Below are 141,902 nucleotides of genomic sequence, written 5' to 3' on the forward strand. Positions count from 1 at the left end.
TAACAGTCTGTTTTTTCCTAAATCTTTGTAACATTTCTGCTAAAATCACATAAATTCATTCCAACATCATTCTAACATTGATTAATTTTGCAGTGTTTCTGTAAATAGTCTTTAAATTTCTTCCAATCTTCCTCCACCGACTCTTCTCCCTGGTCTCGGATTCTGCCAGTCATTTCCGCCAGTTCCATGTAGTCCATCACCTTCATCTGCCATTCTTCCCGGGTGGGTAAATCTTGTGTCTTCCAATACTTTGCAATAAGTATTCTTGCTGCTGTTGTAGCATACATAAAGAAAGTTCTATCCTTCTTTGGCACCAATTGGCCGACCATGCCCAGGAGAAAGGCCTCTGGTTTCTTCAGAAAGGTATATTTAAATACCTTTTTCATTTCATTATAGATCATCTCCCAGAAAGCCTTAATCCTTGGGCATGTCCACCAAATGTGAAAGAATGTACCTTCAGTCCATGACCCCTTCTTACTCTAGTCCAAGAATTAAGACATGGTGTAGCGTCCCTTGGCTCACTCATGGCAGTTGAAGGGTTGAGATGGAAGAGTTGGAACTTGGCATTAATCAAGCAGAAAGTCCTGTCCTATTGACCAAAAGAGGAGATCAAGATAGATAGATAGATAGATAGATAGATAGATAGATAGATAGATAAGATAGATAGATAGATAGATAGATAGATAGATAGATAGATAGATAGATGATTAGGGGTCAGCAAATTTTTTCAGCAGGGGGCCAGTCCACTGTCCCTCAGACCTTGTGGGGGGCCGGATTATACTGTAACCCGAGGTACCGCTGTATTTTGGAAGGAAAAAAAATGAACAAATTCCTATGCCCCACAAATAACCCAGAGATGCATCTTAAATAAAAGCACACATTCTACTCATGTAAAAACACGCTGATTCCCAGTCTGTCTGTGGGCCAGATTGAGAAGGCGATTGGGCCAGATCCGGCCCCCGGGCCTTAATTTGACTACCCACGGTTTAGGACCTCAGGCTCCAGGAGCCACGCTGTAACAGCTCCCCTCCTGAGCACTCTTCTCAGGTGTAGGGAGAGAACTCCACCTAAGAGCCTGTAACTTAGAGAAGACTGCCTTAAAATAGATGGGCCAAGGATTTAACTCCATGTAAGGAATGCTCAAGGCTAAAATCAACTCTCTCCCACCACTGGAAAACGTTGGTTTCTGTTAAAACCGAGGGCAGAATTTGTGGTTTTGGCAACAGCCAATTTTTACTGAAATTATTTCCAGGAACATCCCCAAAGTTAAAGTTCGGGGGGATAATACTCACCACCCAAACAAGAACAACATTTCAGATTTTGGAAGCACATCAGTGGCAATCTTGCTGGCGCTCAATATTTCGAAACTTAAATTCCGAGTTGAGAAAAGGAGAGAACGGTGGTCAGTTTGGAGAGCAAATCCCAGTGGGGTAGCTGTGTTAGTCTGTTACAGCAAACCTATAAGCTGTCAAGTTATGAAAGCAGCTTTAAAAACACCCCCCCCAAAAAAAAAGCCCCAAGAAGAAAGTATTTGGATATTATAGCTGGTTCCACACCAAATAGCTACTCCTGACCTCACTAAAAAAACCCTCTCTGCATGGCATGCAAGGACCAGGGCATAAATGTTTCCAGGGACTCAACCTTTGATGTGTTTTCTGTCTGGTTCCATGGTTACCAAGGCACTGACGTATAAATGAAGAATGTCATGCCATGGTTCCACACTGGCCTTGCCCACCTGTCCATGGAGCTAGCCAAGGGTGGACCCTTCTGGTGGTAGCACATCATTAAAGATGATAGCGAGTTGGGTCACAGGATGGGTGGCCTCTGGAGAAAGCAAATTTGGCACTGGCTAGAAGTCTCCCCAGGGTGTTTCCCACCCAACTCAGTGCTAGGTTACCCATCAGACAGGCTAAGCATGTGCCCCAGCAAAGCAAACAAATGAGATACTGTTTCGTTTTTTATTTTTAATAAAGAATTTGATTATTATTTTTTAAAAAAGCATTGAAGTAGACATCATGGGGAAAACCAGATCCACATTTCACTGATGAATTGTCAGCAGATGTGCAGGCCGTATTGCCAAAGAAGGCTTGTGTTTGGCGTGCAGAAGGCACTGCCTTCAATCCCTTGCACCTCCACCTAGGGCTGGGAGAGACTCCTGCCAGAAACCGGGCGAGAAGCTGCCAGTCAGTGCAGGCAATACTGAGGCTATGCTCTCACCTTCTCACTTGGTATAAGGCGGTTTCATACATTCGTAAGGTGGCCTGTGTTGTACTCTATCTATCTATCTATCTATCTATCTATCTATCTATCTATCTATCTATCATCTATCTATCTATTTTTTTGTATATAATTTTTATTAGTTTCCCATTTAATAATATACAATCATATCATTGTTAACCACTTTACCTCTGGCTCTTTAGAGCCCATCGACTTCCTTCCCTCCTGCCTCATGGCTTTCAAAATCAACCTTTATATCATTGCATTTTATACGTTTTCCAATTCTAATTTCACTCGTTACAAAAAGACATTAAAATTTAGATTTAAATAAAATGGGAGAAAGTTTCTCATTACAAGTCTTCAGACAACCCTGCTAGTGATGTTAATTGCTTATCACAGTAATCTTTCAAATATCGTATAAATTTACTCCAGTCCTTTTGGAATACTGGATCACGCTGGTTTCGGATTTTTCCAGTTCCGCAAAGTCCATCATTTTCATCTGCCACTCTTCTTTCGTTGGTAGTTCTTGTTGTCTGTCTATCATCTATCTATCTATCTATCTATCTATCTATCTATCTATCTATCTATCTATCATCTATCTATCTATCACATGGGTAGGCAAACTAAGGCCCGGGGCCGGATCCAGCCCAATCGCCTTCTCAAGTGTTTTTACTTGAGCAGAATGTGTCCTTTTATTTAAAATGCATCTCTGGGTTATTTGTGGGGCCTGCCTGGTGTTTTTACATGAGTAGAATATGTGCTTTTATTTAAAATGCATCTCTGGGTTATCTGTGGGGCGTAATAATTCGTTCATTATTATTTTTTCCAAAATACAGTGGTATCTCAGGTTACAGATGCTTCAGGTTACAGACTCTGCTAACCCAGAAATAGTACCTCGGGTTAAGAACTTTGCTTAAGGATGAGAACAGAAATCGCGCAGCAGTGGCGCGAGAGGCCCCACTAGCTAAAGTGATACCTGTGGTTAAGAACAGTTTCAGGTTAAGAACGGACCTCCGGAACGAATTAAATTCTTAACCCAAGGTACCAGTGGCTAGTCTGGCCCGCCACAAGGTCTGAAGGACAGTGGACCGGCCCCCCGCTGAAAAGGTTTGCTGACCCCTCTGCCTAAACTTTGGTGTGGAGCCCCTGATCTCCCCTTCCACTCCAATTTTCTAATGAATTCTGGAAACTGTAGTCTGATTGGGGGGGGGGGGGGAGTAAGCGGAAGTCTGTAAACAGGAACTAACACCGGCACCTCATCAGAACACAATCCCTCGAGTTTCCTCAATGGTGAGAAAACCGCTTGCAAGTCTGTTTTTATGCTTCCCGCAGAAGGCAAGAATATTTGAAGGAGGCTGCAAAGAGTGATGGCTGCATGTGTTTGCACCTTTCTTGGGGTGCATTGGCTTAAAAAAAAGGCCTGTAAAAAAATATGACTTGGGGGAGGTCAGTGAGACCAAAGAGATGTGCTTTTAAATAAGGTATTTTCTCCAGCTCTTTGAAAGTCCTCATTCCATATGCACAGGGTGTGTTTTATAATGTTATGCTTTATGTATCTGCTTTCGGCTGCTCAGCTGCAGAAATGCAAGCTCCAGAGCTGAGTTTTGGCAATGTCATCAGGATCTCAGGCACGCATTGACTTGATTCCCAGCTCCTTTTGCTGCCTGAGCTGCTTTTTATAAGTCAGCAGTTGCAAAAGTCCCGCGTCTCCCTCCCCTCTCCCGCCACCACCTCCAATCTTTGTGAAATCAGCAAAACTGTCTCTTCCGTGCCAGCACACGGGATGTTTTGCTTTACATATTCATCTTATATTCAGCGACAGAGTCGATTCACATGCCTTTTTTAAAAAACAAAACAGGTTGCGTTTCTTGCGAAACCTTTGGCAAAGATCCACAGCCATGCTTGTCAGGACTGCTCATCGAAAGATCCTTGCAGGTGGATCGTAAGAAAACATTTATCGCGCCACCCTAGAACTCTTCTTTCACACAGGGCATAGTTAAACTGTGGAACTCACCGCCACAGGAGGCAGTAATGGTGATCAGCCTTGTTGTTGCTGTTTAGTTGTTTAGTCGTGTCCGACTCTTCATGACCCCCTGGACCAGAGCACGCCAGGCACTCCTGTTTTCCACTGCCTCCCGCAGGGCTGATTTCCTTAAGAATGGAGAGGTTTGATCTTCTTGCAGTCCATGGGACTCTCAAGAGTCTCCTCCAGCACCACAATTCAAAAGCCTCAATTCTTCACCGAGCAGCCTTCTTTATGGTCCAACTCTCACTTCCATACATCACTACTGGGAAAACCATAGCTTTAACTATACAGACCTTTGTTGGCAAGGTGATGTCTCTGTTTTTTAAGATGCTGTCTAGGTTTCTCATTGCTTTTCTCCCAAGAAGCAGAAGTAGACCCATGAAAAACAAATATATAGTGGAATGGTATTGAATGGTTTAAACATAAGTGGGATTGTAATGAAATTAAAAAGTTTTGGGTAATGATATATAACGAACTGAAGAAAATGTTCCAATTAACATTTGTTTAAAAACCTGAAGCATTTTTGTTAGGGATTGTAGGAAAAGACCTGCCAAGGAAATTGAAAAATATCTTTATGTATGCGACAACTCTTGAGAGTCCCATGGACTGCAAGAAGATCAAACCTCTCCATACTGAAGGAAATCAACCCTGAGTGCTCACTGGAAGGACAGATTGTGAAGCTGAGGCTCCAGTACTTTGGCCACCTCTTGAGAAGAGAAGACTCCCTGGAGAAGACCCTGATGTTGGGAAAAATGGAGGGCACAAGGAGAAGGGGACGACAGAGGACGAGATGGTTGGATAGTGTTTTCGAGGTTACCAGCATGAGTTTGACCAAACTGCGGGAGGCAGTGGAGGACAGAGGTGCCTGGCGTTCTCTGGTCCATGGGGTCACGAAGAGTCGGACATGACTAAACGACTAAACAACAACATGCGACAACGGCAGCAAGAGTCTTAATAGCACAAGGCTGGAAGAATGAGGAAATCCTAACTAAAGAACTATGACAAGAGAAATCGATGGACTACGCAGAATTGGCAAAATTGACACACAAACTACATGACAAGGATAACTGTGATTTTAAAGATGAATGGGAACCCTTTACAAAGTATTTAAAGAAACAACAAAATGAACTGGACTCCTTGGCAGGCTTTGAAGAAACATTCACAAACTTTTTATTGATAACACTCAGATAGATAAATTAAGGATCTGTACAGATTTGTGACATGCAGAAAATAACATAGGTTGATAAACCAGAGGGAGGAGCTGAGGGAATTGGGGGGGGGGGGAGAGGGGGGGTTATGTTTTTGGGGAGAGGGAGGGAAAAAACATGGGGGAATTTAAGGATGATACTTTTTTTGATAAAATGTGATGCTGAAATAATTAATAAAAAGAATTTAAAAAAGAATGGTTTAAACATATAACAAATGATGCAGGCAGCAATTTTAAAATGAAACAAAGTTCAGAATTTAGTGCCCCCCCCAGATGAACTGATTTAAACAGAAAAATAAAATGAGTTTCTTATTGAAGTAGCCGCCATTCAAAATCTTGCCTAATCCTGGATTTCTTTTGATTTACCCTTAATACTGTAAATACTGACATCAGATGTCAAAGAGATAAAGAATTACCTGACGTTCAGAAGACATCTTAAGGCAGCCCTGTTTAGGGAAGTTTTTAATATGTAATGCTGTACTGTTTTTAACACTGATTGGGAGCCGCCCAGAGTGGCTGGGGAAACTCAGCCAGATGGGCGGGGTATAAATAATAAATTATTATTATTATTATAAATAGTAAACCTGTTTCCGAATGTTTATGGGAAATAAAATGTTCGACCAAAGGTGCCTCCATAATGGCATTTTGTATGTGGGACCGATGTTCCCCAATGCAAACCCCGACTTCTCGTGTGGTGGAACCTATATATAATAAATTACATGGACATTGAATAAGGTAAACCACATCTTTAATTTGACAAGTACTGAATTGACGCGTGGAAAATCTAAAATTAGACTTATCATCATAGATCTCTTTGATCTGTAGTGAAAATGGGCAGGATGAACATCTACTACATGTGTAATGGCCAGTGGGGCCAAAATTGCTGATGGACCAAGTAAGAGCCATATCAGTGTGAACCAACATGTCCTTGATAGATATGGTCCCCCTAAGGTCAATTAAGAGTAAATCATCACAACCAGGCATGCTCCACAGAATGTGCCAGTGCTTACGTTTGATTCTGATAATTCTATTTGAATAAGCCATATATTCTAACAATCCTGTGACACTGGTATTAGAAGGAGATGTTGTATTTTGAGTGAGAAGTGTAGAACAGTCCTGGATTAAGGATCTTTGCTCCCTAGCAGCCGCCTGAAGGAGAGCCTCCCTTGGAAAACCAAGCTGGACTGGAAACACCCAGAGGTTGAAGGGAAAAGGAATCCATTGGTCCCTTTGCAACACACTTTTCACCCGAGGAATTCCTGGTTGTAGTAGAAGTCGGCAACCATCCCCAGGAGAGCGATCAGCAGCTGTGGGAAGTTCTGGCGCAGAGCTGCCTTGTAGTCCTCCATTCTGAGGATGGCGTGCAACAGGCTGGTGAGATGTTGCTGGAAGAGAGAGAGGTGAAAGTCACTTTCCCTGCTTTTCTGCAGAATACAGGAATCCCCTAGATATTACCCTGGGAAGAAGGAAGCCAGAAAGCAGGTGGTTGGTCCTTACCACTTGGGTGGCAGATTCCACCAAGAGGCATTGGTAAAGCTGCTCGGCCGTGAGATGGATCAGTTGTTCTGGGTCGGCCGATGCCAAAACCTCCTTCCATACTCTCTGGCAGTCTCTATGAATGCAAAAACAAGAGCAATGGTCAGATTCAAGTCTTCTGTTTGCTGCCATGCTACAGAGAGAAAATGACAGCAAGGGCGTTCTGAGCAAGCCCTGCAACTTGCCAACGATACTATACAATATGATAATATTATAATTTTAATTGTCACTGTCCCATACAGAACAACGAAATTGAAAAATCTACATAAGATATTCAAAAAACCAACAAGTCTGCTATCCCAGCTATCCCAAGATGGTTAGCCCCCTACAAACTCTGATACCCCATTTTTAAATACAATATACTCCCACATAGACTCCTTACACTGCGTTTAAAACCAAAATCACATTTGGATAGAAACTGTTTCTCTGGTGGCTAGTCCTAGTCTTTAGTCCCTTAGCCCAGTAGAACCTGGAAGGCTCCATACCCGAAGGGAAACTTGAGGAGGTATTCAACCACTTTCTCCAGGCGGTGGTGTGACAAGATGGACAAAGCGAAGACAGCCATGTTTCTGCCCTCCACTGTAGGCCCCTGGGTGATCTTGTAGAAGGCCTCCAGCAGCTCCTCCACCTAACAGAGAAAAGGAGAGGGTTGCTTGGAGAGTACAAGGAAGCGGGGCTGTCTGCAGGCGGATCCCTCCATCCCTCATTGAAAGAGGGACCCTTGACCTGTTCCACCACAGCCTCTTCCTTCCAAGGTACCACACAGGGTCCTTGGGAGTATTGGACCCAAGCAGCTCCAGGGCGCCAGTTCCCCTATCCATTGTGGGCCAAGAGAAGAAGCTTGCCAGTCTGCTCCCAGAAGAAGGAGGATTCCCCATCCCTGAATCCATGTTTCTCAGAACCCTTGGCTGCGGTTCTTGTCCTGATGTTGCCAGGGCCCTCTCAACTCACATGTGTCCTGGCCACCCAATGGCATGAGGTGGCCTCCCCTACTCCAAAGTAGAGAATCTTCTACTCTCCTACCTTTGCAGACACCTTACCTCCACTGCTTTCCCACTAAACTGCTTGATGAACTCTTGCAGCAGGTGGGAGATGTCCAAGGGGTTGAAGCTGCTCTCGACAACCAGGTCTCTGGCCAGGAAGCACATGGCCTCCAAGAGCTGCTCTGCAGGGAGAAAGGCGCCAAAGACCTGAAGCAAGAGAGGAAGGTCAGAGATGCCCACAGGGCAGGGCTGGGGAGCAGAAAGCCCAGGTGCTGCCTCTGCGGAACCCAGAACATGTGGCTTGAGAGACAGCGACTTACCCTGGCAAGAGAGTAACAATTATTCACGAACAATTCAGGAACCGGTCCTCCGGTTTATCTGAGGACCTTCTCAGCTCTGGTGATAAGTGTTTGGTTCCTTGACGTTCATGCCAGTGTCTCTGCAAAAATAAAAATAAAAATAAAAATAAATTTTATTTATACCCCATCTTCCCCAGCCAAGGCCGGGCTCAGGGTGGCTAACAAGCAATAATAAAAACAAGTTGAATGAATAAAACTTAAAAACAAGATTAAAATACAACATTAAAACATTAAAACATTAAAATGCAGCCTCATCACAGGAGGAGAAAGGAAAAAAGAAAGAGAGGGAGGGAATCAAACTGGCTCCAAGCCAAAGGCCAGGCGGAACAACTCTGTCTTACAGGCCCTGCGGAAAGAAATCAGATCCTGCAGGGCCCTGGTCTCATGAGGCAGAGCGTTCCACCAGGCCGGAGCCAGTGTTGAGAAGGCCCTGGCTCTGGTTGAGGCTAATCTGACTTCCTTAGTGCCCAGGACCTCTAAGGTGTTGCTATTTATGGACCTTAAGGTCCTCTGTGGGGCATACTGGGAGAGGCGGTCATGTAGGTACGAGGGTCCTAGCCCATGAAGGGCTTTAAAGGTCAAAACCAGCACCTTCAATCTGACCCTGTACTCCACCAGGAGCCAGTGCAGCTGGAAAAGCACTGGGTGAATATGCTCCCATGGCAGAGACCCCGTGAGGAGCCTGGCTGCAGCATTCTGCACCTGCTGAAGTTTCTGGGACAGCTTCAAGGGCAGCCCCGTGTAGAGCGAATTACAGTAGTCAAGCAAAGGAAAGCCCAAGGGTTAGTTCAGGTCTTGCTCACCTCACCCCATGCTGGGATGCCCAGGAGAGCAGCTCCTCACTGGCCTCTGTCCCAAAACAAGGATCTGAATCCTGCAGCTGGGCTGAAGCTGGTAAACCCTCCACTCAGTGCTCTGGGGCTGGCGGGCTTTTGATATGCATGGTTACAATGCTTCCGATCAGTAACTCACATATTCCTGAATCTTCTGCAGGAGGTCGGAAAAATTTTGGCACCCCTGTCTTTGGATCAGCTTCTTCCGACTCTTCATTGCCACAATGTCAGCTGTCAGTTTGGCCTTCGACTGGTCCTTGCTGAAGCCTTCGGGAGCAACATCAGCCGCATCCATAGACTGTGTGGTTGGGATGCTGAGGGGATGCTTATTTACAGTAGTCATGGCCCATTGAATAGTAGAACTGAAACAGGGCTGCTTGTGTCAGGATGGAAATGGCTGATCCCTCAATTCCCTGGAAGTTCCCAGCAGCTTCCATTGCCTCCTATCCTTGAAAGAACTCAAGCAGGACCACCTGCAGTCCAGGTGAAGCCAGTTGACCCTCCATTGCGTGGTCTTGGGCTGGCCGGCTTTTGGTACCACTAGCTACAGCCTCCTTGGAGCTAGAGGCATCCCAGAATGCATCCAATTCCTGCAAGGCTTGCCATCTGCACCAATCACCTGATCCATGCCAAGTGCAAAGCCTGCTAGGATCAGCTGTACTACGGCCCAACTCTGTTCTCTAGATCGCTAATGTGTTCAGATGCCAGTGTTGGGATACTGCCAGGGAGACAAAGGCCATCATGCTTCCACGTCGATTCCGGACGATCCATCAACCTCCTGTAGAACAGTATCAGTCAATTAGCGACACAAGCTGTCCACATTCCAATGACTGGTGCACGCCCTTTTGCAGAGTTCGCACAACAAAAGATGCACTCAGGAGAGCATTATTTACAACTTTATTTAGCTTGGTCAGAACAAAGAAAAACATGACTGCCTGCCTGCGTGTCGAGACACAGAGAGAAACAACAGCTATATACAAAAATGAAACTTCCTGTGAGCCGGAGGTACACAGGCTGTGACACAACAACCTGCTCCCTTTTTAAGGTGGAACGGAAATATCCTAACATCCTGATGGTCCCATGGGCACCTTGTAGGGTGGGCCTAAAAGGGGCAGCCTGAAGGCTTTTGACGTACATACCTGCATGGTTGCAGTGCTTCCCTTCAGTAACTCACATATTCCTGAATCTTTTGCAGGAGTTCAGAAACATCTCATAGTGCCTTTCCACGGACCAACTTCTTCTGACTCTTCATTGCCACGATGATAGCCGTCAATTCAGTCTCTCTTGTTTTCGAAAATGCTGTCACCTTCATCTCCTCCAACCTGTGTTCCTTATTTCAAATTCTGTATTTCTCCTTGTTCTGGGAGGGGGTGGGTAAATCCCTTGTTGAAAGAGAAAAGCATAAACTTAGTCCTCACCCTCCCACTTTCTTCACCTCGGCAGTTTCTTTCCAAGATACCGTATTTTTCGTACATAACATGCCCCCGTGTATAAGACGACCCTATTTTTTAGTAAATGGGGGGAGATGGTTCTTAAGCTTTTGGGGAGGGTTGCCGACGACCGCTCACCCACCTGAACACCGCTGCCAATCACACACCTCAAAAAAGCCACCGATCCTCCACCCGCTCCACTTCTTCTAGGATGATTTCGGAGGTTTCGTCTTTGTTGAAATCAATTCCGAGTCCATGAGAAAATAAAACCAAAAAAAAAAAAAAACCAGGAATGTCAGAATGTGGGGGATGGATCAGACCCCCAGGCAGGCATGTCACATTTTTGAAAGCAGATTTCAAAATATACTACTATGTAGATATTATTATTATTATTATTATTATTATTATTATTGATTTGAGGACGGGGACTGGGAGGGAGAACATCTTTGCAAAATGGGGACCAGTGAGCATTTCAAAGCCAATTCATGTTTTTGTTTGGATCAGGAAAGCCCAGATGAAGTAGGTTTGCATTAAAATGGAAACAAACTAAAAATTTCTGTCCTGAATGTCATCAGAGACCCTATTTATTTATTTATTCATTTGTTTATTCATTTAGAGCAATTGTACCCCTCCCCTCAGTGAAAAAGGCTACCAGAGAGGCTTACACGAAATAAAAAACGAAATAAAAAACAAGACACATTCCTTACTCGCAGACATCTGTTGCAGTAAACAATCTGACAAACAGAAATGCAACACACAAGGAAAGGGGACAAGGAGGGCAGAGGATAAGACAATTCACAAGCTCAGGACCCAGGGTCTAGAATGCTGTTCTCATCTCTCCCACTGAGGCAGCCTGATGAAATGGTTGCCGCCAGATGCCAGTTGGGGGAGAGTAGATCTGAGGGAGCTGGCCTGTCTCAGCAGAGCCCATGGCGCTGTTTCTCATCCGTCCTTCCTCCAGGAGCAGAGCTCTGTCAGGCCTCCTGTCTCTCCCTTGCCTGCACCTTGGAGCAGTCCTTTCCTGTGATGGACTCTGTGGACAGGTGGGCAGCAGGGCTCCCTGCCAAAGCTCTGCAGAAAAACCAGAACCATCCGACACCCCTTCCCCCTCCACTGGGCCGGCCACTCACGCTCTTTTCTTCTTCTCTTTGCCAAACTTGGTAATACAGTGGTACCTCGGGTTACATACGCTTCAGGTTACAGACTCCGCTAACCCAGAAATAGTGCTTCAGGTTAAGAACTTTGCTTCAGGATAAGAATAGAAATCGGGCTCCGCCAGTGCGGCAGCAGCAGGAGGCCCCATTAGCTAAAGTGGTGCTTCAGGTTAAGAACAGTTTCAGGTTAAGTACTGACCTCCGGAATGAATTAAATACTTAACCCAAGGTATCACTGTACCATTAATCTAGGTTCTAGAGTTAAGTCCCCTGGCCATGGCAACCTCCACTTACCTCCAGGAGTCTTTGGGTTGCCATCTTCTAATGTAGTGATTGAGCGAAGGTCACTACAAGCCACCTCTGCAAACCTCGAGATGCTGAGGATGCAGGAAGCTCAGTTCAAACGGTCACAAGTTCCATTGTAGGCAACAGCCCTTGAGAACATGGAATTCATGGCCACAGTGCCAAGGTTCTGGAAGACATTGTGTGGCCTAGTGATTAGAGTGCTGGACTCTCACCTGGGAGAGCAGTTTTCAAATCCCTCCTCAGCCCTGAGACTCACTGAGTGACTTTGGGCTAGTGCCCCCCTCTCAGCCTAACCAGCCTCACAGGTTGTTTTGAGGAGAATATAGGGAGCAGGAGAAATATGCATGTCGTATTGAGCTCCTTAGGGATGCGGGTGGCGCTGTGGGTTAAACCACAGAGCCCAGATCTTGCCGATCAGAAGGTCGGCGGTTCGAATCCCCGCGATGGGGTGAGCTCCCGTTGCTCGGTCCCTGCTCCTGCCAACCTAAAAGGTAAAGGTAAAGGTACCCCTGCCCATACGGGCCAGTCTTGACAGACTCTGGGGTTGTGCGCCCATCTCACTTAAGAGGCCAGGGGCCAGCGCTGTCCGGAGACACTTCCGGGTCACGTGGCCAGCGTGACATCGCTGCTCTGGCGAGCCAGAGCCACACACGGAAACGCCGTTTACCTTCCCGCTGGTAAGCGGTTCCTATTTATCTACTTGCACCCGGAGGTGCTTTCGAACTGCTAGGTTGGCAGGCGCTGGGACCGAGCAGCGGGAGCGCACCCCGCCGCAGGGATTCGAACCGCCGACCTTTCGATCGGCAAGTCCTAGGCGCTGAGGCTTTAACCCACAGCGCCACCTGCGTCCTCCTGCCAACCTAGCAGTAGATAAATAGGTACCGCTCTGGCAGGAAGGTAAACGGCGTTTCCGTGTGCTGCTCTGGTTCGCGAGAAGCGGCTTAGTCATGCTGGCCACATGACCTGGAAGTTGTACGCCGGCTCCCTCGGCCAATAAAGCAAGATGAGCGCCGTAACCCCAGAGTCGGCCACGACTGGACCTGATGGTCAGGGGTCCCTTTACCTTTTATTGAGCTCTTTGGAAGAAAGGCGAGATATAAATGTCATAAACTGATCCACAAACTACCAGCTGTTAAAAGATGACCTATACCAGTATGAGAGCTGGACCATAAAGAAGGCTGATCGCCGAAGAATTGATGCTTTTGAATTATGGTGCTGGAGGAGGCTCTTAAGAGTCCCATGGACTGCAAGAAGATCAACCCTCTCCATTCTGAAGGAAATCAGCCCTAAGTGCTCACTGGAAGGACAGATCCTGAAGCTGAGGCTCCAATACTTTGGCCACCTCATGAGAAGAGAAGACTCCCCGGAAAAGACAGTGTTCTTGAAGCTACTAGCATGAGTTTGACCAAACTGCGGGAGGCAGTGGAAGACAGAAGTGCCTGGCGTGCTCTGGTTCATGGGGTCACGAAGAGCCAGACACGACTAAACCACTAAACAACAACATGAGCTTCCCTGGAGCAGCTCTTCTGCTTCCTGAGCCTAATGGTGAGTGAGAAAAGGCATATATTTGCATTCCGTCAGCCTGGCATTTAGCAGGAGGCTGCCATTCCGTTCGATTTATGATCTGCACCATGCTTGAACTTTAAAGCCAGCCAGGAGGTGCTCATTCTTAACTTTTTAATGCAGCAAGTTCACCTTATCTATCTCGATCTGGAAGTGCATTAAAATGTGGCAGGCAAGTGAATCTCCCCTCGTGACATGGGGAAATCATTTATTCCAAAGCACCTCTTGGAGGTTGGTTTTATTCCCCCTTTTCTTTTTTGATTTACTGGCGATGGATCAGCCGTGTCTTTAATACAGCTCATGGCCCTGCAGTTTAAATCCCAGAAATTAGAAACACGATGGGCGGATATAAATTGCATTCTCTCTGGAGCCCAAGGCCCCAGGAGCTGACAGCAGCACCCAGGAAAGGCATATGCTATGTGCCACCTGGACTTGCCCACTGTGATCCTTGAAATTGCAAAATACCTTAGGCAGAGGAAGGACTTGTGAAACTCAGCTCTAAACTTGGAAGTCCACACCTTTGATTTCAGTTGTGCTTCCTTCCAGGTAAGGGCAGCTAGAGCTTCAAGCTTTACTCAAGGATCCTCCAGGGATTTCCCCTCACGCAACTTTTGCCCTTGATGTTGACGTTTTGATGTGTTCTGGCTATAGCAGTTCAGGGGTTCTGACCTGAGCTAAGAGCTCTGGGTTGGGCAAAAAGAGCAAGCCGGGGCAAAGTCTGTATGAATGTCAGGCAAGGTATTCAGGATTCAGCAGCACCCTGTACAGCTCCATGCAGAGCAATAATAACAACAACAACAACAACAACATTTTTTTTATTTATAGCTCGCCCTTCCCGGTTCAAAAACTGGGCTCAGGGTTTGGAAAACTGTTAAAATGATATACAATGAAATTTAAACAGGGGGATACGAGGAAGTCATGTAACAATGTTATTAAGTTGGGTTTAAATACAGTTGAGATTTATGTTTGTTTATTTGTTTGTTTGTTTAAAAAACTTTTCTGGAAAATTAATAATTTTTTTTTAAAACAACAACAACAAAAAACTAGGCTCAGGGCAGCTAACAACAAATTTAAAACACTTTAATTTTAAAAGCAGCATAAAATACAGTATAAAAACATGAATAACAATAAAATTCAAAGTTCAGAAATCAATTTAGGGGAAATCCATCTAATAAGCATTAGATAATCACCAGGGCTGGCTGGCTGAATTAGTCCTACTTGGACCAGTGAGGCGGCCAGGGGAGAATTAGTTGTGGGGTCTCAGAGCGGGTAATCTTCATAAAAGGGGAGGGGGAGGGAAGAGAAGGGAAATAAAAGCATAGCTGTCAACCTTCCCTTTTTTTGCGGGAAATTCCCTTATTCCAGCGCTGTTTCCCGCTGCTTCCCGCCGCTATCCCGGATTGTTAGATATCCCGTAGACTGTCCCCGGGACAGGTGAGGCTGCTGATCCCTTATTTTCAAATCTGAAAGTTGACAGCTATGAATAAAACGTCAGGCTGAATTCAAATTAGAGGCCAGGCGGAATAGCTCTGTCTTACAGGCCCGGATGAAGGAGGTTAAATCCTGGAGGGCCCTGGTCTCATAGGACAGGGCATTCCACCAGGTTGGAGCCATCACTAAAAAGGCCCTGGCCCTGGTGGAGGATACTCTGACTTCCTTAGGGCCCGGGACCTCTAAACTATGGCTATTCACGGACCTTAAGGTCCTCTGCGGGGCATACCAGGAGAGGCGGTCCCGTAAATATGAGGACAACACTAATGTTGTTTCAGCAGCAACCAACCTCAGAGCTGCAGCTCCTATCGTGAATCAGGTTTGCATCTTGTAGCCTTTGTTTAGAGAGAGAGGGGTGTGTGTACAATATGAACTGTAGGGGAAAGGAGACTGCATTGCCTGGCTGGCATTTACTGTCCCAAAGTGGAAGGGTATGAGCTCAGAGATTTTTTAATTTTATTTTTAAAAGATTATTTTTTATTGATTCCTCTCCCCCCCCCCCAATTAAACAAAGAATGCACCTTAACAAGCCAGACACAACAATTGCATCTAAATCCACCAAGTTAAATCCTCAGCTTTCTGGTACAGAAACCACAGAGCCTAGGACTTGCAGATCATAAGGTCGGCGGTTCGAATCCCCGCAACGGGGTGAGCTCCCGTTTCTTGGTCCTAGCTCCTGCCAACCTAGCAGTTTGAAAGCACATCAAAGTGCAAGTAGATAAATAGGTACCGTTCCGGCGGGAAGGTAAACGGCGTTTCCGTGCGCTGCTCTGGTTCTCCAGAAGCGGCTTAGTCATGCTGGCCACATGACCCGGAAGCTGTCTGTGGACAAACGCCGGCTCCCATGGCCTATAGAGTGAGATGAGCGCCGCAACCCCAGAGTCGGTCACAACTGGAACTAATGGTCAGGGGGTCTTTACATCTTCCAAAAGTGAGCTGAGTTCCAATTTGATGCTAACTGTGGGAATGAAAACCCTCTGCTATTTTTATCTCCCCAACAGGCTATTATTAATCTGTCGTCAGTGTTTGGGATTCCACCCCCCCTTTTATATAGGATATATAAAGTCTCTATAAACTCAGCAGCATGATTTATGACCCGCCACCAAGGGACAACAGGAAAGTAATTCAGCAATGTCGCTTTGGGTTGCCTTCTTAATTCAGGTGCTTAGGATTAATGTCTTCCCTGTCCACTCCCACATGCTGAGGGATCTTTTACTAGGCTACAGGCGAGTCCAAATCAGCCAAAGGGGCCAAACCAACCGGATTCCCCATGGGGAGATTTGCTCACCTGCTTTTAGGAGATCATTTATCCAATCGAGATTCCATGCAGGTGGATCTTCCCTGGGGTGGATATCCTCACATAAGACAGTTTGGTTCAGTGGAGATGTGTGCCTTCTGCCAGCTGCCTGGGGTCGTTCACAGGACGCCGTGTCTCTCTCTTTTCTAATTTACGGCGCTTGTATCCAACTTGGCATCTCAGAGTAGTCCCAAAGGGGTTTCCAGTCTAATCAATAAAACAAAATCATAGAATTGTAGATTTGGAAAGAACCCCAAGGTGCATCAAGTCCAATTGCATACAAAACAGGAATCCAATTCAAGAACCCCTTGCAAATGGCCACCCAACCTCTGTGTATAAAAAACCTCCAAAGAAGGAGAGTCCACCACCTTCTGAATTGATATCCCATCTTTTACTCCAAGGAGCTCAAGATGACATACATAGTTCTCGCCTTCTCATTTAATCCCCACAACCTGGCCCCAGGTCACCCAGTGAGCTACACAGCTGAATAAGGAGGTATTTGAACCCTAGTCTCTCCCAGGGTTTCCCCTTCTGAGAAACAGCTCTTCACTTCACTCACAGAAGCTGCTCAGTTCTGCTCCTGGTGAGCAGTTGCTGGCATGGTTAAAAAAAACCAACTGCAAGCATTCTATGATGTCACAGTAGGGGGCTTGCAGGCACTGGGCAACCAAAGTTGGCATGAGTGTTACACAAATCTGAAGGTGCACACATAGCAGACACACACCCTAGAGAAAAACCAATCCTATTCCCTGAAAAAAGAGACACTTTCTTTGAGTTCACAGAGAAATCCTGAAGTCATCTTGACCCTCTTAATGACCCCAGACATTTACTCTGCCGTTGAAGGAGAAACCTTTTCCAATAGTTCTTTTCACTTACAAATCCTTCCAAAGCTATAAACATGAGGGGGCACCTCTCTTCAGGGAAGGGGCGGCAGCTGCGGCTGTCCAGAGGACTCCGAAGGAGAGGCGAGAGGAGAAGAGGGGACACTCCACAAGGGAAGGAGTCAGAAAAAGAACGAGAGGCTGCCAGCTCTGCTGGCAAGGGGTGACATAGCTGGGCTCCTGAGCCTCACAGAAAGAATGTAGTTAGTCAAGGGAGCCGTGGACTCAAAAAAGTCAAAAACCTCTGGGCTAAGGGAAACCCAGCCAGATGGGTGGGGTATTAAGAATAAATTATTATTATTATTATTATTATTATTATTATTATTATTATTATTAGCAATTTCTCAAGTCTTTAAAAGTTGTTACACACACTTGTCTTGGCTCCTCACCTCTATGCAACATGTAAGGTGATAAACTCTGTCTCAACAGTAAAATTAAGATCTGCCTTGCTTTGACTGGTTCCTGCCTCCGCTCATTTTTCTCTGACCCATCATGGAATTAGCCCCTGAAGTCAAGGCACAAGACTGGGGGTTGATCATCAGGTGAGCTGCGCACAGATGAGCTGCATGCAAGCTGCTGGCTAGCCCTGTGGAGCCTCCTTTTATTGAGACAAATATGCAAACAAGGCAAATACATGTTGGGCAGTGACCTTTACACATCTTCGGTTCCGAGATCGTGGGGTGGTACAAAGTTATTTTGGCACCTGTTTCCACAGCGTCATTTCCCCCTTGCACCGTGTATGACGAAGGAGACAAAAGGTCTCAAGGACAAAGGTTACAGACAGGACACCACAGACTGCTGAGACCGCAAAAGGTCAGACAAAGGGAACGATGTTCAGACAGCAGTGGCTTGTCCAGGGGGGGGGGATGTGCCCTGCACCCCCAGGGTCACGCATGCAGGCAGACTGTGGCGGCCTGCTGGTGGGGAGTGTGCTCCCTCCGGACCCCACTGCCCACTCCGTGATTATGCTTACAAGCCCCAACCCCAAGAAACTAGTAACTGAAAGGAGGTGGGTCATGGGAATTGAAGCGTACGCTTTCTGCATACAACACACCCACTGCCAAGCAGCTCCATCTCACCTGCCCCCAACCCCATACCACCCTCTCTCCTAAAATAGACCGGGGTCACTGAGTCCTTCCCAGCAATAGAATCAGCTGTTCTGGAAGATTCCTAAGATGTTATTAATCCAGAGTCCAGAAGGTTCTGTTATAAGAATTCCAAGGTCCCAAATATAAAAGAAATGTTCATAAATGTACATGGCAAACACATACAAAAGTAGAGGGGAGCAATCCAGAAGCCATTTGGACTCTCCCAAACCATTTGGACTCTCCCAAATTGACCTCAAACATTTCTGTGCAAGGAGGAAGGAAAGGGGAAATTCGCCTCTCCATTGTCTTTTGCTTACCTGTCTTAAGGGCGTATTTGTGTATGAATAGTGCGAGCCTGTGACCTGAATTCGGGAATTAAGGTATTTACCATCACAAAAGAATGGGCAGGCTGCCCAGGTAAAGCAGTCAGTTACCATTAACAAATATCCTGTCCAACAGGATTTCTGCTGTAGACCACCTTCTGTGATGAATTTCTGCTGTGGACCCGCCCCCTTCTGTGATGTATGTATGATGTTTTGGGGGGTGGTCTTGAGCTACAGGGTGGGCAATTTCAAAAGTCCATATAAGGGTTTGCACACCATTGTTCTGGGTTCCTCCTCTTGCATGTGGTGAGTGTTGCAACAGTTGAATAAAGATCAGGCTTACTAGCTGCTTTCCTTCTCAATATTCTCTGGCTGGCCTCTGTTATTTGCTCCTACCGATGGGGAACCCACTTAAGGACTCTATACGGGCTCTTGCATACCTCATAGTTGGAAAGGAGCAGGCTTTTTCTATAACATAGGACTTCACATTTGCACACCACCAAGTTGGGCCAGTGCTCCAAGAAAGGGCCCAAATTTGCCTTCATGCCTCTTTCGCCTCCTCCTCACACACAAACACTACTCTCCCTTGTGTATTTCCATCTCAACTGATTGCATACCCTCCAACATTTCTCTGTTGGAAATACGGATGTCCTATTATTATTATTATTATTATTATTATTATTATTATTATTATTATTATTATCATTCTCCGCCCAGCCACTCTGGGCTGCTTTCAACATACATAACAACATAATAAAACATTAAGGACTTCCTATACAGGGCTGCTGCCATCAGATTGCTTCTAAAGGGTGCATAGTTACTTCGCTCCTTGGCTCAGGGGTCACAGAATTCCATACCCTCCAACATTTCTCTGATGGAAATAGGGACGTCCTAAGGAAAAGTGGGACATTCTGGGGTCAAATCAGGAACCCAGATGGCTTCTGTAAATCCTGGACAGTCTCTGCAAAAGAGGGACACTGGGAGAGTCTACGCCCCAGGAAGAAGTTGTGCAGAGATGCAGGGAGACTCTGCCACGTCCTGGGTGACTCCAGCTGAGGTGCCAAGGCCCAGGTGGCTGAGGATGGAGAACCAGCTTCTCCCAGAAGAAGGCCAGGAGGGCCAGGGAGCCTGGAGGTCCTCCTTGGGAATCAGGGGCTGTCCAAGACCTGGCTGAACCGTCAGGACAGTCCTGGGAGCCAGAAGGGCCTCATCCAGGAGCAAAGCCCCAGCTGGGGTGGCCACCTGGCCTTCCAAAGACGGTCTGGTTCCCTTCTGGGGGCACAGAGTCCCCTGCTCCCATTGGAATGCCGTTGGTCACGTTCTTGAAGGCATAAGAAATAAAATGTCAGAGTTCTTCCCTCACCCTAACCTGCTTGTCTTGCGCAGCCTACCTGGCTAGGCACCTTGCAAGAGGAGTCCGCCCTCCCTAGCTGGCTGATTGACGCTCCAGGCTAGCCAATAGAGCTCATCCACCAGCAATCTCTTCTGGGTGGGTGGAGCTGCTGCCAATGGCTCCCAGAGAAGCAGCCAGACCTTTCCTGGAGCAGCACCCTCTGCTTGCAAAGCTCCCTCTCCCTTGGCCTCTTGTTGGGGGTCTAAGGGGTATCTGGGCTCCTTTCCACCTCTAGAATGGAGGCTGAAAAGGAGGCCTTCTTCCCTTGAGGGTTCTGTTGTTGAAATGGCCCATGTTATGTACTGAAGTTCTCGCCCTGGGCCAGCAGGGGGATACTGTAGATAGTTATGCAAATAAGAGATCGGAAGTGACGTTCAGTGATTGGATAGTTTTAGAAAGTTGTTACAGTAACATTCTACTGGAGCTCTATATAAGCAGGCTGACTGAACCCTTCAGTTCAGTTCTGTCCTGGCCTGTAAATAAACAAGAGCTGTTGGAAGAATCGCTGTGTCGTCTGATATGTTCACCCACAACTTAACAGCCTGCATGAAGGGTGGCATACAAATTTAAGAAATCATCACCACCACCTGCCATTCCCTGGGCATTAAAGCACCATAACCATAGCTGTCAACTTTCAGATTTGAAAATAAGGGACCAGCAGCCTTGAAAATAAGGGATCAGCAGCCTCACCTATCCCGGGGACAGTCTATGGATATCTAACAATCCGGGATAGAAGTGGGAAGCAGCGGGAAACGGCGCTGGAATAAGGGAATTTCCCGCCAAAAAAAGGGAACGTTGACAGCTACAACCATAACCTTCCTATATTGGAGCTCTCAGGGGGATGAAGGGTTATGCCCCTTAGGATGTTGGAGGCAAAACTCCATGAGGAAGAGAAGCAGAATTTCTTGTTATCTCTTTCCCCTCCCTCCCTCCCTCCCTCCCTTCCTTCCTTCCTTCCTTCCTTCCATCTTGGACTGGTTTCTAAATTTACCATCCTTCTGGCAGACAGAAATTCAGCAGGTGGGGAGCATTTTCTTTCAATCTTTTTGGAATGTTTGCACTTACAGATCACTTCTATTTCATCATTGTAATGGATTGCTTTGAAGCCATTTCTGCACTGGGTAAAGTAATTTTTAGTCCCCCCCTCAATTCCCCCACACCCCCACCAATATAAGGGCCTTATATTACCTAACCACAGAATACCCTCCAACATTTCTCCGATAAAAAGAGAGGTGTCCCATTGCATAATGATGATTTTACTGTTTAAGCTCCAAACATCTTACTGGGTTTCCCCAGACACTCTAGGCAGCTTCCAACATATAAAAAATCATAATAAAACACTAAAAATTAAACAAACAAACAACAACAACAAATAACAACAACAACTTCCCTATAAAGGATTGCCTTCTTACGGATCGGGGAACAGATAACTCCATACCCTCCAGGCCATTTTTCCAATGAGAGGGACACTCTAAGGAAAAGTGAGACAATCCAGGATCCAATCAGAAACCGGGATGCTTTTGCTAAATCAGAGACACCCCTGGAAAATAGGGACACTTGGAGGGTCTGCCAAAGGGGGCAACCGAAGGCCCAGCCTTTCCTTGCAAGCAAAGTTGGAGGCCGTATTTCTATTTCCTATCAGGGAAGCCCTTGACTGGGCCAGTCCAGCCGCCTTCCGACCTTGGCCCTTGTCTGTGGGGCAACGCAGAGGCTTTGCGGTCGGTTGCTCCCAGGAAAGGGGGAGTGTCAGGGGTTCTGTCTGCTCCTTGGGGTCTCCTGCTCTCAGCTGAGTCCGCATCACAAGGCAGGACAGGCTTCGGAAGCCTGCATTGGGATTGGCCGCCTAGTTTCAAAGCGGCCAATCCTGCCCTAGGTGGGTGTCGCCCTTGGAGCCAGGCTACCAATTCTCCATAAACACCCACCCACCCACCCACCCACCGCATCCTGGAACCTGTAGGATAAGGTGGTTGTATTTGAGCCCCTCAAGTGAGCCTGTGCATTTGCATGATTTCTTGTTATCTCTTCTCTTCCCTTCCTTCCTTCCTTCCTTCCTTCCTTCCTTCCTTCCTTCCTTCCTTCCTTCTATTTTGGACTGGTTTCCACATTTATGATTATTCTGGCAGGCAGAAATTCAGCAGGTGGGGGCAGTGGCGTAGCGTGGGTTGTCAGCACCCAGGGCAAGGCAAGTAATTTGTGCCCCCTAACCCGTGGATTTGCGCCCCCTAACCCGTGGATTTGCGCCCCCTAACCCTAACCCCCAGATGTTGCGCCCGGTGCGGCCGCCCCCCCCTGCACCCCCCACGCTACGCCACTGGGTGGGGGCCATTTGCCAGGCACTGCCTGCTGCCTGTGGGGCCCATTTAAGCCCCCCAGGGGAATCTGTGTGACTGCAGTATAATGTTTATTGCTTTCATTTTATCGATCAATGGGCTCATTAGATAGTAAAATTCATGTGAAATTGCTTTTTTTAGGGGTTGTTTTTAAAAGTCTAGAACAGATTAATCCATTTTGTATTACTTTCTATGGGAAAGCGCACCTTGGTTTGGAAACGCTTAGGTTTGGGAACGGACTTCCAGAACAGATTAAGTCTGAGAACCAAGTTACAGTGGTACCTCGAGTTAAGTACTTAATCCGTTCCGGAGGTGCGTTCTTAACCTGAAACCGTTCTTAACCTGAGGCACCACTTTAGCTAATGGGTCCTCCCGCTGCCGCCGCACCGCCGGAGCACGATTTCTGTTCTTATCCTGAAGCAAAGTTCTTAACCTGAAGCACTATTTCTGGGTTAGTGGAGTCTGTAACCTGAAGCATATGTAACCTGAAGCGTATGTAACCTGAGATACCACTGTACCATTATGACTACCAATTCTCCATAAACACCCACCCAGCCCATCCTGGAACCTAGGGTAGCACAAGGCAGTTGCAAGTGAGCCCCTCAAGTGAGCCTGCGCATTTGCCAGGCACTGCCTGCTGCTGCCTGTGGGGCCCAGTTCAGCCCCCCCAGGGGAATCTGAGAGGGGCTTGAGCCCCACAGCCCCCTTGGAGTTGGGCATGAAGGCCTACAAGGTCAGTTGCTGCGTCTCTGTCCAAGAAGAGCTGTGGGTGGGGAAGGGCAGCTTGGCCCCAGCAGGACAGAACTTGCCTAGAGACATCTCGGGCCTCTCCTTGGGCCTTGGGAAAGGGGCTTTTCCTCTGCCTTCTTCCTCCACATCCCTTCCATTCGGTTTCTTGTCTTTGGACTTTCCAAACCTGAGGACAGGACTTGTCTCACCTTCTTTTAAATCCATGTCAGCTGCTCTAGGAGACAACAAGAGTCTGCAAAGCAGGATAAAAATAAGAGATAAAAGATTAAACTGTACATTTCAAAGGATATATACATTTCAGCCTTGAGTTGCATGGCAGTAACATTGTTCTAACCACTAGGCCACACGGACTCTCCTAGAACCTTGGCACTGAGGCCGGGAATTCCATGTTCTCAAGGGCTGTTGCCTACAGTGGAACTTGTGACGGTTTGAACTGAGCTTCCTGCATCCTCAGCATCTCGAGGTTTGCAGAGGTGGCCTGCGGTGACCTTCGCTCAGTCACTACATTAGAAGATGGCGTCCCAAAGACTCCTGGAGGTAAGTGGAGGTTGCCATGGCCAGGGGACTTAACTCTAGGTAAAAGTAAAGGGACCCCTGACCATTAGGTCCAGTCGTGACCGACTCTGGGGTTGTGGCGCTCATCTCGCTTTATTGGCTGAGGGAGCCAGCGTTTGTCCACAAACAGCTTCCGGGTCATGTGGCCAGCATGACTAAGCTGCTTTTGGCGAACCAGAGCAGCACACGGAAACGCCGTTTACCTTCCCGCTGGAGCAGTACCTATTTATCTACTTGCACTTTGATGTGCTTTCGAAGTGCTAGGTTGGCAGCAGCAGGGACCGAGCAACAGGAGCTCACCCCGTCACGGGGATTCAAACCGCCGACCTTATGATCGGCAAGTCCTAGGCCCACAGGACCACCCGCGTCCCTCGACTTAACTCTAGAACCTAGATTAATGGTATCACCAAGTTTGGCAAAGAGCTATCCAAAGTCAAAGAAAGGGTTGAGCTTTGCCCAGTTTTTTGGAAGGGGAGAAGGAATGCCGAAAAGGAAATTTTAGTGTTCTATGTTGCAGTCGATTGAATATTATTTTAAACAGAGGATTCCTTCTGATTTATGTACATGTGAATCTGGGAGAGGCTTCATTTCTATTTCTACATGCTGGGTGTTATCTTTGTACTATAGCTTGGAAGGGAAAGGGGAAAACAGAAGAAGAAAAGAGAGCGTGAGTGGCCAGACCAGTGGAGGGGAAGGGGGTACCGGGTGGAGCTGGTTTTTCTGCAGAGCTGAGGCAGGGAGCCCTGCTGCCCACCTGTCCACAGAGTCCATCACAGGAAAGGGCTGCTCCCAGGTGCAGGCGAGGGAGAGACAGGAGCCCTAGCGGAGCTCTGCTCCTGGAGGAAGGACGGATGAGAAACAGCGCCATGGGCTCTGCTGAGACAGGCCATCTCCCTCAGGTCTCCTCTCCCCCAACTGGCATCTGGCGGCAACCATTTCATCAGGCTTCCTCAGTGGGAGAGATGAGAACAGCATTCTAGACCCTGGGGCCTGAGCTTGTGAATTGTCTTTTCCTCTGCCCTCCTTGCCTCCTTTCCTTGTGTGTTGCATTTCTGTTGGTCAGATTGTTCATTACAATAGAAGTCTGCGATTAGGGAGCTTCTTGCATTTGATTTCATGGAAGGCTCTCTTGGAGCCTTTTTGGCTTAAGAGAGGGGTACAAATGCTCTAAAGGAATGAATGGATGAATAAGGTCTCTAAGGAAATGGAGGACAGAGATTTTCAGTTTGTTTCCCAACCTACCTTGCCTACGCTTTCCTGATCAATACAAAAACATGAATGGGTCTGAGCCACTCCTCACATTTGGACGTTCCTGTTTCTCTTTTCTCACGGACAGGGAATTGATTTCGGCGAGGATCAAATATCGGAAATCAGCCTGGAAGATGGGGAGGATCTTCCTCCAAGGTAATCCTGTGCTAACTCCCCCGCCCCCATAATCAATTGCTTTCAAAGCCCCCCGGTCCATTTCTATGGTGTTGGTGCTTGGGGTCTTTGAAGGATGGGAGGCAATAAAAACTTTTGACAAAAGTGCTACTCCTCTCTCCCCTCAGCATCCCAACCACATGTTCTCCAGATGCGGCTGATGTTCCTCCTGAAAGCGATAGCAGGGACCAGCTGAAGACCAGACTTACGGATGTCGGCGCAACGATGTAGAGTGGGAAGATGATGGTCTGAAGGAAGGCGCTCCGAGATCTTTCCGCTCTCCTGCAGAAGATCCAGGAATCTGTGAGTTTCTGAAGGGAAGAATTGCAATCATGCAGGGCTGTCAAGGCCTTCAGGCTGCTGCTTCTAGGCCCACCCTGCAAGGTGCCCAAGGGACAATCAGGCATCCCAGCACTTATCCAATTTTGAGAACAGAGCTGGGCCATAGCAGAACGAACCCCAGTGAGTAAAACAGCTGAGAAAAGAAGTAAAAAACGAACATCAGGAAAAGAAGGGTGGGAAGTCGAAAAGAAATGGTTTTTTTTCTGTAAAGGTAAAGGTAAAGGCACTCCTGCCCGTACGGGCCAGTCTTGCCAGACTCTAGGGTTGTGTGCTCATCTCACTCTCGGGAGCCAGCGCTGTCCGCAGACACTTCCGGGTCACGTGGCCAGCGTGACAAGCTGCATCTGGCGAGCCAGCGCAGCACACGGAACGCTGTTTACCTTCCCGCTGGTAAGCGGTCCCATTTATCTACTTGCACCCGGAGGTGTTTTCGAACTGCTAGGTTGGCAGGTGCTGGGACCGAACGACGGGAGCGCACCCCGCCGCGGGGATTCGAACCGCCGACCATGCGATCGGCAAGTCCTAGGCGCTGAGGTTTTACCCACAGCACCACCCGCGTTTTTTTCTGTATAGGATGCTAAATGTTTTGGAATGTTTGGAAGATTTAATAAAAATGTTATAGGAAAAATGGTGATGGGTTGCTTCTCTTGTCAGTCCCTTCTCTGGGTTTCTTCTCAGCCATCGGTAGGGCTTTCTGCATCCTCCCTTGGCCAACTGGTGGCGATTTCCTGTCTTTGTGCGTTGGATCCAGACCCAGAGAACAGGCAGTGGGCAGCAGAGGCCCTCTGCCATCTTCTGCCCATCCTGCGGCGCAACGAAGGTAAGACTGGAAGAATGCATCCCAGCATGGGGTGGGATGAGCAAGACCCAAACTAACCTTTTGGCTTTCCTTTGCAGAGACGCTGGCACAAACGTCATGGAACCAAACACTCATCATCAGAGCTCAGAAGGTCCTCAATTCCACCGGAGCTGGTGAGGAGGTTGCTCTGCTGTGTTCACAGGGAACCTTACCCACAGGACTTCCTTTTTTCTTTTCTTTTAAAATAATTTTTATTAACCGGCCAATCAAATCAAATTAAATCACATCACATAAATTCCAAATTACAAAGCCGAATTTTAAATTTTGTTGGGGGGACCCATATTTCAAGATCCGAAGGGGGATTCTGATCATCTTCTTGCTACTGCGTTAATGTCCAAATGAATCCAAATCAGTCCAAACAGAGTTCGTAATTCTATCCAGTCTTACCTTGCTGTTTCCACATCACATCTTGTTCATATATTTTCTCTTTTTTCTTTATGATCTCTTCTGATAGTCTCCTTAAGCCAATAAACACCAATAATAATCCTGTGTGAATTTTCCGTTCTTCCAATCCTCAAATCGAGATGGTTTCCATATATCATCACCTTCATAGATAACATCGCTCTTTTCATCATTGATCTCGTAAAACTGTCGCTCTTAAGTCCCTCTGAGGAGTTTCACCCACAATATATAAACAGCTCTATTTCTCTCTTTCTCCTCCCAGACTCAAGACCTCCAACAGAACTTCCCAATATGGCGACGGCATTTTTACCTGCTTCATTCCAAAGCTCTTATACATTCCACGCTCTTCTTAAAACATGCTTTGGTTCGAAAGTTTATCTCCACACAGCCTTAAATCCTTACCCGCAGGATTTCCTGAGCTGCATGCCAGGTGAGTGAGGCATCTGGTGGGCTATTGGGAAATCTGGTGGGCTGTTTAGAGGTGACGTTTCTCAAGGAGCTCCTTTCTCCTCCTGACAGAACATCCGCAGTAGCGCCAGGCCAAGGCAACGTAACATCAGAGTTGTGCTGCAGAGATACCATCTTCTGCTCTCCGCGGGATCCAGTCTGGACCAGCGCCAGGAGCATCAACGCCATCAGGATCAACCAAGAGGAGTGGTGCTGCCCTCACGACCCTCCGTACACAGCGGTAGGAAACCTTTTTGTTGTTGTTGTTGTGTTTCTTGTTCATGTTGTTTTTGATTCTTGATTTTATTGATTGATTTTGAATCTCAGGGTGGTTCACAACACCAAGTTACAGTATACGAAGCACAAAATACATAATGCAAATAATCCCTGCACAAAATTCATTATAAAAATATCAGAACGTAATAAAAATTAAAATAATAAAAAACATATGCACGCGAATAAACAATACAAAAGCCCTGAAACAACACTCCAGCCCACAAACACACAATCTCAATCAACATATCACATTTAACAACCATTTGAAACAACCCCACCCTGCAAATCAAACAGCACCCACACAAGTTAAAACCCCATCCCTGTTAAAACAGTCATGTTAACACCACAATCTGGTCCCACCCCCTAAGTGCCATCCCCAGAGCGACAATCTTACCTTTGTTGTTTCCCCTTTCTTGGGGGTCCTGCCCCCAGGACAGGCAGGCTTTATGGAGCTCCACCAGTCGCTGGTGTCCGCCCAGGGTCCAGTTCCTTGCAGGACTCTCTGCCGTCCTCTTGCGTGGAGGGCAGGCAACTCCTACCAGCAACTTTCTTCCATTTCTTTATTAGAAAACGCCTCCTCCTTTTTTAATTCTTTATTCACCAACAGCAGGGATTATTTTGGGGGCAACTAGAGGGGCTAACGTTCATGAGATTTAGTACCCTTTCTAACAGAATCTCTTTTCTCTCTTTCCTGCATGGAACAAAACCACAATGGGAAATGGCAGCCTACCTGCTGGAGCCTAGATGTCCGGAGAGAAGAAGACCCCCCGCAAGAATGTCATCAGCTGGGAAAGGAGCACCCCTGAAGATGTGACCTCCAACACCAACCCTCCACCTGGCAGTGAATTTGAGGACTGGACACTTTTTATTGACACTTTCGGACTTAAAACAGCAAGCAGGACTTTATTTAGTAAGATGGATATGTTAAAATGGATGCCTCGAATAGTATAGGAAAATATTTAGCATTCAAGGGTAGATAACACTATACTAGATAGCATTTTGTATTTCCCCCCCCCCATTCTTTTTTATAAGCATCTTTGTTGTTTCCCCCCTCCCTTCCCATCACTTTATTTCTTTATAGTTGTAATTATTTTATTAAAAATAATTTTTCAAGGGTAAATATGTAAACCATGGAAGGGGAGGACAGGTAGCCAATGTATAAAGTAATTTGCAATTTATGTTAAAATGTGTAAAGGGCTTTTTTGTGTAAAATCAACAAATGCGTGTTTTTTAAACAATAAAAATTGTTGCTTGGCTTCAGTCCTCTTTGGACCTAGGCTGTTGATGGGGCCTAGCAGTTATTTTGCAGTCCGTTTTGACCCATAAAACGTGGGTGGTGTCGTGTTTCAGGGTGGAGCCCCTTTGTGGAGGTAAATAGGGCTTTTGTGGCAGGATTTGCGTTTTCAATAAAAACACACACAATCTTAGAACTTGCAGTTTAACACTGTTGCAGCCAAGCCTCCTATAAACGCACACGCTATTCCCCCTTGTGCATTCCCGTCTCTTCTAGCAAGTGGCTGAGGCAATAATTTTAGGTAATTTAATTAAGTTTTCTTCTGCTTTATGTCCCGTGACATAAAGATGTAATGAAATTTTAAAATGCAGTAATTTTACACCCAAAGATTATTAATACTGCAACAGGGCTGCTAGCAACAGAATGTCAAATTACCTGGTTTGCAGACGCATTGAGGTCCCCCCCCCCCATTTTTCCTTTCTCTTTCCAGAGGTTTGTTATGTAGGATTTACACTCTCCTGCAGACGGCTGCTATTATCATCATTATTAGGGGCTTGAGCGATGATTTCTCTTTGGCAAGAAAGCTGCCAAAGCTTTGTGGCTCCTGGTCGACTTCTGCATGGATCAGGTTCCAAAAAAACCCCAGGCAAAGTCCATATTGGAGTGAGGCCACATCGACAGCATCTCAAAGCAAGGTGGAAAAGGGGATACAGAGAGACCAGGCACATTGAAAAATAAACTTAATAGGGCAATGACATCCAGGTTCAGATCCCCACTCAGTCACAAAGCTCCCTAGGTCTGTAAATGCCTTGTAGCCTGAGGTACATTGCACGATTGTTGTGGGGGTGAAAAATGGGAGAGGCAGGACCATCACACCCTGCAGCATTTCTCCAATGAAAATAGGACATCCTATTCCATAATAAAAGGGACGCGGGAGGCGCTGTAGGTTAAACCACAGAGCCTAGGACTTGCCAATCAGAAGGTTGGCGGTTCGAATCCCCGCGACGGGGTGAGCTCCCGTTGCTCGGTCCCTGCTCCTGCCAACCTAGCAGTTCGAAAGCACGTCAAAGTGCAAGTAGATAAATAGGTACCGCTCTGGCGGAAAGGTAAACGGCGTTTCCATGCGCTGCTCTGGTTCGCCAGAAGCGGCTTAGTCATGCTGGCCACATGACCCGGAAGTGAGATGAGCGCCGCAACCCCAGAGTCAGCCATGCCTGGACCTAATGGTCAGGGGTCCCTTTACCTTTATTCCATAATAATAATAAACATAATTTTATTATTTATACCCCGCCCATCTGACTGAGTTGCCCCAGCCACTCTGTTTCCAACATACAGTGGTACCTCAGGTTAAGAACTTAATTCATTCTGGAGGTCTGTTCTTAACCTGAAACTGTTCTTAACCTGAAGCACCACTTTAGCTAATGGGGCCTCCTGCTGTCACTGTGCTGCTGCTACACGATTTCTGTTCTCATCCTGAAGCAAAGTTCTTAACCTAGGGTAATATTTCTGGGTTAGCGGAGTCTGTAACCTGAAGCGTATGTAACCTGAAGTGTATGTAACCCGAGGTACCACTATATACATAAAAGCATAATAAAATATTAAGTGTTGCAGGGTTGCCTTCAGATGTTTTCTGAAGGTTGCATAGTTACTTAACTCCTTGGCTCAGGGGGGGTGTCACATAACTCCTTAGCCTCCAACACTTCTAAGGCAGTGGTTTCCAAAGTCCGCTTTGGAGGCCTAATCTGGCCCTCTGTTTAATCCGGCCCCTGTGGCAGTTTATTTCCTGGGGTAAAATCCTAAAAAATCTCAACAACTTTGGTCGGCCCTAACGGCCCTTCACTTCATCAAATCTGGCCCTCTTTGAAAAAAGTTTGGACACCACTGCCCTAAGGAAAAGTGAGACATTCCAGGATCAGATCAGAAGCCGGGGTGGCTTCTATAAATCCAGGACTGTCCCTGGAAAATAAGAACACTTGGAGAGTCTGGACCATGTGAGTTCCGTGGTTTAAAAAAAAAGTCAGGCCAGAAATGAAATTGATTGATTGGGTTGTTATTTCTTTTCCCTGTGACACAAAATTCTGCACCACCCAAAATGCTAGTCTATTAAAAATGCAAAGGGATAAATGCTTAGTATTTATCTCATACTATCATTTTTAAAATATATTTTTACTCCTTAATGAATTTTTTTAAAAAACTCACGATACTAGTTTATGAAATTATGCATGGAGTAGGGTTGAGAAACGTTTTTCTCCCTCTCTCATAACACTGGTGTAGCCTTATTAGACTTTACTGACTGGTGGGGTCTGCGTTGCTCCCGGGAGGGAGGAAGGAAGGAAGTCAAATGACACCGAGGTTGCTTCAGAGAAAGAGTTTATTCTGCTCTCCGGATAGAAGAAGAAGAGTTTGGATTTGATATCCCGCCTTTCACTCCCTTTAAGGAGTCTCAAAGCGGCTAACAATCTCCTTTCCCTTCCTCCCCCACAACAAACACTCTGTGAGGTGAGTGGGGCTGAGAGACTTCAGAGAAGTGTGACTGACCCAAGGTCACCCAGCAGCTGCATGTGGAGGAGCGGGGAAGCGAACCCGGTTCCCCAGATTACGAGACTACCGCTCTTAACCACTACACCACACTGGCTCTAGCAGAAGGCACTTGCGTGGTCAGTCCACAGAAAGTCCAAAGAAATTTCATGCAGTATATACATCCTCCAGGCACCCTCTCCCCCCTTCCCCAGGAATCCAACCACGTCAGCTCATACAAGTTCACGGAACTTGGCAAGGTCATCCATTGCCGTCACGGATTGATAAAGGAGAGGACTTTGAGCACTTGTTTCTACAGCTGGCTTTCTGTTTATACATTGACTCAAAAGCTTAATGCATTTTAGAAATGCTCCCTTTGGAGGAGGAAAAATGTAGATTTTGGGTTCCGTTTCAGACTGACTGCACAGAAACCCATTCCTTCACTGGATCTTGTGGACATGCAAGGAAGCTGAATGTGGGAAGATTCAGGACAAAGAAAAGAAGGGCTTTTTCACAGAGCACATGGTTATACAGTGGAACTCCTTCCCACAGTAGCCCTCACTGCCTTGGATGGCTTTAAAATTCATGGAGCGGGAGGTAGTTTTGCAAAAGAAAAAATAAAACTTGGATGAAAGGGAGCTGCTGGAACAAATCTGGCCTCAGAAATGTTTAGCATTCAAAGGCTGCAGCGCTGGGCTCCTGGAAGTTAAGCTGAAAGCAAGCAGTGAGCTGAATCAGCATCAGTTATTTTCTTTTTTTTCCTTCACAGTAGAAGCCACGAGAAGCAGAAAATCCTGATGAGGCAGCAGAAAGACAGGGCCTTTTCCTAAAAGAGTTAAAGGGACTATTAGCGGCCAAGGTAGAAACAGGCCATATATTCTTTCACAAGGGGCAGGGGAGCGCTGGGGTTTTGTGAAACGGCATTATTTCATTCCGAAAAACTCACTGGCCTTTTGGATATAAAGAATGTGGGAAGAGCTTGCTGGATGAGGCCAATGGCCCGTCGAGCCCAGCATCCTGTTCTCACAGTGGCCAACTGGATGCCTGTGGGAAACCAATGTGGGACGTAATCCACTGAGAGCAGTCAAGTACAACATTCCTTGTTTTGCTAGAGTGGACATGCGAGGGAATATTTGGTGCAGCCAGTTGAAACTTCCTGTTCCTCCTGGCCTGGAGCATCCTTCCTTACATGTGACTAATGGGTAGGCGTGACCTTTCCAGACCTGGTAAAAGCCCAAGGCGTGTTTGCACTCTTTCTTTTCCATCTTCTTTTCGTCCTGCGAACGTCCTGGAATGAACTGCTACCTGCCAGCCAAGCAGTCCCCCAGGTCATCTCCCTTATGGGGTAAACCTGTTTATATGTTTCAGTTACAGATAGGTAGCCGTGTTGGTCTGCCATAGTCAAAACAAAAAAAATTCCTTCCAGTAGCACCTTAAAGACCAACTAAGTTAGTTCTTGGTATGAGCTTTCGTGTGCATGCACACTTCTTCAGAAGTATCTGAAGAAGTGTGCATGCACACGAAAGCTCATACCAAGAACTAACTTAGTTGGTCTTTAAGGTGCTACTGGAAGGAACTTTTTTTTGTTCTGTTTATATGTATTTGTTACTTTAAGCCTTAAGCCTGCTGTCAGGGAACTGCCATCGGAGCCAAGAGTGGAGGTGAGGCTCCCTAGTGATGCAGGAGAAGGACCCAGTAGGGAGAGAGGGAACACTTCCTCTGAGGAAGGAAATCAGCGTGACACCAGGAAGAAAGGGGAGCAAGGAAGGACTTCGGAGAGATGGCTCCAAGACTCTTCCACAGAGACCAGCGGGGAGAGGCCAGGACCTCCGCTGGCCACGCCCACTCTGCGCAGAAAACCTCCGCGCAGGGAGGCGAGGCGGCAACTTGGTGTCAAAGAGCTTTTATGCTGGAAGAAGTTCAGGAAACGCCCACTGACGGATTCTGCCAGTGACTGACACAGCCACGGAGAAAGGGCTGTCCAGCCAGGGAAAGGTTTAACCAGACAACGTTGCCTAGAGCAGCGGCCACTTACGCACAAGCAACCCCAATTCCCTTTACACCTGCCTTCAGGGATCACACTATGCTCTGCCTGATCATGAGTAAACTTTCTTTTTATTACTTATGAATAAGACTGTGGTGCCTTTATTCTTTTAGGAGGGTTTTAAAAGGGGATCTTACCAGAAACATACAATTCAATCTGAGGGTGATGGTACTGCATAATAGTAAGAGGTTCTAACGAGCCTGCAACCAGATTTCTGCTGTGTGTGAGAAGGGGAATGTAAACTCTGCTAAGTAAAGGAACTTGCTAGCACAATTTAGGAAGGGTATTGTGGCGTTCATGTGGCGCCCCCGGTTGTCTCACGGGCTATTGACCTGTATACCACTAATCCGCTGCCACCAACCAGGCCCTCCCCAGTAAAATCACTTCAGTCTCAGTTAGGTTCTCAAATTAATAAAGAAGAGTGTAGTTTATTTCAGACACAAACAAACTTTTATGGCATTCCAAACGTTGTTACTCTTTACTTTCTTAGTCTTATTTTCCTCTCTTTATCTCTTCTACCTCCCCCCACTCAAGAACTGCCCTAACTGTCTGCCAACTGCTTCTCCAACTGCCTTTCCCAACCAGCCAACCCACTAAAACCAACCAACTACCCTCTAACAAACCTCGGGCTAACCCCTTTTATACACATGTAGGCTCCGCCTCCAGCTTTCCTATTGGTCTACATTTTTAACCCTTTCTTTTTCCCCTGCACAGACAGGCTATAAACGAAAGGGCAAATGCCACAGCCTCAAAAACAAAAACACAAAATAAATAGCAAAAATAAAAGCATCAAACTTAATCCATTCTGGAAGTCCATTTGACTTCCGAAATGTTTAAAAACCAAGCTTCTGGTTGGTGCAGGCACCCAGGAAACAATAGCCAACAGCCACATTGGACGTTCAGTTTCTGAAAAATGTTCGGAAACCAGAACACTTACTTCCAAGTCTTCGACATTTGGGAACCAAGGCATTCGAATACCAAGGCGTTTGAGTACCAAGGTGTTTGAGAACCAAGGTACCACTGTACTTCTACTTTATTTATATTGGGGGGGGGATGACTCCTGCTTTTTCCAATTGCAAAGTCTCTGATCAGATCCTCAAAACTAATCTTATGTAACACAACAGCTTCTAAGCAGAGATAAGGCACCCAGCCTGCCTTGTTGCATAGGTGTTCTTTAATATACTTCAACTGAGAAAATGAACACATGGCTGAGCAATTTGTGACCATTGATACTAAAAATCCAGCCATGGGAAATTTCTGTCCTCAGCATGTGCTTATTTCACTTAATGGTTCGCCCACCCCTGGGCCCCCTCCTCGTACCTTGACGACTCCTGACTCTCAAGTCGGCAGCGGCTGGCAACGGGATCTAGAATTGCAGCCCTGCGAGGCATCCTAAATCAAGGAAAATCTCAAGGCACGGTTTCTCTTTCCAGTCTGCGGTGGTGTTTGCTTATTTATTTATTTTCCTGCTCAGAAATCATCCAAGCCGTACTTGCAAAACAAAAGGGAGAAACAGAAGGGAGAGAAAGGCAGAGAGAAGTCAATACAAGACCCCAAATTGCCTTCCTGTGAATTTAAAATTGCTCCATAAATTATTTTCATGGCAGTAACTGTATTCCCTCTCCCTCTTCCGACTGATCTTTCTCTCTCTCACACACACACACCCTGTTCCTGCCCCTACCCCAGGGGTCTGCAACCCGCGGCTCCGGAGCCGCATGTGGCTCTTTTACACCTTTGCCGCGGCTCCGGGGCGGATACTAGCGAGGGGAGGAGGCGCATTGTGCGCCCTGACACTCCCCACTGTGACGGGCGCTGTACTGGCTGTGACGTCGCATGGGGGCGGTGCGTGCGTTAGTCACGCACTGTCCCGACGTCACCTTCCCACCCGCTGTCAGATTGCGGCTCTGGAGATATATTTGTTTTAAATGTCGCGATGGTTTTGCGGCTCCCAGTTTTTTTTCTTCTTCGGAAATGGGTCCAAGTGGCTCTTTTTGTCTTAAAGGTTGCAGACCCCTGCCCTACCCTCATCTCCTTTCTTTATATCTGGTCCTTCCCGCTAATGAGTTTAAGGTTTCCCTTTTAATAAACCTTGCATAGGCATTCCTCACTATCTGGGGCCTTCATCAATCTGAGAATGCCTTCTTCACCTGAGCCAGACCCTTCCTGAAGTCTGCAGGAGTCCATAAAGCATGAAGCTCACGTACGACGACTCCACCAACTGCCAACGCCAAGGAGAATTCAGTAATGAAAAGGCTTTATAAATCAATAGAGCTGAATTGAAGAGCCCAGGCAGAACCCGGCGTCAGTTCAGCTAGGGTGGGGCTACGGGCTGCTTTTAGCAGCAGCAGGAGCTCGGGAAGAGGACAAGGGGGGGCTTGGACCTTCCTGAATCGTTCATGAGTCCAGAAAATTGTAAGGTGGGGCTGGGAATGTTCCCTACCTGAAATCATGGACAGCTGCTTCTAGCCAATGGAGTGCTGAGCTAGAAAGGTCAACCATCTGACTCAGTATAAAACTGCTTCCTTAATTCTAAAGTTCGGAATAATAATAATAATAATAATTTATTATTTGTACCCCACCCATCTGGCTGGGTTTCCATAACCACTCTGGGCGGCTTCCAACAAAGATTAAGAATACATTAAAATGTCACACATTAAAAACTTCCCTAAACAGGGCTGTCTTCAGATGTCTTCTAAATGTCAGGTAGTTGTTTATCTCTTTGACATCTGATGGGAGGGCATTCCACAGGGTGGGTACCACCACTGAGAAGGCCCTCTGCCTGGTTCCCTGTAGCTTTGCTTCTCGCAAGGAGGGAACCGCCAGAAGGCCCTCAGAGCTGGACCTCAGTGTCCGGGCAGAACGATGGGGGTGGAGACACTCCTTCAGGTATACAGAACCGAGGCCGTTTAGGGCTTTAAAGGTCAACTCCAACACTTTGAATTGTGCTCTATTTTATTTTTGTCCTACACTTATTTAACACTGAACCACAACTTTTGTTGAATGCAACAGCAAAGGTGAGTCTGTTTTCAAGGAGACATTCATCATCATCAAAAACAATAACAACAACAATTTATATCCTACCCTTCCTCTCAAAGGAGTCCAGGGTGGCATACGTCAACATGTTAAAACAAGGCAATTTAAAACAAAACAGAACCACAGTCTCCACTGACTTTCATTCCAAGGAAACTGAACCCTGAGAAAACACAATACTCCCCAGAGTCTCTTGCCCTTGGAGATTCGGATGACAGTAGAGACAGTGAGAGCCTCCAGAGGTTCCAGCTGTTTACTTAGGTTCAGTTTCCTTGGAGTGAAAGTTGGCAGAGGGCTCTCAGCCGCAACACCCCAACAGATCTTGGTTCTCCATTAGCCACAACTTTGGATCCAGCACAGTGCAGTGGAGACTTTGTGTCTCCAGCTCCCAGCCTGCTCCCAGCTCAGTTCACACATACCCCACTGGCTCTTGTTCTCCTACTAGGCAAGGGGGTAGAGGAAAGGCCCACTCCTAAAAAGTAAGGGAAAATGTGTGTGCATCTTATGGAGCGAATGCAGGTTGCGCAGCTATCCCAGAAGCCAGAACAGCAAGAGGGATTGCTGCTTTCACTGCGCAGCGATCCCTCTTGCTGTTCTGGCTTCTGAGATTCAGAATATTTTTTTTCTTGTTTTCCTCCTCCAAAAACTAGGTGCATCTTGTGGACTGGTGCGTCTTATAGAGCGAAAAATACGGTATTCCTGACTCAGCTTATTTCGCTACACTAACTCAACCTAAGGGAAGCGGGTGGCGCTGTGGGTAAAACCTCAGCGCCTAGGACTTGCCGATCGCATGGTCGGCGGTTCGAATCCCCATGGTGGGGTGCGCTCCCGTCGTTCGGTCCCAGCGCCTGCCAACCTAGCAGTTTGAAAGCACCCCCGGGTGCAAGTAGAGAAATAGGGACTGCTTACCAGCGGGAAGGTAAACGGCGTTCCGTGTGCTGTGCTGGCGCGCCAGATGCAGCTTCGTCACGCTGGCCACGTGACCCGGAAGTGTCTGCGGACAGCGCTGGCTCCTGGCCTATAGAGTGAGATGAGCGCACAACCCTAGAGTCTGGCAAGACTGGCCCGTACGGGCAGGAGTGCCTTTACCTTTACCTTAACTCAACCTACCCACAGACTCTGTCCCAATTCACTCCCATTCCAACCAGCCTCCCAACAAATTCCTCCCTTCGCCCCTCCCAGAGCTGATTTTATAGTCCCTCTGACTCCACCCCCTGGGTTCTGATTGGGTAACCTGTTTAACTATTTCACCTCCAGCACTCTCATATGTTAACGTCACACCATCACTTAGTTTAAGCTCTTGCTCTGGCTCATTCTTTGGGGATGCTGATGAGGACACATAAGTGGCCAGCTAGGTTGCTAGGTTCCATTGTCTCACAAAGAAACCTAGCAACCTCCTCCCTTAGATTCCAAGCTTTCTTGGACACAGGACCCCAAGATCTGGAAGGGACTCCGGGCAACATCCAGACTGATGCCTCTCTAATAGCTGCTGATAGATTTGTGTGCCATGGTTTTCTTTAACCCTTTATGCTGCAGGAGACCAAAGGTCCCTCTGGAACCTGTGGGACTGGTTCCCCGCTGGAGCTGGGATGCGAGCGAAATAATTAAAGCCGCCCCTGTGCCCTTTTTGCTTCTGGCATCCCCAAGCGTCACCTGGGCGCCCGGATTAAAAGTGTCATTTTCTCTGCACAGTGCCCTTACCCAGGAAGGATGATGAGCAAAGACAGCGTAAAGCCAGATAGAGATGGACTTATCAGCCAACAGCTGTTTGCCTGGTTTCAATTACACTGAGCCACACTAATCTCCTACTTAGAGGTCTGTGCTTTCTCAATCAACTCTCAAATTATAGAATGAGACCCAGGAGGCCAGAGGAGAGACACCCTTAAACCCCCACCAAAGGTCACTGAGTCCTTCCCAGCAACAAAATCAGCCGTACTGGAAGATTCCTAAGATGTTATTAAGCCAGAGTTCAGAAGGTTCTGTTATAAGAATTTTAAGAGCCCAAATATAAAATAAACATAAATGTACAAGACAAACACATACATAAGTATATAAACCACATGTCTGAAATAGTACAGGAGAGCAACCTTAAAGCCATTTTGACTCTCCCAAACCATTTTGACTCTCTCAAATTGACCTCAAATATTTCTCTGCAAGGAGGAAGGAAATGGGAAGGCCTTTCCATTGACTTTTGTTTACCTGTCTTAAGGGCGTATTTGTGTATGAATAGCGTTATGTAGTGAAGTTCACCCTGGGGCAGCAGGGGGATACTGTAGATAGTTTTCACTCAGGTCTGTAGCTGTGGCCGAACCCCCAGGCTGTGCCAACGCGCCACGGTCATTTGTTCCAGGAAACCAGGTCTTTGCCCGGAACTATGTGGGGGACATTCCTTCGGTGCCAGCCACAGTAGTGGGAGTCACTGGACCTCACTCGTACCAGGTGGCACTCGAAGACGGACGCTTGTGGCGCCGGCACATAGACCAGCTTAGGCGCAGGGTTGGGGACTTGGACACTACCGTGGTGCCCCCAACTGCGCTTGTGGCTCCAGAAGAGACACTTACGGATGGCGAGGCTCCACCTACACCTCCCTCGCAAACTGCCAGCGTGGAGCCGAACCAAGCCACTTCAGAGGGTCTGCCAGACTTACCACAGACTCAGACCACTCCACTTGCGGAGGCTCCACCCACAGCAGTGGATCCAGGGAATTTGGTTTCAACGCCACCTAGGGTCGCACCACAGCCTCAGCAAGAACTGTGTGACCCTCCGGACTTGGCTACCAGTCCCCAGCGGTCTAGCAGAGTTTCCAAGTGCCCAACTTATTTAAAGGACTATGTTGTTGGACAGGTGTCACTGTTGGTCTAAGTATGGGAAATGTAACCGATATTCTTTTGTGCCTAATTGAACCATTACGTGTAGTGCTGTATATAAGGAAACCATTACGATTGTAACTAACGCCTTATCTCGGTGGGGAGGGGTGTTATGTAGTGAAGTTCCCCCTGGGCCAGCAGGGGGATACTGTAGATAGTTTTCACTCAGGTCCACGTCAGTTATTTTAGGCGGGAAACTCTGGGTTGTTGCTACAATGTTGACAGCCGACTGCCTATAAAAGCAGGCCGGCTGAGTTGTTTGCTGTTCAGTTTTCTGTTCCAGCTTACAAAATAAAGAGCTGCTTTGGAGAAATCGCTGTGTCGTCTGCCATGTCTACCCACTATTCTACAAATAGGGCGAGCCTGTGATCTGAATTCAGGAAGTAAAGTATTTACCATCACAAAAGAATGGCCAGGCTGCCCAGGTAAAGCAGTCAGTGACCATTAACAGATATCCTGGTGTAATGGTTCTAGGGGTTGCTCGTACGTAAGTTGCTGCCACTCCTGGCTAGCTTGCCTGGTTGAACCCTTTCTGTCTAGACAGCCTTTCACCCGTGGCTGTCTCAATCGCTGGCAGAATCCGTCAGTGGGCGTTTCTTGAACTTCTTCCAGCAAAGAAGTTATTTGACGCCAAGTCTCCTTCTACTCTCCCTGCGCGGAAGTCTTCTGCGCAGGGAGGGTGTGGGCAGCGGAGGACCCGTGCTCTCCCCGCTGGTCTCCAGCGAGGAGTCCTGGAGCCTCCTCTCCGATTCCCCCATCTGCCCCCCTTCTCCACTGGTGTTACGCTGATTTCCTTCCCCAGCAGATGGGCTGCCTCTCTCCCTACTGGGACCCTCTCCGGCATCCCTCCGGAGCCTTCCCTCCGCCTCTGGCTCTGATGGCAGTTCCCTGACACCTGGCAAATAAGATTTCTGCTGTAGACCACCTCCTGTGATGTATTTCTGCTGTTGCCCGCCTCCTTCTGTGATGTATGTATGATGTTTTGGGGGGTGGTCTTGAGCTACAGGGTGGGCAATTTCAAAAGTCTATATAAGGGCTTGCACACCATTGTTCTGGGTTCCTCCTCCCTCCTGCGTGTGGTGAGTGAGGACCCTGTTGCAACAGTTTAATAAAGATCAGGCTTACTAGCTGTTTTGCTTCTCAATATTCTTGGGTTGGCCTCTGTTATTTTCTCCTACTCATAGGGAACCCACTTAAGGACTCTGTACGGGCTCTTGGATATCCCATAAAGGAAAAGGAGCAGGTTTTTCTTATAACAGTTCCAGGTGAGGATTAACCGCTTGAAGGAGCCATTACATTTCGTCTAGAAGCAGGTCAGGGTGATTGTGGGTTTACGGCACAGCAGTCAAGACACACAAGCCCTGTGGTGTGCTTTATCTACCAAACTCACAGAGGCCTGCTTAGTGGGAGATTGCTTTGAGCTTAATTCTTCAGCAGTTGATGAATAGGAGCTATAAAGTCACCCAAGGTGAAGGGGTGTTGCTAGGGGGTGACTTCAGCCCTCCTTCCCCCGATACCAGGTTTAGGTACTGCAATATCTGAAAAACTCACTCATTCTCTCAGAGTTTCCAGGGTTGACCTATGGGGCAAAGCCTATGGACTCTGCAGCATGGTGTTCATTCACATGTGAAACGACAAATGGATGGCTGGCAGATGTCTGCAAAGCATGGATCTGATTGTATTCCAGGACTTCTTATTGACCACTCCAGTGTGCTTCCGTGGAATCATGATCTTATTATTCATAGCATTGTTTTTAATCTCTGTCTCTGGATTAATCATTACTCCACTCTGCATCCTTTTTTTTCTTAAGTTATGGACCCGATGGTGTCAAACAGGAAAACCATGGTTCGTTTCGGTATCTCTCAAACATTTGTGTTGTATTGTTATGTAACAAAATAAAATAATTTTTAAAAACTCACAGTTATTTGATTTAGATAGATTAGAGAGAGAGAGAGAGAGAGAGAGAGAGAGAGAGAGAGAGAGATGATAGTGTTATGTATTAATATTAGTTGCAGTTCTCACTCAGGGCCACCAGTATGTAAATGAAGGATTGAAAACTGTCGCTCCTGATTGGTTAGCTAGTTGTGAGTTGTTACTGTTTCAGGTTACTTAGTATTTTATAAAGCAGCCAGCTAGGCTGCAGTCAGTCTGATTCCAGGAGCAGTTCTAACTGCTTTAATAAAGAGCTGTGAATCCAACAGAGCTGTGTCCTTTGTCCATCTTTTCCACTATTCAACAGATAGATAAGATAGACAGATAGACAGAACCACTGGTCCCCTTCCAGCAACTGTTATTCAGAAGCTTTGCTGCCTCCAACTGTAGAGACAGTTTGGCCATCATGCCTAGTAGCCAGCTCACCTCTGAGAACTTGTCCAATCCTCTTCTGAAGCCACTCAAGTTGGGGTGGCCATTCCTACCACCTGTGGCCAATGAGCTCCATAGTTTAACTTGCATGAAGAAGTAAGGTAAAGGTAAAGGTAAAGGGACCCCTGACCATTAGGTCCAGTCGTGGCCGACTCTGGAGTTGCGGCGCTCATCTCGCTTTAATGGCCGAGGGAGCTGGTGTACAGCTTCCAGGTCATGTGGTCAGCATGACTAAGCCGCTTCTGGTGAACCAGAGCAGCACACGGAAATGCTGTTTACTTTCCCGCCGGAGCGGTACCTATTTATCTACTTGCACTTTGACGTGCTTTCAAACTGCTAGGTTGGCAGGAGCAGGGACCGAGCAACGGGAGCTCACCCCATCTCAGGGATTCGAACCGCCGACCTTCTGATCGTCAAGTCCTAGGCTCTGTGGTTTAACCCACAGCGCCACCCGCATCCCGCATGAAGAAGCACTTCCTTTTATTTTATTTTGTGCCTTAAGCAAAACACCTAAGTTCCTGCTTAGGCCGAGATCAGAAATAGAGGGAACTTTTGTTGATGCTCTTTTTATTGTAACCTTAACAACTCACAGGGTTTCCTCACCACCCCCAACCCAGCAGCAAATGTCTGTGTCTCGATTTAATGGCTACAGGATGTAAGCGAGCAAAACGCTTGGCTGGCTCCTTGAGCGGTTGCTGACCAGGGCTGTGAAGCAAAATCAATTTTTGCTAGTGAATGAATTAGTTCTAGCTGAGCTGCAGGGGCCAAGGGGAGGAAAAAGCCCAGTTAGCGGATTGTGTGAGGTCAAGTACCACCACAGCACAGACTGACCTCTCTGCACAAGTCCAGAAATTTATCCTGGCAATGTTGGATGCCATCCGGCAGCCTGGATAAACGCCGTTTCTGGATCAGCCAGGTGCCAGCCATCCAGAAAGCTCCAAGTCCATATAAACCAGGGATGCACAACCTTTCGATTTCGAGGGCCACATTCCCTTGAGAGAAAGAGGTTGGGGACCTTCTACTGCTGGTGGTAGGTAGATACAAAGCAAAGCTTGGTGGGACACGCAAGGGAGTACCACATTCACACCATACAAGTGATTTATTGTTGTTTAGTCGTTTTAGTTGTGTCCGACTCTTCATGACCCCATGGACCAGAGCACGCCAGACACTCCTGTCTTCCACTGCCTCCCGCAGTTTGGTCAAACTCATGTTGGTAGGTTTGAGAACACTGTCCAACCACCTCGTCCTCTGTCGTCCCCTTCTCCTTGTGCCCTCCATCTTTCCCAACATCAGGGTCTTTTCCAGGGAGTCTTCTCTTCTCATGAGGTGGCCAAAGTATTGGAGCCTCAGCTTCAGGATCTGTCCTTCCAGTGAGCACTCAGGGCTGATTTCCTTCAGAATGGATAGGTTTGATCTTCTTGCAGTCCATGGGACTTTCAAGAGTCTCCTCCAGCACCATAATTCAAAAGCATCAATTCTTCGGCGATCAGCCTTCTTTATGATCCAGCTCTCACTTCCATACACCTCAAGGACCGCCTCTTTCCATATAAACCTACTCAGACCCTAAGATCATCTTCTGAGGCCCTCCTTTGTGTGCCGCCCCCTCGAGAGGTCCGGAGGGTGGCAACACGAGAACAGGGCCTTCTCTATGGTGGCTCCCCATCTGTGGAATGCTCTCCCCAGGGAAATTCGCCTGGCACCTTCATTATACACCTTTAGGCTCCAGGCAAAAATGTTCCTTTTTAACCAGGCCTTTGGTTGATCGGATTTATACCCTAATGCCCTTTCAAACTGAGATGGCAGAAAGTGAGGAGGAATTAAAGAACCTTTTAATGAGGGTGAAAGTGCAAAATATGGTCTGAAGCTCAACATCAAAAAAAGAAACGAAGATCATGGCCACTGGTCCCATCACCTCCTGGAAAATAGAAGGGGAAGAAATGGAGGCAGTGAGAGATTTTACTTTCTTGGGCTCCATGATCACTGCAGATGGTGACAGCAGCCACGAAATTAAAAGACGCCTGCTTCTTGGGAGAAAAGCAATGACAAACCTAGACAGCATCTTAAAAAGCAGAGACATCACCTTGCCAACAAAGGTCCGTACAGTTAAAGCTATGGTTTTCCCAGTAGTGAGGTATGGAAGTGAGAGCTGGACTATAAAGAAGGCTGGTTGCCGAAGAATTGATGCTTTTGAATTATGGTGCTGGAGGAGATTCTTAAGAGTCCCATGGACTGCAAGAAGATCAAACCTATCCATTCTGAAGGAAATCAGCCCCGAGTGCTCACTGGAAGAACAGATCCTGAAGCTGAGGCTCCAAGACTTTGGCCACCCCATGAGAAGAGAAGACTCCCTGGAAAAGACCCTGATGTTGGGAAAGATGGAGGGCACAAGGAGAAGGGGAAGACAGAGGACGAGATGGTTGGACAATGTTCTTGAAGATACAGACATGAGTTTGACCAAACTGCGGGAGGCAGTGGAAGACAGGAGTGTCTGGCATGCTCTGGTCCATGGGGTCACGAAGAGTCGGACACGACTAAACGACTAAACAACAACAATATTGGGTTGTTTTTATTTTTATCATATGGCTTTATATCTTGATTTTATTATGTGAACCGCCCTGAGACCCTTGGGTATAGGGCTTGATAATAATCATCATCGACATGGCTTCCCCAGAGAATCCTGGGAGCTGCAATTTGTGAAGGGTGCTGAAGGTTGTTAGCCGGTCCCTGTTGCCCTGACCGCGCTACAGTTCCCAGAGTTCGGTGTGAAAAGAGATTGACTTTTACATGAGATCCTGGTTAGAGCAGGAAGGAAATAGCTGCGATCTATTTCCTGCCCTGCCAAGGTAAACTTCCGTTGCACAAGGATGCATCATAGTGATTCAAAATGAGGGAAAACTCAACGTAGTGTTATGATTTTGACAAGCCAGTTCCTTTGTTAAGGTAATGGCTTTGGCTGGCCAGTTAAGTACTGCCGTTTACTATATCCAAAGAGGTTGCTTTGTTGCTATAGAAACAAATGGGTGGGCCTTTTCCCACCTCACCTGGCTGGATGCCACATCACCCAAGGAGATAGAACTGAGAAAAGGGGGCTGTGTAAGAAAGAGAGTTTTGGCTGATTCTGGATCATGGGTAGGCAAACTAAGGCCCGGGGGCTGGATCCGGCCCAATCGCCTTCTAAATCCGGCCCACAGACGGTCCGGGAATCAGCATGTTTTTACATGAGTAGAATGTGTGCTTTTATTTAAAATGTATCTCTGGGTTATTTGTGGGGTATAGGAATTCATTCATTCCCCCCCCCCAAAAAAAAAATAGTCCGGCCCCCCACAAGGTCTGTGGGAGAGTGGACCGGCCCCCTGCTGAAAAAGTTTGCTGACCCCTGTTCTGGATGCTGCGGAGACAGAGGCATGTACAGTGGTACCTTGGGTTACATACGCTTCAGGTTACAGACTCCGTTAACCCAGAAATATTACCTCGGGTTAAGAACTTTGCTTCAGGATGAGAACAGAAATTGTGTGGCGGCGGCAGCAGGAGGTCCCATTAGCTAAAGTGGTGCTTCAGGTTAAGAACAGTTTCAGGTTAAGAACAGACCTCCAGGACGAATCAAGTTCTTAACCTGAGGTACCACTGTATTTCTGTGGGCTGTGGGCCTGGGGCTTCTCTGGAACCCCAATGAGGCAAGATCTGCTGGGGAACCAGGGTATTAATGCCGTTAGCCTCTCCATCCTCTGCTCAGCTTGTATATTTGCATAAATAAAACCATTTATCCGCAAGACACCAAGGTCTCTCCACGGACCTTCATTCCAAGGAAACCCAGCCCTGCGAAAGCGCAGGTACCCTTTCACTTGGAGATTGGGATACCTGCAACAATAAGGTACCCATTAATGCGTGTTGGGAATGGGTAGGGAGGGGGAATAAAATCCCCTTAAAATGCAGGTGTTATTTCCTTCTCATTTAGCAAAATAAACAGCACCGGCAGTTGCTGCGTCTTTCTATCCAGCCCGTTCGTCATCTTTGCCGAGTGCAACACAGCTTCCCTGAACGCTCCCCTAGCTTGTTCATCAATGGATAAAAATGAGTTTCTGCCTGGCAGTTCCTCATCAGCGGCCGTCAGGAGTCAGGGCATGAATTTGGGGGTCTGATTATTGTGACAGATGAGGCTGGCAGGAGCTGGGATGAATGGATGCGGCTGGGCTGGCGTTCCAAAGGTTTCTGAAACCAGATTCTTTTTCTTTTTTTAAAAAAATAATTTTTATTGAATGATTTTATGTTACAAAAAACAATACAGCCATAGTACCACTAAATATTATTAAGAAATAAAAATTACATACATCAATATTTAGTTTGTTATTTACCGTCTTATTTCCTCCCAAACATTGCATACAACAACACACATATGTGCAGACACCCACACCCGCACACCCAAAATGATAATAATGAAAGTAAATATTTTCCCCCCTTTTATCTTCCAAAATATTTTCTTAACTTTGACTTCCTGTCAAGTCCCTTTGCATATATTTTATCTTACATTTGAATGTACACAAAACAATAAACCTTTCTATATAATTTTTCTAATACATTCTGAAAACATAATAAATCCTTAATTGTTGTCCACCGCCTTTTAGTTCCTTTATCACTCGAATGCTAGCACGGAGTCAAAACTATTATTGTATTTTTGAAAATATCTTCTGTAACCATCCCATTTTTTCCCGCAAATTTTTGCTTTGAGTCTGAAACCAGATTCTTGCACAGGGGTCTTAGGAAGACATGAAAGGAGTCCACAAAAGCTGCTCTGCATCGACACAGCCAGTTTGCGCAAAAGATTGCTCAAAGATTGAGTTTGGTGCACATTTTTAAGTGGTAGTCTTCTATAACGGTTACAATTTTGGACTAGGGGAGACCAAGGTTCAAATCCCCACACAACCATACAGCTCACTGAGTGACCTTGAACTCTGGGAGACATAGTTTGCTGTGAGTTGTTTAGAGACCTCCCCCACCCCCACAAGCTACGATCCCCAGAGTTCCCTTGGAAAAAAGACTGGCTGTTAAAACACGCCGGGAATTATAGCTCTGAGATGAGATGGGATTTCCTAACAACTCTCAGCACCCTTAGCAAACTACACTTCCCATGATAATTTTGAAAAATGCATGGCTGCCAAAATGGTATCATAGTACAGGGGTACCTCAGATTACAGACGCTTCAGGTTACAAACGCTTCAGGTTACAGACTCTGCTAACCCAGAAATAGTACCTCGGGTTAAGAATTTTGCTTCAGGATGAGAACAGAAATCGTGTGGCGGGGGCGCGATGGCAGCAGGAGGCCCCATTAGCTAAAGTGGTGCTTCAGGTTAAGAACAGTTTCAAGTTAAGAACGGACCTCCGGAACAAATTAAGTACTTAACCCGAGGTACCACTGTACTTCGAACGTATGCTGTGAATTTAGCTTTAGTGAAAAGGTTGCTCAAATTCAGTAGCTGACTTAGTTGTGTGGGTTTTTGTAATGTCCAATGTGTCACTATTGGCCTGTGGAGTCTGTTATGTACTGAAGTTTTCACCCTGGGCCAGCAGGGGGATACTGTAGATAGTTTTCACTCAGGTCCACATATGCAAATAAGGAATTGAAAGTGATGTTCAGTGATTGGATAGTTACAGAAAGTTGTTACTGTTGCATTGTAGTGGAGCTCTATATAAGCAGGCTGGCTGAATCCTTCAGTTCAGTTCTGTTCTGGGTCTGTGAATAAACAAGAGCTGTTTGAAGAATCGCTGCGTCATCTGATATGTTCACCCACAACTTAACAGAGACAACTGACCATGTTCTGTATTCAGGCTGGAATTGCAGCCTAGATGTTTGTGTCTGTCCTTAATCCATACAGCCTAATTTATGGATCAAAAGCATCCCAGTAAAAACAGACTATGTTTAGTTGTGATTTACAATTCTGTGGTTCTATTATTAATCTGTCTGGTTTGTGGAGGGAGTAAGAGGCTGAAGACTGGCTGATGGAGGCTCCAGGCTGAGACACACATATCTCGTGGCTTGCAATCGGCAAGATGACGAGAAACTTGATTTACTCTCTGTGTGTGACCTGAAAAAAGAGCATCTAAGATTTTCAGGGTGCCTGGGGCCACATCCTGCATTCTGGAAGCATTCATAATAATAATAATAAAATTTTATTTATATCCCGCCCTCCCCAGCCGAAGCCGGGCTTAGAGCAGCTAACAGCAATAAAAATAACAGCATTCTAAAACCAGTATTCTAAAATCAATTCTATATTAAGCAATGCTATATTCAAATGATGGGCAAGCGATATTGCCCTGCCTTGCAAATCCCACCTCTGTGAATTTGCATAAGAACCACCATTTCTGAGGGAATATGAAAAATAAAGAAATTCCTTGCATAGAGAGAGTAACTGATTAACTAGCATCCAGGAGGTAGGTGGAGGGAATTCACAAAAACAAACCTGGCCCCAACCTTTGAGGTTTGAGCTCAGAAGCAAAATTTGGAAATGGCTCCCAATGCGAGATCACCGCTCTCCTGAAGATACTTTTCCTCTCCCCCGCAGATGCCTCCTTAAGTGACAGAGCGTCACTTCAGTTGCCATGGAAACAAGGACCTTTTTTATTTTGAAAATGTGTGGGATTTGCTCAATTTATTCATTCCTTCTCACACGGGTGAACTTTTTTTCCTGCGGTGTCAGTCTACAGGAAAAAGGAAGATTTCTTAGAGTTGGAAGAGACCTACAAGGGTCATGTAGTCTAACCCCCTGCAATCATAGGTTAAAAAAAAAAATCTCTGGCAGACAGCCATCCAATCACTGTTTCAAACCCTTCAGTGAAGGAGAGTCCAACACCTTCTGAGGGAGTCCATTCCACAGTCGAACAGCAGCTCTTACAGTCAGAAACCTCTTCCTAATGTTTAGTCAGACTCTCCTTTCTTGAAAACATGCAAAATTCAGTGCTGAGCTCCCTCCCACTCAGTTCCCCAATTTTCCACAAGAAGAGGTTTCCTCTTTGCCACACGATGGTCACTGGCTCAGATGGCTCTAATAAGGGATGGATGAAAGATGCCAGCTATTGGAGACAATGACAATATCCCTCTGGGTACCAGTTGCTAGGGGCAACAGCAGGAGACGGCCCTGCTTGTGGGCTTCTGATTGGCCCGTGCGGATGCTGATTGAGATGGAGCCTCTGTCCAACCCAACACGGCTCTTATTATTACTTTTATTTTGTTATTGCCATCTCAAGGCTGTTTACACGTAAGATAATTGAAAACACAAATGCATGGCAAGGCTAAATTGCCATGCCTAACCTTAATTACATACCACTTGGGGAAAAACACACACCCTCAAAGCAGTCTACAAAAAGAATAAAACAACTATATAAAATAAAAGCAGTTTTGGAAAACTATTTGAAACCCAGAAAATAATTAGGATCAACAAGAAGCCACAAACAGATTAAAACACATATCAACATTCCACATATCTGGACAGGCTTGTCTAAAAAAGAATGTTTTTAGCAGGGGCCAAAAAGAGTACAGCGATGGCAACAGGCAGGAAGTTCCAAAGTGTGGGTGCTGTCAGATCTCTTACAAGGGTGATATTATGTGGCAGCTGTAAGAGTGCCAGTTCCACAGACTGGAGTGGGCATTTATGGGGTGAGGTCACAGCTAAACTGGTCCCAAGTTGTTAAGGGCCTTAAATACTAGTGTTGCCATATTTCAAAAGGTGAAAATCTGGACACAAAAGATGTTGAGTTTTTTTGTTTTTTTTAAACTTTTCCCAACAGTTGATCTGTTTATCAGCTTCTTTTAAGGAAATTCGCCAAAATCAACATTACTGGGTTGCAGTACGTCCGGATTTTCCAGGACATTTTTTTCCAAGACCTTACTTGGAAAATCTATACAACCCAGGTGGTTAAGAAAGCCCAACCCATCCCCTCAGAGTATTGTAGAACTCCCGCCGGGCGTGCAAAGCTTGCGGATAGCTTCCTGAAGCCTGGAGAGCGAGAGGGGTCGGTGCGCACCGATGCCTCTCGCTCTCCAGGCTTCAGCAAAAGCCTGCATTTGCCCCATAGGACGCACACACATTTCCCCTTCATTTTTGGAGGGGAAAAAGTGCGTCCTATAGGGCGAAAAATACGGTAACAAAAGAATTTCAAAGGCTCCAGGGTTGGTCAGCGACTTTAAAAACTGCTTGCAGAAATTTGAGGCCTGGGTTCAGGTTTCCCTGGCTGCAGCTAACAGAGTCTCCACACAACAGCTGCCACACTTGAGACAGTCATAGATGCGGGCTACAAACACCTTGACCTGGTTCCAATAACCGGGATGCTGTGAACTTGCACTCAGTACCCTCTAGAAATCTATATCAATACACCTGCCTGAGATCCTCATATATCTATGGCAGATTTTCAAAAGACTGCAGGCATCGCCCATGGCTACAGACCTCCATAAACAACAGCCATCTCTACAAAGGTTTCTGCAGTAAGTATGGAACAGCATCCATATGCAGGGCAGAAAATCTACCATCCGAAGAGAACTGTCACTTCTGATATTCACCTTCTCTGCTGAGGGTGTCTTGTTTTCCTTGAGATCTGGGGGCTTCGCAGCCTGCTGCTTCATAATTCATCTGCAGGCTAATTTGATCTCCTGCTTTATTTGATCAGAACTGCAAGAACCAAATCAATTCCACATCTTAAAGATGCTCAGGAAGGAGTGATTGGATAATGTCTTGGCAGAAGCCTGTTGCTTCATTTCATTTCAGCTTTCCAAATACAAGGTGTGCGAAGGAGGGAGAGGGAATATAGCACCCACCAGGAAGATTTCTCAGTACAGTGGTACTTCGGGTTACAGACGCTTCAGGTTACAGACTCCGCTAACCCAGAAATAGTACCTCGGCTTAAGAACATTGCTTCAGGAAGAGAACAGAAATTGTGGGGCGGTGGCGCGGTGGCAGCGGGAGGCCCCATTAGCTAAAGTGGTACCTCAGGTTAAGAACAGTTTCAGGTTAAAAATGGACCTCCAGAACGAATTAAGTTCTTAACCCGAGGTACCACTGTATTTTACAACATTAACCCATTAGCTGTGATTCCTATATTGCAGGGGTTTGGACTAGATGTCCCCTGGTCTCCCTTCTGATTCGATGGTTCTAGGTGCCTTGGTGGTCTTTCTGCTCCCCACCTCTAAAGGTAAAGGGACCCCTGACTGTTAGGTCCAGTCGCGGACGACTCTGGGGTTGCGGCGCTCATCTCGCTTTATTGGCCGAGGGAGCCGTCGTACAGCTTCCAGGTCATGTGGCCAGCATGACTAAGCCGCTTCTGGCGAACCAGAGCAGCGCATGGAAACGCCGTTTACCTTCCCGCCGGAGCAGTACCTATTTATCTACTTGCACTTTGACATGCTTTCGAACTGCTAGGTTGGCAGGAGCAGGGACAGAGCGACGGGAGCTCACCCCGTCACGGGGATTCAAACCGCCGAACCTTCTGATCAGCAAGCCCTAGGCTCAGTGGTTTAGACCACAGTGCCACCCGCGTCCCATGCTCCCCACCTCTAGTGCCTACCAATTCAACCATGCCCTATGCACACATTCCTTTTGCATGACCCAGTTTCTTTGCTCTGACGGTTAAATGAGTTGGGGACGTTTAGTCTGGAGAAGAGAAGACTGAGTGGTGTTGTGATAGCTTTATCTGAAGGTGGTGTGTATGCATCCATTCAAGGAGCGATGGAGGTCTGTTCAACCTGGCATGTCCCCATGACAGGACAATAGTACAGAGGACCCTTATCCGAGAGATGCTGTTTGCAGATGACGCAGCCTTGTCGGTCCACTTCCAAGGAAACTCTACAGAGATTCATCAACTGCACGTTGAGCATGCTGCTTTATGGAATCAAGTTGTGGGTGACTTACACCTGCCACGGGCGGCCCCTCAACACCTAAGCTTCATCAGAAGGATTTGGGGCATCACACAGAAATTCAAAGAAAGATGTGCTCTCCCAAGCCCATATTCCCACCATGTTTGCACTCTGTCTCAGTGACATTTACACAGACTTGGTCACATCCAAAGAATGGAAGATGGCAGGATGCCCAAAGACATGCAGGGGTCAGCAAACTTTTTCAGTAGGGGGCCGGTTCACTGTCCCTCAGACCTTGTGGGGGGCTGGACTATATTTTTTTTTGGGGGGGGGGGGATGAACAAATTCCTATGGCCCACAAATAACCCAGAGATGCATTTTAAATAAAAGCACACATTCTACTCATGTAAAAACATGCTGATTCCCGGACCGTCCACGGGCCAGATTTAAAAGGCAATTGGGCCGGATCCAGCCCCCGGGCCTACTTTGCCTACCCATGCTCTATGGGGAGCTGGCTTCTAGCACGGAGCCAATTGGCAGACTAACTGGGTTACAAAAATGTATGTAAATGTGACATGGAGACTATACTATGCATATAATGGGTGGTCTTTTTTGACACCTGGCTCACTACCCATATTATAGTATAGGCACATTTTAAAAGTGGGTTTTTTTTGGGGGGGGGGTGTGATTTTTTTTTAAGTCAAGGCTTTCAAAATTCTTTACTGCTCTCCTTTCAGTGCCTGAGAGGAGAAGGAGGTGGAGGAACAACAAATGTTTGCTGATTAAATGTCCAGCGCTTGGAAGTCATAAATACCAAAAGGCAATCAGCTCCCAGCTCTCCAAATCAACAGCCACACCGTTTCCCACTGGGCAATAAATCAGGGATGGACAGTGAGGTTTAAGGGACCATTGGGACTGCAACAAAATGTTGCAGCATGCCACCTGCCCTCCCCAAGAGTGCTTCTGTTTAGGGCTCCAGGCACCCATTAGTCTACTCTAGTCCCCCTACTTTCCCAGTTGATAGACAACATTCCATTAACTCAGCATGCTCAGTCTTCTGTCGGATGTTTCGGGGAGTTTACTGTCGGGATGTTTCCTTTTATTCTATTTTTGTACTTCAACAAACCTTGGGTTCCCCACCAACACCACCCAAAAAAACCCCACAGGTGCACTCATTTTGGCTGCAGTCGCAGTACCTGGAGACAGGCAGGCAAGTCGTGTATCCACAGCAGTGGCCAGAGTAGAAATGACAGCTGGGAGGAGCACAAAGAGAAGAAATGCCACTCCTCCATTGTCCCCTGAGACAGACGGATGCCAAACGATTATTTATTTATTAAATTTGCATACCACCCTCACCTGAAGATCTCAGGGCAGTTCACGACATAAAAATGAACCCTTGTGTGTGTTTTTCTAAATAAAAGTTTTGTTCTTTTAAAGCAGTGTTGAGTTCTTGGTAAAGGTAAAGGGACCCCTGACCATTAGGTCCAGTCATGGCTGACTGGGGTTGCGGTGCTCATCTCGCTTTATTGGCTGAGGGAGCCGGTGTACAGCTTCCAGGTTATGTGGCCAGCATGACTAAGCCGCTTCTGGTGAACCAAAGCAGTGCACGGAAACACCGTTTACCTTCCCGCCGGAGCGGTACCTATTTATCTACTTGCACTTTGACGTGCTTTCGAACTGCTAGGTTGGCAGGAGCTGGGACCGAGCAACGGGAGCTCACCCCGTCGCGGGGATTCGAACCGCCGACCTTCCGATCGGCAAGCCCAAGCAGCACAGTGGTTTAACCCACAGCGCCACCCTTGAGTTCTTGGTAGGGAAGTCCAATTTCTAAGTCCAGTGCCCAGACTGTTGGCTGGGGTATAAGTTCTCTTTGTTCTGTGCTGGTTACCAGGAGGGTCTTTAATTTACTTAGACACCCTCCTTCCTGAGGTCGCTAGTGACAGGCAGGCTCTGTGTGTTGGTAGGCAAATCATGTCCCCCCTGTTTTTTTTACTGAGTTAGATGGACCACAGTATGGCAGATTCCAGTTTTCCTAAGAGCACAAGATTATTAAAATGAAGCATTCTTGGTGTTTTACTTTAAAAACTGGTACCTTTTGAAGTGATGACTTTTAAAGTTATAGACTAAGGGGGAAGGCGGGGGTGTAGTTGAGAGGCTATTGCATTTCTCTAATTCTTATATGGCTGCCACCATGTGGGTAGGGGATGAGGAGATTTCACCCCTCCCATATCCAAGAATCTCCTGATGATCTCCTGATGATCTCTGCTGACTCTCCAGAGAGGAGGAGGCGTGTTCTGCTATCTATATTCTACTCCAGCACCAAGTCAGTCAGTCAGTCAGTATGTCTGAGTGTTACAGATTGTGACTAGAGATAAGGTTGCTGCTAAGAGCAGCTGCAGACACTCTGTGTAGTGTAGCATTCTTTATGCTTAGAGAACCCATTAAGCTCTGTATATAGTTGTATAGTAGTTGTAGATAGAATAAAGAAGATATTCTACAGAGCTGCTCTCCGAGTCGTTTATATACTCTGCTAGACTCTGCTATACTCTGCTGTGCGACGACTGTCTTCTTGTGGAAGTGAATCCGGTGCTCACAACTCTAAGCTGTGAGTCCACAGCACTTGACCTGTTCCTGTGCAGGAGGTGGTCTCTGGAAGTGCTACCCAGCTCGCCTAGCCCAGTCAGGGCTGAAGTGCATGAGTCCGGTTGGTGGTATTGGCTCAAGGGCGATGCTGACATGGGAATGTGTCTGTGTGTTTTACAGGCAGAATGGGAAAAAGCCAAGGACCTGTGCTTTCCAGAAGCCACATTTACTATCTCGAAGAGGCATCTGGAACAAAGCCACCAGCTGGGTTGGGAGGGACCAGCAGAACAATTGCCTTTGCTTTATATCTAACAGCACCTGCAGCCAAAAAGTAATTTATGACAACGCATCAAATTTTACCAGGCATAAAGTCCTACACAACTCCGGCAAGGAATTGCCTGCTCCTTCCATAAATTGTGCAGTTTTAAGGCTTCCATTGTAACAGGATCCCAGAAGTGGTAGCGTGGGAGGTTTTAGAAGAAAGGTTACTTAAACATGCAATCCTCACCATGGCAAAGGAATTTGAGTGGCTTTGGTTCCTCCTACAAGGCTGCCATCTTCCATTGGCCATGGTCACTATCCAAGGTGCTGAAACTCTTTGTACCAGTTCTCAGGCCTAGCTTTTCTTATATAAAAAAGGTAAAGGGAACCCTGACCAATCAGGTCCAGTCGTGACCAACTCTGGGGTTGCGGTGCTCATCTCGCTCTATAGGCCAAGGGAGCTGGCGTTTGTCTGCAGACAGCTTCCGGGTCATGTGGCCAGCATGACTAAGCCGCTTCTGGCGAACCAGAGCAGCACACGGAAACGCCGTTTACCTTCCCGCCGGAGCGGTCCCTATTCATCTACTTGCACATGACGTGCTTTCGAACTGCTAGGTTGGCAGGAGCAGGGGAGCTCACCCCGTCACGGGGATTCGAACCGCCGACCTTCTGATCGGCAAGTCCTAGGCTCTGTGGTTTAACCCACAGCGCCACCTGCGTCCTTTCTTATATAGCCTGTGGCAGTGGCGTAGCGTGGGTTGTCAGCACCCGGGGCAAGGCAAGTAATTTACGCCCCCTAACCCGTGGATTTGCGGCCCCTAACCCTAACCCCCAGATGTTGCACCCGGTGTGGCCAGCCCCCCTGCACCCCCCACGCCACGCCACTGGCCTGTGGATAACTCCCAACAGGAGGGCTGCTTAACTGGTTAAGCAATTTAACAATGCCTTAGTTGGCTAAAAAGAAGCCCCTAATTAATTGGATGCTAGATTTTATGTCTATTTTTAAGCCAAGCACGCAAACATTAAGAGAAGCTGAAGAAAGCACAAGAAGAAATGGTTTGCTTTAAGACTTCAATATCTCTGTTTTATTAGTCACTGCCATAAAGGTATGGTTTAGTGTTTAACTGCACTTCAGGATGTCTGAAGTGCTGTTAATGCTTTACAAAGAGAGATAATCTTAGACAAAGACCGAGACCAAAACATAGATATAAAAATGGACAGCTCTGGTGGAAACTGGGGGCATCTTCCAAAAACTGTTATAGAAGCTGGGAAAGAATAACAGAAGTTCAGCAGGCAGCTCAGGAAACAGCAATGAAGATCTGAAATGCCACGAACAGTCAAGCCATGGGTGGCAAACCCTCAAGCCGTGACCCAGATCATTCTTGCAGAGCCATTTGAAGTGGGTCCCCAAGCCCCAATCTCCCCATCAAAGCTCTGGACTGGGAGAAGAGATTTCTTGAAGAGTTTGGATTTGGTATCCCGCTTTATCACTACCCTAAGGAGTCTCTAAGCGGCTAACAATCTCCTTTCCCTTCCTCCCCCACAACAACCGCTCTGTGAGGTGAGTGAGGATGAGAGACTTCAGAGAAGTGTGACTAGCCCAAGGTCACCCAGCAGCTGCATGTGGAGGAGTGGGGAATCGAACCTGGTTCACCAGATTACAAGTCCACTGCTCTTAACCACTACACCACACTGGCTCTTGCAAAAGGTTAGCCACCCTGGGTCTAAGTCAAACACTGAAAAGGATGGAGAATCATTGAAATGAATAAGAACAATGCTCTCACGTCTCAGGGTGGATCATGCCGCAAGCTGCTTTTGCTCTTCTCCAGATCTGAGCATCTAACACAATCCATACAAAAGAGGAAAACGTATTCATTGCTTTATTTTCTTCCATTATGAAACCCAGGGGGCATCTGCCAGGCAGAACTCCTTCCAGACAGTGACAAGACCCCACCGCCTTTAGCAAGTTGGGTGCCTCCCGTGCCTTCAAAATCACTTGCTCTTCTCACATTCTGCTTGAACTGATCCCATTACACTGTGGGTCTGATCTTGAATCGATTAGTTCTCCAGGGATATCTAAGGGGAGAAGAGGGCTCCAAAGATATACATTTGGCCACACTGACATTCAAAAACAGTTGTTGTCTTTTCATCTGACAAGTCAGTACCGTGATGCAAATCAAGCAAGTGAGAGGCAGGCCAGAGAATCCCATTTCAGTTTTTGAATTTCTCAGGCCTCTGAAGCACCCAAAACAATTATTTTCTACACGCCTCGGCCAAGCGGATCTATAATTCTTGAGTGACAAGGGACTAGTGCTCAGGAAATAAGCCGCTCGCTCTGATGGATGGATGGGTCAATGAAGAGTGCAATGATCAATTGGCTCAGAAAATTTCCAGCACCTGGCAAACATTAAATTAGAGGCTGGCAGGAGCCGACCTCCCAAGCTGCTATCTTGGATGGCTCTGATATCGGGCAGCTTGGCGGTCAAGGGACCTGGCTGCCTTTCCCTTGGGGAGTAATATTCAGGGAGGAGTTGTGTGCCAAGGCAGAGAGGCTCACTTCTGTATTTTCACACACAATTAAACATTCAAACCGGACACTTTCAGAAATTGCACATCCACTGTGTATCCAAACTAACTCTCGGTTACCTCTTACGAAACTGTGATCCATCTAGGAATGTAGGGATCTGTCTTAGACCCAGTCAGGCCATCAGTGCATCCAGCCCTGCATTGTTTACACCAAACTTCCCCCAAGCTGGTTGACTCCCTATCCCATCATCCTTGACCACTGGGCACCAGGTGATGAAAGGCAGCTTTACACTGACTGCTGGTAGTCGTGGCCTCCTCTGACCTTGGTAGCAAGCAGTAAGCATAAATGGAAAGCTCTTAGCAACTTGCTCCAACCAAGTCCAGGGATGTTACCTGTAGAGGGCAATGGACCTTCAGGGTATGCAAGCTTTAAGATCATGAATTCTGGAGGCAGGGGTGAAACTAGGCTTTCTTCCACCTGGGTTAACAACTCAGTTTGGCGTACACACACCCATGTTTACATACATGTGTGTTTACATATACACATGCTTGTATGTGTGTGCGTGCACACACACACATACCTCAACACATTTGTTCTTAAGTAAAGGTAAAGGTAAAGGGATCCCTGACCATTAGGTCCAGTCGTGGCCAACTCTGGGGTTGCAGCGCTCATCTCAATTTATTGGCCGAGAGAGCCAGCGTACAGCTTCTGGGTCATGTGGTCAGCATGACTAAGCCGCTTCTGACGAACCAGAGCAGCACATGGAAACGGCGTTTATCTTCCCGCCAGAGTGGTACCTATTTATCTACTTGCACTTTGACGTGCTTTCGAACTGCTAGGTTGGCAGGAGCAGGGACCACCCCGTTGCGGGGATTTGAACCGCCAACCTTCTGATCGGCAAGTCCTAGGCTCTGTGGTTTAACCCACAGCACCACTGTGTTCTTAAAGGGCATTAAAAAACCCAACATAACTTAGAATCCTAGAATTGTAGAGTTGCAAAGGACCCCAAGGGTCATCTAGTCCAACCCCCTGCCACGCACAAATCTCAACTAGATCATACACGACAAGTGGCCATCCAACCTTTCCTGAACCTTTCATCCAAGGAAGGAGAGTCCACAACCTCCCATGGGAGTCTGTTCCATGGCCGAACAGCTCTTAATGTCAGAAAGTTCCTCCTGATGTTTACTCGGAATCTCCTTTCTCGTAACTTTAAGCCATTGGTTCGAGTCCAAACCTCTAGACCAGGAGAAAACAAGCTTGCTCCATCTTCCATGAGACAACCCTTAAGATATTTGAAGATGGCTCTCCTATCTCCTCTCAGTCTCCTCTTTTCCATGCTAAACACACACAACTCTCTCTTTTTTTATAATTTTTTTATTAAATTTTCCATCTTTAAAAGACAAAACAACAACAACAGACAAACAAACACATAAAATCATATTTTCGTAACCTCATTTTCATAAGCCTCTTTTCTCGGACTTCCCCATACCTTCCCCTTTTTGCATCCTTATTTTACAATTATTCAGCAACCCTTTTAATCAATTAAATTTTAAATTTGTTCTCCTTTTCAATTTCACCCTAAATCATAAAAAATTTGCCGCTGCAATTATACCTCTTCCTTTCCCTTAACATTTTAGCACTCTTCAATTTTATAGCAGTTCTTAAGATATATTTTAAACTTCTTCCAATCTTCCTCCACAGTCTCTTTCTCTTGGTCGCGGATTCTGCCGGTCATTTCTGCCAGTCCCATGAAGTCAATCACTTTCGCCTGCCACTCCTCCAGCGTGGGTAGCTCTTGTGTCTTCCAATACTTTGCTAGAAGGATCCTTGCTGCCGTAGTAGCATACAAAAAAAAATTCTTGTCCTTCCTCGGCACCAATTGGCCGACCATACCCAAGAGAAAAGCCTCTGGTTTTTTATGAAAGGTGCATCTAAGTACTTTCTTAATCTCATTATAAATCATTTCCCAGAAGGCCTTAATCTTTGGGCAGGTCCACCAAAGGTGGAAGAAGGTGCCTTCAGTCTCTTTACATTTCCAACATTTATTATTGGGCAGATGATAAATCTTCGCAAGCTTGACTGGGGTCATGTACCACCTATAAATCATTTTCATAATGTTTTCTCTTAAGGCATTACATGCCATGAATTTAATATCTGTGGTCCATAACTGCTCCCAGTCAGCAAACATAATGTCATGACCTATGTCCTGTGCCCATCTAATCATGGCTGATTTCACTGTCTCATCTATTGTGCTCCACTTCAGCAGCAAGTTATACATCCTTGATAAATTCTTAGTATTGGGTTCTAACAATTCTGTTTCTAATTTCGATTTTTCCACCTGGAAACCAATTTTCCTGTCTTGTTTATAAACCTCCATTATTTGAAAATAATGGAGCCAATCTCGTACCTTGGACTTTATTTTCTCAAAACTTTGTAATTTAAGTTCACCACTTTCTTGTTCTAAAATTTCCCAATATTTGGCCAATTAGTTTTCATATTAAGTTTCTTCAAACACACACAACTCTCTCATCTGTTCCTCCTAAGGCTTGGATTCTAAACCCAATGATCATCTTGGTCACCCTCCTCTGCACACGTTCCAGCTTGTCATTAGCCTTCTTAAACTGTGATGCCCAAAACTGGACACAGTATTCCAGGTGTGCTCTGACCAAGACAGAATACAATGGTACTATGACTAAGGCCTCAAAATGCTTTTCACGTGTACTGTTTACTTGCTGCTACTGTTTTCTTGGTTTTATGTGGCTTTATGTTTGCCTGTATTTTATTTTTGTTTTTAAACTGAGCTGCCCTGAGAGCACTCATGTGCTAAAGATGGAGGAAATACCTAAAACAGGCTAATAATAATAATAATAATAATGGTAACTGAGCCTCCCCAGCATCTGATACTGAGAGATAGACTGCACCTGCACATTCAGGCTCCATTTTACTATCATGACTAAAGCATCATGACTAATTCAGAAGGAGAGATTTGTCGCAATAAATACATTTGTCAATAAATTCAAATTAGATTTAATTGTCCCTGAGATTACCCAGAGCAGCTGACTTGGAGGTCCCTTCCAGCTCTGATCATGTACAGAAGGCACCTCTCTCTCAGAGTTCATTTTTCATTATTACTACAATGTCAGAATGCATAACTGACAAAGTCAAGAATAGATTTTTATGAACTAATTCAACATGAAACAAAATCACTTGCTGCCCTCTATTGGCAGGAGAAAGAGAGAAAATTTCCACATCGTGAGTTGAGTTTTTAATTTTCTTTTGAATTTTCCTTGCTCTTTTAAGCATATCTCCATGCTTACTCTTTGGGATTACTCTTTGGGTCTGATCCAGCAAGACTCTCCTGATGTTCTTACTTTGGACTAAACATGTACAGGACTGCACCGTCAGACCTCCGTTTCACCTTAGCTCATGGCACCAGCTTACTGAATTGTTGTGGTTAATTGAATAGGTCACATAACAGAGATAGGTAGCCAGGGACCCGTCTCTGCAGCACACCCAGGTGCCAACTCTGCCTCTGTGTTTGTTACGGCAACCAGTGGTGTAGCGTGGGGGGTGCAGGGGGGGCCGGCCGCACCGGGCGCAACATCTGGGGGTTAGGGTTAGGGGGCGCAAATCCACGGGTTAGGGGGCGCAAATTACTTGCCTTGCCCCGGGTGCTGATAACCCACGCTATGTTCAATAACGATCAGGCTTACTAGCTGCTTTGCTTCTCAATATTCTCAGGTTGGCCTCTGTTCTTTTCTCCGACTGATGGAGAACCTACAAAGGACTCTATAAGGGCTCTTGTGACTCCCATAAGGGAATAAGGGCAGATTTTTTCGTTTATTACACTAGAGATGCTACGGGGGCCTGAACGTGGGACCTTCTGCAATCAAGGCAGATGTTCTGCCAATGTCCTGTCTCAAACTGTTGTTGCCATCTGTTTGTCTCGAGAGACAAGGCACATCCAGGGATGAAGTCAAACTGAAGTGACCTCCCCCGGGGCACAAGCCTGAGCAGTGTGTATGGGGGTCCCAGGCTCCCCAGCTGACAACACCCTGCTCATGGCCTTGCTAATAGTGGTCCAAAGGAAAGCAGAGCAATACATCTGGCACCAGCTTGGCTGCAGGAGTTGCTAGAAGGAGGCATACAGTGGTACCTCGGGTTACATACGCTTCAGGTTACATACGCTTCAGGTTACAGACTCCACTAACCCAGAAATAGTACCTCGGGTTAAGAACTTTGCTTCAGGATGAGAACAGAAATTGCGCGGCGGCGGCGGGAGGCCAATTAGCTAAAGTGGTGCTTCAGGTTAAGAACAGTTTCAGGTTAAGGACGGACCTCCGGAACGAATTAAGTACGTAACCAGAGGTACCACTGTACAAGGCACCATCCAACCGCCTTAGGGATTCCACTCTGGATTTGTGTAGGGTCTAAAGGTAAAGGTAAAGGGACCCCTGACCATTAGATCCAGTCGTGGCTGACTCTGGGGTTGCGGCACTCATCTTGCTTTATTGGCCAAGGGAGCCGGCGTACAGCTTCCGGGTCAGCATGACTAAGCCACTTCTGGCGAACCAGAGCAGGACACGGAAACACCGTTTACCTTCCTGCCGGAGTGGTACCTATTTATCTACTTGCACTTTGACGTGCTTTCGAACTGCTAGGTTGGCAGGAGCAGGGACCAAGCAACAGGAGCTCACCCTGTCACGGGGATTCGAACCGCCAACCTTCTGATCAGCAAGTCCTAGGCTCTGTGGTTTACGCCTTAGCTTTTTCTTCTCCTAAAGATATCCTGCAAGACAACAGTGGTTTAGGAGTTTACCATCTCTTAAACGGGCTACCATCTCAGGTGAGCAAACCCCACCTGCCCCAACTACCCCTCTAGAATTTGTATTTTTAATCTGCTTGGAGCCTTGTGTTTATTTTAAAGGGTTTTAAATTAAAACAAATGGGACGCGTGTGGTGCTGTGGTCTAAACCACTGAGCCTAGGGCTTGCTGATCAGAAGGTCGGCGGTTCGAATCCCCGCGACGGGGTGATCTCCCGTTGCTCGGTCCCTGCTCCTGCCCACCTAGCAGTTCGAAAGCACACCAAGTGCAAGTAGATAAATAGGTACTGCTCCGACGGAAAATAAACGGCGTTTCCGTGCGCTGCTCTGGTTCGCCAGAAGCGGCTTAGTCATGCTGGCCACATGACCTGGAAGCTGTACGCCGGCTCCTTCGGCCAGTAAAGCGAGATGAACGCTGCAACCCCAGAGTTGGCCACAACTGGACCTAATGGTCAGGGCCCATTTACCTTTAAATTAGAACAAGGATTTTATTAGGTATAGCATTTCCTAGTCTAGTGCCTGCTAACAATAAAAAGCACTCCATTAAAAAATAATCTGCCTTGGATGCTTTAGCGGAGATTCCTGCATGGCAGGGGGTTGGACTAGATGACCCTCGGTGTCCCTTCCAACTGTACAATTATGATTCTGTATGGTATTATTCCTCAAACAAATATTGAGGCATGTGGTCATTCAGCGCTTTAAGTGCCTAGCTCATTTAAGACTTTATTTATTCTTCATAAGGACGAAATTCGCAAGTGAAAAATATTGTGTGTTTTTAAGAAATAAAATTGTAAATTAGATTATGTATGAGTTAATATATTATTATTCTTTTGGAACTGTGTCTTTCCAGGCTGTAACGTTTTATAGTTATTTCCCACCCACCCCTAGGTTTCCTTTCTTTTTCCAATGTTTGCAGTTTTTGTTAACAATAAAAAAAAACATTAAAAGGGGGGAAGCAAATGTGTGTAGCTTCAGAACACGTGATTTCAACTCCTTAAATGCTACAGCTTATTTTTTATATACAGTATATAAAATGCTTTCGTATTTGAAAAGGGCACCACTAAAATCGAGCAGACAAAAATTAAAGGCTTTTGCTGCCGTCTGTTTTTCCAAACGCGAGATCCTTTAACCGGCCCGGGCCTGACGTCGCACTCGCGTACGCCTCACGCCCGTTGCTCAGGCAACCAGGTCGCCATCTTCCCCGGGCGCTTCTTGTCCCCGCCCTCGAAACCTCTCCATTGGCCAAACCCGGCTTTCTGGACGGACGGAGACTTGGACCAATCGCATCCGTCCACGAACACGGAGCTTCTCATCCCTCCTTGCCCGCCCTCTCCAGCGGAGGGAAGGTTGGCGGGGACTTACAAACAGATTGGCGGGGCGGGGTAGCCAATGGAAGAAGAGCAGATGAACTGAAGGCCTTGTCGGTGGAGGCGGGACAGAGGGAGAGGGGCGTGAGCAGGAACCAATATGAGAGGAGGGAGGAGGGTAAGGGACGGCCCGGCCTTCCAATGGGCGGAGACGAAGTAGAGGAACTGGAGGTTGGATTGGAGGGAGAGGAAGCGATGCGCCAGGGGCGACAGGAGGGAGGTAGGAGGCGGGATGGGTGCGGGGGGGGGGCCTTGGGGGAGAGGGGGGCTTGGGGGGGGAGAGTATTTGGGGTTTTAGGGGGAAGGGGTCGAAATGTGGGAAGGGGATTTGGGGAAGCGGGTTAAAATAGTTATGTAAAAAAATATGGGGGTGAACAGTGGGGCTGCCCCTGTTTGTGTGTCGGGGGGAGAGAAAGTGGGGCAGACTTGGGGGTCAGGAAAGGAAAGAGGGTGTTATGTGGGGCGAATCGCCTCGTTTGAGGGGAAGAGGGAGGGGGCACAGAGGAGGCAGGAGGGAGGGGGCCTCCCTGGTGGGGGAGTCCCCCATTCGTTTGGGGGAAGGTAAAGTGGGGCGTGTTGGAGGGAAAGCTAGGAAGGGGGCAGAACTGGGAGAAGGATTTTTTTTTGGGGGGGGGGGTACCAGGCTGGGTCTTGGTTGAGAAGGTCAGAAGAGGGAAGAGTGCTGTATATATTTTTTGGGGGGGTGTCTCTAGTGGTGGGTGAAGTTATTAGTGGGGAAGGGGAAGGTTGGAGGTGAAGAGAAGAGAGAGATCAGGCCATCTCTCATGGATGCTTCGGCTGCGGTTCCTGCATTGGAGAGGGTTGGGCTAGATGACCCTCGGGACCCCTTGCAACTCTAATAATAATAATTTTTATTTATACCTAGTTGACTATGATTATCTGGCACAGAGCTCTTTAATAATAGTAATAATAATAATAATAATAATATTTTTTATTTATACCCTGCCTCCCCAGCCAAGGCCGGGCTCAGGGTGGCTAACAAGCAATAATAAAAACAAGCTGAATACAACTTAAAAACTAGATTAAAATACAACATTAAAATATTGAAACATTAAAATATTAAAATTCAGCCTCATCACAGGAGGAGAAAGGAAAAAGAAAAAGTCCTATGATTCAGTAGTGGCAGTAGAGAGATCGAGGGTTGTTCTTGGTGACTCTGCCCTAGCTTGATGTTCAGGGTTGGTTGGATGGATAAATGTGTTTGGTGTTGTTGTTTTTTGAACCGAACACTTTATAAATTGGCCGCTGGGCTGGTTTGCCTCCAGACTTCCTGCCTGCAGAGAAGCAGAATGGCTTCCAGGTGAGTAGACTCAGATGCTGTCCAGGTGGGCAAGTAAACTGTACAACTTATGTGGGTTTGCTCACCGAGCTGAGTTAAGGCTGACCTGTCACAAGAAGGGACAGCTGGCATTGGACGGCCTCTAGAGGCTGAGACCTGCTTTGCATGTTTAGGTATGAAAGTCCTGAAGTGGTAGACTGGACTGTACCACTTCGGTTGGTTCATTTTAAAATGCTCCCCTGTCTAGATTCCCTCCCCCTCTTTTTCCTTTCTCCTCCTGTGATGAGGCTGCATTTCAATATTTCAATATTTCAATATTTTAATGTTGTATTTTAATCTTGTTTTTAAGTTGTATTCATTCAATTTGTTTTTATTATTGCTTGTTAGCTGCCCTGAGCCTGGCCTTGGCTGGGGAGGGCGGGGCATAAATAAAAATTATTATTATTATTACTATTATTAAAGAGCTCTGTGCCAGATAATCATAGTCAACTAGTCCAAACCCCTGCAATGCAGGAATCTCATCTAAAGCATCCACGACAGATGGCCATCCACACTCTGCTTAAAAATCTCCAAATAAGGAGAGTCCACCATGACTTATGGGAGTCTATTTCCCTGTCGAACAGTTCTTATCATCATAAAGTTCTGTATATTCTTAGATGTTTGCAACTGAGAATTGTAGAGTTGGAAAGGGGTCCCAGGGGTCATCTAGTCCAACTTGAATCCATTGTTTTGGGTTTTACCCTCCGGAGCAGGAGAAAACAAGCTTGCCCCGTCTTCCATGTGACAGACCTTTAGATACCTGAAGATGGCTACCATATGTCCTCTCAGTCTCATCTTCTCCAGGCTAAGCGTACCCAAGGCCGCGGGATCACATTCATCCAGTGCTTTACCAACTGCACTGGCTCCCAGTGGAGTGCAGGGTCAGGTTTAAGGTGCTGGTTTTGACCTTTAAAGCCCTACGCGGCCTAGGACCCACGTACCTACGGGGCCGTCTCTCCTGGTATCCCCCGCGGAGGACCTTAAGGTCCGCAAATGACAACATTTTGGAGGTCGCAAGGTGGTTAGATTGGTCTCAGCTAGGGCCAGGGCCTTGTCAGTACTGGCCCCAACTTGGTGGAACGCTCTGTCACAAGGGACTAGGGCCCTGCGGGACTTGACATCTTTCCGCAGGGCCTGCAAGACAGCTGTTCCGTCAGGCCTTTGGTTTGGACTCAGTCTGACCCTTATGTTTTTGATCTATGGGCTACTTTTAAAATGAGGCTGCATTTTAAATTGCATTTTAACCTGTGTTTTAAATTGGGGTTTTTTTCCTATTATGTTTTTACTGTAATTTTACTGGTGTTAGCAGCCCTGAGTCCGGCCCTGTATAGTATTATTTAGTATTATTATTATCTATTATTATTATTAATAATAATAACTGTTCCTCATAAGGCTTGGTTTCCAGGCCCTTGACCATCTTGGTCACCCTCCTCTGCAGATTTTCCAGCTTGTCAATATACTTCTTATATTGTGGTGCTCAGAACTGGACACAGTACCCCAGGTGTGGTACAATCCATTCTACCACCTCATTATTGTACATGGGTAGGCGTACTCTAAAAGTGCCATGAACATCGGACACTACAGCCTAGGAAAATGAGAAAAGGGGTATTCGAATGGCTGGACAAGACAGGTGGCAATTGCTTTTAATTTGTAATTTGCCTAGCAGGTTGTAGAATCATAGAATTGTAGAGTTTGAAGGAATCAACCTAGCTGGTGTCAAAGTGACTTACAATCAGGTTTAAAAACATTTTTTTTAAAAAAAACCACACCAAAACAAATGGCAACAACCACAGACTCCGCAGAAAACAGAGAGAAAAACAAGCAATCACTCAAAATAACACTAATGAAGCTATGACACAATAGGATCATATTCAGTCAAATATCAGGGAGAGGAGAAATGTTTTAACCTGGTCCGTGTTGGTGTCAGACAAGCTTCACTTTGGAGAGAGTTCCACAGGTGAGGACCCACAACCAAAAAGGTCCTCTTCCTTTATTATTTCCTCTAAGCCTCTTTCTGAGGGAAAAGTCTGGGGGATGATCTTGGGGTATGAATAGAGTCATGCTGAAGGATGGTATTTGGGTTCAGAGAGAAAGAGGGTAGCAAGAGGGCCACCCGCATGATGCTTCTTTGGCAACTTACCCATTTCCATTCCTAGGTGAGGCCCGCAAGAGAAGGAATGTGCCTCTTGTCGTTCCCTGAGGCCAGATGAACCTTGTATCGATGGCAGCTGTGGTGGCAGTGGCAGAGCCGGAGCTGAAATGGGTGTCCCTGTGGCTCCGTGTCCGCTGGGCGGCGGTGCTGGTGGTCCTGCTGGCTGCACTCCTCATGTTGCTGCTTCCGTTGACGTCCGTGGAAGACCAGTACCATGCCTTTTACAAGAGTTTGTCCTTGCTGAAGAGCAAGCTGGGATTGGGCTACACAGGGATCACCACGTACACAGGGCAGACGACGGACCTCAGTGTGACCTCAGGTGGATTGCAGCTGTTGGTGTTGAAGCCCAAAGCCTCCCAAGGTATGGGAGGGGGAAGGGGAGTTTATGGCTCCAATAAATCTCTATGTTGATAGCAGTTCAAGTCCACACAACACGGTGAGCTCCTGTTGCTCTATCCCGGCTCCTGCCAACCTAGCAGTTCGAAAGCATACCAGCGCAAGTAGATAAATAGGTACCGCTGTGGCAGGAAGGTCAACGGTGTTTCCATGCGCTCTGGTTTCCGTCATGCTGTCCCGTTGCGCCAGAAGCGGTTTAGTCCTGCTGGCCACGTGACCCAGGAAGCTGTCTGTGGACAAACGCCGACTCCCTTAGCCTGAAAGCAAAATAAGCACCACAACCCCATAGGCACCTTTGACTGGACCTAACCATCCAGGGGTCCTTTGCCTTTTTTTTTAACCTTACTACTTATTATTATTATTATGACAATTATTTTATTAATCACCTACTAAACTCTACAGTGGAACCTCAGTAGTCGAATGCCTCCATAGTTGAGCATTTTGGCTTTCAAACGCCGAAAACCCAGAAGTAACTGCTCTAGTTTTTGAATGATTTTCGGAAGCTGAATGTGCTGCGTGGCTTCCATTTTGAGTTGCCCTATTGTATTGAGGCTTCCGTATTGAGTTTTCGGTTTTCGAACGTTTCGGAAGTTGGTCTTCTGGAATGGATTACGTTTGAAAACCGAGGTTCCACTGTATCTCAAGGTGATTTATATATAAAATAATTAAGAAGAGTTTAAAAACAATGCATTTGAAATAAGACTCAAGGTAACAAATGGACATTCATGGTAAAGACCCCTTTATCCAGCTGGAACAAAAATGCCTTTCAACTCTTTCTGGAGCAGGTGCCTGTTATATCTCAACAGGAATGCTGTTCTACAGATCAGGGGCCACTGCACTCAAGGTCCTGTGAAGTGGGCTTCTGAGTTCTTAGGAACTTGCAGAAGAAACACTCTCACAGTGATCTACTGGGTGTGTAAGGGATAAGTAACCTGGTCCCAAGCTATATAGCGACTTAAAACAGCACCTTGAACTTGTCCCATAAGCAAATTGACAGCCAGTGCAAATCCCACAAGCAAGATGGTTTATTTGTAATATTCTGTGGTATATTTCTATCCCTGCATTTGATAGTTGAAAAGCAATAGCTTATGCGTTAATAGTATAGTGCAACTTCAAAATACAACTTCGCCCCACAGAGTTTAAGGAAGTTGGAGTGAGTTGAAAGAGAGTATATCAGCTGCTAAGACAAGAGGGCTCTTGCATTAATCCAGGAATCAGACATCACATAAAGAACAGCAGTTCCAGCATCCATACTTCCATACAAAAAGAGCTGAGTCTTTGAATAACCAGGAGGGTAATGTAGCAGGCTGGAATTCCTTTATCACAGCTCTCATCTTCCTTAACTGTTGGCCATTCTGGCTGGCACTGATAGGAGCTGGAGGCAAATAGGAGCTGCAAGAGCCATGGGTTCCCTACCTCTGCTCCATAGCACACCTTTCTGCAATGCTAACCCTGGTTGCTTTTTTTCAGAGGTCAGGTTAGAAGCCAGAGCAGCCCTGAACCAGGCGCTGGAGATGAAGAGGCAAGGTAAACGGGAAAAAGCCCACAAGCTTTTCTTGCATGCCCTCAAGATGGACCCCGATTACGTTGATGCCTTGACCGAGTTTGGCCTCTTCTCTGAAGAAGAAAAGGACATAATTCAGGCTGACTACTTGTATTCCAAAGCCCTGACCATCTCCCCCCGTAACGAGAAGGCTCTGATCAATCGCGACCGGACATTGCCCCTCGTTGAAGAGATTGACCAGAGGTACTTCAGCATCATTGACAGCAAAGTCCAAAAGGTCATGTCCATCCCGAAAGGCAGCTCGGCTCTCCGCAGGGTGATGGAGGAGTCTTACTACCACCACATCTACCACACGGTGGCCATCGAAGGGAACACCTTGACGCTTTCTGAAATACGGCACATCATCGAGACGCGGTACGCCGTTCCCGGCAAGAGTCTGGTGGAGCAGAACGAGGTCATCGGCATGCATGCTGCCATGAAGTACGTCAACACCACGCTGGTGTCCAGAATTGGGTCTGTGACCCTCACGGACATCTTGGAGATTCACAGGAGAGTGCTTGGCTACGTGGACCCAGTAGAGGCTGGGAGGTTTCGGACTACCCAGGTCTTTGTAGGGCACCACATCCCCCCGCACCCTTGCGACGTCGAAAAGCAAGTGCTCGAGTTTGTACAGTGGATCAACTCCGAAGACGCCATGAGCCTGCACCCGGTTGAATTTGCCGCCTTGGCCCATTACAAACTGGTCTACATCCACCCCTTCGTGGACGGCAACGGCAGGACTTCCCGCCTCTTGATGAACCTCATCCTCATGCAGGCGGGCTACCCGCCCATCACCATCCGCAAGGAACAGCGGGCAGAGTACTACCACGTCTTGGAAGTGGCCAACGAAGGCGACGTCAGGCCCTTCATCCGTTTCATTGCCAAATGCACCGAGACCACTTTGGACATGCTGCTCATAGCCACAACTGAGTATTCCGTTGGGTTGCCCGAAGCACATGGCAGCACCACGGTTTGCAAGCAGACCATCCCCGTCAAAACCCGAACATGAATGCCATTGTAGGGGTTGGAACCCGCTTGGCATTATCAAACACATGACTACTGGCACTTTCTTTTAAGCATTTCATCTATTTAAATAAGTTTTAAGTTAAATCGGGGGGGGGGGGGAGAATATTTCAATATTTATTATTCCCGAGATATATATATTTTTCAGTTTCACTGGCTTTATTATGAAGAGGGGAGCAAGGCAGGGCTCTGATTCAGCCAAGGACATCTTTGCAAATTGGCATCACTGTGTTTGGGGGAAACTGCTCTTCAAGGGACTTCTCAGCCAGCGCTCATTGGACAAGAAAAACTTGTTTGTTTGCCTAGGACATTCTGGCTGAGGGGTCCCTTCCAACAAAGCAGTTCAGTTTGGCTTGAAGGCATGGTGATGCCCAAATTCAGTGGCGGAGTGGGGGCTGCATTTGACTGAATCTACCCCAGGCTGCATTTCAGATCAGGGTCTCTAACCAGTGGTCTCTAGGTGTTGTTAGACTCCAACTCCCATCAGCTCCAGCCAGGACATCCCATGGCCAGGAACGATGGGAGCTGTGGTTGATCCAGTGCTGCAGAGCCACAGGTTAGCTACCTCTGCTTTTGACTGCATATTGCTTTACCCCATTTTTGTGTCAGTTTGTATTCCAAACCTGAAACCCAATGTATTTCCCTTTTACCCCATAACTGTGGGACCTAAGTTGTTCCTTCTTCATAACACAGGCTTGCCTATTTAGCCTTCCCCGCCTTCAAAAATAGGGGGCGGGTGGGAATACAACACTCCTGTGAGACATTTTGATTGGGGCACTGAAAGGATACCACAAGTAATTCTGCCAGTGCTGGAGCCTGTTTGGAAAACACAACTTGATGATGCAGCAGGAAAACTTGGGACGTGGGGGATAAGGAAGGTTTGCTTTTCAAAAGTTGGACCCCCTGTGTACATACATGTACATGTATGTAAGAGCCCTGGTTTGGTACTGTTCACTTGTCCAGAGTTGATTTCATGGCCTGGCATATATCTACTATTTTTTAAAGTATCTAAAGAAAATTTGAACAGATAACAGATCTGTTATCACCCCTTTTTGATAGCACTTTACAAATTCACTTGACTTGCCAATAAAGAAATGGCGCTAATCATTGCACCCGATTTGCGAAAGACAAATTTGTACATGAGTGATATTGCTAATACCCAGCACTTAGACATACATGCAGTATTAGCAGCAGAAGAGTGGAGTCTGAAAGCGCTTGCCCTTTTCTCCATCTCACACCTCATTCTCTGCTCCTCTATCTACTGTCCTAGTCTTCCCACTGAAAAACGCGATCATACAAAGCACTATGAAATAAATGTATTAGAATTGAATGGATCAAATTTAAGAAATCAAAGTACATTGAGGTGCCAGAGGGAGAGTAACCTACAGGGGTCATCTGTGCCTTTAAAGCACTGCCTAGATGAGAATATGCTGATCAAATAGTATGTTGTAGGAGGAGCTCTGTCTTTACGAGCCTGAGGTCTGCCAGATGTTTTAGGTTGCAACTTTAATTCCAGAGCTCTTAAATGCAATAAGGTTGATAAAACTTTTAATAACAAATATGAACTATACTGGGGACACAGGTGGCGTGGTGGGTTAAACCACAGAGCCTAGGACTTGCCGATAGAAGGTCAGTGGTTCAAATCCCCGTTACAGGGTGAGCTCCCATTGTTCAGTCCCAGCTCCTGCCAACCTAGCAGTTCGAAAGCACGTCAAAGTGCAAGTAGATAAATAGGTACCACTCTGGTGGTAAGGTGAACGGCGTTTCCGTGCGCTGCTCTGGTTTGCCAGAAGCGGCTTAGTCGTGCTGGCCACATGACCCGGAAGCTGTACACCGGCTTCCTTGGCCAATAAAGCGAGATGAGTGTCGCAACCCCAGTGTCGGTCACGACTGGACCTAATGGTCAGGGGTCCCTTTACCTTTTACCTTACCAGCCTGAAATCTGCCAGGTGTTTTAGGCTGCAACTTTAATTCCAGAACTCTTAAATGCCATAAGGTTGATAAAACTTTTAATAACAAATATGAATTATGCCTGGATAGGCTTGCTGAAATAAGGTTTTCAGCAGGCGCAACTTCTGGCTGGCTGGGGCTGATGGAAGTTGTAGTGCAGAACATCTGGAGGGCCCTACATTGGCAAGGGCTGCTATATGGCATTGTGAATTAAGCATTCTCTGTTGCACAACTCTTTTTGAATAATACTGGAGTGCTATGCATTATGGCAAAGATGGGCAGAAGTAAGATTGAGATCTGGTAGAGCTCTGGCTGTTTTGCAGATGGGCAAGATCTCTGTCTTCCAATAATAGGGACAACCATTTTTGCACCAAATTAAGAAAACTAATAGTGAACTGTTCAGATCAGTTCTAGTACTAAAAATGAATTATTTCAAAATGTGCTCAGTTGCATTTTTCTAACTGTATGACTTTTGCACCTGGTTCTGGTTAGATCTTGGAGCCCTAGATTTTTAAAAAATCAAATCTTAAGTCTGCCCATGCCTGCACTATGTTATCTGGTTTTACATAAAGCACTGTGTGACTGTAGCTGAGAGTACGCTCCTAATCACATTTATGGAGTTTGTCTCATTGACCTCAGTGGGCTTATGCAACAGTAAGCATGCAAAGATGTGAATTAGGGAGGAATCTTCAGTTGTGTGTAGTCTCCAAAAAAACAAGGCAGTTAAAGAATTGCAGTTCCATTTATAAGGGGGCCTGCCTTTTATAACCACACCTGAGCAGTGTTTTCTGTTGAGGGTGGGGGCATGCGTACTACCAGAGAACAAGAAGAGGCGAATTTGAAAGACCTAGCATACACACACAGAGTTGAATGGATGAAAATTCTACACTTTGGCTATCTGTTAAGAAAAAGATGAGAGATAAGGAGATACACTTCAATAATTCTTGACAGTGATTAAACCAGGCTGAGGTGCAGAAGTTGTCGTTTCTTTATACTAATAGGTTGCGGTCGTCGGAACAGAACCTGGCCTTGAGAGACTTGCAGCCTTCTCTCACATATATTTCATAGTCAATTCCACCGCTTTTAAGGGATTTTATGCTCAAGAGCTGAAGATCCCGACCTTAAGAATCAAGTTGCCTTCCTGTACCTCCATAAGAGATTCCATTTAGGGGTAGTTAGCCGCTGACATACATACGTGGAAATCGTGACCCGCAAGTCAGGAGAAAGCAGCATTCTGGAAAATACTTCGAACGTGTGAAATTGTGACCCACAGGTTTAGGAGAACGTGAAATTACGGAAAAAATGTGTGAAATCACTTCTGGGTGTTTTTAACTTTTTTTCTGGGACTCTGCTTTCTTTTACAATTCTGTCTGTTGCATTAAGGCTGCTTCCCATTCTTTTTGGGGACGCAGGTGGCGCTGTGGGTTAAAGCCTCAGCGCCTAGGACTTGCCGATCGAAAGGTCGGCGGTTCGAATCCCTGCGGCGGGGTGCGCTCCCGCTGCTCGGTCCCAGCGCCTGCCAACCTAGCAGTTCGAAAGCACCTCCGGGTGTAAGTAGATAAATAGGGACCGCTTTCTAGCGGGAAGGTAAACGGCGTTTCCGTGTGCAGCTCTGGCTCGCCAGAGCAGCGATGTCACGCTGGCCACGTGACCCGGAAGTGTCTCCGGACAGCGCTGGCCCCTGGCCTCTTGAGTGAGATGGGCGCACAACCCCAGAGTCTGTCAAGACTGGCCCGTACGGGCAGGGGTACCTTTACCTTTACCTTTACCATTCTTTTTAAGTGGACAGGAGCAGGTGGCTGGTACTTAAATGAGGCAAGCCAGGCAAATATGGAGGAGGCTGCCCCCTGTTGCATTCACACACATTTTTCTTTTTTTACCCCATCCTTGTTTTGGGCATGACCAGCCCTTCCACGAGGCAGCAAATTCCGAGGGGCAGAAAGTGACTAAAAATGTGTGTCACCTTCCCTGCCCTGCAGCCCCTAAGCTTCCTTGCTGCCCTCAGGGTGTGATGTAGGACCCTGTTTAGTCATGATTTTGTGCAGAAGGGGAAATGCAAAATCTCAGGTAGATCCCCGCGATTTTGGTAGACCGCGGTCGATCTCTGGGTCCCTTTCCTGTGTGTTGGTAAATCGGACTCCTGTCCCTCCCCCCCAATTCCACCCTCCATTGTTTGAACTCAAGAAGGGAAGATGGACCTCCCTCTGTGTGGCTGTTTTCATACATAGCGATGATTTTGTGAATGACTTAACCCCAACTTCCCTTGCCTTCCTTCCCCCTCAAAAACGGAATTCCCCGCCCCCAAAACCCTGCCCCTTAACCCCCCCCCCAAAACAGGGCTTTCATCCTCCCAAAAAACCTCAACAAATTTGAGCTGCTGAACCCCTAAAAATGGGGGTAGATCACTGCCAGATTTTAATTCTGAAAGTAGATCGCAGTCTCTTGGGAGTTGGCCACCCCTGCAACATCTTATCCTTTGCCTCTGGCGGCAAAATAGCTTGGGCCGCTCTTGGTTGTGGGGGCACAGGGTGGGGTGGGGGGCTATCCTTGCCTCAGCTCACTGCTGCTCACCGTTCTGTCCTGACACTGAAGTCCAGTGCCGAGGGCCTTCTGGCGGTTCCCTCGCTACGAGAAGCCAAGTTACAGGGAACCAGGCAGAGGGCCTTCTCGGTAGTGGCACCCGCCCTGTGGAAGGCGCTCCCACCAGATGTCAAAGAGAAAAATAACTACCAAACTTTTAGAAGACATCTGAAGCCAGCCCTGTTTAGGGAAGCTTTTAATGTTTAATAGGTTATTGTATTTTACTGTTCTGTTGGAAGCCGCCCAGAGTGGCTGGGGAAACCCAGCCAGATGGGCGGGGTATAAATAATAAATTTATTTTTATTTTTATTTTTATTTTTATTATTATTATTATTTTTTTTATTATTATTATTATTATTATTATTATTATTATTATTATTATTATTATTATTATTATTATTATTCCCTTTCTAGTACATGCCTGTCCTTGATTTGCAGCTGCCTGAGACGCCACTGCAGAACCTGAGCCAAACCCCTAACTCCTCCAGTGCCTCTGTCCCTCGGCCACTTCCACACAGGGCTCCGTTTTTAATACCGTGCTGTTAACAACTTCACCCTCCCCTGACATCACCCCCTCCTCCTATCCTCTTGTTCCTTGGAGGGAGCGGAAATCATAACACTCTGATTTTCAAAATGGGAGACCCTCCAGGAAGGCACAAGAGAGCCAGGATGAGAGCCCAAGGGCAGGTGGGTGCGATGGCAGCTTCTAATCAACCTCCAGCTGCCGCCCCTCTCAGGTGCTTCACTGAAGCAAACTGTTTCACCTTACTTTGTACCAACCCCAGTGATTCCCATGAAAGCAGAGACCCAGTTGAGCCCAACAGAGCAACTCTTTCCTTCCTCAATTCTTTGACTCTGGAGCTGGGTTTTCTTTTCACAGTTTTATAGCCAAATTTAGCTTTCTTTGCCACTGTGCCGCTGCTTTCAAGCATTGTGGGTGCAGCTGCACGTCTGTGTTTTCCCCAAGGGTGGCTTTAAGTTATTAGCTTCCCTCTGAACGTCTGTGAACTAATCACAAAGCAGGATATGTATCTGTTAAAAGGAAGAACAGAATTGCCCAGAAAATATCATCTGTTTATTGTGAGACTCGTTCATAACCATACAGAACTGGGTTCTCTCACTCTCAGCGCATCCATCCTTTCACGTAACCTTTTACATTTTTCTTGCGGAATGGGTGATTTTGGGGTAAGGATGGGGGAGATGGCCCTATTGCAAACCACACACATACACATACACACACACACAGCCCTGATGAGCTTTCTCATTTTGAGGCTGGTGCAAATTGCTACAATTTCCAGTAATTCTGGCATGGAGGAGGGACACATGACAGCGTCCAAATCACAGGGGGCTCCATTCTCCTTGCAAGTCTGTCCACAGGAAATACGGTCACTTGGGCAAGTACAGGCGGCACCATTGCAACCCAGCCCTCACCACCAACGCCGCTGGAGTGACCCCACCTCTACTGGGGCAAAGCAGAGCCACGCTGAACTATCTGCCCACCTGGCTGACACAGGAGGGCTGGGCTAGGGTCGCCTGGTTCGCGCCCCCACAAAAATTGTACCAGTCAAGGCTTCCTCTTTGGAATTCTTCCAGAGCTGCAAGGAACCTCAGCCAGAATCCAGTTGCCAACCAGGCTCAAAAACAAAGCCCGGAATGGCTGGCAGGAAACACACCGGTCCCTTCATGGCAATGTGGCATAGCCTGCCCCCATCTCACGCCAGGAGACGGACCAAGCCAAATCTAGCCCGTCTGCAAGCTTTCAACTCGGGTGAGGTACAACTCTTCCCACTCCCAGACAGGTCTCAGATTTTAGAGCTGACGGCTGGCATGGGGGGGGGGGGCTTCTCTTGCTATGAAGGGGCACCTGACCGCCTCCTGCCACCACCTTGGCAAGTGGGGCAGCAGGTAACACAAGGACTTTAAATGGAGGAGGAGTGTGGAGTGTGGTTTCCGGGGTCTTTTGCCAAGCGGGTAGCAGCGGAATGAAGGACAGTGTAGCGACCAGTGGAAATAAATAAAATGGTCCCGTACCAAGGGAAGGCGCAGAAGAGGCGCCTCCGTCTTTCATGTCCACACAGGCATCGTGTGTCTGCACCCAGCGTCACCTCATGACAGGGGTGATTTGGGTGGCAGTGGAAGTGGCAAAGATGGGTTCATGGAGCGGAGGCCACCAGGGCTGCTGCTGGCTCAACTCCTTCTCCAGCCTTTTGAAGAGCTTCTTCGACGACTTTTTCCCACACAGGTTCCGGAGGCCGTTGAGAAGCCCGTAGTCCAGGCAGGTCTGGAGAGGGCGGAAGAGAGAGAGAGAGCCTGAGAGGCTGGCCGCTCTGCCATGCCCACTGCACCCAACAGCAGCTCCCACGACAGAGGCTTCTCTGGCGAGGCTGGAAGGCAGCAGCTCCCTCTCTGTGGCCTGTTCCCAACCTGGCACACAGGGGTAGACTGCCCCTTAATGTGTAGGTTTCACTCAAGGGCCATGGTTATTAGCTACAGGTGGGCCCTTCCTCTCACACACCCACACCCTCAGATTTGCCTAACCCTTTTTAGAAAGCCAACATTCGTCAGGAGCCGTCGCTTGTCATCTGAAGGACCAGCTGCACAGCCTGGGAGTCATTCTGGACCCACAGCTGTCCATGGAGGTGCAGGTCAATTCTGTGTCCAGGGCAGCTGTTTATCAGCTCCATCTGGTATGCAGGCTGAGACCCTACCTGCCCACAGACTGTCTCGCCAGAGTGGTGCATGCTCTAGTTATCTCTCGCTTGGACTACTGCAATGCGCTCTATGTGGGGCTGGCTACCTTTGAAGGGGACCTGGAAACTACAACTAATCCAAAATGCTGCAGCTAGATTGGTGACTGGGAGCGACCTCCGAGACCATATAACACCGGTCTTAAAAGACCTACACTGGCACCCAGTACGTTTCCAAGTGTTGGTGTTGACCTTTAAAGTCCTAAACGGCCTCGGTCCTGTATACCTGAAGGAGCGTCTCCACCTCCATTGTTCTGCCCGGACACGGAGATCCAGCACTGAGGGCCTTCTGGTGGTTCCCTCGCTGCGAGAAGCCAAGTTACAGGGAACCAGGCAGAGGGCCTTCTCGGTAGTGGCGCCCGCCCTGTGGAACGCCCTCCCACCAGATGTCAAGGAAATAAACAACTAGCTGACGTTTAGAAGACATCTGAAGGCAGCCCTGTTTAGGGAAGCTTTTAAGGACTGATGTTTTAATGTATTTTTAATGTTTGTTGGAAGCCACTCAGAGTGGCTGGGGAAACCCAGCCAGATGGGAGGTGTATAAATAATAATTTGTAGTTGTTGTTGTTACTCAAGTGTTTAGAGAAGGGGAGCAGGAGGAGGAAAAGGAAGAGGCGCAAGCTCCCTTCTCCCTGTTCCTTCCCCCTCCATCCTTTTCTCAGACACCATGTCCCCGGCCTCCCTCTTGGCCATGACTTGTAACTCTCTCCCCCTGCCCACCCAATACCTCCAGCATGAAGGCTGTGAAGAAGTGTAGAGCAGCCATCCCCAGAAGGGCGAGCTTGAAGTTCAGGTCGTCGATGGCCTTCAGTTTCAAGAGGTATCTCATGAAGCCCAGCGGGTAAAGGGTTAACCAGATCATGAGGCCGAAAAGGATGATTAAGGCTATCAAGAACACCACTGCGGGGCGGAGGGGAACAAGGAGAAAGTATTGAGAAGCAAGGAAAAGGATGAGCCCTTACAACATGCTGGGAGGCAGGCAGGCAGGCAGACGCATACGCCGCAAGTCTAACTGGATGGCTCAGTTGGTAAGAGCGCGAGACTCTTACATCTCAGGCTCAGGGTTCGAGTCCCATGTTGGGCAAAAGATTCCTGGACGGCTCAGTTGGTAAGAGCGCGAGACTCTTACGTCTCAGGCTCAGGGTTCGAGTCCCACGTTGGGCAAAAGATTCCCGCATTGCAGAGGTTTGGACTATATGTCTCTCGTGGTTCCTCCCGACTCTACAATTCTATGATTTTTAAGGCAGAGCTTTCCAAACTGACCTGCTTTTCAGACATTTTGCAAGACAGTAATTACACTTTGCTAGCCAACTGGAGGTTAATCTACCGCCTTCCCAACCCTGGGGAGCGTTCGTGTGACACACCTACACACTAATGTGTCACGACGCACAGTTTGGAGAGCTTTGTTCTAAGGCTTACGACATAAAAAGGGGCACTTTCAAGAGCATGGGCCCTTGTGGGTCTCGCCCTTCCACAAGCCACAGACAGCCCCATAGGCGTATTCCAACCCCTCCAGCTCAGACTATCAGGACCAAGAAGATGCCCCGCTTCACCCACGGCCTCTGGCAGGGAAGGGGTTCGTGTTTGGTGCTCTCTTCTGCTTGGAATGGTTTTTACCTGTGTGTGGTTTTTAAAAACTGCTTACTCTGGTTTTATAAAGGGTAAAGGGATCCCTGACCATTAGGTCCAGTCGTGGCCGACTCTGGGGTTGCGGCACTCATCTCGCTTTACTGGCCAAGGGAGCCGGCGTACAGTTTCCGGGTCATGTGGCCAGCATGACTAAGCCGCTTCTGGTAGCAAGCAGTAAGCATCCATGGAAAGCTCTTAGCAGCTTGCTCCAACCAAGTCCAGGCATGTTATCTGTAGAGGGCAATGGACCTTCAGGGTAAGCTTTCAGACTATGAACTCTGGAGGCAGGGGTGAAACTAGGCTTTCTTCCACCTGGGTCAACAACTCAGTTTGGCACAGACACACCCATGTTTACATACATGCGTGTTGACATACACATGCATGTGTGTGTGTGTGTGTGTGTGTGTGTGTGCACATACCTCAACACATTTGTTCTTAAGTAAAGGTAAAGGGACCCCTGATCATTAGGTCCAGTTGTGACCGACTTTGGGGTTGCGACGCTCATCTTGCTTTACTGGCCGAGGGAGCCGGCGTACATCTTCCGGGTCATGTGGCCAGCATGATTAAACCACTTCTGGCGAACCAGAGCAGCGCACGGAAACACTGTTTACCGTACCTTCCCTCTGGAGCGGTACCTATTTATCTACTTCCACTTTGACATGCTTTTGAACTGCTAGGTTGGCAGGAGCTGGGACTGAGCAACAGGAGCTCACCCCGTTGCAGGGATTCAAACCGCCGACCTTCTGATCACTGTGCATATTACCTTGTTCTAACTGCGACCTTAGAGTGAAGGCTAGGTAACAGATTTTGTGAAGGAAGGCCTCTCCTCCTCCCAGAGGGCAGGGGTTGTGAGCGGGAGCAGCCTCCCGCTGGGGCAGGGAGGCGTTTTCGGCTCCCTGCTCTTGATTGCTTCTGCCGCTGCGGCCAAGCCTCCCAGCCGACCAATAGGGCCAGCTGGTGGGCGGGGCTAGCTGCATTTAAACGGCCGCGGCAGCGCTCAGCTCCCAGTCTGTTCCTGTTTTCTTCGGATCTCCTGCCCTCCCTCCCTCTTAGGTCAGCTTCTTTTGCATATTGACCTTGCTATGGACTTCGGTTGGTTGCCTTAGTTGCCCAAGGGCCTGGTAGGACTTTTTTATCCATTTGGCAAATTGGCACCAGCCTCTTGGTTTCTTCGCCTACCTCATAGCAATTCGTCACAACTTTCTGATATTGGCATTTAGGCATTGGAATATGTGTGCTGTGTTGGAGGATTGGGTATGCGCTATCATCTACCCCTCCTCTTTTGGGTATTCCGTTAAAGGAATCCGGCGGTCGTGGATCCTGTCTGATGCCCTGCTGGTGGCTAGGGCCATGGCACGACCCCCGGTGACGTCATGGGGGAGCTTCCAGTTGTATTTGCATCAACAAGCTCCTCCCATTCGTTGTTAACCCTAATATGACTCCTGGCTGTGCGGGGTGGAGTCTGGTATTGCTGTTTCATCCAATGCCTAAGCCAATACTACTCACATGCTGTAACCAATAAAAGTTAGGTTAATTTTGCCCATTAACCTAAAATAATGTGTCTTTGTGTCTTATTATACTCCTATGCGGGTGGCGGGTCCCCCGACTCACAAATAATAAAAATAAGTAAAAGTACCAGCATCAGAATGGGCACGAGCTGGGCAGCTTCTGCAAATGGAAGCGAAGATCAGTGGGAAGCTCACAAGAGTCAATGGCTGCTTGGGGAAGAGGGAGAAGCCCAAACATGAAGAGGAAGAGAGTGGGGGACGGACTGAGATTCACTTCTCCCTAAGGTTTGGCAGTGGAGATGGAGGACGGTGTCAAGGAATCTCTTGCGGAGGGGGAAGACTCACCGTTTGTGTAGAGGGGCTTGCGGAAGGGCTGCCCTTTGGACATGGCTACTGCCAGGATGAGGTACTGGAACCCGGAAATACAGAAGACGACGGTGTTTTCGTAATTCGGGAGGTTCTGAGGGGCTGCCACCGTACTGTTCAAGGGGACGTACCTGGGGCAGAGGTAGGAGACACAACAAGACTCAACCACCCATCCCTGGGCCTTGATGGCCGGAGAAAGGGGGTCCTCTTTGACCAGCAGGTTGGAACTGGCAGGGCAGCCAAATCAAATTGGAAAATGCCAGCCTGAGAGCTTGCCACGGCCGACACCTCCTCCTCCTCAACTTCCCATCATTCTGGTTTCACCCCTGCGCCCATTGCTTACCACAGCTGAGAGACAGTGATGTAGTAGCTGGTGACCTGGATGGCGATGAAGAGGCTGGTCTGGAGGGCGAGGCTGCTCAGGACGATGATGTTGATGAGGGCTCCTTGCGGGCGCTTGGGGCCCAGATCCTTCGCCGGCGCCGTCCTGCCCATCAGAGCAGCCACCGTGGTGGTGATGATCAGGTCAAAGAACAAAAACTGCAGATCGCTCAGGTTGGTGTTGATCTGGGTTGGGGTGGGAAGACGATTGATGTGCCCACTTTCAAGAAACAGAGCCTCCACGGTTCAGGAGCAGTCTACCTTTAATTCTGCCACCTACACCCCCCCTACCATTTGAGATTACAGCGGCACAGTATGAGCCTCTCCTGGGACAGGAAAATGGGCTGGATGGGTCAGAGCGTTTGCGTTGCAATTGCTATGCACATCCTAACCTGTGGGACTCATTGCCACGGGATGCTGTAGTGGCCTAACAGCATGCACAGGTTTATGAAAAAGATTAGAAGCAGTTGGAGAGGAGGACAGGCCTCCCCAACAAAAAAAGGGAGAAGAGCTTGAAGAAATAATCAACTGTGATCATATGAGCGAATATTTAGTATTCCGAATCCAGAGGGACCTATCAAATACAGGATCCATTGATTTTCTCTGGAGTTAAAGATCTGACCGGGACAAACCTTATTATGTTGAGCTCGTATTTTGCACAATTTGTATACAGTGTCTGTTTGACAATGTGTGGTTTGCTATGCCTAATAAAGGATAACTATATATAAATACAGTGGTACCTCAGGTTACATACACTTCAGGTTACAGACTCCATTAACCCAGAAATAGTACCTTGGGTTAAGAACTTTGCTTCAGGATGAGAACAGAAATCGGACTCCGGCGGCACAGCAGGAGGCCTCATTAGCTAAAGCGGTGCTTCAGGTTAAGAACAGTTTCAGATTAAGAACATACCTCCAGAACGAATTAAGTACTTAACCCGAGGTACCACTGTACAGGATCCCATCTGTCTTGAAGTCCACTGTGCTGTCTTTGGCATATGGGCCTATAAGTGTGCAAACATGTCTCATTTGTGGCTTCAAAATACAGCCAGAAAGTGCTCTGGAGCCCCCTCAAACTTGCAAATGTACAATAGTGGAACTTCAATAGAATCACCAGCATCCTGCAGCAAGCATGGAAACACGAGAGCAGGAAGGAAGTTTTTCTTTTACACGCAATCCTTACCGTGTAGAGCAGGAGCACAGAGACAAACTGTACGAGGCTGTAGAGTGCCATGTATTTGAAGACCGCAAAGGAGGTGACCAGAGAACATCTCCCTTCCCTAAAGGGCCAAGATTGCCAGGAAAAATTAACACCAGAGAATGTATCAGGGTGGGGAAGACCCAGTGAAACTTAAGAAACTTTACTCATCCACAATCATTCCAAAGTAAGCACAACTAGGCATCGTAAACAGTTTGGTGGGGTTTTTTGCCTAAAGAAAAGAGCATTTTAACATGCCCTGTTGTGGCTTCAGCTTCTTCCCCTGCCTGCATTTCCTTAAAGGTAGACGGACCCCTGACCACTAGGTCCAGTCATAGCCAACTCTGGGGTTGCAGCGCTCATCTCGCTTTATTGGCTGAGGGAGCCGGCGTACAGCTTCCGGGTCACGTGGCCAGCAAAGTAGCGCACGGAAACACCATTTACCTTCCCGCTGGAGTGGTACCTATTTATCTACTTGTACTTGATGTGCTTTCGAACTGCTAGGTTGGCAGGAGCAGGGACCAAGCAACGGGAGCTCACCCTGTTGCGGGGATTCGAACCGCCAACCTTCTGATCGGCAAGCCCTAGGCTCTGTGGTTTAACCCACAGCACCACCTCACTTAGATATAAAGGGTGCCCCCCCCCAATACTGCATGCACATCAATTCTAATGAGATCCCACACAAACCAGGGGCCCAAAACTTGGGACACCCACCCTGAGGTTTCCTTTTGTGTTTTAAGGAGGTAGTGATGCATGTGGGCAGGAAGACTCAGAAGGGTTTGCTTCTGTAAGGGAAAAACATTTCCCTTTCTGCCAGCTGCTGTTCTTCCAAGGTATTTTCATCAAAATTTACCATAGTGGCTAGCATGTGTGAAGTCCATGCCACTAAGTTCACAACTTTTTTTAAAAGGGAAATAAATGATTATCCAAAAGCACCTCTCTTGCTCTTTTAGGTAAAAGGTAAAGGTAAAGGACCCCTGATAGTTAAGTCCAGTCGCGGACGACTCTGGGGTTTCGGCGCTCATCTCGCTTTATTGGCCAAGGGAGCCGGCGTACAGCTTCCGGGTCATGTGGCCAAGATGACTAAGCAGCTTCTCGCAAAACCAGAGCAGCGCACGGAAATGCCGTTTACCTTCCCGCCGTAGTGGTACCTATTTATCTACTTGCACTTTGACATGCTTTCGACCTGCTAGGTTGGCAGGAGCAGGGACCGAGCAGCGGGAGCTCACCCCGTCGCAGGGATTCAAACCGCTGACCTTCTGATCTGCAAGCTCTAGGCTCAGTGGTTTAGACCACAGTGCCACCCGCGTTCCCTGCTCTTTTAGAGGAACCCCCCAAAATATTTCTAGGTCCAATTAAAGAGTTGGAGCTACATTTTTTGAGACGATGGTGGGAAAGAGGACCATCTACTGCAAGCTCAGCCTCCCAGAAAGGTCGATTCTCCCCAGACCTACCGGATGGCGATGGGGACACACTCGATGTTGGCTATCTTGGAAGTGAATGGCGACGCCACGGAGGCTTCCGCTTCGGAAAGCGAGATGCCCACATCGGCCGCCTTCAGAGCTCCACAGTCATTGGCACCATCCCCACACATCCCCACGCAGTAGCTGTGAACCAACACATGGGAGAGGAGAGTTGGAGCCTCATTTCCCCGCTTCCACCAGGGACCAACACGCTGGAAGGCCCTGGTGTCAATTCTGCCCAACACCCCCTACCCCCAACCAAACCCACCCCCTTCTCTACAACTTTATCAAAGAGGAATGCCAAAGTGTCTGGAGCAATGGCAGCCCCACAGCCACAATTCAAGGTTCTTTCCCCTGTCCATAAGGATTTCCATTGCTCTCACCCACAGAAGTGACAACGCCATCTCTTCCTGTGGTTCTGGAACAAATCCCTCGCCCATCACACGCCTTTGCAACTCCCCCCACAGTATCCTGGCAGTGGGATAGGGGTGGGTGGTGGAGCGTCCCCCTAAAAATGCCACAGACTTACTTCAGATCTCGCAAGTTCTGGACCAGGAGAGTTTTCTGGTCGGGCGACATCCGGGCAAAAATGGTGGCCCGGACCAGTATCTGCAGAAGGCAGAGAGAGAAGAAGAAGAGTTTGGATTTGGTATCCCGCTTTAAGGAAATCAGCCCTGAGTGCTCACTGGAAGAACAGATCCTGAAGCTGAGGCTCCAATACTGTGGCCACCTCATGAGAAGAGACGACTCCCTGGAAAAGAACCTGATGTTGGGAATGATGGAGGGAACAAGGAGAAGGGGATGACAGAGGATGAGATGGTGGGACAGTGTTCTCGAAGCTACCAGCATGAGTTTGACCAAACTGCGGGAGGCAGTGGAAGACAGGAGGGCCTGGCGTGCTCTGGGCCATGGGGTCACGTAGAGTCGGACACAACTAAACGACTAAACAACATCCCGCTTTATCACAACCCGAAGGAGTCTCAAAGCGGCTAACATTCTCCTTTCCCTTCCTCCCCCACAACAAACACTCTGTGAGATGAGTGGGGCTGAGAGACTTCAGAGAAGTGTGACTAGTCCAATGTCACCCAGCAGCTGCATGTGGAGGAGTGGAGATGCGAACCCAGTTCACCAGATTATGAGTCCACTGCTCTTAACCACTACACCACACTGGCTCTCTAGAATCTGTTTCAGAGCTGCCACTGCCTCGAGAATCACAAGATGTCCAAGGCAGCTCACAGAAGGAGGGGGATCACTTAGCGGGATGGCAGGGCCTCCTCCGAGGAACGGCAGCCACAGCGGAGGTCTGCAGCTCTTGGGCTTTGTGTGCAAAAGTTCCTTGGCAACACCTGTAGGTGAGGCTGAGAAATTCCCCTCCCTACTGAGGAGATGCTGAACCAGGGTTGGGGAACTGGAGACCCTCCACACAAGATGCTGACTACAGGTTCCATCATTCTTGGCCACTGGATGGGCTGCCAGAAGCTGATGGGAGCTGGAGGCTGGATAGACTTGGAATAAGGCACCTTCCTTGTTTCCTGGGCTAAGGGGCGCTTGTGGCACAAAGAATCGGCCATCTTTAATTGACAAGAGTGGATTTCTGGCCAATTTTGTTCAACGCCCCTCTCCTCCTCCCCAGCCAGGGGAAAGTTCTGGGGCATCTGACTTTGGGGAGCAATGTTACTCCTTGCAGCAGCATTGCACGTGATTCCACGTAAAAGTCGGGTGAATGTAGCACCCTTTAACGTCCCTGCGAACATTCATCAGCTCTAAGAGGTAGAACAAGAAGCCAATCAATCACCTTACTGACGAATGATCATCAATAATAGCAAGCAATCGTGCCAGCTTTGAAGAGACACCCCCATGAGGTGCAGAGCAGGGACAGGACTTTTGAACCGGCTCCCGCGGTCGTGGCTCTTGGTAGGTGCATTGGGGCAGAGGAGGGGTCTTCGCCTCCTCCTGCTACCGGACCCTTTTCCACTGGAGATTGTCCCTGGGGGCTTCTGCAGGGCAACCCCCTTCTCCCTCCCTCAAAAGACAGCATCAGGCTCTAGAAAAAAGCAAGCCAGCAGCTTCCATTCTGATGCCGTGAGTCAGATCTTTGAGGACTTGCACAGGAACAAAGAAAGCTGCCTGATACCACATCAGACCACTGGGTCCATCTGGCTCAATACTGCCTACACTGACTGGTAGTGGCTCCCTCCAGGGTTTTAGGCAGGGGTCCCTCCCAGCAAGTCATTGGACTAGGGGGAGTAAGCTAGCCCCCTTAATGTTCCCAATAAATTAGAGTACAGTGGTGCCTCGCAAGACGAAATTAATTCGTTCCGCGAGTCTTTTCGTCTTGCGATGTTTTTCGTCTTGCGAAGCACGGTCCGTCGCAACTGCGCCTCTTCAAGCAGCTTTAGGAAAAAAGCGAACAAACTCGCAAGACGTTTTCGTCTTGCGAAGCAAGCCCATAGAGAAATTCGTCTTGCGAAGCGATGCAAAAACCGAAAAACCCTTTCGTCTTGCGCGTTTTTCGTTTTGTGAAGCATTCGTCTTGCGGGGCACCACTGTATTGAAGCATTAAAGCCTGGTGCCTCCTTCCCTTAGCCTGGGAAACTTCTGCCCAGCAAAGGGAGGGAGCAGCAAGGCTTTGACAGGGTCCAAGAGCCCTCCTTCCACCTCCCCAAAGCCTGCCCAACTTTGGGAAGGAGGCAGCAGAGCTCCAGCATCCTGTCAGAGACCTGGCAACTCCTTCCAAAACCCTGGGAAACTTCTGCCTGGCTTAGTGAAGGAGGCCTGATGCTAGCATGCAGGATATCACACACACACACACACACACCCCAGTTGCCCTCGCAAGCTGTTCCCCTACAAAAATTTCACTGCACCCCACTGCTCCCAGCCCTACATGCTAGTTGGAGATTGAATCTGAGACCTGAGCAGGTGATCTAACCACTGAGCTATGCAGTCTTTCCCCTACAGACTTGCATCTGTTCAGCGCATCTGGGGACTGTGAGCAGAGAAAGCCCTTTGCCAGAGGATGGGGTGAGGTCTGGGGTGAGGTCTGGAGGGATGGACAGCTGGGCAGCAGCAGCAGGCATCTCTGCCTCTCATCCTGCTGAGCTCCTGCATCCAGCATTACCTTTGGCAGGAGGTCCGGAAAGTGATCGCAAAGCACTGCGAAGGACTGCCCGTTGACGGCCAAGTGGTACGGGTGCTGCTGCTCCAGGAAGTAGCTCTCCCGTTGGTACGAACCCTGCAAAAGCCCAGCAGTTGATATTCAGGCCTCTTCCCAATGCCCCTACCTTCCCAAGCCTTGCCCCAGGGCCTGGGCCGGTCTCAAGGCCAGGCAGGAATGTGACGTAAAGGTTGCAGCTGGCACAGAGAGGGAGGAGGTGGGCACTGCAACCCCACTGACTGCAAGATGCACAGCAGGCCAGAAACCAGGAAGGGAGCAAAGTGGAGCGAGGTCTCTCTAAGGAAAACTGGCATCAGGTGCCCCATAACTGGTCAAGCTCAGCTCTTTTCATGGACAGGGCCAGGGTGACCACATTGGGCAAGATGCCCCAGGAGCTTTTAAGGTGGCATTCCCTGCCTCTCCTCCTCCCAAATCCTAGACGCGGCCTGGCGTGCCACCTCCCTGGGAGCCATGAAGGCACTTGATTTGCCAGGCTGCCCACAGAGGAAGTTTGGGTAGGGAAGGACTTGCATCGGGCTGCTCCAGGTGATGCTCGGAAGGGACGAATCTGAGGGCAGCCGGCTCATCCCGGCCACGAGGAGGGGCAGCGTGGACGAAGAGAACCCGTTCCTTGGCATTCACCATCCGGCAGCTCTTGGCCACATTCACAGCAGTCAGCATGTTGTCTCCTGGTAGTGGGGAGAAGAAGAGAGGGAGAGGAACAGAGGTGCTGGGCTTCACTACACCTAAGGTAAAGTAAAGGGACCCCTGACCATTAGGTCCAGTCGTGACCGACTCTGGGGTTGTGGCGCTCATCTCGCTTTATTGGCTGAGGGAGCAAGCGTACAGCTTCCGGGTCATGTGGCCAGCATGACTAAGCCGCTTTTGGCGAACCAGAGCAGTGCCTGGAAACGCCGTTTACCTTCCCGCCAGAGTGATACCTATTTATCTTCTTGCACTTTGACGTACTGTCAAACTGTTAGGTTGGCAGGAGCAGGGACCGAGCAACGGGAGCTCACCCCATCGCGGGGATTCGAACCGCCGACCTTCTGATTGGCAAGTCCTAGGCTCTGTGGTTTAACCCACAGCGCTACCCACGTCACCACACCTAGATGGCAACAAATGCAAAACACAGAAAGAAACAGGCATCCCCCGCCCTCTTCCCCGTCTGATACCTGTGACCATCACGGTTCGGATGTCTGCGTTGTGCAGTAAGTGGATCACTGGAGCAGTCTCGGGCTTAAGAACGTTCTTCATCACCAGGAACCCCAGGAAGACCATCCCGCTCTCCACATCTTCCCTGCCGGCCCAAGGAGAAACCCCCGTTATCAGTGGGCCTCTGGGCAGAGCAGGGGAGCCCAGGCCGGAGAGGAAGCCGCTGCCAGGTTCCCAGGCACCTTGTCATGTCCTGGGCCTCTTCGAATGTCCCAATGGCAGCGAGGGGCTTGAAAGCCAGCCCAAGGACCCGGAACCCGTCGCTGGTGAAATGGCGCAAAGTCTGGGTGAAATCCGCAGGGACTGCAATGCCAAGAGAGGGGGTTGGTTTAGGAATGCATCGCTGCAAAAGGCAAGAAGGAAGACCTGTCCCAACAGCCCCACATGCCAAAGTTGGCTGCTGAGGGTTCCTTTACCCACCCATTGGAGGATCCCCTTCTCCTTCTGCAGGACCCTAGGCAATTTCAGTGTAAATTAAACACTTTGTTGTTTTCAATTAACCATCTTGCTTTTAATTCAGATCAACTTGCAGCAGCAAACAGGCACATCTGCCAGTCCAAGGACTTTGACCTTAACAACCTATTTTGTCAACAGCTACCGGATCTGGAGTGGCGTGGCCCTGATCACCTGGGGGCAGGGCTAGGCTATTATTTTTTACCCCTACAGGTCCATTGTGAGTTCCAGTTCTGTGTGTGCGGTTAGCAGTCCAATCTGCTGTCCAGCATGGCCTGGCATCAGGACCTGACCAATCCAACTCCAAACTTCCAACTAATCCTGCAGGAGATGCCAGTAAAGCACCACCCGAGGGAGACGTAGTGCTGCCAAGTGCAGACCAGGAAAGAACCACGTCTAGTCACTTGGGGTGACACCAAAGCCCTTGTTGCAAAGCCCTTGTTGCCGCCAGACAACATCAGCCCTTTCGAGCCTGAACAACCAGGGACATTAGATTCATTATTTGCTGCCATATCTTTGCCCAGCTTACTGCAAACTACAATGTGTTTCCTCATTTTTTCAACCTCCCTACACCTTCTTCCAACATCAAAGTGATGCTAAGCACCCCATCACTGCTCAGCTACTCAGGAGATGTTCCTGGGTGTTCCTGGGCCCAACACGCCCCTCCCTGGACCCCCAATGGCTCCAGCAAAAATAGAAGTGGCACAACACCCAGGAAGAAGAGAAACCAAGTACTGTATGCAGGTTAGTAGAGAGCAGGTAGGTACCGTATTTTTTGCTCTATAGGACTCACTTTTTCCCTCCTAAAAAGTAAGGGGAAATGTGTGTGCGTCTTATGGAGCGAATGCAGGCTGCCCAGCTATCCCAGAAGCCAGAACAGCAAGAGGGATTGCTGCTTTCACTGTGCAGTGATCCCTCTTGCTGTTCTGGCTTCTGAGATTCAGAATATATTTTTTCTTGTTTTCCTCCTCCAAAAACTAGGTGCGTCTTGTGGTGTGGTGCGTCTTATAGAGCGAAAAATACGGTAGTTACACCTGGTGGGAAGAAAGAGCCACGTTGGCCATACCAGAAAGGACATGTAGACTGACCCGATTCCTTATCGCAGAGGCTGGCCACCATCTCTGGAGACCCCTTCATGTATGCCTGTGAAGGCCCCCCGCCGGTGGGCTTCACCAGAACACTCATTCGCTGCAGGGCTGAGGAAAACGGGAAGCGGCGGAGAATAGCCACGGGCGCTGGGTGTTCCTAAGTCAGACACAGAATGGCAGAATGGTTGGCAAGGGGAAGGGTAGAGAAGCCAGAGTCTTCCACCCTGCAAGCTCACTTTTCAGCGTTACCATCCCAGCATGCATTGGGAAGGGAGGGCTGATGAGGGAAAGGGGCCCAGGTCCTGTTCTCCCATGGGACCAAACACCCTCAAGCACTGTTTCACAACACTCTACAACTAAAAGGTAAAGGGACCCCTGACCATTAGGTCCAGTCGTGGTCGACTCTGGGGTTGCGGCGCTCATCTCGCTTTACTGGCCGAGGGAGCTGGTGTACAGCTTCTGGGTCATGTGGCCAGCATGACTAAGCCGCTTCTGGCGAACCAGAGCAGTGCACAGAAACACCGTTTACCTTCCCACCAGAGCGGTACCTATTTATCTACTTGCACTTTGACGTGCTTTCGAACTGCTAGGTTGGCAGGAGCAGGGACTGAGCAACGGCAGCTCACCCCATCACAGGGATTCGAACCGCCGACCTTCTGATCGGCAAGTCCTAGGCTCTGTGGTTTAACCTACAACTACTTGCAGGCAAATGCCCCACAGCCTCACCTTGCCATGATGCTGCTCTCCCACTGGTGGAGGCCTCATCACCGCCAGGGCTCTGGTCCCAAAAAGCTGGGTCGCTTGTGCCTCTTCTGCGTCGCCTTCAGTTTCCTCCTGGCTCTGGAAGGAAGGAAGGCATTAGAGGAAGAGGCGGCTCCCCCTCCATTGCCCCCAGCCTGGGGTGCCCACCTTGCATTGTCAGACCACTGGGCCCATCTAGACCTTTGTTATCACCACTGCCATTTTAACAGGGCCGCTGCCCCCCAGGGAGATGACCCTCTAAATTTCAATGAAGGGAGGCAACCACAAAGGAAAGCGGCAGGAGGAGACTAAGAAGGTCCCAACTCCTGACATCAGCTCTGGTTCCCCAAGGTCTGAATGGACAGAGAGGTCTTCCTTCACCTCTACAATCCAAGTTTCCTTTAAAACAGCAACCATGAAAGACGGCAGACTGGAAACGGGCCAAGAATCATAATCATTTGCCACAATGGCTGCGTGCGTATCCCAGCGTTGGGGCTGATCTCCCTTCTGTCTACTCCAGCTGAGCTGTGGCCTCCCTTTCCTCAGCCGGGGTGACAAGATCCAGCCCCTCCTTTGGCTCTTCCAAACATGGCTCGGTGTAGTCAGAGCTCGGATCGGTTCCGCTCCCTGCCTCTGCCTCTCTCTCACCCATCCAGTGGATTCCAGCAGCTTGAGGTCCACGGGGTCTCCAATGAGCTGCTCCCCAAGCCAAGAGAGGGTGTGGCAAGTGGCCAAGCAGCAGAGCAGCGGGCCGCTGTCCAAGCAGCGCAGCTCATGGACGAGGGGCAAGAAAGAACCGTTCTCCAGGGGAACCACACCCCAAATGTCCAGGCCGTCCTCCGTGAGGGTCCCTGTCTAGGGGAGACACAGGCTAAGTCAGAGCATGGGGAAGGCAACAGGCTGGTGAGCTTAGCAGCCCACTCACACCGACCTGAGGATTACAAATTTGCTTGAGGTGAAAGTTGGAACTTTGGGGGCATTTGGACTTGAAAGGAGTATGAAACAAGAGATGGAGTACCCCATAGGCTTTGTTTTTAAATATGGAGGTCTGGCTGGAAGAAACATGGATCCTGTTGGGCCAGAGCCTCTTCGAGCTTTGGGGTTTAACATTAAGGACTATCAAAAAGACCGGCAGAGAGGAACTGAGAGAGACTTAAGAGCCTCAGACGTGAGATCTCCAGGCTAAATAGTATATAGAGACTGATGGACATTCGTTGGGGACTGAAACCGGGAAAAGGGTGGGTGGAGTTTGGGAATCCAAAGGGTATATAAATATAATTTGCTTTGTATTTATCTTGTTTTGCTATTTGTATGGAAATTGGGAAAATCGTGGAAGAGAAATTTTGGTCGACTTTAGGAAAAAGGTTTAAGAATAAGTAATGAAGTATAAGTATTGATGTGTAAAAGTGGATAAGTTAAAACTGGTTGTCAAATTAACTAAAAATAAGGTTTGCGAAAATAAATTGAGGAAAGGGAAGAAAGAAGGAAAGTAAAATAACAGCATGTTGGAATAAATCATTAAGTTAAAGTGGAGAAATAAGTTAAGGACTTGCTGAATTGATAATTTAAATTGGAATACAAGAAGGGGAGGCGTGAGGAGGTCTGAGAAACAAGTTAAGAGAAAATAAGTAATTGAAATTTTATGTCTTTTTAATTGTTTTGTCTTAAGTTTTAAGTTTTGGATTTTTGTATTTTTTGTTATTTTTTCGTTGTTTATTTTTGTTTTTGTTCTTATATGTTTCTTGAAAATGCCAATAAATATTCATTAAAAAAAAAAAAGCAGCCCACTCACACCCTGCCCTAGGACCCTCACCTTATCAAAGCAGACCAGGCGCACCTTCCCACAGAGGTTGATCCGTGGGGGGCTGATGCAGAAGATCCCTTGCTGTTTCAGCCTGTTCTGGGCATAAATGGTGCCCACCGTCATGGCAGCCGGCAAGGCCGGGGGCACAATCACCGTCACAACATCCAGGGCACGCAGAATGATCTGCCGGAGTGTTTCCTGTTGGGGCGAAGGATGCAGGGAGTCACGGGGAAGCTGGGTCAGCCCCTTGGCCACCTAGCTCAGTACTTCCTACACTGGCTGGCAGCAGCGGCCCTCCAGGCAGAGGAAGCCCTACTTGGGAGACGCTGCTGGGAATTGAACCGGCGACCTTCTGCAGGCAACGCCTTCTGCAGCCGCAGCCTATCCTCAAGAAGCCCCCATGGTTCACCAGCAGCCAAGTTCTCCACACCTGAAGGGTTCCCTGCAATATCAGAAATGCTACATCAGCTGCACGGATGAGGCCTGACCCTGCTCCACAAAAGGGTGCTGCCTGGTTCTGAGACATCCAAGGAGACTATTCTCCTCTTTCTGAAGTGTGTGTGTGTGTGTGTGTGTTATTGGCCAGACAAGATGGAAGGACTCCTGGGGACACCTTTGCAGGGACCATCCCATGCCCAAGCATTCTTCCCATGCGGAGTCTCATTCTCAACCACCAACAATTCTGAGTGTTGGGCGCGATACTGGCAGCCCTATTAACACTCTAGGAATGGGGTTACGCCTCTTCCTGTTTGACCCCTCCCAGGGTCTCCCCTTGTCATTGGAGGCACTGCCGAGCCTTTGTGACCCCCCAAGTGATGTCACTTCCTCTTGCTAGGAGAGCTCTCCGTGGTGTACCGTTTCTTCATTACCTTCCTGGTTCTCTCCCCAGGTTTGCAAAGGTTCATTACGCCAGGATCCTTCACCTGGTGCCCTGGAATTTTTAAATTTCACTGCCTTGCTGCTGGCCTCGGTCCAGTATATCTGAAGGAGCGTCTCCACCCCCATCGTTCTACCCGGACACTGAGGTCCAGCGTCGAGGGCCTTCTGCGAGAAGCCAAGTTACAGGGAACCAGGCAGAGGGCCTTCTCGGTAGTGGCACCCACCCTGTGGAATGCCCTCCCACCATATGTCAAAAAGAACAACTACCAGACTTTTAGAAGACATCTGAAGGCAGCCCTGTTTAGGGAAGCTTTTAATGTGATGTATTACGGTATTTTAATATTTTGTTGGAAGCCGCCCAGAGTGGCTGAGGAGGCCCAGCCAGATGGGCGGGGTATAAATAAATTATTATTATTATTATTATTATTATTATTATTATTATTATTATTACATTGTGTCAAAATGAGCCAACGACTTGCTTGTTTGTGCTCGGCTGGTATTCCCCGTGGCTCCTCCTCCCCATGTTTGGGGAGGTTTTCCTGAGTTCCTGGGAGCTGCCTTAATCCCCTCCCTGGGCTAAGGTCCACAGCAAAAGTGCAGCTAAAACAAGCAAAGCAAAATACCCAAAGGGTGCCTTTCCTGGCAGCCAAGCCGGAAAAGCCGGGTACAAAGTGCAAGGGGGTGTGGGGTCCAGAAGGTGGCTTGCTCTGGCGCAACCGTCAGGTGCACCTCTCTTAAGTTGTGAGAAGCACCTCTCAATTCGGGAGATGGGGGTGCAGGGTGGGGGGCTCAGAAGAACCCTCACCGCCCCCCGTGGAACTTCACTGACCTTGTTTCGATACAAGATGTAGATGCTGTAGCCAGTACCAATAGCCGCTGGAGGACAAAGGAGAGAGAAAGGAGATTTGACTGTCACAAGCCCACAATGGGGAACAATCTCACAGTAACCCTGAATTCTAGCTTTATGGGAGGGAGGGAAACTTTTTCCTATTCACATTTCTGCATGCTGTGCATAATTTTGTCATTTATTTATGTGTTTGTTTGTTTGTTTATATAATTCTTATTAGATTTTCTGTTATACAATTTAAAGTACTCATTTTTACATCATTAAGATATCAATGACCTCCCTTCTTCTCTTTCCATGGTTCATTTTGCATATCATAAATCCCTGCATATTTAGCAAAAACCATACCATTCAGTATTCCATTATTGCATCCATCAAAACTGATTTGCACTGTTGAATTTATCTTAATGCTGCCAGCGTTTTCAGCTATTTCCCATGTATTCAAGAAACGTTTTCTAGTCTTCTCTAAACGTATGTTCTTCTTGTTCTCTTATTCTATATGTTAAGTCTGAAAGCTGCACATATTCCGTCAACTCCAGTTGCCATTCTTCTTAGGTTCGGACCTCGCTCGTTTTCCATTTTGGGGCTAACAAAACACAGGCCGCAGTAGTGGCATACATAAATAACCTTTTCTGACACCTGGAAATTTCAGTCTGGATTATCCCCAACAGAAAGGACTCTGGGTTGTGTGTTGTTGTTGATTTTTGAGAAAGTACTTTTGAACATTCTTTTCAATTCATTATGTATCATTTCCTAATACTATGCTGTGCATAATTTTATAAATTTCTATCACAACACCTCTTACTCACCTTTCCCCTAAACGACAAAGTCCCCAAACATCACAACATTCCTCATAGGGGAGCCATTTCACCCCCTTGATTGCTTTAGTTGCCCTTTTGCGGAACCTTTCCCAACAGTACAGTATCAACTAGGGCCAGGGCCTTTTCAGTACTGGCCCCGACTTGGTGGAACACTCTGTCACAAGAGACTAGGGCCCTGCGGGACTTGACATCTTTCCGCAGGGCCCGCAAGATGGAGCTGTTCCGCCTGGCCTTTGCTTTGGACTCAGTCTGACCCTTATGTTTCCCTCCCATTATGGTTTTGCTCTATGGGCTACTATTAAAATGAGGCTGCATTTTAAATTGTGTTTTTGACCTGTATTTTAAATTGGTTCCCCCCCGCTTATGTTTTTATTGTAATTTTACTGGTGTTAGCCGCCCTGAGCCCATCTCTGGCCAGGATATAAATATATTATTATTATTATTATTATTATTATTATTATTATTATTATTATTATTATTATATTCTTTGTGAGGTGCAGTGACCAGAGCAGCACACAGGACTCCTAAGGCAACCACACCATAGATTTGTGGCATTATGACACTAGCAGTTTTGTTTTCAATTCCCCCCCCCCCCTCACGAACCCTGAGGCTATGAAGTTTTCCTTTTCCATGGCTGCAGAACAGCAGGCTGACATCTTCACAAACTTACCCAGGACTGTGAGAAAACCAACAAACTTCCATGCGTCTTTATAAAACCGAAAGCTGAGTGGCTTGGGGTGGAGGATGGAGCTGATGAGGTCTCCTTTGGCTGTGTAGAAGCCTGGCGAGAGAGGAGGGGAAGGGGGTGAGGTGGGCAGAACCCCAAAATGTGTCGAGGGAAATGTTCAAAGTGCAGCAGCAGCAGCAGCAAACCTCGAGGGATCAATGCAGCAGCCATGGCTCCAGGTCTCTGGCAGGCAGAGGAGCCAACCCAAAGGCAGGAGGCCCTCACTGCAGGCTCAGAATCGCTTTGCCCTGGGGGCCTTCCCCCCTTGTGAGTGTGCAGGGGGCAGAGACCATCAGGCTGCAGTTTCAGAAAATGCCATCTCAGCCGCAGGAGAGTAAGGGCACTCCAGGAACACAGGGGGTAGCTGAGCAGATTGCTGTTCAAAAGATGCTCGGCACCTTCAGCCAAGGGACTAAAACTGGGGGTGGGATGGGACGCACATTCCACTTCATGAGGGTGGATAAAAATCGATTTTTTAAAAATAAAAAAAACAGGTTTTTTATTTTTAAAAAATCGATTTTTTAAATTTAAATCAGCTTTTTTTTTTAAAATTTAGATCGGATTTTTAAAATAAAATGCTTTATTTTTATTATGATGCTATAACTGATATTCTTTTCTTGTTATTAACTCTTTTTTGTTCTTTTTATTTTCTTCATGCTTTGCTGTAACCATTTGTAATGTATTTGTAAGATGATATTTTAAATCAATAAATATTATATCTTTAAATAAATAAATGAATATAAAATGCTTTTGGAGGAAAAATCTTTCTAAATATAGTTTTCTATTTAAGTTACAGAACAGTCCAAAGGCTATTCATCAGGAAATAAGCATTTGTTTTAAGTTTTAAATGTAAGTCTAAGGGTGTGTTTTTTTTTTAAAAAATGTTTAACCACATCAGTTAACAAACACGGATACGTATGCTATAATGTTATTGTTTTAGTTAAATAAATAGTTGAAATTGTTATTAAGGAAATGATTGTTTTTCTCCTTCCAATAAAGTACAGCAGAAAAGTTGTCCAAATGTTAACTTATTAACCCCAAGGTGGTTATCACCAATGGAAGCCAAGGCTCAGAAAAGACTCAATATGGAGGCCAAATGGCCGAAATATTGGGAAATATTAGAAAAAGATGGAGATAATTGGAGGCTGCAGAGTTTGGAGAAATTAAAAGATAAAGTGCGAGATTGGCTACATTATGTTCAGATTAAAGAGGTTTTTAATTTGGATAAAAATTTAATTTGGATTCCAGGTGGAAAAATCGAAGTTGGAAACAGAATTGTTAGAACCTAAGACTAAGGTACTCTCAAGAATGTACAACTTGCTGTTAAAATGGAATACACAAGATGAAACGGTTAAATCAGCTATGATAAAATGGGCACAGGACATTGGGTATAATATCATGTTTGCTGACTGGGAAAGGTTATGGACCACCGGTATGAAGTTCACGGCATGTAATGCCTTGAAAGAAAATATTATGAAAATGATATATAGGTGGTACATGACTCCAGTCAAGCTTGCAAAAATATATCATCTGTCTGACAATAAATGTTGGAAATGTAAAGAAACTGAAGGAACGTTCTTTCACCTCTGGTGGACTTGCCCTAGAGTTAAGGCTTTCTGGGAAATGATATATAATGAGTTGAAAAAGGTGTTCAAGTATACCTTCCCTAAGAAACCAGAGGCCTTCCTTTTAGGCATTGTTGGCCAGAGGGTGTTAAAGAAGGACCGAACATTCTTTATGTATGCAACAACAGCAGCAAGGATACTTGTCGCCAAACATTGGAAAACCCAAGACTTGCCCACACTGGAAGAATGGCAGATGCAACTGATAGACTATATGGAACTAGCAGAAATGACTGGCAGAATCCGAGACCTGGGAGAGGAAGCAGTGGAAGAGGACTGGAAGAAATTCAAGGACTATTTACAAAACATTGCAAATTGTATGAGTGTTAAGAAAGATGCAAGATTGTAAATAACATGGCACCACTAAGCTAGTGAAGACAAGTGAAATTTAAGAAAAGATAAATTTTGGATAAATATTATGTCTAAATTAAGTATTTAAGGTTTGGATAAAAGTATCTAAAGTTAGGGACACAATATTGGAAAATTATAAAATAAGAATCGAAACAAGGTGATAAATTGCTGGTTAAAGTTTTATAAACCAGGAACGCAGGAACGAGAGATGTGAGGAAGTCCAAAAAGCGAAGAAAATATGGTTATTATCTAATTGATTCGGTTGTGGTATGCTTTTTGTATAAGGTGCAAGTGCTTTTTCTTTTTTTCCTTTTTGTTGTTCTTTTGTTTTTTCTTCTTTATTGTATTAAGAAAATCTTTAATAAATATTTAAAAAAACAAAAAACAAATGTTAACTTATTAAACCTCACAATAATTTCATAATTATCTGTCCATGTACTTCTAATAGTATACCCAAATCAGTAATTTTTGATAGAACTGTAAAAACTACTCTGAAAATTGTTTATTGTTCCAAAAATGAAACCTTCACCTGGTTGTAAATACAGTGGTACCAATAGTTGCGGACATGATCCGTTCAGAGGTGCCGTTCGCACTCTGAAAAATCCGCAACTAGAGTGGCGCTTCTGCGCAAGTGTGGAGAATGATAGAGTGCATCTGTGCATGTGCAAAGCGCACAGAACACTTCTGCGCGTGCACCGAAACCCAGAAGTATACACTTCCGGGTTTGCCGCGTTCGCAAACTGAAAAGACGCTACATGAACCTAACGCAACACAAGGTATGACTGTATTAACATTATACCAGCAAGAATGAGTCTTCCTGTAAAAAAAATATTTAAATCAAGTCTTACTGACTAGTGATTTAAATCGTGTTTGTTATGTACTGAAGTTCTCACCCTGGGCCAGCAGGGGGATACTGTAGTTAGTTATGCAAATAAGAGATCGAAAGTGACGTTCAGTGATTGGATAGTTTTAGAAAATTGTTACAGTTACGTTGTACTGGAGCTCTATATAAGCAGGCTGACTGAACCCTTCAGTTCAGTTCTGTTCTGGCCTGTGAATAAACAAGAGCTGTTTGAAGAATCGCTGTGTCGTCTGATATGTTCACCCACAACCTAACAGTGTTTTAAATCAATTTGATTTAATTCGATTTGATTTAAATCAAATCCGCTCTGCGCTTCATTCAGCTGACCTGTGCGAGTGACCACTGCCAGAACCTCAGGGCCCACGTAGGGTCTTGCCTGGATGACCTGTGTTCCGCAGAACAGCGTGTGGCGCTTGTGTTCCTCAGGAGAATAGATGGTGCTGGTCGCTTGTGGGCCTTCGGGCAAAGAGGTCTTCATTACTGGGATGCTCTCGCCTGGAGGGAAAGAGGCCCACTGAGGATGAATGGCCAACACCCAGCCAAGCCCAGTGACAGGCCCTAAAGCAGCTCACCCCCCCCCCCCAGCCAGCACCCTGCTCTGTCCTCACCGGTCAACATGCTCTCGTTCACCAGGCACTCGCCCGTCAGCAAGGCGGCATCGCACGGGACCTGAAGTCCATCCACGGGCACGACAATGCAGTCGCCTGGCACCAGGTCCATGGAGCTCACTGTCACTATCTCTGTTCAACACCACCAGCCACCAAAAGAGAAAACGGGTCACACCTCTCCGGGAAGGAATAAGGCAAGAGTTCTCAGAAGTTTTTAAAAGGGGGGGAAAGCAGGCGGGGAGGCTGCAACTAGAGCTAAAGGGATACCGTATTTTTCACTCTATAAGACGCACTTTTCCCCCTCCAAAAATTAAGGGGAAATGTGTGTGCATCTTATGGAGTGAATACAGGCTCCATGGCTTCAGCAAAAGCAAGGCAAAGCCTCCGGAAAGCAGTAGGAGCTCCTGGCTTCAGGGATAGCCGCCCGAAGCCTCCGGAGGCTGCGCGTTGCTTTTGCTGAAGCCTGGAGAGCGAGAGGGGTTGGTGCACACTGACCCCTCTTGTTCTCCAGGCTTTGCTTCGCTGGAGAAGCGCTGCACAGCTTTCCCTCTCTGCGCAGCGCCCCTTCAGCGAAGCGGGAGGAGAAATGGAAGGGGCTCCGTTTGTCCTGCTGCTTCGCTGAAGAGCACTGTGCAGAGAGGGAGAGAATTTTTTTTCTTGTTCTCCCCCTCTAAAACTGGGTGCGTCTTATGGTCAGGTGCATCCTATAGAGTGAAAAATACGGTAATTTCTAGAAAGGTCAGGTGCACTCCTGCTTTTTCGCCATTGGCATTATTATTATTATTATTTTTATTATTAATACCTGGCTGGGTTTCCTCTGCCACTCTGGGCGGCTCCCAACAGAAATAATAATAATAATAATTAATAATAATAATAAAGTGATAAAGCATCAAACATTTAAAACTTCCTTAAACAGGGCTGACATCAGATGTCTTCTAAAAGTCAGATAGTTGTTTATTTCCTTGACATCTGATGGGAGGGCGTTCCACAGGGCGGGCACCACCACCAAGAAGGCCCTCTGCCTGGTTCCCTGTAATCTCACTTCTCGCAGGGAGCGAACCGCCAGAAGTCATCCCAAGAGATGGAAAAACCCAAACTCAACACATTAAAAGGTTGCTGAGGAATGAAATGATTCTGCGATGAGGAACTCAACCAAATATACAACAGAGGCAACCCAAGGAAAGCAGAACGAACAGCAAAACTCGTTACGGGGCGAGATGAGCAAAGGAAGTGGGTGGTCAAGGCTAAGGAGAGAGAGCTGAACATGGGAGAATTCCCTTCCCAAGAGGGAACAGCCTCAAGGACGGGGGAAGCTGTCAGCGGCTGCTCGCTTACCTCCGGAGGCTCTGCGGATTTGCAGGTTGACTGCCATCTTCACCATCTTCTGCAAGGTGATGCTTTGCTGCAGGGACCAAGAGTGACGGTAAAAGTGTCAGGAGGGGCAGAACTAGTACCAGCCGCCAGACCTCACTCTGGAGCTCAACGGGAGTCCCCTCCCCTGCTCTGCCCACGTGCCCAAGAAGTGCCCGGCCTATTAGAATGCCAAGGGAATTTGTAGCCAAGGAAGCTACAGCACTGGAGCACCACACCTGAGAGGCACTGGTGGGTGAGGCTGCATTCAAAGCTGCCTGGCAGCCCCCACACTGCAGGGGGCTATGCTTGAGGGTTGAGGCTGCCTGTAGGGTTGCCATACAACCAGAATTTCCTAGACAGTGTCTGGGCAGAAAACCGCAAGACGCCTGGGAAAATCTGGATGTATGGGAACGGTTTTCCTTAAAAACAGCTCAAAAACATCTCAGTCAGTTTTATTGCACGTAGCCAAAGGCTGCCGCAAAGTACACAGAATTATTTGACAATTAAAAGAAAATATACTGAATTGATAAAAAAGACTTAAAAGATTTATATTATTAAAACATTACGTACTCTAAACAGAGCTATAAAAGTACCCCAATTTACAAATAAAAACATTAAACAATAAAATTCATAAGCTGAAATCATCACATGGTCACTAATGTTAAAAACAATATCAATTAATACAGTGTGGAGTTTGGTGACAAAGATAGAGCATAGCCTGAGGTAGATAGATAGGATCAAATAAATTCATCTCCTTTACAGTTAAACTTTGTCCAAAAAGAAGCTCAACAACGCTTTGTGTCCGGATTTGAAATATGGCAACCCTACTCAAGGGCACACACACCCCACCCTTGTGCAACCGAGGCAGAGCCCACCTTCCTCGTCTCATAGAGAGAGATCCCGATGGAGACCGCAGAAATGAGGAAGATGCAGGCAGCGTAATAATAGTACTCGTCAAAGCTCCACAAGACGATGCTGAAAATCTGGAAGATGTAAAACGGGTTCAAGACCTGGAGTGGGGAGGACAGCAGAAGGGGAGGGCAGAGTTAATAAAACCTTTATCAGAAGATGCAAGGTCACTTGCAGGAAGCTGGGGGGGGGCAGTCTGTGAGTTGGTGGCTGTCAGCACGGGGGGAAACCCTCCCCAGATGGTTCCCAGCTAAAAGCATTTTGTGGACCACACTGGAGCTCAGCTTCCTCAAAACCTAAGCTTCTGCCCCACTGAAGTCTGTTCTGTGAGGGCAGGGGAGGCCGTTCTCTATCAAATGACCCCCCAAACCAGAAAAGTATATCCAAATGGGCACTGCCCCACTGAAGTGTGTTCTGTGAGGGCAGGGGAGGCCGTTCTCTATCAAATGACCCCCAAACCAGAAAAGTACCGTATTTTTTGCACCATAACACTCACTTTTTTCCTCCTATAAAGTAAGGGGAAATGTCTGTGCGTGTTATGGAGCGAATGCCTGCGGGTGGCGGGGGGGATCTGCTGCAGTCGTGAGCAGAGGATCCATGGTTCCCCTTCCTTCACTCCTCCGTGGTTACAAAGCATGGATCCACATGGATCCTCAGGATTTTTGCATTGGGCTACTCCAAACTCACTGTCAGATCACATGTCTGTGGCCACAGCATGAAGCACAAAAATCATATATCCACTATTTCGTTTAGAATATTTTTTTCTTGATTTCTTCCTCTAAAAACTATGTGCGTGTTATTGTCTGGTGCGTGTTATAGAGTGAAAAATACGGGTATATCCAAATGGGCACTGCCAGTTTGTCTCGTCTAGGGACCCATTTTCCCAGGGAAGGAAAAGGTCTCCCCCTTCCCATGCCCAGCAAACCAGGGTGAAATGGCCTCGGTCCAGCATACCTGAAGGAGCGTCTCCACCTCCCTCGTTCTGCCCAGACACTGAGGTCCAGCGCCGAGGGCCTTCTGGCGGTTCCCTCATTGCGAGAAGTGAGGTTACAGGGAACCAGACAGAGGGCCTTCTTGGTAGTGGCGCCCGCCCTGTGGAATGCCCTCCCACCAGATGTCAAAGAGAAGAACAACTACCAAACTTTTAGAAGACATCTGAAGGCAGGGAAGCTTTTAATGTTTAATAAAGGTAAAGGTACCCCTGCCCCCCTGCCCGTACGGGCCAGTCGTGTCCGACTCTAGGGCTGTGCGCCCATCTCACTTAAGAGGCCGGGGGCCAGTGTTGTCCGGAGACACTTCCGGGTCACGTAGCCAGCGTGACAAAGCTGCATCTGGCGAGCCAGCGCAGCACACAGAAACGCCGTTTACCTTCCCGCCAGTAAGCGGTCCCTATTTATCTACTTGCACCCGGGGGTGCTTTCGAACTGCTAGGTTGGCAGGCGCTGGGACCGAGCAACGGGAGCGCACCCCGCCACGGGGATTTGAACCGCCGACCTTTCAATCAGCAAGTCCTAGGCACTGAGGCTTTTACCCACAGCGCCACCCGCATCCCTTAATGTTCAATAGGTTATTGTATTTTAGTGTTTTGTTGGAAGCCGCCTAGAGTGGGAAAACCCAGCCAGATGGGCAGGGTATAACTAATAAATTATTATTGTTGTTGTTGTTGTTGTTGTTATTATTTCCATAAAGGCAAACCTCATCTCTCAGCAGCCTGAAGTAAGAATTTACAGGTACATCGATCAGGTTCCGCCCATAAATCTTTCTCCTGTCCAAGCAGAGAGTGAGGAGAGAAGAGAACGCACAGGTCAGTTTTGGCACAGGATCCATAATATCACCAGATGTTCTGTGACAGGGGCTGAGGGTTGCATCTGTTTGCATTTCTAGCCAACCCAACCTGGCTGGGGGAGCTGAGAGGCCCCAAGAAAACATCAACATCAAAGAGATATAAAGAGCTGCTTTAAAAAAAAAAAACATGGAAGAGCAAAACAAAAGAAACTAATCTACACCCCTTCCTAGCTCAGGCCTTGCCACAGAGAACCAGATCAAATAGATTTTGCAGCCCTTCTGATGGAGGTAGCGGCTTGGGTTGGCGCTCACGGAGAACACACACACATTGCATTGCATCTTATGAAGGCTGGAAAACCCAAAGCGAGATTTAATCCAACGGTTTTGGGCAACAGCCCCTCCAAATGCAGAAATCCACCACAGCACCCATTCTGAACACTCTGAAAACAGCTGAATTTAAAAAGCCTTTTTTTTCTGCTGAGTTTTATTGCGTGTGCCAACAAATGTTCAGTTAGTTGTTGTTTTATTGTGACTACAGCTTGTGTCAGTTTTAGACATTTTGTAAACCATTTTTATAAGAGTCAACAACACACACACCCCCGCCCACCCCATGGTGGAATATACATCTATAAAGCAAAATAAAGCCCCTGTGTTTAAATTACTGTGGTACCTCGGGTTAAGTACTTAATTCGTTCCGGAGGTCCGTTCTTAACCTGAAACTGTTCTTAACCTGAAGCACCACTTTAGCTAATGGGGCCTCCTGCTGCCGCCACGCCAAAAGACATGATTTCTGTTCTTATCCTGAAGCAAAGTTCTTAACCCGAGGTACTATTTCTGGGTTAGCGGAGTCTGTAACCTGAAGCGTATATAACCCGAGGTACCACTGTAGAGCATTAAGTGTGAATTGCTTATTTCATAGATTTAAGGAGGGATTTCAAAGAAATAATCAGTGTTACTCAAGCCAAGATAAATCAGCCTTTATTAATTGATCCCTCTAACCATCCCTTTCATTTCATTGCTGGTGGGGGAGCACAGAGAGAATGCGGGCATTTGAACCAACAGCCTCTGAACCTTTTGGCAGAATCTGCTGTTTTCACAGGATCCTCAGTTGTTCAAAATTAAGAGTAAAATCTAGATTTCTGTGGTGCAAAAATCAGAGAAGCTTGGCAAACGAAAGACAGGTGGCAACCTAGGGGCAGCCTTATGACCTTCTGATAGGCATCAGTGCTGCTCATGCTCACCTGACAGCTTGCTCTTCAGCGCTTAGTCCACAGAGGGAGAGGTGGATATCAGAGAAAGTCCAGCTTTCATCCAACACACTGCAAAATACACAGAAGAGAGAGACAAAGAGACAGCCTGTATCTGCCAGCAACAGGTTAAAAACAGGCATTTCCTTATTTTGGAGCCCTGAGCTTCCATTGGCTAAGTTGCTGTGATGTCACAGAGGGTTGCATTATATGCTTGGCTGTCTCAGATCAGACTCGCTTGAAGACACATTAATTTAGGTTCTATAATTCCAATGGGTCTAATCAAAGTACAGTGGTAAAGGTAAAGGGACCCCTGACCATTAAGTCCAGGCGTGACCGACTCTGGAGTTGTGGCATTCATCTCACTTTATTGGCCGAGGGAGCCAGCGTACAGCTTCTGGGTCATGTGGCCAGCATGACTAAGCCGCTTCTGGCGAGCCAGAGCAGCACACGGAGCCGTGGTGGCGCCGGAGCATGATATCTGTTCTCATTCTGAAGCAAAGTTCTTAACCAGAGGTACTATTTCTGGGTTAGCGGAGTCTGTAAGCTGAAGCGTCTGTAACCCGAGGTACCACTGTACTGCTTAGCTGGATACATTCCAGAGCTTTCTGGCAACCAACGGCAAACAACCAGTCATGGGACAGAACATGCTAGAAGCAAAATGAAAAACTAGAACAAACTAAAGGTAAAGGTAAAGGTACCCCTGCCCGTACGGGCCAGTCTTGCCAGACTCTAGGGTTGTGCGTTCATCTCACTCTATAGGCCGTGAGCCAGCGCTGTCCGCAGACACTTCCAGGTCATGTGGCCAGCGTGACAAGCTGCATCTGGTGAGCCAGCGCAGCACACGGAACGCCGTTTACCTTCCCGCTGGTAAGCGGTCCCTATTTCTCTACTTGCTTTCAAACTGCTAGGTTGGCAGGCGCTGGGACCGAATGACGGGGGCGCACCCCGCCGAGGGGATTCGAACCGCCGACCATGCGATCGGCAAGTCCTAGGCGCTGAGGTTTTACTCACAGCGCCACCCGCGTCCCACATATAAATTGCAGGAATCAAATTTGGGGCGAGGAAAATTTGCACAAACTATACAATTTCGGCTGCTGGCAGCAGAAGGGGGGGGTGCAAAGTCCCAGCCTAGTGCACCCCGAAGGCTTACCTGGCCTTGCAGAAGGCACCCCACTTCTCAATCCAGATATAGCGCAAACCTTCAAACTGGTAGTAGCGAAGGACGTTCTTCTGAAAAGGTTTTTTTTAAATGTTTTACTACTACCGTTAAAAACTTCAAGAAATATCAAGTAAAGGTACCGGAGAGGAGATCCGTGTAAATGAAAACATGAGACTTATGGTTTTGTTACATATGATTGTAGCCTTTTTAGGCCTTTCTCACGGATGGAAAGAGCATTGCGCCCGGGGAGGGAAGAAGGAGTCAAACAGGCACCGAAGGGTTAATCCAGAGAAAGAGCTATTTATTCTGCCTTCCGGGTAGCAGAAGGAGCTAGCGTGATAATTCACAAGCAAGCACAACTTTTACAGCCATTGCACGCAGCATATATTCCCTCCAGTCCCCCCCCCTTTCTCCCCCTCCTCAGGAGTCCTGCCTCATGAGTTTTCCTGAGCATGAACAGAAACTCCTGTCTTGGGACCCCTGGCGCCCTTCCCAGGAAGAAAGGGGGTTGAGAAGCCTGCGTGCCAGCGTGTCCAAGATTTGCTGCAACTGGGTAAGATAAGACTCAGTTCTCAGGCCTGCTTCTACTTGGCATTGACAGGGCCATTCATTAGCTTTTGAAGTTTTCTTGCACTGATAAAAAGAACGCTTTTCTTATGCAGCAGCATCTGTGAGAAAAGCTAAATGAGAAAGTAATTTGAAGTCTTGAGGCCTGGTGGGGGGCGGGGTGACTACAGAGACCAATGTGGGGTAACCTGTCCCCTTCATGATTTTATTTTGGAATTGTCTGCTTATTTTGGAGTTGCTTGTTGTAAAGAATGTATATTATGGGAATAAAATAATTTTTTTAAAAAAAAACAAACCTTCATTTTATGCTCTTCTGGTCTCCTTAGCAATGTACGAGTGGGATGTCATTGTTCCCCTTTTTCTGAATGGAACCCGGAAGAGAGAGATGGATGCAAAGGGGGTGGATTGGGCAAAGGGGGCACATACACTGGCACAGAGGAGAAAGCAGGTCAAGAGTCAGGGGCTGCCAGCTGCCGGGAGCTCTGAGCAGCGTTTGAAATTAGCCGGGCAGCTGTTGCATTTTGCAACTGGCAAACAGCCTTTTGCGACTGGATGAAGATGTCCAGGCACAAACCTTGGCGCGAAGCATCTCCACCTGCCTGGCTGCAGTCGGCTGATCTGACACATCTTTTTTGCTGCTATGCTGACGTATGAATCAGCTGTTGAGACTCCCCGATTCACCCGGCAGCAAAAAAAATTATATATATTTTTAAAAGGCGACTAGACATTCTGATTTGGCTCCTAGCTTTTCTATCCCATTTTCTAACACTGGGGTTGTCTTTGGCATCTCAGGCGGCAGCCTTGGGCAAGTCTCTCTTCTTCCCCACTGCCGCTCTCAGACTAGACCACCCTGCAGGGTTCAAGCTGAGATAAGGGCATATTTAATGATGTATAGATGGTGTATTACACCAGTGAAATTAGCTAAAATGTATAAGACAAATAATAAATGTTGGAAATGTAAAGAAAAAGAAGGAACATTTTATCATATGTGGTGGGAATGTAAAAAAGTAAAAAAGAACTTTTGGGAAATGATATATAATGAGATGAAAAAGATGTTGAAATATACCATATTTTTTGCTCTATAAGACACACTTTTTCCCTCCTAAAATGTAAGGGGAAATGTGTGTGCATCTTATGGAGCGAATGCAGGCTGCGCAGCTATCCCAGAAGCCAGAACAGCAAGAGGGATTGCTGCTTTCACTGCGCAGTGATCCCTCTTGTTGTTCTGGCTTCTGAGATTCAGAATGTTTTTTTTCTTGTTTCCCTCCTCCAAAAGCTAGGTGCATCTTATGGTCTGGTGCGTCTTATAGAGCGAAAAATACTGTACCTTTTTAAAAAAAAACCAGAAGCATTTTTACTTGGTATTATAGGTCAGGACATGAATAGGCAATATGTTAAATTGTTTTTATATGCAACAACTGCGGCAAGGGTATTGTTAGCCCAGAAATGGAAACAGGAAGAAATTCCGATGAAAGAAGAATGGCAGATGAAATGAATGGACTATGCAGAATTGGACAAAATGACAGGAAGGATTTGAAACCTGCGGGACCAGAGATTTACAGAAGATTGGAAGAAGTATAAATACAGAAGATTGGAAGTCAAAAATTTGAATAAGATGTAAAAGTATGTTCAATTACTGTTGAAAATGATATGTTAAAAAAGCTAATAAAAAATTATATATATATAAAAAGTGGGGGCATATTTAAATATAGAACCTAAAGGTACATGGAAGCCCATCTGAGTTCTCTGGCTCACATGCATGCCTGTGAGGTGGCGCAGGTTGGGGTTCCAGGAAAACGTGGGAGGATACTTGGAGGTTTTCCAGGGACCTATGCAGCTGGGTCAGGCAGACCGAGAGGTCCTGGGTTCGTGGGGTGCAAGGGGCTGAACTGACCTCCTCTTTCCGATGGAGCCCAATCGTGTCTCGACTTTCATCTTCATCCTCAAACACACCCACAGCGATGCTGTCTCCTCCACCGTCTCTTCCATACTCGAGGCTTTGGAGGAAGAGGGAGGGAAAGAGGCAAAGGAGACAGCACAGAGCTTAGACCTCAGTTTGAATCTCATCCTCTTCGAAGAGGAGGGTTTAGCCTCCAAATGCATTTTCTCCTGAGTAAGTCCCAGTCATGCTGAAGCATGCAAAGTCGTAACAAAAGAGAGTGTGCCTCTCTCAGTATGGGCTGAATGACATCAACTTTGATCTGGACTCCTTGTTATCAATGTAAACAAGGCATTGGGGGTGGGTTTCAATGGAGAGGCAGGGTTAGAAATTAGCCAGGCTCCAGGCATGTTTTGCAACTGGCACGGGTCCAACTGCAACCACGTGGAGATCTCTGGATGCTGTGGGAATTTTCAGGGATGCAGGAGAGGATATATTGTCTGATTATATCCTTATCCAACTTGTGTTAACAAGTTCCACAATTTCAGCAGAGTAGCATTCCCCTTAATTTTAAGTTTGCAACGGATGCGTTTTGCTCAGGCTCGGTAAAGCCTCTATAATAACTGTTCTGGTATTTTCCCCTTATTCCCTCATAAAATAAAAGAGACGACACAGTCTTCTACAAAAGTATAAAAAGAGTTTACTGACATTCTGTTCACAATCAGATCCCAGAAGGCAGACTTAGCTTAATGAAGTAGCATACACTTGGAATCTATCTCTTAAGAAGACAGTCCCTTTGTCCTCTCTTGGCTGGAAGCCAAGAGGGCTCTTTGGCTCAGTAGATGTTGTTTCTTCGATGCATGTGGTGAAAGAGTGAGAGATGGCTGCCCTGCCCTGTGCTTTTGTCATTACCTGCACAGGTGAGGCCACACCCACCTCTAGTCACATGCAGAGGAAGTCTGTCCCAGCCCAGAAGGAAACAGGAAGTTTACCTGCTGGCTGGACAAACATCCTTCCCCATGTGTAAACATGTTCACTCTAGGAATGTTGTACTTGACTGCTCTTGTGTTTCACATCCTACAGATGCCAGGTTGCCAACTGGGGAAAGCAAAACGTCACTTAATCAAGGATCTGAAATATTTTCCTTGACGCGTGAATTTGTTTTATCCTTGATTGTTTTAAACCACTTTGAGATTAGTTCTTTAAAATAGAAAGCAGTATAGAAATGATGATATCCTGGCATGGGGGGGGGGGGAGAACTTGACTATGGGTAGGCAAAGTAAGGCCCGGGGGCCGGATCCGGCCCAATTGCCTTCTAAATCTGGCCCGCGGACGAACCAGGAATCAGCGTGTTTCTACATGAGTAGAATGTGTCCTTTTTTAAAAAAAAAAAAATGCATCTCTGGGTTATTTGTGGGGCATAGGAATTCATTCATTTCCCCCCCAAAATAAAATATAGTCCAGCCCCCCCCCCCAAGGTCTGAGGGACAGGAGACTGGTCCCCTGCTGAAAAAGTTTGCTGACCCCTGAACTAGACATTCCATTGTGGCAACCATAGATATATAGTCAGATATATAGTCTAATTTGAGTTTCTAACACTATGGAGAGGGCCTTTTACAGGGTGGGGTGAACCCACTGGAAGTTGCTGCAATGCCATTTATACGTTTCAGGTCCTCATTTGCAAGGCCAAAGGCCCAGAGTTTGGACACTTATTGTGGGGCAAACCTCTGACCCACAAACAGTTTGCATGTCCCCCAGCCCCTTTCTGATTCATTCATATCTTCTGCAAATTCAAGACCAGGAGAGAGTGGCCCCCAACGCCCCACTCACCTGCCTTCTACCATCTGCTCTGTTCGGACACAGGCTGTGAAATACTGCCCAAATTGGTCCTGGAAGAGAAGCACAGAGGGCACTTGGCTCAGCTGTGGGGAAAGAGTTTGGTTCACAGAATCAAAGAAAGGAGAACAGGATTGAGGTGCTGGCCCTAATCCTGATCAAACAGCTAGCCGGTTCTTTCCTGGGGGGCTTGACACCTGCAGCTTTAAACCTCCCAGACACCTGAAATCATAGAATGGAAGAGTTGGAAGGGACCTCAAAGGTCATTTAGTCCAACCCCACGTTGGAGGGCATCAATCTGCAACTCGCCAAACCAAACACAGCTCACAGGACATGTACAGAGTGTTGATACCCCCTCCCCACAAAAAAATTCTTCAGTTTCCAGACAGGCAGCAAAGAATTGCTTGTAATATGTTGGTTTTTTTTACAGGTTTTAGTACCTTTTTGAATATTTTTGAATTGCGTGGATTAAATCTGCTTCATTGTGCTTTTAAAATTTGGGTTTTTTTATTGAAAGGCAGGATACAACTCCCTCAAAGGAAGCTCAGAATTGTTGAGCCCCTCAAGGGCCACATTCCGCATGGAGAGGGGTCAAGACTTGGACAAGCCTGCCTTGAGGCTTCAGGGTTTGTTTTCAAATGTGGCCCTCAAAAAGGAGGTTACCGTCTCACCATGGAACAAAAGGTTCAATCTGCAGCATGCCACCAGTGTGGGAAACTGCAGTCAAGTATAACTAGCAAGTATAGGGCTAGTTAGTATATGAAGGGGTTAAGACAATAGAGCTGCGTTCCTAGACTCAACTAGGTCACGCGCCCTCAGAAATGAAGCTTTCTATTTCCTTTCTCTCTCTTTCTGCACCATGTAACCAATGAAGGAGAACATGTGTAAGTTTGCTCCCAAGCTTAGAGCACATGTTTGGAGCCATATTCTGTATTTTCTACTCAAGAGTATTTTGTTGGTGTTCTCCTTGAAGCTGCATGGAACAACACATGTATCAGACCTTTGAATCTGTAAGTAAGACATTTTAAACTTACTTAGTGTGTGGTCTGTTCCTTGAAAGGGGAGTAGAAAGAGGGGAGCATCACGAATGAGATAAAAGGGTCCAACGACCTATATTCCTGACATGGTACTGCTGCACAAGTTGTGACTTGATTTTAAACTCTGCTGGGGCTTTCTGTGTGCTAGCCCCATGTTTTGAATCTAGGCACCCAGCCAATTATTTTGTTATTTACGCCCACACTTGAGTCCACAGCGATTCATACATTTAATTCCTCTATAACCAGGACCCATGGTCATTTCTGAAAATGTGACATTTGGGGTACAGATGGCAAAAGTGTGCCTGCCCACCTGCTTCATTGCACCACCCCTTCTTTCCCCAGCCTTCTCCCCTCGCCACCCACCAATTCCACTCACACGGATGACCACCCAGTCAGCTTGGTGGAGAGGGCAGCGGCTGCATTTGGCCCGGACTTTGAAGTGTGGCTTCCAGTGGAAAACTATCAGTGGGATTCCCACCATCAGCAGAGAGAAAAAGTGGCAGAGGATGATCTTCCATGTTTTGCTTTGGTAGCCTGTGACTTCCTGGGGGTGGAACAAAAACAGGCGTTTTAGGCCCATGCCAATTACGACCTCCACAAACACACACACAGGAGGGGGGGAACCCTTGCAATTTGGAAAGGTGCATTTGAAAGAGACCCCAGCATCCTCCTCCTGAGATGGGGAATGACTTCTCTCGCCCAATTAAATGGTATCTTGGTTAAATTGCAGCTCACAAAGAATTCTACTGCAACCTAGCACAAGGGTTGGCAGCTGGAGGCCCTCAGGCCAAATCTGGCCATCTGAAGGGATGTCAATTGACTGTCCAGGTTGCTAGCCTGATGGCAAAAGAGCAAAACGGTTCCCATGGCAACAAAACCTCCTTTGGGAAGGACCAGGTATACTGCAGTCGTTCCAGCCCCATCTCCTTCCCTCACTTATCCACGTGGCTTTCCAGGAAACTTTGTTGTTGATCATTAATAATAATAATAATAATAATAATAATAATATTTTATTTATACCCCGCCCATTTGGCTGGGTTTCCCTAGCCACTCTGGGCAGCTTCCAGCAGAACACTAAAATACAATAACCTATTCAACATTAAAAGCTTCCCTGAACAGGGCTGCCTTCAGATGTCTTCTAAAAGTTTGGTAGTTATTTTTCTCTTTGACATCTGGTGGGAGGGCGTTCCACAGGGCGGGCGCCACTACCGAGAAGGCCCTCTGCCTGCTTCCCTGTAATGTGGCTTCTCACAGCGAGGGGACCGCCAGAAGGCCCTCGGCGCTGGACCTCAGTGTCCGGGCAGAACGATGGAGGTAGAGACGCTCCTTCAGGTATACTGGACCGAGGCCATTTAGGGCTTTAAAGGTCAGCACCAACACTTTGAATTGTGCTCAGAAACATACTGGGAGCCAGTGTAGGTCTTTCAAGACTGGTGTTATGTGGTCTCAGCGGTTGCTCCTAGTCACCAGTCTAGCTGCCGCATTCTGGATTAGTTGTAGTTTCTGGGTCACCTTCAGAGGTAGCCCCACATAGAGCGCATTGCAGTAGTCCAAGTGAGATATAACTAGAGCATGCACCACTCTCGCGAGACAGTCTGCGGGCAGGTAGGGTCTCAGCCTGCATACCAGATGGAGCTGATAAACAGCTGCCCTGGACACAGAACTGACCTGCGCCTCCATGGACAGCTGTGAGTCCAAAATGACTCCCAGGCTGCGCAGCTGCTTCTTCAGGGGCACAGTTACTCCATTCAGGACCAGGGAGACTCCACACCCGCCCGCCTCCTGTCTCCCAAAAACACTACTTCTGTCCTGTCAGGATTCAACCTCAATCTCTTAGCCACCATCCATCCTCCAACCGCCTCCAGACAGGGTTTAAGGACCTTTAAGAATGACGCAGCAGAGGCAAATGAGCTCTGCCCTTGATTCTCTCTCCCATAACCGACAGGCCTCACCCCCCCACACACACCCTGTACCTACCATGCAGGCATTAGGGGGGCTCTGGTTGAGGGTACAGTAGCCGAGTCGCCGGCCTCCCAGCAGCCTCTTGGTGTCTGCAATCAGAAAGAGAATGAGATCATGTTCCTAAACGCGGGACAGAGGCATAAAGGTGCTTCATCCTGCTGTGGCTATGGACCAAAGAGTAGGTTGAAATCCCAGCCAGGACTGCTCTGGGGTCTTTCATTCTGGTAAAGGTAAAGGGTAAAGGGACCCCTGATCACTAGGTCCAGTCGTGACCGACTCTGAGGTTGAAGCGCTCATCTCGCTTTATTGGCAGAGAGAGCCAGCGTACAGCTTCCGGGACATGTGGCCAGCATGTCTAAGCTGCTTCTGGCGAACCAGAGCAGCACACGGAAACACCATTTACCTTCCCGCCGGAGTGGTACCTATTTATCTACTTGCACTTTGAGGTGCTTTCGAACTGCTAGGTTGGCAGGAGCAGGGACTGAGCAACAGGAGCTCACCCTGTCACGGGAATTTGAACCACCGACCTTCTGATCGGCAAGTCCTAGGCTCTGTGGTTTAACCCACAGTGCCACCCGCGTCCTTCTCTTTCTGGTAAGTGGTATGTAATTTTTGCTTGCTTGCTTGCTTGCTTGTTTATTGAAAGCTGCCCCTGCTCCCTCTCCCTGGTAAAGGAACCAAGGTCTCAGGAGAGCTGTAAAATAATTGAGTTATGAAGGAGAATGAGTGGGTCTGATTGAACAGGGAGAAGAGCAAAGATCTTGAAAGCCCCATTTCAATTAGCTTGGAGAGCAGCCGAGGTCTTGCAAAGCCCTTGCAGCCAATCACACATACTATGCTCTTGCAAAGACACTCTGTTACTCAGAGAACTTGCAGCAAAGCCAATGCTAGTCCACATTTTCTTTTCTTTTTTTCAAATTTTTGTATTGATTTTCCAAATTTATAAACAAACAAACAAACATAAATCCTAACTATAATTATTCCACTATTATTAACATTGCTAAGTGACTTCCTTGAATCCCCCTGGCTGAATTTCAATGTACCGAATTTTTTACTCTGTAAGACTCACTTTTCCCCTCCTAAATAGTAAGGGGAAATGTGTGTGCGTCTTATGGAGCGAATGCAGGCTGCACAGCTATCCCAGAAGCCAGAACAGCAAGAGGGGTCGCTGTGCAGCGATCCCTCTTGTTGTTCTGGCTTCTGAGATTCAGAATCTTTTTTCCCCTTGTTTTCCTCCTCCAAAAACTAGGTGCGTCTTATGGTCTGGTGCATCTTATAGAGCGAAAAATACAGTATATCATTGTAACAGTTTTCCAAAACTAATTTCTCATGAAATTTACTTAATCAATTAACATCTTTCTTACTTTTCATATTAACTTTAAACATATTATTCTATAACATGACATATTTAAATCCTAAGCCAATCTGGTATTTGCAAGTATTTCTATTTGCAAATCTTAACATATTTAACTATTCTTTAAATTTCATCCATTCCTCCTGGTACTCCTCCTCCTCCTTCTGGTCGTGGACTCTTTCGGTCAGGTCAGCTAGCTCTGAAAAGTCCATCATCTTCATCTGCCATAGTCCACATTTTCTCTAATTCCTTCATTGTCTATTACTCCTTATTTCAGAAGGTGGGGTCTTGGGACAAAGGCGGAAGAACTTGAGCGAAGCTGCCTGGCCTTCCAGCCAGTCTTGACCCAGCAGACCTCCGCCTTTCACCAGCTCTTATCCTCTCACAAAAAGGCTGTTGGGATACAGGGATGCTCTTACCTTCTTTGGGGGCTGACCTGCTCCCACCCCAAATCCCTGCTTACTTGTTTCTCCTGGGATTCTGTCCTATTATTCCAAGGGAAGACGTGGCCGAACTGCACCTGAGGCTGTGCTACCTATCCGCCACCAGCCCCACCCCTTTCCCAAACACGACTGCAGGAAGCAGCAGGCTGGCACCAGGCCAGGGGAGCGCCAAGTTGCTGCGCAGATTATCTGTGACATTTGCTGTCGACAGCCGGCTGGCTGGCTTGCCTTGCTAAGGAAGCTTGCAGTGGCGTAGCGTGGGGGGTGCAGGGGGGGCCGGCCGCACCGGGCGCAACATCTGGGGGTTAGGGTTAGGGGGCGCAAATCCACAGGTTAGGGGGTGCAAATTACTTGCCTTGCCCCGGGTGCTGACAACCCACGCTACGCCACTGGGAGCTTGCACACTTGACGCACCCACAGAGCAGGAAGCTCAGGTCAAAAGCCACACGGTTGATGGGCACGATGCCTCCAGCCAGCCCCATAAATGCTACCAGTGACCAAACCGGTTTCATCAGGTGGAATTTTCCAAATGAGCAAAATGGGCAGAAAGTGTTATGTGCAAAGCAGTGATGTGTACCCGGGGAGAGAGAGGAAAGAGCAGGTAGGAGGGGTTTGGAGGAGAGTCTTTGGCAGGGGCAGGTGGCCCTTTCAGAAATGCCCTCTTCTGATGAAGGTAGGCAGGTGCACCTCCAGAGTTTGGTGGTGTGTGGGAACACAACAGGGGACTGAAGTGGCCCCATGCTTGTCATAGTCTTTTTCTTCCTCAGCACTAAAAAAAACCCCTCCAGAGCCGTGTTTCTCCAAACGTGGGTCTCCAGCTGTTTGGGGACTACAACTCCCATCATCCCCTAGCTAACAGGAGCAGCAGTCTGGGATTATGGGAACTGTAGCCCCAAAACAGCTGATGACCCAAAGTTTGGGAGACACTGCTCTAGAGCAAGAGAAGGCAACCAGCCGTAGGGGCAGGGGGCAAAATTGCAAAGGCAAGCGGAGCCAGGAAGATTCTCCGCACACACGTGCCTGTTTACCAGCCTATTAATCTTATTAAAACATTATGAATCCCTGCTGAGCTGCAACAGGCGTCCACTATTTGTACTTTCAGGAAACAATTGAAGACATTGTTGGTTCAACAAGCTTTTCCAGCTAAGTAAAAAGGTCTCTGGTGTAGGTGCTCTTATTATTATTTTTTTGCTATTGTTTTAAAACCTACATTTGGTTGTCTTTTGTACTGGGTTTTAAATTACTTTGGGTTGCTATTTTAGGAGATTCCTAAATTAATAAATTATTATTAATCATTATCTTTTAAATTGTATTTTAATCAACTTGTTTTTATTATTGGTTGTTAGCCGCCCTGAGCCCGGTCTTGGCTGGGGAGGGTGGGGTATAAATAGAAATTTATTATTATTATTATTATTATTATTATTATTATTATTATTATTATTATTATCATCCGGAAGCTTGGCTCCAGTCTTTATACTTTATTAACATTTGTTATCTTTTGGACTACATGGAACTGGCGGAAATGACTGGCAGAATCTGAGACCAGGGAGAACAGTCGGTAGAAGAAGACTGGAAGAATTTTAAAGACTATCTACAGAAACGTGGCCTGTTTATCTATTTGCACTTTGATGTGCTTTCGAACTGCTAGGTTGGCAGGAGCAGGGACCGAGCAACGAGAGCTCACCCCATTGCGGGGATTCGAACCGCCGACCTTCTGATCGGCAGGTCCTAGGCTCTGTGGTTTAACCCACAGCGCCACCCGTGTTCCTAGAACATAGAGGCCAACTTATATATATATTTTAAAAAACCTCCCTACCCCTATCCCAAATGATGTTCTAAAACTACCTGACAAAACCTTGGCCACATTCTGCAGCCTCCATCAAGCAGATCTGGCTTCCTAAACTTATCAAGAGTCCTTGCACCCACAATTGCTGCATGAAAGGAGGGTGGCCTGCCTAGCCCAGGCAAGCAGCTCCAAATGATGCCACACCTGGGAACAAGCAGCAGGTGTGGCTGCCAGGGAGGAAACAAGCACTTTTAGGCAGGCACCTCCAGGCCTTGACGGAGGACAACAGGGTTGAATCAGACCAGGAAATGCATGGCTCAGCTTCAAAAGGGAGGTGAGCTGGAGAGCCACCATGGTGTTGTCTGCCTGCTAGGTCCCCAGCCCCTCTCCCCCCTCCTACAAAAGCTGTGACAGGGTGCACAAAAGGGGTCTGGAAGCCCCCTGCAGGATTCCACCAACACACTGGGGCTGGGGACTTGTTTGCTGAAGATGCCTTGCCAGGAAGCTGTACCCTTTTGCTAGTAGACTGCCTTTATTCAGACCTATCTCAAACTACAGTACTTTGGATACCTGAAGGTATCTCTGTCTTGGATATTTAAGCATTCATTCAAAACTGAGTTCCCACATTTGTTGCCAGTCAAACTGTTTCAAAGGCACAGAGTCTAAAACACTGAGAATGTGAGGTTCTTAGTTTTGAAGTGCCACATCAAAATTTGAATTTCCCATTGGAAATCTGGGTGTTCTGCATGTTGTTCAGCGAGGACCATGTGCTGCTTTCATAGCTATGAATAGTATTGATGGGGAAAACCACAGCTGAAGGAGAAACTGGTTTGCTCACTGAGACAGAGATTTTGCTTCTGCATTGCTGATGGCAGATTCCTGAGACCCTGGACGGTGGGCTGAATGAAGTTAGCTCCTTCTTTCATTACTGTCACCATGCCTGTTAGGGAGGAGGAGGGCAGGGAAGGACTGACAGCCCACTGAATGTGGATTCCTGCAAAAAGCAGCTGCCCCTTTTGAAAGAGCATGTTCCTAGCCCTCATGATTTGCTTGAAAGGGCAGCATCAATCATTGCTGGAATCGCAGGAGTTGGTGCAAAGGGACTTTATGGGGTCTCCAGCAGTTTTAGAGGCGACAGAAAGTTCTTAGTGATTAACAGTGTTTGAAATTAGCCAGGTGCATTTTGCACCTGGCTCTTGACCACTTGCGGCCAAGTGAAAATGCCAGGGAGCCAGGATGGCACCAGATATCTCCACTATCTGAGGATCATTGGACCTGGACTGTTTTCACACACTAATACCCCATCCTGTAGAATTCTATATTTTATTTGCACAATTGGAATGAATTTCTGGAACCAAAATGCTTTTTCTGTGCCGCCTGAGCAGGAGCAGTCACCATTAAGAAAAAGAGGTCAGAACAGGCCAATAGATATGTGGGCTGTCCCTGGATCAAGTGACTTTTCTTCTTTCAAACTTCAAAGCTCTTAACCTATCTTAAGGATCTCATCTGAACTAGCCAGACATTTAACTGAGAATCATTCACAGTCAGCCCATCATTTGAAAAACAAGACTTTAAAGCCGTCTTGGTCAAAAATGGCAACTAGACATCCAGTTTTGGCAACGGCATTTGCTCAACACATTTTCTTTTCCAAGACAGAGTTTGTAACACACAGCTGGGCCCAATACAAACAACTTTCTTTCCCCCTTTCTTCCTCAAGCCAAGATGGTCCGTGACATTCTCTGCTATCCAGCCTTATACAATCCCAGTCACAAGACCCACTTTCCACCCTGCTCAAGGCATAAGATGGCCCAGAACCTTCCACAAATCAGTCTCTCTCATGTCTATCCTGCAGGGACTGTCCCAGAGGCCCTTCTGGGTGGGAATTGGAGAGGCCAAAGCCCCAAAATCCAACTTGCCATTGCCTCAGCAAGACTCTCTGTGGTGTCCACTTCTACCTTCAGAATGGCAACTAGGGCCTCCCCATTAAAGAAGACTGATTTGGGAGCCTGTGTGCGTGAGAGCGAGAGAGAGAGAGGAGGACAGGGAGCAGCTGCTGCTAGTCTGTGTTTTACAGGGTGTAAAAAAAAGAATCAAAAAGAAGACAGACCCCTCTGGTGCTTAGATGAAGCAACTCATAGAGAAGGGTAACAATCACAATAGGCAGGATAGCTGCATTAACCTCCGGAATCAGAAGCAGCAGCCTTTCCAGTTGCTGTGAAGTGGTGGTGGGGAGATGATGCTCAGGCCCTGCCACTCGCCACTGGGGCATCTGAATGCCCACAGCGGGAACACAATTACTGAATTATTATTTATTAAATTTATATACCACCTGTGGTCCAAAGATCACAGGCGTCATCTAGTCCAATCCCCTGCAATGCAGGAATCTTTTACCCAATGTGGGGCATAAAACGCAAAATGCATATAACTACCACCAGACTAGAGGGGGGCCCTTGGGCCCAGTGGCGTAGCGTGGGTTGTCAGCACCCGGGGCAAGGAAAGTAATTTGCACCCCCTAACCCGTGGTTTTGCGCACCCTAACCCTAACCCCCAGATGTTGTGCCCGGTGCGGCTGGCCCCCCCTGCACCCCCCACGCTACGCCACTGCTTGGGCCTGATCCAGCAGCTCTCTGTGCTCCCAACTGTATACCTCCTCCTCCCAATAGAAGAACTATAGATTATTTTCCTTCATCCTTTATAAACTCGGCCCCCACCCCCCGCGGTTCAGTCCTTGGCTCCCTGGAAGCCCCACTTTGTGTAACTTCAGAAACTTTCCCTTTCTCCCCCTCCCCCCCTCAAAAAAATAAAATCGCTCACTGAGGCGAAAGAAAATGAAAGAGGAAAGTCAGCAGTTTCGGGGAACGTGGGAGGACGTGGGGCAGCCCAGGCTGTGGCTGCCTCACCATGTGCCCCCCTTCTCGGCTCGGTGGGCCCTCTCCGCTGAGCCCCCCGACCCCGTCAACAGCAGCAGCAGCAGCTGCTGTCCCTTCCTGGGCCGACCTTGCAAGGAGCACCCCGCACCTGCTCCCTTCCGTGGCGCCCCCCGCCCCCAGGGAGCCCCCCTGAATCCCAGGGAAAGGGCGAGACCCCTCCCTTCCTTCCCCCCCCTCTTCCCTGCCTCGCCGGGAGGCTCACCTGAGCTCATGGCCCCCCTCCACGAGGAGGAAGTGGAAGTGGAGCAGCGCCGCAGCGGCAGCCGCCTCCTTCCCGCGCGCTGCCCGCCAGCGCGAAGCAGCTGCAGCTGACGGTCCGGGGCCGGCCGGCTGGAGGGGCGGGGCCTAGCGCAAAGGCTGCCGGGAGTCGTAGTTCTTCCCCTCAGGCGCTCAAGTGGCGGTTCTTCCCCAGGTTTCCCCCTGGTATGGCGACCAGGAGGGTCCAAGAACACCAGTCGTGTATTCCACATTCCTTGCATCGTTTTTAAATAAATTGCACCCCCCCCAACACACACATATTTATTAAAAGAGAGGGTAATTTAAGCTGCAGTTTTTTCCAGGTCCAGAGGCGCCAAGACGTGGCAAAGAGTAAAAAAGTGCTATAAATAAAAAGGGCAGCACGGCTTGTTTGTAGAGGGGCAGGTTGTTGGGTCAGGGTAACCCATCTTGATTCGCAACTGAACACAACGAACCTTCCCATCTCTCACAGGGCCAATACAGTACAAATTATAAATAAAGGACTGACCCAGAGGACGCTGATGCAAAGACACTATGCAACAGAATGAAAGGATCAATAATCCTCCCTAAACAATCTCTCTCCCCCCCAACTTCCTTCAATGTCTAGTACAATAGCGTCTGTGAAAAACGGACTGTGAAAAAGACTATGAATTGAAAGTGGATACTATATGTACCTTTTCTTGCTCATTTATTTTATATTATTTTTTGTATCACAAAAAATCTTGGATAAAAACTAATTCCTAGAGAAAAAACAATCCTTCACCATTCAAAAATTGTTATGTACTGAGTTGAATAGGATCCAAACTGCAGCAGTCTGATTGGTCCTAGAACAATAGGATCCAAAAGGCAGCAGTCTGATTGGTCCTAGAACAATGCAGCAGTATGATTGGTTGGCAGGAACCACCCAATCATGCTCCAGATAGAAGTGAATCCACAACCTGATTGGCTTACAGTAGAATTCCAGAATTAGCCAATCATGTGCAGCCCATTGTGTAAATAATGTATATAAAGCAGATACTTTGAGGGGACTTTCATTCATTCCTCCTCACCACTATGAGCTGAATAAAGAGCATGAAATCACTTTGCGACTCTGAGTATATTTCACTGGCGACGAAGGTGGGATCCCGCTGAGCTGACTGCCACACACAGCACCGCAGCACCGCCACCTGCCGCACCGCTGCCTCGCACCGTGTATCCAGGCTTCAGCTCCGGGACACAAGGAACTCAGAATGGCAACCGACAGCAGCTTCTCGCCGTTCAACCCAGCATCTGGAGACTGGGAAGCGTACGCCTCCCGTTTCACCTTCCTCCTAGAAGCCAAAGGGGTCACCAATGCAGAAGACGCCAAGAAGAGGGCAATATTCTTCAGCGTCTGCGGAGAGGAGACGTTTGAAATCGCCCGGGCTCTCCTTGCACCTGAAGATGTCGCTACTGTTCCATACAAAACAATAATGGAACAGCTGAAGGGGCACTTTTCGCCACAGCCCTCAGTGGTGGCTCGTCGAAATGCCTTCTACGCAAAGCAGCAAGCCCCTGGGGAAACCATAACTGGGTTTGTGACGTCTCTCCGCCAAGCTGCCCGGTTCTGCAACTTCTCAGACCTGGAGAACATGCTTTGTGACCGCCTTGTCGGTGGCCTGAAGGATGAGAAGCTGCAACGACGCCTCTACGCTAAGAAGAACCTAACGTTCCAGGTCGCTCTGGAGGAGGCCCTGGCAACAGAAGCTGCCGAGAGGTTGACGCAAGAGGCACGGCCGAGCCAGCCGTCCCAACCAAAGGTCCACCACGAAGACCTCACTGACGACTCAGGATCCGACAGGGAGGAGGTGCACCGAGTACAGCAGCGCACTCAAGCAGCCCACATACCACAGCTGCCTCAACAAGAAGGAGGGAACTGCACAAGCTGAGGAGAAAGTCACGAGAGGAGGACCTGACGTTTCCGCAACGCAGAGTGCAGGCAGTGCAGACAATTGGGACACATCGCCCAGGTGTGTCGGGCTCGGCCCACCCGACGCCAGGCATCAGATGACCAATCCAAGAGCCCCAGGTCCCGGGGCCCAACGCACCAAGGCAACTCGACGGAGCTCACGGACTTCCAGGTATACCAGTTGCCCCACCCTAATGTAGAGAAAATTTATGTAAAGGTACAGATAGAGGGGGCCCCATGCCACATGGAGCTTGACACGGGTTCAACTCTATCCATAATCTCGGCAAGGACCTTAAGGAAACTGTGTCCTACTGGGGGTCCCAAACTCAGGCCGGCCCCATTCACCCTCCGGGACTTCCAGAAATGTAAGGTCCCCACAATGGGGGTGGGGACCTTCAGGGTGCAATACCGAGGGCGGACGCGGCAACTGGACTTGCTTGTGGTCAAGGGCCCCTACATTAGCTTAATGGGATTGGCATGGTTTGGACCACTGGGGCTAGCCGTCACCGGGGTGAACCACACGAGCTTACAAGTGGACGTGGACGCCATATGCAAGGAATTTCCGGAGGTTTTCGATGGGAAATTGGGACAGTATATGGGCCCCCCCATTGCTCTACAGCTTGACCCCGCAGTACGACTGGTCAGGCTCAAGGCCCGCCGGGTCCCATTCACCCTGAAACCCCGTATAGATGAGGAATTGGACCGACTCATGGAGCAAGGAGTGCTGGTAAAAGGTAAAGGTAAAGGTACCCCTGCCCGTACGGGCCAGTCTTGACAGACTCTGGGGTTGTGCGCCCATCTCACTTCAGAGGCCAGGGTCCAGCGCTGTCCGGAGACACTTCCGGGTCACGTGGCCAGCGTGACATCGCTGCTCTGGCGAGCCAGAGCCGCACACGGAAACGCCGTTTACCTTCCCGCTGGTAAGCGGTCCCTATTTATCTACTTGCACCCGGAGGTGCTTTCGAACTGCTAGGTTGGCAGGCGCTGGGACCGAGCAGCGGGAGCGCACCCTGCTGCAGGGATTCGAACCGCCGACCTTTCGATCGGCAAGTCCTAGGCACTGAGGCTTTAACCCACAGCGCCACCTGCGTCCCAGGAGTGCTGGAGCCGGTGCCTAATGCCCCCTGGGAAACCCCAATCGTCACACCCGTCAAGCCTAATGGTTCGGTTCGCATCTGCGCAGACTACAAATGTACCATAAACAAGGCCCTCACGGCCCATGCATACCCAGTGCCAGTGGTCAGCCATGTCCTTGCCACCCTGGCTGGGTCGAAAATTTTTGGCAAGCTGGACTTGGCCCAAGCATATCAACAGCTGCCAGTAGACGAGGCTACAGCAGAGGCACAGATGATTGTGACGCACAGAGGAACGTTCAGGGTAAAGCGGCTGCAATTCAGTGTCAGCGTGGCACCAGGCATATTCCAGAATCTAATGGACTCTCTCCTTAAAGGGATTCCTGGTGTCACCCCCTTCTTCGATGATGTGTTGATTGCCGGGCCCACACCAGAGGAGTTTGAGGACTGCCTCCGCACCGTTCTGCACCGTTTCCAGACGGCGGGTCTCAAGGTGAAGCGGGAAAAATGTCTACTAGGAGTGCCTCAGGTGGACTTTCTGGGATTTATGGTGGACGCAGAAGGGGTCCACCCGACTGGGGACAAGGTACGGGCCATTTGTGATGCCCCAGCGCCCAAGAACAAGACTGAACTTCAGGCCTTCTTAGGACTATTGAACTTTTACCATTCCTTCCTTCCCCACAAGGCGGCGGTAGCGGAGCCCCTACACAGACTCCTGGACAAGCGGGCCCCTTGGGTGTGGGGCCAGCGTCAGGAGGCCGCATTCCAGGCAGTCAAGGACTTGCTTGTCTCAAACTCGGTCTTGGCACACTTCGACGAGAGGCTGCCGGTGGTGCTAGCATGCGACGCCTCACCCTATGGCATTGGCGCTGTCCTGGGACACCAACTCCTGTATGGAAGAGAGGTACCGGTGGCATACTTTTCCCAGACACTCAACGCAACCGAGCGGAACTACTCGCAAATCGACAAGGAGGGTCTGGCAATCGTGAAGGGAGTAAAAAAATTCCATGATTTCTTGTACAGGCGGCCCTTCATCGTGGTGACTGACCACAAGTGGTTGCTTGGCTTGTTTGCTCCTGAAAAGGAGACCCCCCAAGTGCTGTCTCCTTGCGTCCTCAGGTGGTCAATTTTCCTTGCCAGCTACTCAAGTAAAAACACCAGGCCGGCCCCACAAATAACCCAGAGATGCATTTTAAATAAAAGGGCACATTCTACTCATGTAAAAACACGCTGATTCCTGGACCATCTGCGGGCCGGATTTAGAAGGTGATTGGGCCGGATCTGGCCCCCGGGCCTTAGTTTGCCTACCCATATCCTAAGGAAAAGGAGGACATTCCAGGATCAAATCAGAAACCTGGGCATCTTCTGTAAATCTAAGACTGTCCCCATGTTACAGAATTTAGGGGATGTGTGTCTTTAATGGCCTAACTCCTATTTTAAGGGATTCTGGGTCCCACAAGTTTTTTTTAGTTTTTTTTATAATAACTTTTATTAACAGGCCAATCACATCACATTATCCAAATCACATTAGTTCCAAATTATACAGCCAAATTTTAAATTTTGTTGGGGGTACCCATACATCAAGCTCCGCATGAGTCCAAAACTCGGAACGAGTCCAAACATCACTTATATTACTGCTTTAATTAGACAGTTCTATCCAGTTCAATCCAGATAGTCCTTTATTACTTTCTTTCTCTTCTCGTTGTTATCGTATATTCCTTTCTTTGCGATCTCTGATAATTTTCACAAGCAGATTGAAAACAGGCATCCTCTGTGTGGGTTTTGTACTCTTCAAAGATCATATCGCTCAGGGACAGCCTCTGTTCAACGCGTCCATAAAAAAAATAAAAAATCTTCCGTTTGTCCTTTACTTTTCTCAGGCTTGCCAAATAAATCAAATGAATCAGGAGGCTTTGTCAGGTCAAGCTTGCGTTCCAACATTACTTCTCTTTCGAACGATCCTGATTCTCCTCCCCCTGTCCTTCTTTCTCCGGCAAGCCTGTCTTGGCGAGACACCATTTTTTAACTGCGTCATAAAAATTTTCCTCTTTCTCACCGTTCACCAATCCTCTCTCCTGTTATAATCCATCCCACACAGTTCTTGAATTCCTGCTTGTGATTAATAAAAACGCAACGATCTTATTTCTATCTGGGGTGAAGGGTTATTAATATCACATCGTGCAAAGAAGGAAAAAAGTTTTTTCCTCCACCCCCCATTCATTCCAAACATGCAGTCTCCTAGTGGTGATTCATCAGAAGATTTACTTATCCATCCGTCACTCCCGGTCACAGAGATCCATTAATCAGCAGTCTTATCTCTCGAACATTACTTGATGTATGTGCTTCAGCTTCATTCCAATCATATGTTTCCAATTATAATTCCGAGCTGAAGCTAACCAGCACGCGCTAATTGGAATCGGCGTCAGGAAGATCTGATTTCACCGAGGGCTCGTGCCAAGTGTTCGGCACCCCCATCTCTCAGATCATTGTGAACACCGCTGGCAAGGCAGTCTCCTGGGGGGTAGGAAGACTCCATACTTCCCATAGCAGCCCCTTAATTACCTCGTATGGGTCAGAGAGATGTTATTGTCGGCCATCTTCCAATGCGCCACCTGGTGGCCCCCAGGGTCCCCCAAGTTTGTGTTTGGTCAGAGAATAGGTAGGATCCAGTGAGAGCAAGGCAGATCTTTATTTTTCTGTTGCAACAGGTGCCTTCCCCCTCCTTGCAAGGAGGTGAGAGAGACCCAGAACAAATATTTGCAAGGATTTTTAAAGACTCTTGGAGAGTTTGCCCAGCCCCTTAGCTGAGGACCACCGAAAGGCATCATACATATGTCACGGAAAGAGGAGGTCTCCAACAGAAATAAGAGGATGTGGCTTTTATCCCATTGGCCAAGATATATGGAAATGTTTTCAGATTGCCTCACTTTTTGTCATTACCTTGGTCCCCTTTTACAAACTCACACCTATTGTTACACAGAAGAAGATGCTCTAATGACAGTCTGCTCAGTTTAACAGGTACCTGCCAGTTTGGTTTCACAGGGAGGGGTAAACCCCTAAATTTCAAGCAGTTTCAGTTTCAAAAATCTAACCCTTTACAAGTGAAAATATAATTATGGAAACGTATTTTCCCCCTCTCCTTCCTTCTACTTCAGTGAAATAATTTTAGGTCATTTAAGAGACTCAAAATGGCTTCAGGATTGCTCATCTATACCATTTTAAAATATGGTTTATGTACCTATGCATGTGTGCACCCAGTTCATTTATGAACATTTATTTTATTGATTTGACGCCTTAGAACCAGAGGGGGTGGTACACGTTATTATAAGAATTCTAAGGTCTCAAATGTAGAATCAATGTTCATAAATGTAGAAGTCAAACACATACACAAGTATATAAACCACGTGTCTGAAATAGTACAGGAGAGCAATCCTGAAGCCATTTTGACTCTCCCAAATTGACCTCAAATACTTCTCTTGTTATAAGAAAAATGAACCACCAATGAGGGGATGATTGTTACTGGCATAATAAAACTGCAAATAAAGCTCCCAGTTCCTACTACAGTGGTACCTCGAGTTACAAACGCCTCAGGTTACAAATGCCTCAGGTTACAAACACCGCTAACCTGGAAGAAATCAGAGCTCGACAACCTAACAGGCGGAAGAATATTTTTTTGAAAAAATGTGACTTTCAGCAATTCACTCAAAAATGGTGCCCAACGGTTACAAATGCTCCCCTGAAAGGTTTGGCGGCCGAAACAGAAGGCTTTTTATCACAGGACAAGAAATCAGACCTCGACAACTTAACCGGCGGAAGAAGCCTTTTTTGAAAAAATCCCTAAGCCCCGCGGTCACAATTTCAGAAAAAAACTGACTTTCGGCAATTCACTCAAAAATGGTTCCGAACGGTGGCATATGCTCCCCTGAAAGGTTTGGCAGTCAAAACAGAAGGCTTTTTGTCACAGGACAAGAAATCAGAGATCGACAACCTAACAGGCGGAAGAAGATTTTTTTGAAAAAACCCCAAAGGCCCGGGGTCACAATTTCAGAAAAAATCTGACTTTCGGCAATTCACCCAAAAATGGTACCCAACGATTGCAAATGCTCCCCTGAAAGGTTTGGCGGTCGAAACAGGAAGCTTTTTATCACAGGACAAGAAATCAGAGCTTGACAACCTAACAGGCAGAAAAAGATTTTTTTGAAAAAATCCCTAAGCCCCGGGGTCACAATTTCATCAAAAATCTGACTTTCGGCAATTGACTCAAAAATGGTGCCAAACGGTTGCAAATGCTCCCCTGAGATCTTTGGTGGTCGAAAAAGAAGGCTTTTTATCTCAGGAAAAGAAATCAGCCCTCGACAATTTAACCGGCAGAGAAATATTTTTTTCAAAAAATCCCTAAGCCCCGGGTTCACAATTTCATCAAAAATCTGACTTTCGGCCATTCACTCAAAAATGGTGACTACTGAAGAAAGTAGGAAACACCACTGGGCCGGTAAGATATAATCTAAGTCAAATCCCTTATTTTGACTACTGGCTCCTCACACAGTTCCTGACTCACGACAGTGTGTTGCCCATCGCTCAGTTCTGACTAAAGGATTTTATGCAGCCACTGCTGGCGGGGACATTTTGGGACTCAAAATATGCAACGCCACTAAATTCTGGTGTACTTTTTAACATAATAGTGTAAACAGGGATCAACATATAAACACTAAGAAGCCATTCCCCCCGCCCCACTACTTTATATGTAAACAACTGGAAAAACCTCTGTGATTGTGAACAAGGCGCCATTCTGTACAACGAACACTTCTGAGGTCATTCTTACTACTTCTTTACCACTACTTTACTAAGACTTTACTACTGCTTTACTACTGCTTTACTACTACTTTACTACTACTTTACCACTACTTTACTACCGCTTTACTACTGCTTTACTACTAATTTACTACTATACTACTACTTTACCACTACTTTACTACTTTACTACCACTTTACTGCTGTTTTACTACTGCTTTACTACCGTTTTACTACTGCCTTACTACTGCTTTACTATCATTTTACTACTACTTTGCTATCCTTTTACTACTACTTTAAAGCTATTTTACTACTATTCCACCGCTTTACTATTGGACCATTTTACTACTACTTTACTACTATCTTACTGCTGTTTCACTACTGCCTTACTACCATTTTACTACTATTTTACTACTGCATTACTACTACTACTTTACTATTGTTTTACTACTACTTTACTGCTATTTTACTACTATTCCACCACTTTACTATTGTTTTACCATTATTAACTGCTACTTCACTACTAGTTTACTATTGCTTTACTACCACTTTACTTCCACTTTACTACTGCTACTTTATTACTTATCCTACTTTACTATTTATACCCCTATTTATACAGTAGACGTTCCTGAACAATGGCATGCCTGTCTATAGTTACAAATAGTATTGTTTACTGCTTTACTATCATTTTACTACTACTTTGCTATCCTTTTACTACTACTTTAATGCTATTTTACTACTAGTGCGAGATTGGCTACACTATTGTGGTTCGAGGGCCCGACCCCCGCGAAGTGAAATGAAGACACAAGGACACGTGATATAAGGTTAATGGGCTAGAAAAGGCCACAACTTTATTGATTACAGCAATGAAAAGGTATTGGCTTAGGCATTGGATCGAAACAAGTGGGTTTATTCACCAGGGGTTCATCACCTGTTGATGCTAATCCAACTATAGGCTCACCCCTGCTGTCACCGAGGGTCGTGCCATGGCCTCCCGCCAAGCAGGCATCGGACAGAATACACGACCGCCAGATTCCTTTAACGGAATACCCCTAAAAATTGAAGGCATAGGCGATGGCCATACCTAGCACTTCGACACACCACCACACATTATTCCAATGCCTAAGCTACCCACCAATACCACAAAAGTTATGACGATTGCTACGAGGTAGGCAAAAAAACCAAAAAGCCTATTGCCAAATGGAAAAACTCCTACCAGGCCCCCCGGGCAACCAGGGCGACCAACCTAAGGTCCATAGCAAGGCCAATGACCTAAGCCCTAACTAAAAGGGAGTGGAGGGTGGGTGACTCGTGACGGGACGACGACAAGGAATGAGGCCAGGGAAAGGCTGGCGCTGCAGCAAAAGGCTGCTGAACATGCCCCCACCGCGGCACCTGGTTGGGTGGTCATGGGGGGGGCGTGAGCGCCAGCCAGGTGAGCTGGAGGCAGGGGGCAACGCCCCCTGCTGGGCGGTGCTCGGGCTCCCGCCCACAACCACTCCCCTCTCTTTCAGGGAGGAGAGTCTTTACCAAATCAGAGAGGTCTTTAATATGGATAAAAAAATAGGTTTCCAGGTGGAAAAATCGAAATTAGAAACGGAATTGTTAGAACCTAAGACCAAGGTATTGTCAAGAATGTACAACTTGCTGTTAAAATGGAATACTCAGGATGAAACGGTCAAATCAGCTATTATTAAATGGGCACAAGACATTGGTCATAACATTATGTTTGCTGACTGGGAACGGTTATGGACCACTGGTATGAAATTCACGGCATGTAATGCTTTCAAAGAAAATATTATGAAAATGATTTATAGGTGGTACATGACACCAGTCAAGCTTGCAAAGATATATCATTTGCCTGACAATAAGTGTTGGAAATGTAAGGAAACTGAGGGAACATTCTTTCACCTCTGGTGGATGTGCCCAAAGGTTAAGGCTTTCTGGGAAATGATCTATAATGTACTGAAAAAGGTATTTAGGTATACCTTTCTTAAGAAACCAGAGGCCATTCTCTTGGGCATTGTTGGCCAGAAGGCGTTAAAGAAGGATAGAACCTTTTTCATGTATGCAACAACAGCAGCAAGAATACTTATTGCAAAGTATTGGAAGACACAAGATTTGCCCACCTTGGAAGAATGGCAGATGCAACTGATAGACTACATGGAACTGGCAGAAATGACTGGCAGAATCCGGGACATGGGAGAAGAACAAACAGAAGAAGATTGGAAGAAATTTAAAGATTATCTGCAAAAACATTGTAAATTATTTGAATGTTAAAGTGATGCAGGATATAGAGATAATGCGGCATTAGTGACAAAGCTGAAAGGAATGTGCAAAGATGTTTTGTAAGTAACAATTAAAGAAATACAGCAAAATTAATCAATGATGGGGGATTAGAAGATAAGTGGTTAGCAGTGGTAATGGTTAATTTAAAAGAAATTAAGCAATATTAAAATAGAGGAAGAATTTGCTGAGACTAAATTGGAAATTGGAATACAGAAAAGGGAGATGTGAGGAAGTTGGGAAAGTAAGTTACATGAAACTAAGAGTTGAACGTATATATTTTTGTTTGATTTTGGTGTTTTATATTGTTTATTGTCTGTTATTGTGTTGTCTTCTTTGTTTGTTATGATAAAACCTGTTGAAACCTTAATTAAAATCTTTTGGGAAAAAAAATAAAGCTATTTTACTACTATTCCACCGCTTTACTATTGGACCATATTACTACTACTTTACTACTATCTTACTGCTGTTTCACTACTGCCTTACTACCATTTTACTACTATTTTACTACTGCATTACTGCTACTACTTTACTGCTGTTTTACTACTACTTTACTGCTATTTTACTACTATTCCACCACTTTACTATTGTTTTACCATTATTAACTGCTACTTCACTACTGGTTTACTATTGCTTTACTACCACTTTTCTTCCACTTTACTACTGCTACTTTATTACTTATCCTACTTTACTATTTATACTTTACTATTTATGCCAAACGGATGCAAATGCTCCCCTGAGATGTTTGGTGGTCGAAACAGAAGGCTTTTTATCACAGGACAGAAAATCCTTAACCAGCAGAAATTTTTTTTTGGAAAAAATCCCTAAGCCCCGGGGTCACAATTTCAGCAAATATCTGACTTTCGGCAATTCACTCAAGAATGGTGCCAAACGGTTGCAAATGTTCCTCTGAGATATTTGGCGGTCAAAACAGAAGGCTTTTTATTACAGGAAAAGAAATCAGCCTGCGACAACTAAACTGGCAGAAAAAGATTTTTTTGAAAAAGTCACTAAGCCCCGGGGTCACAATTTCAGCAAAAATCTGACTTTCGGCAATTCACTCAAGAATGGTGCCAAACGGTTGCAAATGCTCCTCTGAGCGGTTTGGGGGTCGAAACAGAAGGCTTTTTATCTCAGGAAAAGAAATCAGCCCGCGACAACTAAACTGGCAGAAAAAGATTTTTTTGAAAAAATCCCTAAGCCCCGGGGTCACAATTTCAGCAAAAATCTGACTTTCGTCAATTCACTCAAAAATGGTGCCAAACGGTTACAAATGCTTCCCTGAGAGGTTTGGCGGTCGAAACAGAAGGCTTTTTATCTCAGGAAAAGACATCAGCCCTCGACAATTTAACCGGCAGAGAAATATTTTTTTGAAAATATCCCTAAGCCCCGGTCACAATTTCATCAAAAATCTGACTTTCGGCCATTCACTCAAAAATGGTGCCAAACGGTTGGAAATGCTCCTCTGAAAAGTTTTGCGGTTGAGACAGAAGGCTTTTTATCACAGGACAGAAAATCCTTAACCGGCAGAAAAATTTTTTTTGAAAAAGTTACTAAGCCCCGGGGTCACAATTTCAGCAAAAATCTGACTTTCGGCATTTCACACAAAAATGGTGCCAAATGGTTGCAAATGCTCCTCTGAAAAGTTTTGCGGTTGAGACAGAAGGCTTTTTATCACAGGACAGAAAATCCTTAACCGGCAGAAATTTTTTTTTTGAAAAAATTACTAAGCCCCGGGGTCACAATTTCATCAAAAATCTGACTTTCGGCAATTCACTCAAAATGGTGCCAAACGGATGCAAATGCTCCCCTGAAAGGTTTGGCGGTCGAAACAGAAGCCTTTTTATCACAGGAAAAGTAATCAGCCCTTGACAACTTAACCGGCAGAAAAATTTTTTTTTGAAAAAATCCCTAAGCCCCGGGGTCACAATTTCAGCAAAAATTTGACATTCGGCAATTCACTCAAGAATGGTGCCAAATGGTTGCAAATTCTCTGCTGAGATGTTTGGCGGTCGAAACAGGAGGCTTTTTATCACAGGAAAAGTAATCAGCCCTTGACAACTTAACCGGCAAAAAAACATTTTTTTGAAAAAATCCCTAAGCCCTGGAGTCACAATTTCATCAAAAATCTGACTTTCGGCAATTCACTCAAAAATGGTGACAAACGGATGCAAATGCTCCCCTGAGAGGTTTGGGGGTCAAAACAAAAGGCTTTTTATAACAGGAAAAGAAATCAGCCCTCGACAACATAACCGGCAGAAAAAGATTTTTTTGAAAAAATCCCTAAGCCCCGGGGTCACAATTTCAGCAAAAATCTGACTTTTGGCAATTGACTCAAAAATGGTGCCAAACGGTTGCAAATGCTCCCCTGAAAGGTTTGGCGGTCAAAACAGAAGATATTTTATCACAGGAAAAGAAATCAGCCCTTGACAACTTAACCGGCAGAAAAACATTTTTATGAAAAAATCCCTAAGCCCCGGGGTCACAATTTCAGCAAAAATCTGACTTTCGGCAATTCACTCAAAAATGGTGCCAAATGGTTGCAAATGCTCCACTGAAAAGTTTGGCAGTCAAAACAGAAGGCTTTTTATCACAGGACAGAAAATCCTTAAACAGCAGAAAAAGATTTTTTTGAAAAAATCCCAAAGCCCCGGCGTCACAATTTCATCAAAAATATGACTTTCGGCAATTCACTCAAAAATGGTGGCAAACGGTTGCAAATGCTGCCCTGAAAAGTTTGGCGGTCAAAACAGAAGTCTTTTATTACAAGACAGAAAATCCTTAACCGGCAGAAAAAATTTTTTTGAAAAAATTACTAAGCCCCGGGGTCACAATTTCAGCAAAAATCTGACTTTCGGCATTTCACACAAAAATGGTGCCAAATGGTTGCAAATGATCCTCTGAAAAGTTTTGCGGTTGAGACAGAAGGCTTTTTATCACAGGACAGAAAATCCTTAACCGGCAGAAAATTTTTTTTTGAAAAAATCCCTAAGCCCCGGGGTCACAATTTCAGCAAAAATCTGACTTTCGGCAATTCACTCAAAAAGGGTGCCAAACTGTTGCAAATGCTCCTCTGAAAAGTTTTGCGGTTGAGACAGAAGGCTTTTTATCACAGGACAGAAAATCCTTAACCGGCAGAAATTTTTTTTTTTTGAAAAATCCCTGAGCCCCGGGGTCACAATTTCAGCAAAAAACTGACTTTCGGCAATTCACTCAAGAATGGTGCCAAACGGTTGCAAATGCTCCCCTGAAAAGTTTGACGGTCCAAAGAGAAGGCTTTTTATCACAGGACAGAAAATCCTTAACCGGCAGAAAAAGATTTTTTTGAAATTGGGTCACAATTTCAGCAAAAATCTGACTTTCGGCAATTCACTCAAGAATGGTGCCAAACAGTTGCAAATGCTCCCCTGAGATGTTGGGTGGTCGAAACAGAAGGCTTTTTATCACAGGAAAAGTAATCAGCCCTTGACAACTTAACCGGCAGAAAAATATTTTTTGGAAAAAATCCCTAAGCCCCGGGGTCACAATTTCAGCAAAAATCTGACTTTTGGCAATTCACTCAGAAATGGTGCCAAATGGTTGCAAATGCTACCCTGAAAGGTTTGGCGGTCAAAACAGAAGGCTTTTTATCACAGGACAGAAAAACCTTAACCGGCAGAAAAAGATTTTTTTGAAAAAATCCCTAAGCCCCGGGGTCACAATTTCATCAAAAATCTGACTTTCGGCAATTGACTCAAAAATGGTGACAAACGGATGCAAATGCTTCCCTGAGATGTTTGGCTGTCGAAACAGAAGGCTTTTTATCACAGGAAAAGAAATCAGCCCTCGACAACATAACCGGCAGAAAACCATTTTTATGAAAAAGTCCCTAAGCCCCGGGGTAACAATTTCATAAAAAATCTGACATTCGGCAATTCACTCAAAAATGGTGCCAAATGGTTGCAAATGCTCCCCTGAAAAGTTTGGCGGTCAAAACAGAAGGCTTTTTATCACAGGACAGAAAATCCTTAAACTGCAGAAAAAGATTTTTTTGAAAAAATCCCAAAGCCCCGGCGTCACAATTTCATCAAAAATATGACTTTCGGCAATTGACTCAAAAATGGTGGCAAACGGTTGCAAATGCTGCCCTGAAAAGTTTCACGGTCCAAACAGAAGGCTTTTTATCACAGGACAGAAAAACCTTAACCGGCAGAAAAACATTTTTATGAAAAAGTCCCTATGCCCCGGGGTCACAATTTCAGCAAAAATCTGACTTTCGGCCATTCACTCAAAATGGTGCCAAACGGTTGCAAATGCTCCCCTGGAAGGTTTGGCGGTCGAAACAGAAGGTATTTTATCACAGTAAAAGAAATCAGCTCTTGACAACATAACCGGCAGAAAAACATTTTTTTGAAAAAATCCCTAAGCCCCGGGGTCACAATTTCAGCAAAAATCTGACTTTCGGCATTTCACTCAAAAATGGTGCCAAATGGTTGGAAATTCTCCTCTGAAAAGTTTTGCGGTAGAGACAGAAGGCTTTTTATCACAGTACGGAAAATCCTTAACCGTAAGAATTTTTTTTTTTGAAAAAATCCCTAAGCCCCGGGGTCACAATTTCAGCAAATATCTGACTTTCGGCAATTGACTCAAAAATGGTGACAAACGGATGCAAATGCTTCCCTGAGATGTTTGGCTGTCGAAACAGAAGGCTTTTTATCACAGGAAAAGAAATCAGCCCTTGACAACATAACCGACAGAAAAACATTTTTTTGAAAAAATCCCTAAGCCCCGGGGTCACAATTTCAGTACAAATCTGACTTTCGGCAATTCACTCAAAAATGGTGCCAAATGGTTGCAAATGCTCCCCTGAAAAGTTTGGCGGTCAAAACAGAAGGCTTTTTATCACAGGAAAAGAAATCAGCCCTTGACAACATAACCTGCAGAAAAACATTTTTTTAAAAAAATCCCTAAGCCCCGGGGTCACAATTTCAGCAAAAATCTGACTTTCGGCAATTCACTCAAGAATGGTGCCAAACGGTTGCAAATGCTCCCCTGAGATGTTTGGCTGTCAAAACAGAAGGCTTTTTATCACAGGAAAAGTACTCAGCCCTTCACAACTTAACCGGCACAAAAACCTTTTTTTGAAAAAATCCCTAAGCCCCGGGGTCACAATTTCAGCAAAAATCTGACTTTCGGAAATTCTCTCAAGAATGGTGCCAAACGGTTGCAAATGCTCCCCTGAGATGTTTGGCGGTCGAAACAGAAGGCTTTTTATCACAGGAAAAGTAATCAGCCCTTGACAAGTTAACTGGCAGAAAAACATTTTTTTGAAAAAATCCCTAAGCCCCGGGGTCACAATTTCAGCAAAAATCTGACTTTCGGCAATTCACTCAAAAATGGTGCCAAACGGTTGCAAATGCTTCCCTGAGATGTTTCGCTGTCGAAACAGAAGGCTTTCTATCACAGTAAAAGAAATCAGCTCTTGACAACATAACCGGCAGAAAAACATTTTTTTGAAAAAATCCCTAAGCCCCGGGGTCACAATTTCAGCAAAAATCTGACTTTCGGCCATTCACTCAAAATGGTGCCAAACGGTTGCAAATGCTCCCCTGGAAGGTTTGGCGGTCGAAACAGAAGGTATTTTATCACAGTAAAAGAAATCAGCTCTTGACAACATAACCGGCAGAAAAACATTTTTTTGAAAAAATCCCTAAGCCCCGGGATCACAATTTCAGCAAAAATCTGACTTTCGGCATTTCACTCAAAAATGGTGCCAAACGGTTGCAAATGCTTCCCTGAGATGTTTCGCTGTCGAAACAGAAGGCTTTCTATCACAGTATGGAAAATCCTTAACCGGAAGAATTTTTTTTTTTGAAAAAATCCCTAAACCCCGGGGTCACAATTTCAGCAAATATCTGACTTTCGGCAATTGACTCAAAAATGGTGACAAACGGATGCAAATGCTTCCCTGAGATGTTTGGCTGTCGAAACAGAAGGCTTTTTATCACAGGAAAAGAAATCAGCCCTTGACAACATGACCTGCAGAAAAACATTTTTTTAAAAAAAACCCTAAGCCCCGGGGTCACAATTTCAGCAAAAATCTGACTTTCGGCAATTCACTCAAGAATGGTGCCAAACGGTTGCAAATGCTCCCCTGAGATGTTTGGCTGTCAAAACAGAAGGCTTTTTATCACAGGAAAAGTACTCAGCCCTTGACGAACTTAACCGGCAGAAAAACATTTTTTTGAAAAAATCCCTAAGCCCCGGGGTCACAATTTCACAAAAATCTGACTTTCGGCAATTCACTCAAAAATGGTGCCTAACGGTTGTAAATGCTCCGCTGAAAAGTTTTGCGGTTGAGACAGAAGGCTTTTTATCACAGGACAGAAAATCCTTAACCGGCAGGGGAAATTTTTTTTGAAAAAATCCCTAAGCCCCGGGGTCCCAGTTTCAGCAAAAATCTGACTTTCGGCAATTCACTCAAGAATGGTGCCAAACGGTTGCAAATGCTCCCCTTAGAGGTTTCGGGGTCGAAACAGAAGGCTTTTTATCACAGGAAAAGAAATCAGCCCTTGACAACATAACCGGCAGAAAAACATTTTTTTGCAAAAATCCCTAAGCCCCGGGGTCACAATTTCAGCAAAAATCTGACTTTCGGCAATTCACTCAAAATGGTGCCAAACGGATGCAAATGCTCCCCTGAAAGGTTTGGCGGTCGAAACAGAAGCTATTTTATCACAGGAAAAGAAATCAGCCCTTGACAACTTAACCGGCAGAAAAACATTTTTTTGAAAAAATCCCTAAGCCCCGGGGTCACAATTTCAGCAAAAATCTGACTTTCGGAATTTCACTCAAAAATGGTGCCAAATGGTTGCAAATGCTCCTCTGAAAAGTTTTGCGGTAGAGACAGAAGGCTTTTTATCACAGTACGGAAAATCCTTAACCGTACGAATTTTTTTTTTTGAAAAAATCCCTAAGCCCCGGGGTCACAATTTCAGCAAATATCTGACTTTCGGCAATTGACTCAAAAATGGTGACAAACGGATGCAAATGCTTCCCTGAGATGTTTGGCTGTCGAAACAGAAGGCTTTTTATCACAGGAAAAGAAATCAGCCCTTGACAACATAACCGACAGAAAAACATTTTTTTAAAAAAATCCCTAAGCCCCGGGGTCACAATTTCAGCAAAAATCTGACTTTCGGCAATTCACTCAAGAATGGTGCCAAACGGTTGCAAATGCTCCCCTGAGATGTTTGGCTGTCAAAACAGAAGGCTTTTTATCACAGGAAAAGTACTCAGCCCTTCACAACTTAACCGGCACAAAAACCTTTTTTTGAAAAAATCCCTAAGCCCCGGGGTCACAATTTCAGCAAAAATCTGACTTTCGGAAATTCTCTCAAGAATGGTGCCAAACGGTTGCAAATGCTCCCCTGAGATGTTTGGCGGTCGAAACAGAAGGCTTTTTATCACAGGAAAAGTAATCAGCCCTTGACAAGTTAACTGGCAGAAAAACATTTTTTTGAAAAAATCCCTAAGCCCCGGGGTCACAATTTCAGCAAAAATCTGACTTTCGGCAATTCACTCAAAATGGTGCCAAACGGTTGCAAATGCTCCCCTGAAAGGTTTGGCGGTCGAAACAGAAGGTATTTTATCACAGGAAAAGTAATCAGCCCTTGACAACTTAACCGGTAGAAAAACATTTTTTTGAAAAAATCCCTAAGCCCAAGGGGTCACAATTTCAGCAAAAATCTGACTTTCGGCAATTCACTCAAAAATGGTGCCAAACGGTTGCAAATGCTTCCCTGAGATGTTTCGCTGTCGAAACAGAAGGCTTTCTATCACAGTAAAAGAAATCAGCTCTTGACAACATAACCGGCAGAAAAACATTTTTTTGAAAAATTCCCTAAGCCCCGGGGTCACAATTTCAGCAAAAATCTGACTTTCGGCAATTCACTCAAAAATGGTGCCAAACGGTTGCAAATGCTTCCCTGAGATGTTTCGCTGTCGAAACAGAAGGCTTTCTATCACAGTAAAAGAAATCAGCTCTTGACAACATAACCGGCAGAAAAACATTTTTTTGAAAAAATCCCTAAGCCCCGGGGTCACAATTTCAGCAAAAATCTGACTTTCGGCAATTCACTCAAAATAGTGCCAAACGGTTGCAAATGCTCCCTTGAAAGGTTTCGCGGTCGAAACAGAAGGTATTTTATCACAGGAAAAGAAATCAGCCCTTGACAACTTAACCGGCAGAAAAACATTTTTATGAAAAAATCCCTAAGCCCCGGGGTCACAATTTTAGCAAAAATCTGACTTTCGGCATTTCACTCAAAAATGGTGCCAAATGGGTGCAAATGCTCCCCTCAGATGTTTGGCGGTCAAAACAGACGGCTTTTTATCACAGGAAAAGTAATCAGCCCTTGACAACTTAACCGGCAGAAAAACATTTTTTTGAAAAAATCCCTAAGCCCAAGGGGTCACAATTTCAGCAAAAATCTGACTTTCAGCAATTCACTCAAGAATGGTGCCAAACGGTTGCAAATGCTTCCCTGAGATGTTTCGCTGTCGAAACAGAAGGCTTTCTATCACAGTAAAAGAAATCAGCTCTTGACAACATAACCGGCAGAAAAACATTTTTTTGAAAAAATCCCTAAGCCCCGGGGTCACAATTTCAGCAAAAATCTGACTTTCGGCCATTCACTCAAAATGGTGCCAAACGGTTGCAAATGCTCCCCTGGAAGGTTTGGCGGTCGAAACAGAAGGTATTTTATCACAGTAAAAGAAATCAGCTCTTGACAACATAACCGGCAGAAAAACATTTTTTTGAAAAAATCCCTAAGCCCCGGGGTCACAATTTCAGCAAAAATCTGACTTTCGGCATTTCACTCAAAAATGGTGCCAAATGGTTGCAAATGCTCTTCTGAAAAGTTTTGCGGTAGAGACAGAAGGCTTTTAATCACAGTATGGAAAATCCTTAACCGGAAGAATTTTTTTTTTTTGAAAAAATCCCTAAGCCCCGGGGTCACAATTTCAGCAAATATCTGACTTTCGGTAATTGACTCAAAAATGGTGACAAACGGATGCAAATGCTTCCCTGAGATGTTTGGCTGTCGAAACAGAAGGCTTTTTATCACAGGAAAAGAAATCAGCCCTTGACAACATAACCTGCAGAAAAACATTTTTTTAAAAAAATCCCTAAGCCCCGGGGTCACAATTTCAGCAAAAATCTGACATTCGGCAATTCACTCAAGAATGGTGCCAAACGGTTGCAAATGCTCCCCTGAGATGTTTGGCTGTCAAAACAGAAGGCTTTTTATCACAGGAAAAGTACTCAGCCCTTGACAACTTAACCGGCAGAAAAACATTTTTTTGAAAAAATCCCTAAGCCCCGGGGTCACAATTTCACAAAAATCTGACTTTCGGCAATTCACTCAAAAATGGTGCCTAACGGTTGTAAATGCTCCGCTGAAAAGTTTTGCGGTTGAGACAGAAGGCTTTTTATCACAGGACAGAAAATCCTTAACCGGCAGGGGAAATTTTTTTTGAAAAAATCCCTAAGCCCCGGGGTCCCAGTTTCAGCAAAAATCTGACTTTCGGCAATTCACTCAAGAATGGTGCCAAACGGTTGCAAATGCTTCCCTGAGATGTTTGGCTGTCGAAACAGAAGGCTTTTTATCACAGGAAAAGAAATCAGCCCTTGACAACATAACCGACAGAAAAACATTTTTTTTAAAAAATCCCTAAGCCCCGGGGTCACAATTTCAGCAAAAATCTGACTTTCGGCAATTCACTCAAGAATGGTGCCAAACGGTTGCAAATGCTCCCCTGAGATGTTTGGCTGTCAAAACAGAAGGCTTTTTATCACAGGAAAAGTACTCAGCCCTTCACAACTTAACCGGCAGAAAAACCTTTTTTTGAAAAAATCCCTAAGCCCCGGGGTCACAATTTCAGCAAAAATCTGACTTTCGGAAATTCTCTCAAGAATGGTGCCAAACGGTTGCAAATGCTCCCCTGAGATGTTTGGCGGTCGAAACAGAAGGCTTTTTATCACAGGAAAAGTAATCAGCCCTTGACAAGTTAACTGGCAGAAAAACATTTTTTTGAAAAAATCCCTAAGCCCCGGGGTCACAATTTCAGCAAAAATCTGACTTTCGGCAATTCACTCAAAATGGTGCCAAACGGTTGCAAATGCTCCCCTGAAAGGTTTGGCGGTCGAAACAGAAGGTATTTTATTACAGGAAAAGAAATCAGCCCTTGACAACTTAACTGGCAGAAAAACATTTTTTTGAAAAAATCCCTAAGCCCCGGGGTCACAATTTCAGCAAAAATCTGACTTTCGGCATTTCACTCAAAAATGGTGCCAAATGGTTGGAAATGCTCCTCTGAAAAGTTTTGCGGTAGAGACAGAAGGCTTTTTATCACAGTACGGAAAATCCTTAACCGTAAGAATTTTTTTTTTTGAAAAAATCCCTAAGCCCCGGGGTCACAATTTCAGCAAATATCTGACTTTCGGCAATTGACTCAAAAATGGTGACAAACGGATGCAAATGCTTCCCTGAGATGTTTGGCTGTCGAAACAGAAGACTTTTTATCACAGGAAAAGAAATCAGCCCTTGACAACATAACCGACAGAAAAACATTTTTTTGAAAAAATCCCTAAGCCCCGGGGTCACAATTTCAGCAAAAATCTGACTTTCGGCAATTCACTCAAAAATGGTGCCAAATGGGTGCAAATGCTCCCCTCAGATGTTTGGCGGTCAAAACAGACGGCTTTTTATCACAGGAAAAGTAATCAGCCCTTGACAACTTAACCGGCAGAAAAACATTTTTTTGAAAAAATCCCTAAGCCCAAGGGGTCACAATTTCAGCAAAAATCTGACTTTCGGCAATTCACTCAAAAATGGTGCCAAACGGTTGCAAATGCTTCCCTGAGATGTTTCGCTGTCGAAACAGAAGGCTTTCTATCACAGTAAAAGAAATCAGCTCTTGACAACATAACCGGCAGAAAAACATTTTTTTGAAAAATTCCCTAAGCCCCGGGGTCACAATTTCAGCAAAAATCTGACTTTCGGCAATTCACTCAAAAATGGTGCCAAACGGTTGCAAATGCTTCCCTGAGATGTTTCGCTGTCGAAACAGAAGGCTTTCTATCACAGTAAAAGAAATCAGCTCTTGACAACATAACCGGCAGAAAAACATTTTTTTGAAAAAATCCCTAAGCCCCGGGGTCACAATTTCAGCAAAAATCTGACTTTCGGCAATTCACTCAAGAATGGTGCCAAACAGTTGCAAATGCTCCCCTGAGATGTTGGGTGGTCGAAACAGAAGGCTTTTTATCACAGGAAAAGTAATCAGCCCTTGACAACTTAACCGGCAGAAAAACATTTTTATGAAAAAATCCCTAAGCCCCGGGGTCACAATTTCAGCAAAAATCTGACTTTCGGCATTTCACTCAAAAATGGTGCCAAATGGGTGCAAATGCTCCCCTCAGATGTTTGGCGGTCAAAACAGACGGCTTTTTATCACAGGAAAAGTAATCAGCCCTTGACAACTTAACCGGCAGAAAAACATTTTTTTGAAAAAATCCCTAAGCCCAAGGGGTCACAATTTCAGCAAAAATCTGACTTTCAGCAATTTTCTCAAGAATGGTGCCAAACGGTTGCAAATGCTTCCCTGAGATGTTTCGCTGTCGAAACAGAAGGCTTTCTATCACAGTAAAAGAAATCAGCTCTTGACAACATAACCGGCAGAAAAACATTTTTTTGAAAAAATCCCTAAGCCCCGGGGTCACAATTTCAGCAAAAATCTGACTTTCGGCCATTCACTCAAAATGGTGCCAAACGGTTGCAAATGCTCCCCTGGAAGGTTTGGCGGTCGAAACAGAAGGTATTTTATCACAGTAAAAGAAATCAGCTCTTGACAACATAACCGGCAGAAAAACATTTTTTTGAAAAAATCCCTAAGCCCCGGGGTCACAATTTCAGCAAAAATCTGACTTTCGGCATTTCACTCAAAAATGGTGCCAAATGGTTGCAAATGCTCTTCTGAAAAGTTTTGCGGTAGAGACAGAAGGCTTTTAATCACAGGAAAAGTACTCAGCCCTTCACAACTTAACCGGCACAAAAACCTTTTTTTGAAAAAATCCCTAAGCCCCGGGGTCACAATTTCAGCAAAAATCTGACTTTCGGAAATTCTCTCAAGAATGGTGCCAAACGGTTGCAAATGCTCCCCTGAGATGTTTGGCGGTCGAAACAGAAGGCTTTTTATCACAGGAAAAGTAATCAGCCCTTGACAAGTTAACTGGCAGAAAAACATTTTTTTGAAAAAATCCCTAAGCCCCGGGGTCACAATTTCAGCAAAAATCTGACTTTCGGCAATTCACTCAAAATGGTGCCAAACGGTTGCAAATGCTCCCCTGAAAGGTTTGGCGGTCGAAACAGAAGGTATTTTATCACAGGAAAAGTAATCAGCCCTTGACAACTTAACCGGCAGAAAAACATTTTTTTGAAAAAATCCCTAAGCCCAAGGGGTCACAATTTCAGCAAAAATCTGACTTTCGGCAATTCACTCAAAAATGGTGCCAAACGGTTGCAAATGCTTCCCTGAGATGTTTCGCTGTCGAAACAGAAGGCTTTCTATCACAGTAAAAGAAATCAGCTCTTGACAACATAACCGGCAGAAAAACATTTTTTTGAAAAATTCCCTAAGCCCCGGGGTCACAATTTCAGCAAAAATCTGACTTTCGGCAATTCACTCAAAAATGGTGCCAAACGGTTGCAAATGCTTCCCTGAGATGTTTCGCTGTCGAAACAGAAGGCTTTCTATCACAGTAAAAGAAATCAGCTCTTGACAACATAACCGGCAGAAAAACATTTTTTTGAAAAAATCCCTAAGCCCCGGGGTCACAATTTCAGCAAAAATCTGACTTTCGGCAATTCACTCAAAATAGTGCCAAACGGTTGCAAATGCTCCCTTGAAAGGTTTCGCGGTCGA

At 46.8% G+C, this 141,902-nt stretch overlaps 3 protein-coding genes and 3 long non-coding RNA genes across 13 annotated transcripts; 2 read left to right on the forward strand and 4 right to left on the reverse strand.

Annotated features, from left to right (window-relative positions):
- Positions 1-6,019: 6,019 nt before the first annotated feature.
- Positions 6,020-8,409, reverse strand: LOC310850183 (uncharacterized protein). Its single transcript, XM_083751307.1, has 5 exons — positions 8,290-8,409; positions 8,027-8,176; positions 7,472-7,614; positions 6,948-7,062; positions 6,020-6,835 (listed from the first exon to the last, which is right to left on the reverse strand). The coding sequence occupies exons 2-5, from the start codon at positions 8,132-8,134 to the stop codon at positions 6,695-6,697; spliced, it is 507 nt and encodes a 168-aa protein (XP_083607433.1). The 5' UTR covers positions 8,135-8,176; positions 8,290-8,409; the 3' UTR covers positions 6,020-6,694.
- A 96-nt stretch (positions 8,410-8,505) lies between these two features.
- On the forward strand, positions 8,506-26,505 carry LOC310849744. 2 transcript variants are annotated; one of them, XR_014567044.1, is made up of 5 exons: positions 21,970-22,073; positions 23,508-23,743; positions 24,109-25,126; positions 25,273-25,447; positions 26,165-26,505. It is a non-coding gene; the product is annotated as an uncharacterized lncRNA (long non-coding RNA). The 2 variants fall into 2 exon arrangements; XR_014567043.1 differs by lacking the exons at positions 21,970-22,073; positions 23,508-23,743 and adding an exon at positions 8,506-9,067 and having other exon boundaries at positions 24,896-25,126.
- On the reverse strand, positions 10,236-17,604 carry LOC310849747. Of its 3 annotated transcripts, XR_014567049.1 has the most exons (4): positions 16,394-17,604; positions 12,040-12,217; positions 10,730-10,821; positions 10,236-10,521 (listed from the first exon to the last, which is right to left on the reverse strand). It is a non-coding gene; the product is annotated as an uncharacterized lncRNA (long non-coding RNA). The 3 variants fall into 3 exon arrangements; XR_014567050.1 differs by lacking the exon at positions 16,394-17,604 and having other exon boundaries at positions 10,734-10,821; positions 12,040-12,532; XR_014567051.1 differs by lacking the exon at positions 16,394-17,604 and having other exon boundaries at positions 12,040-12,532.
- A 5,301-nt stretch (positions 26,506-31,806) lies between the features above and the next one.
- Positions 31,807-35,788, reverse strand: LOC310849751. Its single transcript, XR_014567055.1, has 3 exons — positions 35,288-35,788; positions 34,586-34,942; positions 31,807-32,572 (listed from the first exon to the last, which is right to left on the reverse strand). It is a non-coding gene; the product is annotated as an uncharacterized lncRNA (long non-coding RNA).
- Positions 35,789-63,044: 27,256 nt separating this feature from the next.
- FICD (FIC domain protein adenylyltransferase) lies at positions 63,045-70,511 on the forward strand. Of its 3 annotated transcripts, none has more exons than XM_083752083.1 (3): positions 63,045-63,146; positions 66,422-66,778; positions 68,284-70,511. In XM_083752083.1, exons 2-3 carry the CDS (start codon positions 66,472-66,474, stop codon positions 69,363-69,365), a joined length of 1,389 nt encoding a protein of 462 aa, XP_083608209.1. In that variant the 5' UTR covers positions 63,045-63,146; positions 66,422-66,471; the 3' UTR covers positions 69,366-70,511. The 3 variants fall into 3 exon arrangements, with proteins under 3 accessions (XP_083608209.1, XP_083608211.1, XP_083608210.1); XM_083752085.1 differs by lacking the exon at positions 63,045-63,146 and adding an exon at positions 63,999-64,247; XM_083752084.1 differs by lacking the exon at positions 63,045-63,146 and adding an exon at positions 66,017-66,222.
- A 4,451-nt stretch (positions 70,512-74,962) lies between these two features.
- On the reverse strand, positions 74,963-119,270 carry ATP13A2 (ATPase cation transporting 13A2). 3 transcript variants are annotated; one of them, XR_014567011.1, is made up of 30 exons: positions 118,822-119,269; positions 112,122-112,195; positions 110,521-110,688; positions 109,102-109,160; positions 107,287-107,389; positions 104,817-104,896; positions 103,658-103,735; positions 102,327-102,396; positions 100,598-100,732; positions 99,705-99,771; positions 98,370-98,501; positions 98,089-98,256; positions 94,870-94,980; positions 93,364-93,410; positions 91,665-91,853; positions 90,500-90,706; positions 89,837-89,950; positions 89,111-89,267; positions 87,752-87,872; positions 87,530-87,654; positions 86,886-87,043; positions 86,319-86,432; positions 83,730-83,809; positions 83,192-83,344; positions 81,723-81,819; positions 80,503-80,726; positions 80,139-80,290; positions 77,384-77,556; positions 75,321-76,190; positions 74,963-75,181 (listed from the first exon to the last, which is right to left on the reverse strand). XR_014567011.1 is itself a non-coding variant. In XM_083750157.1 (29 exons), the coding sequence occupies exons 1-29, from the start codon at positions 119,096-119,098 to the stop codon at positions 76,011-76,013; spliced, it is 3,810 nt and encodes a 1,269-aa protein (XP_083606283.1). In that variant the 5' UTR covers positions 119,099-119,270; the 3' UTR covers positions 74,963-76,010. The 3 variants fall into 3 exon arrangements, 2 of the variants coding, with proteins under 2 accessions (XP_083606283.1, XP_083606282.1); XM_083750157.1 differs by having other exon boundaries at positions 74,963-76,190; positions 104,817-104,893; positions 118,822-119,270; XM_083750156.1 differs by having other exon boundaries at positions 74,963-76,190.
- Between the last annotated feature and the right edge of the window lie 22,632 nt (positions 119,271-141,902).

Source organism: Podarcis gaigeae (assembly GCF_964106915.1).
Source record: "Podarcis gaigeae genome assembly, chromosome: 8".
Classification (NCBI taxonomy): domain Eukaryota; kingdom Metazoa; phylum Chordata; class Lepidosauria; order Squamata; family Lacertidae; genus Podarcis; species Podarcis gaigeae.

Coding starts and splice junctions, on each gene's coding strand:
- LOC310850183 (XM_083751307.1), bottom strand. CDS start 8,134: ATGTGCTTCCTGGCCAGAGACCTGGTTGTCGAGAGCAGCTTCAACCCC. Junction 7,615..8,026: donor TTAGTGGGAAAGCAGTGGAG/GTAAGGTGTCTG, acceptor TTTCTCTGTTAG/GTGGAGGAGCTGCTGGAGGC. Junction 6,836..6,947: donor TGGAATCTGCCACCCAAGTG/GTAAGGACCAAC, acceptor TCTCTCTTCCAG/CAACATCTCACCAGCCTGTT.
- FICD (XM_083752083.1), top strand. CDS start 66,472: ATGAACCTTGTATCGATGGCAGCTGTGGTGGCAGTGGCAGAGCCGGAG. Junction 66,779..68,283: donor GAAGCCCAAAGCCTCCCAAG/GTATGGGAGGGG, acceptor GCTTTTTTTCAG/AGGTCAGGTTAGAAGCCAGA.
- ATP13A2 (XM_083750156.1), bottom strand. CDS start 119,098: ATGCAAGGAATGTGGAATACACGACTGGTGTTCTTGGACCCTCCTGGT. Junction 98,502..99,704: donor AATCCGCAGAGCCTCCGGAG/GTAAGCGAGCAG, acceptor GGTGTTGAACAG/AGATAGTGACAGTGAGCTCC. Junction 81,820..83,191: donor TGTGTCCCCATCGCCATCCG/GTAGGTCTGGGG, acceptor TTGGCCCTTTAG/GGAAGGGAGATGTTCTCTGG.